General features: G+C 42.4%; 1 protein-coding gene across 1 annotated transcript; it reads left to right on the plus strand.

Annotated features, from left to right (window-relative positions):
* The first annotated feature begins 43,410 nt into the window (after window positions 1-43,410).
* Window positions 43,411-96,620, plus strand: SMPX (small muscle protein X-linked). Its single transcript, NM_001037626.1, has 5 exons — window positions 43,411-43,485; window positions 47,074-47,130; window positions 58,470-58,556; window positions 65,108-65,256; window positions 96,192-96,620. Exons 2-4 carry the CDS (start codon window positions 47,092-47,094, stop codon window positions 65,240-65,242), a joined length of 261 nt encoding a protein of 86 aa, NP_001032715.1. The 5' UTR covers window positions 43,411-43,485; window positions 47,074-47,091; the 3' UTR covers window positions 65,243-65,256; window positions 96,192-96,620.
* The last annotated feature ends 47,559 nt before the right edge of the window (window positions 96,621-144,179 follow it).

The following is a 144,179-nucleotide window of genomic DNA, read 5'->3' on the forward strand; positions in this document are numbered from 1 at the left end:
GATTCCTTTTAAGCTAGCACAGGAGGATGAAATTTCAATTATATTAGCTGCTACCAGAGTTTAGGGAAGGGTCTAAGCCCTTTGATAGGCTGCCTGGGCGATGGAAGATGAAGCACGTGGACAGTGAGTGAAAGGAGACAACAAAGATATAGGCAAAATCGCCTATATAGAAATGGATAGGAATTCCCAGAGTGAGTGAAGACGGGAAAGAGAAGGGGAAGTAGAGAGTGAGAAAGCAAGGGAGCAACTAAGCAAGGACTAGAGTGAGTGTGAGGCTGAGAATGAGAGCGGGGTGAACAGGCAATCAGGTAGCAGGCTGGATACCTGAGAAATTCCTGGTGGTTGGCGGCAGGGGGCGGGGGGGGGGGGTGGGCGGCTATGACTTTCAGAACAAGGTCATCTAGTACTTGGTATTTGCTGTAAATTTAGGCCTTTGGGGAATGTTTTCTGTTGAAACTGATGTGGCAATGAGACCAGAGACTCAGACATTTTTGAAATAGGAACATTTGACATTTACTAAAAAAATATCCATGTGAGAAGAAAGGAGGAGAACAAGTCCCAAGCCAGAGCCAAAGGTTAATTTGCCTGAGTTCTTAACATAAGGTTTACCATTACTCTTATTTATGAGTACAAAATTCAAGATGCCCACCCCGCCCCTCCCACTCCTTTCCAGAAATTGTTTTGGGATCCATAGGGAATGCAGACTCTTGTATTCATAAATGAATAGAGATGACTTTGAAAAGCAATTCAAGTATACATTTGGAAACAAAGGGAATCAAAGTAAATAGAATGACTGTTCACATGGAAAAATATTCAGGTGACTACTTAAAAAGAATTACTGTAGTCACTCAGAAGAACAGAGGAATCAAATGTTCAAAGAACAAAGCATTAAGGATCTCTTGTTACTTAGGATTTTAACTTTTTGGGACACATGACACAGAGTTCTTTAGCTTTTGGCATAGCTGATTTCCCTCAAGTGCATGAAGGATAAGGGGTTGTATTTCCCTCTTGGACTGAGAAGAGAAAACAGAACAGGAAGAAATGTGTGAGTGAGACTCAGCAAGAGCTGGAAATCTTACCGAGAAGTGGTCAGGAAATACAGGAAATCATGAGCTCCTAGGGATCTGCAGACATTTCGGGACAGCACTGAACTTGTCACAAAGTTTGGGGAGACCTGAGTTCCCTCCAAGCCACAAAACAGACCCAGGTGACAGTTATAAGAGAGTTCTAAGAGGGGATTAGAACCAGGGGTGCTATGGGTGTTCATTCCATGTTCTTTTCTGTGCATCTCTCTTTGGGAGAAATAAGGACAGAGTCACTTGAATCATCTGTGTTCTGGGGTTCAGATATGGAAACCAAGTGGAGATGGCAGGCTTTTTATAGCCTAGAGTCTGAAGAGTTTTAGAGTCTTCAGAGAAAAGTTTTGGTGATGCGCTTCAGGCTCTGGCTGGTGAGTGGATCCCTATTCTAGACATCGTGAACCTCTGGTCTCTAGGCTGGAAGATATTTTGAGAGTCATGGAATTCAGTCCTCTATTGTCCTGATTGTACAAATGAAGCTCAGAGAGGTGAAGTGACTTGGGCAAGGTCAAGAATTGGTTATGCAGCAAAGCTAGAAAGGGAATTCTGCTTTTAGACTCTCCATCTAGGGCTCTTCTGAGAAATAATTCCATGTATTTGTGGCAGATTATATTCAGTTCAGTCATTCAGTCGTGTCCAACTTTTTGCAACCCCATGGACTGCAGCACGCCTGGCTTCCCTGTCCATCACCAACTCCCAGAGCTTGTCAAACTCATGTCCATCAAGTCGGTAATGCCATCCAACCATCTTGTCCTCTGTTGTCCCCTTCTCCTCCTGCTGTCAGCCTTTCCAGAATCAGAGTCTTTTCTACTGAGTTAGCCCTTTGCATCAGGTGGCCAAAGTACTGGAGCTTTATCTATAGATTATATTGCTATCCCCCCCACCAAATACTTCTTTTTTTCTCTCTTCAGTACCCCTCGCCTGTGGTTTGTGAACTCTGTTTTCCTTTTTTACCTCAGCAGCCTGAGTGAATATGACATGGAGCAGAGCTGTGCTCGATGTGTAGTGTGAGTAGACATACCCTTTGCTGGCTGTCAGCCACTGAAATTTTGAAATGGTTATCACAGGCTAACTTAGCCATTCCTGAATTTCTATTGCCTTGTTAGCAGGCTATCTTGCAAGAGAGGCAATGTCTTATCCATCGGTCTGCCTGGAAACTATCAGTACACTTGCACTGTAAGTTATTAATTTGGAATGCTGCTACAAATTCACCTCCTGGGAGTCTGGGTTACATCTGAATGGATCTAATCAACCTGGTTAACTGAAACATCAGAGCCAGGAGTTTAGAAAAGAGACAGTGACCTTGAGGCCTTCCCTGAACATCCCTTCCTCCACTGGACAGAAAGCAAGTGGGGGAGGAAGTGAGGAGAAGGGGGCCAGGCCAAGAAAGGGATTTTGGGGGTGATGCAGATGATGAAATTTCCTAACTTCATACTTTTGTGAAGGGCCAGTCTTGAGACTTAGCTTTGTCCTTGAGCCTTAGGAAGTTCTTCCCTACCTGGTCCCATTCCATATGGCCCAACCTCTCACAGGAGGCCATTCCTCATTCCTAATCAGGGGCAGAAGGAAAATTTAAGGTGGTGGCTATCGGATTATATCCTAAATATTTAAGTTGCAATTTCCATCTTAGCAGTGCTTAACAAGGTCTTCATTCTATATAGCTCATTTTTTCATAATCAAATTTAAAGGTATCAAAGAGATTGACTTGGGTTATTCATTGGTTATTATTTATCACATTATGTCATTAATGTCACTGACTGTGTGTCATTAAACTGAATCAGCTTAGAGTGAGGTAATGGTGGCCCCAGAACTGGATTAGGTCATTAGAGAGTCACCCCTTGGCTGAAAATATTGTATACCTGTCCCATGATTCACACATATCCAGAAGCAAATCCCAAACACCAGATTTAGGTGAAATACTGTTTTTGAGCTATTAGAATTTTGATATTCCCCTTGTCAGAGGCTGAGTTACCTAAAAGTGTTGCTAAAGTCAGAAGGTCATTCACGTTGATTATTACAGTCTGAAAACTCTAAATCATTAAAGAGACCTCATATTTTAACTCAAATTTTATATATTTTATGAAGTCATGAGTAACCTTTAAAAGGAGCCCTGAAGGAAATCTACATGCATAAAAATGAATTTCGTATTTAGTGCTTCATGGACAAGAAAGGCACAAAGCAATTATAACAGATAGGAGCAGGCTTTGTGTTTCAAATATTGATACCTCATGACTCCAGTAGTTGAGACAAAAGGTATTTCATGTCAGCATTAGGCAGGCAGCCATAAAATCTGTCTGAAGTCACTGCATGAGAAACAAGATGTTTTATTTATGTATTGTCAAAAGTTCACAAAGACTCCATTATGTGGGAATGTTCGGTATAACCTAAGTGACAACTCCATTCTAACATATGCCATGTCTGATCTTGCCTGGCCCAGAGCAGCCCAGCCATGGGGACTGCTCTTTTGACAAATATTTGGATTAGACATTGCCCACTTAGGCTTCTTAGGAACACAGCGTGGTGCTGTCTAGATGGAGTAGTCCTCAGTGCCCGATGGGTGCCACCATGACCTACCACCACAGCACTGGGGAAAAGCACCAGACCCTGGGGACCAATGACAGAATGAATGACAGGCCTGGCATTCCTTCGGCATCCATGTGCTTCCTACCGCCATTGAGAGCTACATTTTTGCAATGCTTAGTTCACACGACTGCAAAGTTTACATGGTAAGAGGCAGGGCAGTGGTGAAGAGCAAGGGTTTTGGGATCAGGCTGCCCTATTTCAAAACCTGTCTCTGCCACTTATTAGCTGGGTGACCTTGAGCAAGTTTCTTAACCTCTCTGTGTCTCAGTTCCCTTGTGTATAAAATGGGTGGGATCAGAACAGTACCTACTCACAGGGTTGTTAACGAGGATTACACGAGTGTGGGCATAGAAAGGCCATGGAACATGCTGTTCCTGGCTCCCAGTAAATGCTACCTAAGGGTCAGCTGTCACTGGTTAGCTGTCATGGACTCTGGGGACAGCTGCTGTGAGTTGGAATCGAATCTTTCAGGAGAGGGTCTGTCTGCTTTATCAGGAAATTCAGCTGCCAAGACACCTAGACAGCCTATCACAGGAACGAATTTGAGGCCCTGGCCTTCCCAGGGGTGCCTGAGGAGACCAGCAATTTAGGGGGAAGTTTCACAAAACTTCGTTGCTGGGTGGGGCTTGGCAGCCTCCGCATGGTAATGCCCCCCGGACCTGAGCAGAGCCAGGGCAGGAGTTCCTGACATTGATGCAAAGATGGACAGTGAACTGGTGGCAGCAGCTAAGCTCTGGAAAGGGCATGGTGATGGACTTCACCATTATTTCTCACACGAAGGGAGGAGTATTTCATGCACACAGTTTTAGGTTAAAAGGATTGTTCCAAAAACATTTGTCTGTGCTAAAGACCCTCAGCCAGGGACTTCCTGCTGGTCCACTCCCCATGCTGCAGGTTCAGGTCTGATCCCAGGTCAGGGAATGAAATCCTGAATGCCGCAAGTAAGAGCCCAAATACTGCAACTAAGATCCAGCATAGCCAAAAAAAAAAAAAAAAAAAAGTGTTTACAAAGACCTTTAGTCCCACACAGGCCCTGAGCCATCTAACCGAGCGTTAGAAGCCCCATCACTGTTGGAAATGGGCATCTGGACTTGGTCTGGTTGCCCACGCCTGGTCTCCGGGATGCTGCTGGGTTGGGGGACCATGGTGCCCAGCATATTCCAGCAAGCTGCAGCCTCCTTGCCATGCGGTGGGAGATGCTATTGGTTGGTTATCCTATAACCATTCCTCTTTCTCCTTTGCCGACCTTACACTGTAGTAATGCACAATTAAATACCACGTGTCTCATGAGTTTGAGTAAACCCTGGGAATTGGTGATGGACAAGGAGGCCTGGTGTGCTGCAGTCCATGGGGTCACAAAGAATCAGGCACTACTGAGTGACTGAACTGAACTGATGATGGTGCCAGAGCCCAGCAGGAAGGAGAAAGACTCTTGTCTTTCCTGGCAGGGACTCGGCCATGAAAAGCCAGGAGACTTTTTGTTTGCAGCCCTCCCAGCTTCATTTCCCCTCTGTAAAGGTCTTCTCCTTCCCTTACTGGGGGTGGTGGAGGGAGCAAGGGGCGACTTGCAGGCTGCTCACATGGTTGCAGAGCCCAAATTGCAATTCTCTGCTGATCCTGGATACACCCATCGTCACTGGAGACACATCTGGCAGTCTATTTCAGGTCAACACTACAAAAACTATGTTTTTCAAAAGGATGATGAGAATTGTTGTAAAAAGTTTTATGACAATAAATGTGACAACCCATTAAAAAAAATAAGTCTCACGTGTCCTTGAGGGTAGTCATGTGACACAGCTCTGGCCAAGGGACATAAGGAGAACTTTCTGGAGAAATATTTTCCCCTGCTTTCTGCCTTTGGGGGCAGTTATATGAGGATATGATACTTATAGCTGTGGTGACCATTTTATCATTTTGTGACCATTAGACAGCAAGGCCAAGGGCGAAAAAGCCAATATGCGGAGGAATGGTAGAGTAGAAGGATGGAAAAAACCTGAAACATCTATGTCTATGTTGAGATGTTGAACAAATCCTGGGACTACTTATCTCTGGACTCTTTTTCAAACAACAGATGCTCTTAAGGTAAGCCGCTGTTAGCTGTTTATCTGTCACTTATAACCAGAAGCATTTCCAAATGATACCATAACTCTTAACCTGTGTGTCTAGTTTATGTACCCAAACTACTTCTTTTCTCCTGATTTGCACCACTTTTGGCCCCAATTCAGGCCCTTGTTTGAAGAGGCAGAGCCTTCCCAGCTCTTACATTTCCCTCTCTCCAAGGTGCTGGAGTAGACTATCCTCAGCCACTGGCCAAGACCCAAGGATGTCTCGCTTGCCAGCACTCAGGTGGAGACTCAGGCTAGAGAATCTCACCATGGTGTCCCTTTCACTGAATCACACCCCTTCTGTGTTGTCCTTCTAGACCCAAGGCTTTACTATTATTTGGAACACTGTCGTTTGAACTACAGGTCACCCAAGGCAATGTCAGCTCCGTTGGTCCTAGCCTTGCCCAATTCTGCCTTTTGCAGGCCTCCTTGCTAGCCCTTTGGTTAAGGTGGCCTCCCAACATGGCTGACCGGTGGGCTCACACTGGCTGCGACTCACACAGCCTGGAAGGTTAAGGCCCAGAAATGGCTCTTCTCAGTGCTGAACATGTGAGTTCTAGGTGCCTCACTCCTTAGAATTTCTGTTGCTGCTGCTGACGTCATTTTGACCTTGGCCAAGAAACCTGATCTCAGTCCCTGCACTGCATCTGTTCAGTGTGATATTTTGGAAAAAGAGGCCTGGATTTCAAGATTGAGGAGGTGTTGGCTCTAGTCCGGTCTCTCCCACAAACAAACCAAAGTCAGCTGCTACTGCTCCTTTCTGGGCTTCTATTTCCATGTATAAAATAGAGCAGTGATCCTTTCCCTGTCACTGCTATTTACATATTTCAGGAAGTGAATTTTAAACTTGGAGACACAATAAAAATTATAGAGAACACTTTAAAGAATTATCTAGAACATTAATGCATATTTCCATAAGTACTCACAGTGTCTTTCTAAATTTGAGGTTTGGTGAATATAATGAAAATTTCACTGGAGCCCGTCTTAATTTTTTAAAAAGCCTATGAATTTTCCCCCAGGGTTTTCTAACACACCAGAAATAAATTACAGAAAGGAGGGGGGCGGGCGGTGAAGCACTAAACAGTCATTCTTCCCAGCTGTAAAAACCTTGCTTTTCATGTGAATTAAGTCTTTGATCCCTACAAATCCATTTTACTCTTGGACAAATTCCAGACACTGCCTTCTTGGGGAAGCACAGTGCCAGGGACAGAATGGCTGTTTGCGGATGGAGTTTCTCCTACGACGGTGCTGATCTGAGAAAGCAGCCTGAGAAATGGGGGCGGGCGGAGGCATGAGCTCTGTGTTCCCACGTTTTGGCATCTGCAAGGTGCCTTATTCCTTTTTCAAAGGACTCTGCTGCTTCTCTCCTCTGTCTTAAAGGCAGGCCCTGACTCTTTTCCTTATGAGTAGATTTGTCTTTGTAATTCTGCAAGGCCGTGGCAGTCCTGCTGAATAAACTCTGCTGGAAATGGTAAGGCCTTTAGTGGGTAGTCAATTCTATCCTTATGTAAGCTCATCTGTTTTGAATATCTGAGCATTTGCAGGTGCCAGCTACTGTCCTCAGATAGTAACCCATACTGTGCTGGTGATGGAGACTGCCTTTTTTAAAAAAAAATATGGTTTTAAAAATTACATTTATATATAACATAATATTTGTTATGTTAGCCATTTGTAAGTGTACAATTCAGTGGCATTAATTATATCCACAATGCTGTGTGCCCATCACCATTAACTATACCCCAAGCTTTTTCATCATCCCCAATATAAACTCTGTACCCATTAAACTACTGCTTCTCATCCCTCCGTCCCTTCGGCCCCTGGTAACCTCTGCTCTGCTTTCTATGGATTTGCCTAGATATTTCGTGTAAGTGGAATCATACAGTATTAGTCTTTTGTGTCTGACTTCTTTCACTTAGCATAATATTTTCAAGGTTCCTCCACACTGCAGCATGCGTCAGAACTTCATTTGTTTTTATTTCTGGCTGTGTGGGTTTTCATCGCCGCGCAGGCTTTTCTTTAGCTGTGGCGTGTGAGCTTCTCATGGTGGTGGCTTCTCTTGTTGCGGAGCACGGGCTGTAGGTGTGCAGGCTCAGTAGTAGTGGTGCACGGGCTTAGCTGCTCTGTGGCATATGGTGTCTTCTAGGACCAGAGATCAAACCCATGTCTCCTGCATTGGCAGGCAGATTCATTACCACTGAGCCACCAGGGAAGCCCAGAACTTCATTCCTTCTTATGGCTGAATAATGTTCCATTGTCTGGACAGACCACATTTTGTTTATCCATGCATCTGTTGATAGACACTTGGGTTGTTCCCACCTTTTGGATGTTACGAATAGTGCTGCTATGAGTATCTGTGTACCGAGATCTGAGTCCCTGCTTTCAGTTCTTTTGGATATATACCTAGGAGTGGGACTGCTGAGTTATATGGTTTTTACATGTGGATATGGTGTCCATAGAACCAACACAGGCAGTAAGGGTTGCTAAAACAAGGACCCATAGCTGCATCCCAGAGGGCTATGGCAAGGGTCATAGCCAAGTGCAAGGAGAAGAAAGGGTTGGAAGAGACAGACCCTATGGTTCTCCTATAAGGCTGTGAGATGCAGTCAGGCCCACAGTGAAGCCAGAAGCAGGAGCCTGGTAAACTGTCTGTTTGCAGAAAGATGGCAGGAGCTCTGGGAGGGTGGAACAGAGCAGACGGATGGGAAGACTGAGGAGCTAGGAGGGTGAGAGGCAGAGGGTCACAGGGTAGCCATGTAGTAAAGAGTCAGAAAATCCATGCGAAGCAAGTGGCAGGGAGAGTAAGGGTCAGGGGTCCAACTCTCTATCCATGGAGCATTGTGGGCCCTAGAAACCAACAAGCCTTGATCCTGTGGGCATTCCCCCAAGCTAGGAACCCTCTTCTATCCCTCCTGCTGATGCAGAGAGAAAAACCTGATGGCTCCTGGTTTGTGAAGGATGGTATCTGGATAAGGGCCATCTTATCCAAGCCTCTCAGTGGGAAAGGATCTTGAAGCACTTCCCTTTTGGAGACCAAAGTGAGCAGCTCAAGGCTCAGGACGATCCATCACACTGGACTATGATATGAGTAACTGTTACAGAACACTGCAGCTTTATTATAGGTCGCACCCAAGGGTAAAGATATGTACTGAGCAATGTTGTCTGCTAGGAGGCCGAGAAACACACATCTTAAATTTTAGGTGATGACTTACTCTTAACTACTTGGCTTAAAAATAACTGCCAAGGCCATTCCAGGCCACTACGGTCAGTAATTCCATGAGGGCACAGGCCAGGTGGCATCCTAATCCCCTGTCCCACGGGCTGCTGGGAAGGGAGTTCACGCTTATCTCCAGGTTTATCCCTCGAGCAGGGGCAACGATAGGACAGGTCATATTGTGAAGACAGCCAGAACAGCTGCCTGGGACACATCCTGCGCAGTGGGGGGATGTGAGCTCTCAGTCCTGAACTGTAGAGCTAGCCACATTCAGGCCTCCCCAGCGAGGCTACACAAATTGTGGACGGTACAAAATCTGCCGGGCTGGAAACCCCAAGCAGTTCTTGGTGTGGCCTTCTAGACCTAATTATTTCTGGGGTCAGAAGATGCAAAGCCCCATCGGGCCTAATCTGGAAGTCTTCATGGGACTAATTTATACTAAAAATAGCACACAGATATGATTAGGAAAGGTTCCTCTGCTGCGTCCCTGTGAAAGAGAATAGGACCAATGCTTCCAGAAAGCAGACAAACACCACTGAATTTGCACAATGCAGAACCCAAGCAGAGAGAATGTATGTTATGAGAGGATTTAGTTCTTTTTCCTCTCCTCAAGCACTGTTAAAATAGGCCTCAATAGTAACAGGCTCAGCTGGTCATTCTGACACTTGGAGAAAGTCCTGTGCTTTCTGACTTTGGATGTGTTTATGTAGGTCAGTCCCCTGCTTTGGTGGCTCAGACGAGAAAGAATCTGCCTGTAATGCAGGAGACCTGGGTTTGATCCCTGGTTTGGGAAGATCCCCTGGAGAGGGGCATGGCAACCCACTCCAGTATCCTGCCTGGAGAATCCCCATGGACAGAGGAGCCTGGTGGGCTACAGTCCACAGGGTCGCAAAGAGTCAGACGACTGAGCAACTAAGCACAGCACAGAACCTGCTTTGGTGGGGTCTCATAGCCTCCCCACTTGTGCAAATCTGAACTCCTCTAGGCTCAGAGATGCCTTTCCTGAAACTCTCCCTGGGATCGCTTGCTGCTCCCATAGTCCTCCATCTCCTCTGAAACCCTAAAGTTACTTTCCATATTCTGTTTTATTTGTGTACCTTAAAATCTCCTCTTACTCTATGGTCAACTTCTTGAGGTCACATGTTTTTTCATTTTTCCATTTCCACAGTGTGTCTTGCAGTTAAGATGCATGCAAGAGATATTTATAGAAGTATTTCATGAATAAACTCATGAATACAGAAGGAAATTATATTTAGCACAACTTATTAGAATCCCTATCCATAAAGTTGTGCTAGAATATTTTGGGAAAACATTCTTTGGTATCTGACTTAGATGTCCAGTGTTTCAATATATCTATTTTTTCTTGTCTTTTTCTTAGTAGAATAAACACCATCTGCTGCACAGTATTACTTAACTAATTAATTAAATGATTAATTCATTTCTAAAGGCCCCGGCAGCCCTGTCTTCTTCAGACTGGCTAACTCCTATTCTTTTTGTCTTCCATTTTCCACTGCCTGTGCCTTAGTTTTCTTGGCAGTGAAATAGGTCTGTCTGTTACCTCACCGGGTTGTTGCTGTGAGGGCAAAATAAAACAGTGATGAGAGATGTTTGGAAAAGTGATCAGTGCCAGGTGAAGTGATACTGGACAGAGCTTTTCAAACTAGTCTGTAGAATGACACGTTTGACCATACGAGAGAAGACAGTGCTACAGAACAAGTTGTTGGTCATAATGAGCTCTGGGGTGACTGTGCACCGTGAGCGCCTAGGGGGGAGTGGGTGGAGAGCAGGACAAAGGACACTTCCTCCATTAATCACAGGAGTGAGAACAGAGGTCTTCTGTGCACCCACTTAATCAAAACAGCACACCTCCCCTCCAAAGCAGCCAATGCCTAACCCACATAAACGAGTTATTTCAAAGTCACAGGAGTTGCCTTACAGAACAAGACAGCCTATTAAAAATGAATAATGTGCATTTCTTCCTGGAAAGAACAAATCAATACCCCTCAGTGGGCCCAGTGCCACCTACCAGCTTCCACATGAGTATGCCTTTATCCAGAAGAAGGGTATGAAAAGGAAAGCTTTTCCTTCCCCTCCCTCAGGCTCATCAGTGAAAGCAGCTCACATCTCTCCCTTCAGAGGTGGAGTCTGAAGTAAAAGAAGTTTACCTTCCCCCAAGAGTACATTGTAAGTTTCAGCCATAATGGACACTCTGGGGACAAATATTTCCTCCTAAGCTCCATGGAACCTTTAGGCTCGGATTACTCAGAGAAGTACAGTTGTTCACTTTGTAGATTCAACTGCAACCCCTTTGCAGTTCAAGTCCGTCAAACAGATATTTATGTTTAGGCAAACACTTCTGAGTTTCTACTATGCATCAGCATGGTGCTAAATCTATGAATCGACACTTAATTCTCTCATTGTATAAACAAGGGAACTGACATCAGAGAGGTTAAGTTGTGTGCCCAAAGCCACACAGCTGGTAAGAGGGAGAGCTGGGTTTTGAACACCTGCATCTCTGTGGCTCCAGAAACCCTTTTTTAAACCATTAGACTCTACCATCATTTGCTGTGTGGCAAGCACTGTAGTATTTAGGACCCAGGAATGAATCAGATTTGCTTCTTGCTCCTAAATATCAGACGCTGGCATATTATCTTGCATAAATAAGTAACTATTTATTTGGCTGCACCAGGTCTCAGTTGCGGCATATGGGATGTTTAGTTGTGGTATGTGAACTCTTAGTTAGGGCAATGTGGGATCTAGTTCCCTGCCTAAGGATTGAACTTGGGACCTCTGCATTGGGAGTGCAGAGTCCGAGCCACTGGACCACCAGGAAAGTCTCTATCTTACCTAACTTTAGCTTAGACTTTACTGGATATCATAACCCTGCGGGGAGGAAACTGAAGAGCCACAGAGCTGAAGGTCTTGCCCCAATAGGCTGAATAATTGACAGAGCAGAGTTTCAAATCCAGGCGATGTAATCTGGTTTCACAGCCCATGCCTGAGCACTGGGCTGCATTATTCCCTGCAAATATTTGTAAACAGATATTCACCCAAGGTTCGATCACTTCCTTAACTGAGGTAAGTAAATGTAGGGTGTAACATAACCATGGCCTGGACTGAAGAGCCAGGGACTCCAGATTCGGAGCTGAAATGCTGCCACCAAGAGAGGTGGCAGAGGTGAGAAGGGCGTTCCATGCCAGAGGCCCCAACAGGCAAGAAGGAGTATCTATGTCCCTCATACACCACGCCCAGACAGTGCGCAGCAGTCTCCCAGTACCAGTTCGGTTTGTCTTTTTTCAGTTTTTTTTTTTTTACTTTTTATTGTATGTACATATGTAAAGTACTCTAATCTTACGTGTACAGCCTGATGAGTTTTTACATAGGTATACATGCCCAGAAACACCACCCAGAGCAAGATACAGAGTATATCCCGAGCCCTGGAAGACGCCTTCATGCCCTTTCCCAGTCAGTAAGCACTCTCCTCTTCTGAGATCATCAGTACTCTGACCTCTGTCACCTCTATTGGTTGGTTCTGCCAGTTCTTGCCTTTTACACAAACAGAATCATACAATGTGTGTGTTCCTTTGTGTCTGGCTCTGTGTGGTTGTGTGAAGCAGTCCTCAGTTCTTTCCACGGTGGTCTCGTTTCCACTGTATGAATACACCTCAATTTACTCATCCACGTTAATGGTCATGGATATTCTAGTTGTTTCTCGGTTTTGAATATTATGAATAAAAGCACCATGAACGTTCTTTCATGGGTCTTTTGGTGGACATCTGTTCTCATTTCACTTGAGTATTTAACAAAGAGTGGAGTTGCCAAACCGAAAGGGCTGTGTGGGTATGTGTGTGTACCTTTTGGCTACACACACACAGACATACACGTTTAGATTCCGTAGGTATGGCTAAAGTGTTTTCCAAAGTGATTCTATCAGTTTATACTCCTGTCAGCAGTGAATGAAAGTTCCAGTTATTCTAACCTTCTTACTCACATTTGATACAGTTCAATCTGACCATTCAAAAAAACTGTATTTTGAAATAATGATTGATTGAAGGAACCACAATCAAGATACAGAAACGTTCCATCACCAAGAGGTTTCCCTCATGCTGTTCCTTTAAAGTTCTATCCTAACTAGCCCTAACCTTTCATAATCACTAATTGGCTCTGTCTCTATACTTCTGTCATATTGAGGATGTTACATAAATGTAATCGTACAGTCTGTGGCCTCTTGAGATTGTGCTTTTCACTCAGTGTGGTGTCCTTGACACGCATCCAGATTGCTGTGTAATCACGATGGTTCCTTTTTATTGCTGAGTGGGATTCCATAGTATGGATGTAGCAGTTTGTTTAACCATTCACTTATAATAGAACATCTTGGTTGATTCCAGTTTTGGACTATTACTAATACAGTTACATAGATTTTTGTGTAGTAATAAGTTTTCATTGTTCTATGATAGATGCCCAGAAGTAAGACTGTTGGGTCATAAGGTAAGTTTATGTTCAGTTTTTTAAGAAACTGAAACTATTTTTTAGGGTGGCTGTACCATTTCACATTCCCACCAAAAATGTAAGAGAGAGATCCAGTTACTCTACATTCTTTTGTTTTAAATTCCTTTTATTTACTTATTAATTTTTTTATTTGGCTGGGCTGGATCTTAGTTGTGGTGGGATCTTTGTTCTGGCATGTGGGATCTACTTCCCTGACCAGGGATGGAACCTGGGACCCCTGCATTGGGAGCTCAGTGCCCCATTCAATGGATCACCAGGGAAGAAGTCTCTACTCTACATTCTTGAAAGAAGTTGTCACTTTTTTTTTGTTTTCTGTTTGTACTCTGTTTTTTTTTTTTCTCCTGTCTTCCTACTTGAACATTGTTTAGAATTCCATTTTTATTTATTTGTGTTTTCATGATTAGTTTCTGTTTATTTGATTTATTGTTTCTGAGTCTCTCTCTGAATAAATGGCTGCTTGTTGCTATATTACATGTACATAACTCGCCACTGTCTACTAGTTTGAGCATCTTACAAATCCGAGTGAAGGGTACAAATCCAACTTCCTTTTATGTTCCTTTACCCTCTCCCATGGATAATATAATTGTCTTAAACATTTCCTATACATACATTGAGAACTCTTCCAGGTGGTATTATAATTTTTGCTTCAACTGTCAAACATAATTTAGAAAACTCAAGAAGGAAAGTCTGTTGCACTTACCCATGTTTTGATTCTCTCCATTATTCTTTCTTGCTCTCTGACGTTCCAAGATTTTCTTCTTTTAGCATTTCCTTTCTGTTTAGATAATTTCCTTTAGCTATTATTTTAGCATAGGTCTGCTAGTGACAGATTCCCTTATATTTTCCTTCATCTGAGAATGTCTTTATTACGTTTTTTATTCTTAAAGGTTATTTTTACTGGATGTAGAATTCTGGTGGGTGGTCCTGTTCTTTTTTTCATTACTTCAGAAATTTTATGCCACGTCCTTCCAACCTCCTTAGTTCCTTAAGAGAAATATGCTGTCATTTGAATAGTTTTCCCTTATAGATAATGTGTCATTTCTCTCTCACCGCTTTCAAGATTTGTCCTTTGTCTTTTCAGGAGTTTGACCACGATTTATCTTTTACCGTTCTTTTTTTTTTTTTTTTTCCTTGGCCATCCTGGGCAGCATGTGGGATCTTAGGTCCCCAACCAGATATCAAACCCAGGCCCTCCGCAGTAAAAGGAGGAGTCCTAACTACTAGGCCACCAGGGAATTCCCAATGATGATGTATCTTTGTGTGAAGGATCGCTTAGGTTTATCCAATTTGGAGTCTGCTCAGCTTCTTGAATCTTTTTGTGCCACTTGCCAAATTTGGAAACATTTTAGCCATTATTTCTTCAAATACTTTTTAGGCCTGACCCTCTTTTTCCTCTCATTTTGGGACTCTGATGACACAGATGTTAGATTATTTGTTACAGTCCCACAGGTCTCTGAGGTTCTGTTAATTTTTTTTCCCAGTCTACTCTGTTGTTGAGATTGGGTAATCTTTATTGTTCTGTCTGCCAGTTCACCAGTTTTCTTGTCCATCCTCTGCATTCTTCAGTTGAGCTCATTCATTTAATTTTTAATTTTGCCTATTGTATTTTCACTTGTAAAATTTCCATTAGATTCTTTATACCTTATATTATTTTGCTGAGACTTTCTGATTTTTAATTTAAGTGTGTTCATTGCCCACTGAAGCATTTTTATGATGGCTGCTTTAAAATCCTTGACAGATAATTCTAACATCTGCATCATCCCAGTGACGATGTCTATTATTGTCTTTTCTCATTAAAGTTGAGCTTTTCCCGTTCTTGGTGTGACATGTGATATTTGGTTGAAACCTGGACATATTTGATATTATGTTATGAGATACTGGATCTTATTTAAGGCTTCTGTTTTAGCTGACCTCTTTTGATGTCACTCTAGCAGGGAGGAGGGGTGTGTGTACTGCCTTCTTACTGCTAGGCATGGGGAGAAATCCAGGTTCTCCACTGGCCTCCACTGACATATGGGCAGGGAGGGCTTCTCGTGAGAGTTCAGGTTCCTTCCTTACTGGGCCTCTGTGAACCACCCTGGCTTAGAGGAACAGGGGTGCCTCTTTACTGCTCCCCACAAAGCTTCCACTGACAACATGGGCGGGAGGCCTTGTTACCACTGAATGGTGGCGAAAGTCTGGACTCTCTGCTAGGCCGCCTCTGACATCACTCCAATGGGAGAGAGGAGGGGTTCCTCCTTCCTTCCAGGTGGGAATGGAAGTCCAGGTTTCCCGCGTGGTCCCTGCTGACACCAGGAGGTGGGTGAACCATCTTCAGCCTGGAAGAGACGAAGGTCCCAGCTCCTGACTTGGTCACCCCTGCTAACACCCTTTTGGAGAGCTTTCAGTGCCTTGTGACAGCCTGGACAGTGTGCAAATATGGGTTTCCCATACTTTCCTTTGCTGATGAAGATGGCGGTGGTGCCTGCAGTCTTTCTATGGGGTTTACCTGGAGACAAATGGCCACTGTTGAAGTTTTCTGTCTTTCTAGGATGTCTCTTTTATGGTCCTTTGGCTAAAGAGGGTAGGTTTTGGGTGTAGCGCTTTTTTGGGTCTGTGGCTGTTGGTGTTTCCACTTTGCCAGATTCTGCAGTACCTGGACTAGGATATTTGAGGCGAAATCAAAAGGCCGAGAAACCAAGAACTCACCACCGTGTTTTTATTCAGGGTCCAAACTCTAGCTTTTCTGACTTCTCTCTACCTTTCTGAGTCTTCTTGTGTTTATTTTACATATAATGTTCAGGGGTTTTTTAGCTTTACTTAGAAGGTGGGGTTTGTGGGGCTTTGAGGCATTACCTCAGGGACTTCCATGGTAAGGGGAGGGCATAGCAGACAGGGATGTGGAGTGGGAACTCCCTCATCTGTGATTTAATAAAGAAGCCTCGCTTTCGTTGAGTCTATATATTGGGGTTCTATCTAAGATCTCAGGTACAAAAGGGTTCTGTTGCTTAAAAGAAGTTAGAAACTACTACTATAAACTACTGAAATGTCCTCAGATTCCAACATTTTGGCTTCCAAACGATGTCTCTCACTGTCTTTTACACCTGAAAGAAGTGCAAGAATCTTTTGGCAAAACCATGTGTTTATGTTTTTAATTTGGGCAACATGGTAGCCATAACCATACGCCATGGAAGCAAAGGGCCTAGGAAACTTCCAGATATTTGCACACCTAACACAGATGTTCCATTTTGCTGTCTTTTTTTTTTTTTTCCAGCTAACGGGATAGGGAGAAGGATTTAGCCTCTGGGGTCTAAATGGCTATATTTGAGTCTTAACCAATTCCGAACTGCGTTATCTTATGTAAGTGATATCTTCTCAGAACCTCCATGTCCTCATCTGAAAATAGGGGTAATAAGGTCTAATTTATGCAAGTACTTGTTAAATAGGCCATATGAAAGATACTTAAAGAGCTGGTCTCTGCAATACTATCCAATACAGCAACCATGAGCCATGCAAGCATGCTGAGCATTTGAATTATGACTAGTGCCAGTGAGGAACTGAATTTCATTTGAATTCAAATTTAAAAACTTATACTTGATTCAGTTATTGGTAAACATTGTAGGATATTTGGAACAATTTGTGTGTGAGTATTCCCACCTCACACAAACTCAAAGGAACACCTTTGAGTATGGACCAGCTGTAAATGTTTTGAAATCTAAACACAGGTCAAGTATTTCTGATGAAAACTGAGTGTCTGAATTGTGAGGTGCTCTAAATGCAAAACACATGGGATTTTGAAGACTTATGAAAAACAGTGTAAAATTATAATCCTTTTCAATATTTACTATACGTTGAAAGTAAAAGTATTTTACTAGATTAAATAAATATATTAAAATGAATTTCACCCAGTTCTTTTTATTTAAGGTGGCTACTAAGAAATTTAAAATTACATAAGTGGCTTACATAAGTGGCTTACTTCAAATTTCTAGTGGTCATTTACATATAAAGTAGGTAAATTAACATCATATGCTTTTAACGTTGGTGAGAATGACTCCTTTAGACAGTTTTGTCTACTTAAGCTATTAAAATATATTTTATTAAACCACTGAGCATTTATGGAATATACAGAATTTTTGCCTAAAGGTTAACTGACATGTTATGAGAGCTGTTCTCATTATTGGTGGGAAAGCAAATTGATGTAATCCTTACCAGATATCCTTCATTCATTTATTCAAGAAGTAATTTTTATATGTATGCATATATCCCTTCCCTCTTGGACCTCTACAAACTAACACAACATTGCAAAGCAATTATATTCCAATTAAAAATAACAATAACAAACAAAAAACCGAAGTAAATTTTGAGCTTCTTCTATGTGCCAGATGCTATGCTGTGTCTACAGACACAGAGGTAAGCGGATGGGCGATGCCTGCCCTTGTGGAAGTTACGGGCTCTAGGGAACATCTGTGTTAGGTGTGCGCATATACAGGGCTTTACTGAACACTTGGATTCATGGCATATGCTTATAGCTACTGTACTACCCAAAGTAAAAAGACACATGTTCCTGATAAAAAGATTTTCATAGTTCTTTCAAGTATGAAAGACAAAGAGATATAGATTGGAGGCCAAATTGTTAGAACTATTTGAGAAGTCAGTCATTTGAAAAATAATTCTAAGAATGGTCATTTAGTTATACTTGTGGTAGGTTCTACAAAGTAAAAAATGCACCTTTAAAACAATCCTTTAAAAAGTAAACATACCATTTTCACAGAAACTCCCCTATTAGGAATTTAACCTGGAGAAATAAATAAATAGCCATGGCCAAATGTATGTACAACAATGTTTCCCAAAATGTTTTTTTTGGCTGCACCACTTGACTTACCTCAACAGTGAATGCAGAATTCTAACCACTGGAATGCCAGGGAATTCCCACCTGAAGTGTTAAAATAGCGCAAATAACTAGAAATAACCAAAACAAATGGCTAACCAAATGAGATTGACTACTAAATAAGCCATTTGATGGAATACTATGCAGCCAGTAAAGCTCATGTTGAAAAAGGCATTTAATGACTTTAAAATGTGATCACAAAACAGTATGTATGTACACTATGATTCTGATTAATACAACATCAAATGCATAGAAGTACAGGAACAAACTTCACCAGCGTGCTAATAGTATTTATTTCTCTACTGGGGCTATGAGTGGTTTTTCTTTCATCTTTGGCAACTTCTACAAGAAACATGAATTAGTTTACCATTCACAAAAAGATAAATAGAAAATTGTTTTAAGTGGGTTGATTGAATCATGCTGTATACATCATTTCATAGTTGCACTTCAGTGGGACACAAGACAGGAAATGAAACATGGGAGTGTTAGTCCTATAGGATTTAATAATTAATTTTTTAAAGTTCTGTTTCTTCTACATTTATTGCTTATTTGAAACAACATAAAGCAAGAGGAAATTTAAGGTAAATGGAAAAGTTACTAGCAACCTGAGTGGAACAGGAAATGATTTTTTTCTTCTGCGCTTGGATGTGTTATCATGAGCCAGATTTCTCTGCACAATTTACTTTCTCAGGAAATTTACTTTGTAAATTTAGATGCTTCATAAATTCACAATAAAGGCTTATAATCAAAGCTGGGTTTTGTTCTACTTCAGAGATTAAAGGTCCCCTTCAACAAATTGGAGATTACTTGGGGTTGATAAATAAGCTCCAAAATAAGAAGCAGTCTCTGTTTTTCACCATCCACCTGGTACCACCTGGCACAACCTATGTTTTTCAGGACCAAGATTTTGGTTCACCCCCATTTCACGTGTCCTTGTGCTGCTCCTCCCATTGTCCAAGCAAAAGACTGAACAGCTTGTTTAGAACAGAGATTTCACCACATCACGATCTCCTAATGCAACTGCCTGGAGGACTTTGTCTTAAGCAATGGTTCTGCTTCCTTTCCTCAGATAAAAATACTTGTATTTAAGCAGTGAACTAAAAGAGGTTGGTAACGGTGAAAGAGTGCCAGTGGGGGAAAGAGTGCCCAAGGAAACAGGGAAAGGGACTTCCCTGGTGGTCCAGTGGCTAAGACCCCGCATTCCCAATGCAGGGGGGTTCAGGTTTGATCCCTGGTTAGGGAACTAAATCCCACGTGCTGCAACTAAGAGTTCACATGCCAAAACTAAAGATCAAAGATCTCACGTGCTACAACTAAGACCTGGGGCAGGGACTTTCCTGGTGGTCCAATGGCTAAGATTCAGCACTTGCAATACTGAGGGCCCGGGGTTCGATCCCTGGTCAGGGAACTAGATCCCGTATGCCACAGCTAAAGAGCCTGTGTGCTGCAACTAAACCTAGCACAGCCAAATAAATAAATATTAAAAAAAAATCAGGGAGAGAGAACTTACAGTAAGGACCAAGCCAAATCAATGCTCCTATCCAATGATAAACATTTCTAATTGCATGTCACGTGACCCAGGGTAGAGCGATAACTATGGTCCACTGGACTAGTGGATATGATTTTAAGGACATGTCCAGTGAATGGGAACAGGGATCACTGAGGGGAAGTCATGGGGTACTGGGCAAACAATAACACACTAATAATAGCAACTATATTAATTGAATACCTCCATTGAGCCAGACACTGGCTTAGGTATTTTAAACAAGTTATTTCATTTGCAAATTTATTCTCAAAACACTTACAAGGTGGGTATTATTTCCCTCTCTTTACCAATGAAGAAAGTGACATTCAGAAAGGTTATTAAATAATATTAATACTACTATTACTACTGCTACTACTGTGACTGCTGGTTAATTTGACTGAGCAATTTCTAGGTACCAGGCACATGCTCTGTAATTCTATCTCTCACTTAATCCTTGTATCCCACCTAATGAAGTAGGCAGCAGAGAACACCCCTAGTAACCTGAGATTCATATTTAGGTGTGTTTGACTTCAAAGTCCACTTCTTTTCATTACACCGTACAGTGTTCACCAAGTATTTTTAGAATGGTAATCTAATAACACAAACGAAGAATAACCGAAGAACAAAAGTTAGCTTGATTTTTCTCCTGGTTCTAAATTTGCTGTGGATTTCTTTGTGGAGGGGGGATTGCTAATATATGTGCCACTAATTTTCATCCTCCTCTTCGAGGACATGAAATTTGTGGGATGTGTGTTTGTTGAAATGTTTATTTCTACTCTATTCATTAAAGTAAGAACCCTTGGCTCATTCAGTGATGATTGTTGGAACTGATCCTCAATCTATTTCCATCCTGAGTCTCCCTGCCAACCCTGTCCCCAACAAACATTGACCTATGTCATTATTTTCCCTAAAAGTTTGTCCAAAGTCAAAGAGGAAATTAATTCCCACTCCAAATCAGGACACTAGAGATCATGATAAATGTCATGTGGTCTATTGGATTTGTCCCCAGTGAGGTAATCGGAATCCCCAGAGTTAGCCATATGCTCTCTTTGGCACATTGGTTCTGTTCATTTCTCTTGCAAATCCTGTAGATCAAATGCTTATAAAAATTGTTATTTACCCCCCAAAACTAGACTACCCCAAGGCCAGCCTCAGCATACTTACACATTTAAAAGAAAAACCCAGTGTAATGCCAAAGCCTTCTGGAGTTATGCAGATCCAGATGATATGACCGATGAGAGGTTAATATCCAACATATACAAACAGCTCATATAGCTCAACATAAAAAAAAAAAAAAACAACTTGATTTAAAAATGGGCAGAAGAGCTGAATAGGCATTTTTTTCAGAGGAAATACAGATGGCCAACAGACACATGAAAAGATGCTCAACATTGCTAATCATCAGGGAAATGCAAATCCAAACCACAAGGAGACGTCACCTCACATCTGTCAGAATGGCTATCATCAAAAACAACACAAATAACAGATGCTGACAAGGATGTGGAGAAAAGGGAACCCCAGGTGGCACTAGTGGTAAAGAGCCCGACTGGCAGGGCAGGTGACATAAGAAATGCGGGTTCAATCCCAGGGTCCGGAAGATCCCCTGGAGGAGGGTATGGAAACCCACTCCAGTACTCTTGCCTGGAGAATCCCATGGACAGAGGAGCCTGGAGGGCTGCAGTCCATAGGGTCATACAGAGTCGGGCACGACTGAACCGACTTAGCACACACACACGCCTACACGTTGGTGGGAATGTAAATTGGTGCAGTTACTGTGGAAAACTGTATCGTGGTTCCTTAAAAAACTAAAAATAGAACTACTACGCAATCCAGCAATTCCACTCCTGGGTATATATCTGAGAAAAAGCAAAAACACTAACTCGAAAAGATGCATGAACACCAATGCTCATAGCAGCATTATTTACAATTGCCAAAATATGAAGGCAACCTAAGTATCCATCAACAGATGAATGAATAAGATGTCATATGGTACATGATATATATGTTGCATATATATATCATATACACACACAATTAAATACTACTCAGCCATAAAAATTAATGAAATTTTGCCATTTGCAACAATATGAATGGACTTGGGGTATTATGCCAAAGGAAATAAGTCAGAGAGAGAAAGACAAATACTGTATGATATCACTTATAGTGGAATCTAAAAATACAACAGACTAGTTAATATAACAAAAAAGAAACAGGCCCACAGATACAGAGAACAAACTAGTGGTTACCAATATGGAGGGGGGAGGGGCAAAATAGGGGTAAGGGAGTGGAGGTACAAACTTCTGGGTGGAAGATAGCCCCAAGGATGTATTTCATCTTCTCATCCAGTTTTTGGATTAATATTTAGGTTTACTTTTCAAATTTTTAATTAATTAATTTTGCTTTCTGAAAATTCTATAACTAAAACCTAGAGAGTTTTTCCCCAGGCTTCTCCACTTGTAAAACTCCTACTCATCTTTCAGGACCCAGTTCAAAAAAAAATCATTTACCTCTTTTAAGTTTCATCTTAATCCCTTAAACAGATGGAGGATACGCTCCTCAGTACCTCTACTGCTTTCCGTTCCTGCCTCTATCGTACCACCAGTCTGGTTAGCTGTATCTGTCTTCCTCACTATGAGGCCCTCAGGGATCAGAACACATCTTGTTTATTATTGCATCCCCAGGTCTAGTTCACTGCCCATTAGAGAGAACATCTTAGTGAAATATTTGTTAAAACAAATAGATTGAAATTTAGAACATCTGAGCAGTAAAGGATGGAATAAAAATGCTTTTTCTGGAGGAAGAGAGACCTTATGGAACGGGAAGAAAGAATTTGATGTATAAAATGGTCTTCAAGGATTGGGACTCATTTGACTGGAGTTTCACTTGAGAATTAAAATGTGTGTACACAAAAATCAGTGAAATAAACTAACCCAAGTTTGGTAAAATTTACATTTATGTTGTTTAGTCACTAAGTTGTGTCTGACTCTTTTGTAACCCTATGGACTGTAGCCCTCCAGGCTTCTCTGTCCATAGAATTTCCCAGGCAAGAATACTGGAGTGGGTTGCCATTTCTTCATCCAGGGTATCTTACCAACCCAGGGATTGAACCCACGTCTCCTGCATTGCAGATGGATTTTTTTTTACTACTGAGCCATGAAGGAACCCCCAGAGTTTACATTACCTGTTTGAAATCTACTGTGCTTATTTCCTGTATGATAAAATGGAAATTTTAAGCTGTTCCATCTAAGGGAGATACATAAAAACATTAAGAATGGAGAAAATATGAATATTCATGGGGGATTATCACTATATTAATAGAAAAATGAGTCAGGCCTAGATTTTGTTCAATCTAGGTCATAACTGCCCGCTGACATAAAATATGAGCTCTAAAGACAACTTCCATTAAAATTTTTATGAAAGCACATTATCCATCAAAATATTTTAATTAAAAGTCCTCAGAAAACACTTAGAGCAAATTCAGTTTTTTCCTCTTTCTTTTTTCTAGTGGGGTGGTCAGGAAGAAAGTAGGTCAGAAACAACTTGGGAGATGAAGGCCAACACATCTCACACCAGCCTCAGAAGTGCCAACTGCAATTAACATCTTGCAAACCACATAGCTCACACTGTGTTGGGCAAGTGATTTTCTACTGCTGAACTTTCATATTACAAATTTGTGGGGAGTTTGGGTGTAAATGTTCCCTAAAATGCTTTCTTTTTCCTTTTCAAGGAGATTCTGGGCATCTGTCTAGTGTCTGACCCTGTTCCCAAGGACTGTGAGATAGATGATCTTGGACCTGGAAAGAAGCAGGGGGCACTGGGGCTTCCTGGGAGCCAAGTCATGGCATTCAACTTCAAAGAATGTGGCACAAACGTGTCACTTTTGTGGCGTGTGTACGTGTTTGTACGAGTTATTTAACAGTTTGTAAGAATGGCAAACTTAAAACTCAACACTCAGAAAACTAAGATCATGGCGTCTGGTCCCACCACTTCATGGCAAATAGATGAGGAAATAATGGAAACAGTGAGATACTTTATTTTCTTGGGCTCCAAAATCAATGCAGATGGTGACTGCAGCCATGAGATTAAAAGATGCTTGCTCCTTGGAAGAAAAGTTATGACCAACCTAGACAGCATATTAAAAAGCAGAGACATTACTTTGCCAACAAAGGTCCATCTAGTCAAAGCTATGTTTTTTCCAGTAGTCATGTATGGATGTGAGAGTTGGACCATAAAGAAAGTTGAGTGCCAAAGAATTGATGCTTTTGAACTGTGGTGTTGGAGAAGACTCTTGAGAGTCCCTTGGACTGCAAGGAGATCCAACCAGTCCATCCTAAAAGAAATCAGTCCTGAATATTCATTGGAAGGACTGATGCTGAAGCTGAAACTCCATACTCTGGCCACCTGATGCAAAGAACTGACTCCTGGAAGACCCTGATGCTGGGAAAGACTGAAGGCGGGAGGAGAAGGAGACGACAGAGGATGAGATGGATGGATGGCATCACCGACTCAATGGACATGAGTTTGAGCAAGCTCCAGGAGATGGTGATGGACAGGGAAGCCTGGCGTACTGCAGTCCATGGGGTCACAAAGAGTGGGACTCAACTGAGCGACTGAACTGAACTGAAGAATGGCATGATACCTATTTTCTAAACTCTATCTTCACCAGGGCTTCTTAACCTGGAGTTCATTCAGGGGGCTTAAGGACTTACATTTTTCTTTTCACTATCCTCTAACTGAAATTTAGCATCTATTTCAATTATGAATATAGGTAGTGAACCATGGTGATATGAGGCATTGATCTGTAACTTTATCACCAATGGAACAGATATTTTCCAGGACATTACCATGTTGCCATATCATTTATGCTCATCACTTGGGAATTATGAGAGTTACCAGAACTACTTCTAGACTTCAGTTTTTAATGCACTAATAAACAAACACAAATATTATTATACCACAGATTGATTTTAAATATTTTTATACCTGTATTTCAATATAATTGGTTAGATTTATAGTACTATGTATTTTATTTTTTGCATTAAAAACCTTCTGAGAAGGGACCTAATGGCTTTACTAGATGCAAAGGGATCCAAGGCACAAATAGCAGAATCTTTGGTCTATAGAAGGACTCAGCTTCCTCAAATAAAATACTGTAGATGCAGCTGTGGTAGACACCAGTGTGTTTGAAACTCTGTAAAGTCACTGAGCCCCATCTTCAAACAATAGCTCAAGAAGAAGGCCAATATACACAACAGATCAAAGCATGGATGCCCTGTTTGAAAGATCCTTAGCCCAAAGCCCCATCTTTGTGGCCTGTCATTTTGAAGACGACCCTGGGCAATGTTAGAAACTGGAAGCCCATGATAGACTGTGCCGGTAGCCTCAGATGGAGTCAGAAAGAGCAACAGAGAACAGAAGTCGGAGGGGAAAAAAAATAACAGAGGTGGAGGCAGGCCACTGTAGAAAGCAGACTACCAAAAGATAGAGGGAAAGACGGAGTCAAATTATCATGCCAGTGGCTAGAAGGGTATCTTTGATATATGGGAGACAGCTAGCTCTCCTTCCAGTTTTGGTATTAGTTGTAGAAGTCCAATACCTTTAGCATGAGAAGCCTGTTTGCTTGCTAGAGTCAAACGAAAACGCATGAAAGTGTGGTCGTGCTGCATGAGAGCAGACAAAAAAAAAAAAAAAAAAAATGGGGCATTCTCTCAGACCCACAGCAGAGGTTCGGGGGAGGAGTCTTGGTGGAAACGATCACTGAAAAGACGCTCGTTGTAGGGCAACCTCTCCAAGCCTAGTGGGTGCTGTTGGTGTCCCTCACAGATCTCCTTTGCTGGTCAGTGCCCTAGTCTTCCAGCTGCAGTAAGTGTTGGGGACCCCGTCTCCAAAGAGTTGCTCTTGGCTCAACAGTAGCTTCTCCCGCCCCCAACCTCCTAGGAAAAAAAAAATAGGGGTGACAATGCTGACACCTTATTGGCATGGTGCCATGTGTACTCCAGAGCTTTCCACGGCGTCAGGCTAAAGCTGGTCTCCAATTGAGACCACACTGATCTTTTCCTGTCCTGCTTCTCTCATGTCCCTTCTCCCCAGAGCACTCTCATCAGAACCACATGAACAAGAATCCCTGCCTCAGGTTCTGCATCCAGGGAACCCACACTAGGATTCCTCACCTCTCTCTCTCCCTCCCTCCATCTCTCTCTCAACTCCTGAGGTTGGTTTTATTGAAGATAGGAGCACAAAACAAGAGGCATCATGACACAGACCCTGGGTTTCACTGGCTTCACAATTTGGCCCTGAATTTTGGGACAGGCATTCATCTCTTTTTGTACAATCAGTACTTTAGCCTAAAAGCTTGTCAGTTGCCTTGAAAAGCAAGTCTTTCCTATGCATGTCACAGATTTCCTCAGTATCTGATCTTATTAATGTGAAGTAGATACAGAATCTCTCCTTATGAGCTCTCCATCTTTAAAAGCAAGTAACTCCTACCTCTCAAATGTTGTAACTATTTTAAAAGATGATGGATCTGTTAGAAAAGATGATCACTAAGTGTTTCTAAGAGCATTAAAAATCAACTTCCTCAACTCTTGAACGCCCAGTGTGTTTAAGTGACTATGGTTTGTTTTGGTTCCACTTCTAGCATGCAGAAGAAGAACAAAATGTGCCAGGATGTTGAGAGGCTCTATCAGAGAGGGGTTAGTGTGGAGACTGGAGTCAGGCTGCCTAGGCATCACTCTTGCTCCACCAATGACTAGCTCTGTGACCCTGAGCTATTAACTTAATTTCTTGGTGTCTCAGTTTCTACATTTATAAAATAGGGAAAATACTAGTATTACTTATTAGACTGCACAGTGGAATAAGTGATGTCACTAAAACACTTAACACACTCAATACAGAAGACATTAGTTATGTTTTAGTCATATTATGTGTACATTCTTTCCCACTTTACTCATGGCTTATGGATTAAATCATAGTCAAAGTTGCCAAATCCTTTTATCTCACAAAGTTGACTATTTTACTTTCATTAGGCTTCTTTTGGAGAAGGCAATGGCACCCCACTCCAGTACTCTTGCCTGGAAAATCCCATGGACGGAGGAGCCTGGTAGGCTGTAGTCCATGAGGTCACTAAGAGTCGGATACGACTGAGTGACTTCCCTTTCACTTTTCACTTTCATGCATTGGAGAAGGAAATGGCAACCCACTCCAGTGTTCTTGCCTGGAGAATCCCAGGGACGGGGAGCCTGGTGGGCTCCCGTCTATGGGGTCGCACAGAGTCGGACACGACTGAAGTGACTTAGCGGTAAGAATGTGAATAATTCACATTTGAGACTTTTTTGGTTTAGTGGAACAAAACTCAAGTACAAAGATGTGATGGGTCCTTGCATATTAAATGTTCATCAAGAGAAAAACAGTGAAACAAATTGAGATCATATATTAGAGGTAATTGTGCATATCCTGATTTAGAAAAACATTCGATAAGTATTATGGTTATTTGTATTTTGAAACTAACATCTTTTTATAGATATTGTGTATTTCAATCCAATGAGGGCTAAAGAAAGAACATATGCATCATTTTATAGTTACCAGAGAACTTTAATTTGGAAACCAGAAGTGAAAAATTGATAAAGCTGGGAAATAGCTGCTTTAGTAGAGGAATGAAAACGTGAACTGAATGTTATCAGATAGAGGAACAATAGTCTATGTAGAGCTGACTAGAGTTTTCTTCAGAGTGGTCTACAGAAGGAATGGGCCTAGGGAGAGGCCCTGTGACCCACAGTGGTACTGTTACAGGTGTGTAGATGCTGACTGAGAATTTGATGTGGATGCTACTGTATTAGATTCCTAGGGCTGCCATAACAAACACCCCAAATTGGATGGCTTAGGCACCAGGGACAGTTTCATGGGAGACAATTTTTCCACAGACTGGGATGAGGGGGATGGTTTTGGGATGATTCACATGTATTACATTGATTGTGCACTTTATTTCTATTTTTATTACATCAGTTTCACCTCAGCTCATCAAGCATCAGATTCCAGAGGTTGGGGACCCCTGGCTTAAACAGAAATTTATTATCTCATAGTTCTAGAGGTTAGAAGTGTTCAGATCATGGTGCGTGCAGAGTTGTTTCTGAGGGAGAATCTGTTCCATGCCTCTCCTCTAGCTCCTGGTGGTTTGCTGGCAGAATGTGGTTTTCCTGGGCTTGTAGATACATTTCCAGGATGCATCTTCACATGACCTTGATATTCACATGGCATTTTCCCTGTATGCATGTCTGTGCCCACATCTCCGCTTTGTATAAGAACACCAGTCATATTGGGTTAGAGGCCCACCCAACTCCATTATGACCTCATTTCTTCACTGATTACTTCTACAACGACCCCATTTCCAAATGAGGTCACATGCTGAAGTGCTGGGGCTTAGTACTTCAACATGCTTTGGGGAATGTAATTCCCCCAACGAATTTTGGGGGACACACAGTAAATCCATAACATCTAGTAATGGGAAAACTGTCAACTGTGGCTTTAAAGCCTGGCTATGCCCAAAAGTAGATGGCTAGTGGGTAAATACTTCTCTTCAGATTAAATGTGAACATAAAATATATTCAGAATCACCAAGAATCTTTTGATTACTTTTCTCTAATCAAACAGGATTCTTCCTTTTTTTGGTCTACTTTCCAGAATCTTCTCCTGTTGATATATGTTTCACTCTAAGGCCTTTCTTGGCCTAGGCTGCTTCTACATTTCTATTTTGGGACAATATCAGCCTTCAACAACAGGTGACCTAACACTTTCAAAATGACTCAATGAATGGTGACTAGAAGAATCTATTAGACGAGAAATTAGGGACTTGAGCGGGGGGTGATGAGTCCAACTGGCAATAACGAGGACTGAATATTAAGTATGACTATCTTTTAGGTTTTCAAAACTAATGCTTGCCTAGTTCTTATTTCTTCAGAGCCTCAGAAGTGATTTCCTAAGGTTTAGTTCAAATAAACCAAAGGCTTTTTTTCTTCTTAAAACCTTATTCAAATGTTAAAAGGTAGCAAACCCAGGGACTTCCCTGGTGGTCCAGTGGTTAGGATACTGCGCTTCCCCTGCAGGGAGCATGGGTTTGATTCCCAGTCAGGTAACTAAGATTCTGCATGCTGCTCATCATGGCCAATGCCAAAACCAAATGAAAAAAAAGATAGTAAATCTGTTGGTTTTAGATGGAGTGATGATTTTTACAGTATATATGAAATAATACTTGGCAGGGAAGAAGCAAGTTCATGCTGCCATCTTGGTTAGGTCACACGGCTGTGGCTGCAGGTTTTTGAGGATCACAAATGCCTATGTGGGATTAAACCAAGCCAATTAAAATCTTAGTTTCTCCAAGGGTTTTTTACTGCCGGATATTTATTATATTCAAAGATTAAATGATAGCTGAAACCAACCTTCGGTCTAATGCAGCTGTCCCAGAGTTATATTTCAGTGTTTGTGTGGGCTACATTCATAATACATTTTGTAAGAGCTTAATATAAATTCTTGGAACTCAGATAATACCTCTATGTCTATTAAAAGAAGTTAGAACTTCGGGATTTAAGATGAGGTTGCTTGGCAATAATAAAACAGAATAAAGCAAGTCACCTTAACACAAAGCAATGATTTCTTCTACAAAGCAGACTGTCACAACTGAAGGAAAAAAAGCTTTCCTTTTTAAAAGACTAGAAAGGCACAAGTTACCAAACTGCAGAATATACTTTTTCAGTAATAAAAGCAAAATTTTTTTCTAATAATTCAGTAAAATACAAAATAATAAAAATTATAATTTGTGTTAATCATGTTATATAATATACATTATATTTATATAGTAATATAATTAACAGTTGAGAATATACCATCATGCTTTTCACATGATTTTAAAGTATTTTTTGAATGAGGGTGGTTATTTTTATACATGAAAATAGTTATTCTCCAAAGGGAAAAGATGACTCAGGAGACCTGAGTGACCCAGGGAACACTTGAATAACATTATACATCAGAAGATGGCACACTTTTGCTGTAAAGGACAGATAGCAAATTTGAACTGTGTCATTTCTATGAAAACTACTCCACTCTGCCTTTGTAGGGGAAAAGCAGCCATGGACAATATGTAATGAACAGGTGTGGCTGTAGTCCAAAAAAACTTTATTTATAAACATAGGCAGCAGGGCATAGTTTGCTAATCCCTGCTATATATCAATCACTGGGGAGAACATTTTCATCAAGTAATAAATAGTGAAAATCATATCATAGAATTCAGTGCTTTATAATCTTTCAAATAATTCTATATACATTTTTTCATTTGGATCGCACCAGATTTTAACTCTAATCCCAGCCCTGACGAGGAAAGCACTCATTGCATGAGAGTATCAGCTGTGAGTCCCTTGAGGACATGTTTCATATCTCATTCTTTGGTGCCTGGCAATGTATGTTGAATCAACTTAGTGCATTTTCTGTCACCTCAATGCATATACTGTGTTTGTCTGCCTACTTCATTTTCCCTGTCTCAATGATGCCCTTTACCTTTCCAAACAGCTGTTTCTTTGACCCTTGTACACTTTTGTAATCTTCCATATTTAAGCTGGAACATATTTATACATGTTCCTAAGGACGTTTCAGTTAACCTAAAGCATTAGGGTGGAGCAAAAGGCTTTTCCTCCTCGTATCTAACCTGCCTGTGCAGATGCACCTAACCAAGCATCCATCACTACACACACATAAAAAGGAAATAAAGACTATTCATTTGGGCACAGTAGACAGAGAAGGAAAAGACAGATTCCCTTATTCTCCTATTCCCTTGACCTTGAAAGCAAGGCAGGACACTTTTTCGGTCTGACCACACCTCTGAGATGCAAGAGGTGGGCAAGATGAGATGTTAGTGATCATTGTGACTGCTGCGAGCTCCCAGTTCAAGTCATTTATTTCTAAGCAGGACATATTTGAGCTTGCTAAATTGGATCTCAAAAGCATGATCTAAAAGAGAAGATATGTACTGCAGCAATTTCCCTAGGTACCTCTCTAGGCCTTTCTATTTTTTGCCTTTGTAGTAAATTGAAAAACATGTTGCGCTATATTGCATTGTCTCCAATTAAAAGGTAGTTTTAGGGCTCAGAATTTTCCTCTGAGTGCACACTGTTTTCACTGTGGTTAATTTATAATGGAGTCATAATTGTAATTTTGATTATTTTCTTTGGCCCTTGAGTTATTTAGAAGAGTATTTTACTTTATTTATTTTTTTAAGAGTATTTTATTTTATTTTTATTTTTTTTTGGCTGCACCATGCAGCTTGCAGGATCTTAGATCCCCAATCAGGGATTGAACCTGCACCCTACGCAGTGAAAGCACGGAGTCCTAACAGTTGGACTGCCAGGGAATTCCTTAGAAGAGTATTTTACTATTTATTTTCCTAACAGTTCTATTTCCTTCTTTGTATTGTTAATTTCTAGCTTTTCAGCATTCAGGTCAGAGATTTTAGAATACGTAATTTCTAAGTTTGGAGATTTAAGGTTTTCTTTGTCTCATAGGGCCTTAAGCACTTCTGTAAATATTTTGTGACAGTAAGAAATGGATGCTGAATTAAAAATTTATGTGTGTGTATATATATACACATATGATATATATATACATCATGTATTATATATTATACATACATATCATGTATTACATATTATACATATATAATCACATATGTATGTACATCTATATATTCAATAAAGTTTAAACACTGTAATATTACAATCTTTTATATCCATTTTTAACTAGGTGGTTTTCCAAATTTCAAAGAGGTGTTTTGTCAAAGCTTTTTTTTTTTTTGTATTTATAATACTCTTGGCTATCTATATTTTGACAAAAAGTTGTCAGTACCTACAGGTTCATGATTGATATATTTTGGTGGCTTGTATTTATATTAAAACATACTCCTCAAAAAAAAACATACTCCTCATTTTTTAGAAATACTTTAAAAATTCTTATATATAATAAATGAATGAGAGAGGAAATAAAAACTGAAGAAACATATTAGGAACTTATTAACAATAAAACTAATATATATTCAGATGAAAATTTATCCTAGTCTCACTTGAAATTTACGACCAAAAACCTTAATTTGACCTCAAGAGCTGCCTCCCAGTCCAACTACATTTCCAAGAAATACCCTCTCCCTGTCTGAGAGGGCTATTTTAAACCTTCTCAAAACTCCAAAACTTCTTCCTTACATTTTACTGTCAGCTGCCAATCATGCTTCTTATTTCACTGAAAAATTATTCTCAATCAGAAGAGCCCATCCTTACCCTCCCCATGGCAAGTGGCCCATCCTGCTCACCTCTGCGTCCACAGGCTTCTGCTCTGGTCACACCCGTCAGCTGCCCCTGCTCCCATGCTGTCTCCGTAAATCGGATCCCCACCACTCGCGGCTGCTCTGGCTTAGTGCCCTGGTGACAAGTGTCCCCTCTCTTTCCTGCCTCATCAATGTTTCCCCCTCTGTGGGGTCATTCCAGTCTCAGCCCTGAAATATGTTGGATTATCTTTCATCTTAAAATAAGAGTCCTTCCTGTGACCAATTCCAGGCACTGGCCTCATTTTTCTGCCACCTGAAAAGTTAGCTACCCTGTCCATCTTGCCTTCCTCATCCCCCATGCTGTCTCTGAGCCGAGTTCAAGCAAGCGTTTGCTGTCACCTGCTCTGCTCTCAAGATTACCACGTTGCCAAAACCATTGGTTAACTCTTGGTTTCTCAGCAGTGTTTTGACCTGGTTGATCCCTCCTGCCTTCTGGAAACACTTCTTTCATTTGGATTCTTGGACCTGTTTATCTCCCTCTTTTTAAAAAAAGTTGTGGTAAAACACAGAGAACAAAATTGACCTTCTTGACCATTTATAGAGGTACAGTTCAGTGGCATTAAGTCGATTCACATTGTTGAGCTACCATCACCACCACCTGTCCACAGAACTCTTTTCATCTTGCAAAAGTGAAATTCTGTGAAACACTATGAAACACTAGCTGTCCCTGCCCCACTCCATCCTGAGTTTCTCCTTGACTTCTAAATGTTGTGTTCTAGAGCTCAGCCTTTTGAACTCATCTCTGCTCTAGTTACACTCCCTCTCTAGGAGGCCTCATCTGAACCCTGGTTTTAAATACCATATCCACAATGCTGTTTAGTTGCTCAGTCGTGTCTGATTCATTTGTGACCCTGTGGATGTAGCCCACCAGGCTCCTCTGTCCATGGGATTTCCCAGGCAAGAATATTGGGGTGGGTTGCCATTTCCTTCTCCAGGGGATCTTCCCAACCCAGGGATCGAACTCACATTTCCTGCATTGGTGGGCAGATTCTTTATTACTGAGCCACCTGGGAAGCCCATCATTTTCACAATGGTGACACCCCAAATTGGGATCACAGCTGGGACTTCTTCAATAAGTGGTGCTGGGAAAACTGGACAGCTACATGTAAGAAAATGAAATTAGAATACTCTCTAACACCATACACAAAAATAAATTCAAAATGGATTAAAGACCTAAACGTAAAGCCAGATACTACAAAACTCTTGGAGGGAAACAGGCAGATCATTCTTTGACATAAATTGCAGCAGTATCTTTTTGGATCTGTCTCCTAGAACAGTAAAAATAAAACCAAAAATAAACAAATGGGACCTAATCAAACATATAAGCTTTCGCACAGCAAAGGAAATCATGAACAAAAGGAAAGGACAACCTATAGAATGGGAGAAAATATTTGCAAATAAAGCAACTGACAAGGGATTAATCTCCAAAATAAACAATAGTTCATACAGCTCAATATCAAAAAACAAACAATCCAATTGAAAAATGGGCAGAAGACCTAAATAGACATTTCTCCAAAGAAGAAATACAGGTAACCAATAGGCACATAAAAAGATGCTCAACATCACTAATTATTAAAGAAATGCAAATCAAAACTACTATGAGGCACCACCTCATACTAGTCAGAATGGCCATCATTAAAAAGTCTACAAATAGCAAATTCTGGAGAGGGTATGAAGAAAATGGAACCCTTCTACATTGATGGTGGGAATGTAAGTTGGTGCAGCCACTGTGGAAAACAGCTTGGAGTTTCCTCGGAAAACTAAAAATAGAATTGCCATATGATTCAGCAATCCCATTCCTGGGCAAATATCCAAACAAAACTATAATTCAAAAATATACATGCACCTCTATGTTCATAGCAGTGCTATTCACAATAGCCAAGACATGGAAACATCCTAAATGTCTGTCAACAGATGAATGGATAAAGATGTGGTACATACATACAATGGAATGCTACTCAGTCATTAAAAAGAACAAAATATAAAATAATTAAAAATAAAAAATACAAAAAAAATGGAGTAATGCCATTTGTAGCAACATGGATGGGTCCAGAGATTATCAAACTACATGAAGTAAGCCATACAGAAATACAAATACCATATGATATCACTCATATGTGGAATATAAAATATGACACAAATGTACCTACCTATTAAACAGAGACAGAATCATGGCATAGAGAAGAGACTGGTGGTGGCAAGAGGAAGGGGTTTGGGGGAGGGATGGAGTGGGAGACTGGGGTTAGCAGATGCAAGCTTTTACATACAGAATGGATAAACAATAGGTCCTACTGTATAACACAGAGAACTATACTCAATATCCTATGATAAACTATAATAGAAAAGAATACTTTAAAAAAGAATGTGTGTGTATAAATATATATGTATGTATAATTGAACCACTTTGTTGTACAGCAGTAATTAACATAACACTGTAAATCAGCTATATTTGAATTAAAAAAAAGAATGATTTGGCCTCAAATGTCAGTAGTGCCAGGTTGAGAAACCCTGGTATCGATGCAGCTCAGAAGTGTGTGTATGTGTGTTAATGTTCTGGGGGCAGCCCAGTGGGTAAACACCAGGCTCCCTGTCCTCTGGTAAGATAACTCTGAGGTGTGTTCTGTATAGTTTCTTGCAGGGTCCCCAGAAGGATTCAACCTCAGTTGCCCACAAAGGCAAATTGCCCACTATGGCATCCTTCATTGGCTTTTACAAGAGTCTTTCCATCTCATTCTCCCCACTCCCTTGTTCCTGTTCTTAAGGATTGCTTCCCAAATTAACTACCTGCCCACAAGTTCTCTGTGGGTGCTTTTAATAATCATATCTAAACCTGGTTCCCCAACTAGATTAGGTTTCTCTAACTTGAGTGCATCCACCCCCTTTGTAATAACTTTGTATTTAATATCAGTCTCCTTCACAGACTGTGAACTCTGTATGGATGGGTTCTATGAGTGTTTCATGTGTTTTCATGACTTACTGCAGTTTGAGGTGCGTGGTAGATGCTCAAAAATATTTGCTGTTAGGCTGAATGAATACATGAGTGAATTTAGGCTTTCTTCCTTTGGACTAGGAGCCTCTTTTATATGTTATTTTCTCCTTACTTTGAATGACTTAATGAGACAGCTGTGAAAACCTCCAGGAAGGGTGGGAGGTCAGGCTGTGGGTGACTTGATGGCAATGTTTCTAAGGTTAATATGGAGCTATTTTGTCTGATTCTTCAGACCTGGGATTAGGATTTTAAACAGTATGAGAATATTCTCAATAGTTTTAATAAATCAAAGACTCATGGTCTACAAAGTAATAAAGAGGATTATCTCAAGACTTGCAGAAAATAAACTAGTTGGAAATGATGGGAGAGTTAATCACAATAAAAGAAAAAAATACCATTGGTGCATCACCTACTACGTGCCTAGCCCTGTGCTCTGTTTCCACTAGCTCACTTCATTTTGCAGATGAAGAAATTATAATTCCGAGAGGGAAATGACAGAGCCCAAATTTGAACCTCAACTGGCCGCTGTCCAAGGTATTAATATTTTCTGTTACAGCACAGTGGGTGGAGGGTGTGGGCCCAGAGACTGCATAGATACGGAGCAAGTGTGGTGGTGGGGCAGCCACTGGGCAGAGTTTGGACATGACGCCCTTTTGGGTTCCTTACAGCATTAGGAATATCTTACTGCAGTGATTGCTGGCTCTCCATCTGGCCGTCTTTCTTTGCTCATCAGTTTCATTGCAGAGAGTGTAGGCATTTCCCCATAATTTCCTTTCCTCTTGTTACTTCTCATTAGCTAAGGCTCCACTGAGTAGATATTGAGTCCTTGACGTTTACTATATTTCATCTAACAAGCTACTGGTTGGACGACACACGGTTATCTTACGTACTCAAGAAAGAAAAAGCCCTGCTAATAAACATCATTATAAGATGCCATAAATTTTAACAAGTGCCAATTTCAGAGATGTTAAAATGTGAAAGAAGTGCGTCTTAGAATCCATGAACTCAAATTCCCATGAACAGACTCAGTTATCCTCAAAACAGGAGCAATCTTCCTAGCTTTCCCCTCTACGATCATCAACACACATTTAGTGAGTATCTGCTATGGAGAAGGCTTGGGGTCAGGTGGTTTGAAGGAAATACAAGATATCTGGAACCAGAGCCCCCAATTATAATCATAGTAAGGCAGTTTTAAAGTACGACCTGAAATTTTGTTGCAATCCTCCCACGCAGAGACAGAGGTCCATGTCTCCTTCCCCTGATCTGTATGGGGTTGTGACTGCTTCAGCCAGCAGTACAGCAGGAGTGAGGCTACATGACTTCCAAGATTAGGTAATAAAAGGCCATGCAGCTTCTGTCCTTTTCCCTGGATTACCTGCTCTTGGAACCCTGAACCTCCAGGTTAAGAAGCCAACTAACCTGACGCTATCATCCTGCAGAGGCTACATGTGGATATTCTGGTTGACAGTCCCAACTAAGCCAGCCTTCCAGCCATCCCCGACAAAGGGCATCCAAGTGGGTCCCCTGGCCCCAGCTGGTCCAACTTCCAGAATGAGGGCAATTATTCCTTTTAAGAATCAAACAATCCTAAGTTATGTGTCACTAACATGTCCACATTTCTGTAGCTTTACATAGTAAATATTTCTCTCTCACTCATGTCATAACCTGGTGTGCGTCTGGTGATCCTTTTTCATCCTGTAGCGATGACATTTAGGACCAGTGGCTTCTAAGGTTGCTATGGAGGAGGAAGAAACCTTCCTGGATGGCACAAGATGTTTTAAAGGGTGAGGCCTGGAATGGCTCACAGAAGTGTTTCTCAAACTATCCAAGGACCAAGTTTTTAAAAAAGTTTAACCTATCATGGACCAATACTTTCACAAAAATGAATGACTAGAAAAAGGAAATGCTGCTTGGATGCAGTGGCAATATCAAATTGCTGTCAAAGTCCCTAATTGCCTACTTTTACATTTCTGTATTCACTCACTGCAAACTGGTAACGTACAGTTTGCAAATGGGCACTACTGCATGGACCACAGTTTGAGGAGCGCTGATTTACAGTAACTGGGCCCACATCCTACTGGCCGGAACGTGGCCGCATGACCCCAGTGCAAGCCTGGACCATATCATGTGCTGTGTGCCAGGAAGAGGAGACACTGGCTCAACTCACAGCATTGCCTCTGTGACCTGCTTTAAGTTCGAGTTTTACCCTCTTTCCCTCTAGGAGGATCCAAATGTTTACAAATTTATTGTCTCATTTATGTTTATGGTTCTCATTTAGAAACAAAAGCTTTGCAGAGCAGGAGGGAAAGGAGCTAGGAAATTGTCCTGCATAGTATGTGGTATCACTGTGATTCTCTCCAGTTTTACAGATCCTGACGATGGGTAAAATTCGAGCTGGGTAAAAATTGTGTTCAAGAGCACACAGGCAGCAGCCTGACGTTTCTGTAACATTCCAGATCGCTGGTACATATGCCAGGTGGCTACTGTTTCTGCTTCAGACTCTAGAGGAGGACCATCCCTCCTCTACTACATGTCACCAAAGGGACTACAGTTACCTCATTTTTGAAAAAAAAGCCAGCTTATAGAGGTTTTGTATGACAATGCAGGAAAATGTTAAGTCTAAATACTTCTGTAAACTGCCAAAACCCTGCAAAAATAGTCCATTTCAACACTCATTAGAAAATGACTAACAAGAAACAGAAGTGTTCAACATTGCAATCATATAACTTTATAAGATTGTTCCAAATAAATTAGGGTTTTTAGAGACTAGATGCCAATGTAGTTCAGAACAACTTTGATGAGGCCTATGTTCCATAATGGGGCTTCCTTCATAGCTCAGTTGGTAAAGAATCTGCCTGCAGTGCAGGAAACCCAGGTTCGATCCCTGGGTTGGGAAGATCCCCTGGAGAAGGAAATGGCAACCCACCTCAGTATTCTTGCCTGGAGAATTCCATGGACAGAGGAGCCTGGCAGGCTACAGTCCATGGGGTCGAAAGAGTCGGACACGACTTAGTGACTAAACCACCATAAACCATGTTCCATAATGGACTGCTGGGTTGGGGCAGATAATAACCAAGCTCAGCCCAGACGCCCTCCAGTCCTTTCCCAATTTGTTACCTGCTCTTGGCTTCAGTGGGCATTCGCTTCCATCATCCTAGCTCTGTTTTGGAGGCCTGCCCTAGAGCTTCTGGAGCAGCTGGTAAGGAGAGCCAGGGGCTTCCCCGATGGCTCAGTGGTAAAGAATTTGCCTGAAATTCAGGGGACATAGGAGACATGGGTTTGATCCTGGGGTCACGAAGATCCCCTGGAAAAGGACGTGGCAACCCACTCCAGTATTCTTGCCTGAAGAATCCCATGGATAGAGGAGCCTGGTGTGCTACAGTCCATGGAGTCTCAAGGAGTGGGACATGACTGAGGACACACACCCACAAGGAGAGCCAGAGTCCCTGGGAATTTGTGTGTCTGGGCAGCCCTTTCCCAATGATAGACAGGTACAAGAATATGACAGCCTCACTCCTTCTCCCAGGTTAGAGCAAAGCTTTATGGTGAAACTTATACTCTAGACTCCCCTGAAGGATCAGACAGAAGACACCTTCTGTGGGGCTTGAGATTGCTCCAATGTTCCCCAGTCTTCCTGGGAACACTTTTTCTTTTTTAAAGATTATTTTTTATGTGGACCATTTTTAAAGTCTTTATTGAATTTGTTATAATACTCTTTCTGTTTCTATGTTTCAGTTTTTTGGCCACGAGGCATGTAGCTCCCCAACTAGGGATGGAACCCGTGCCCCTGCATTGGGCGGCAAAGTCTTAACCACCAGACTGCCAGGAAGTCCTGAAACACTTAGTCAATAAATCACTTGTGCACAAATCCTGATTTCAAGATCTGCTTCTGGGGGAAGCCCAACGGGAGATGTGTGTTCTTTAGTACAGTCACCATGTTGATGGATGGCTGTCTCTGAGGCAGTGAGGTTTCCAAACCCAACTGGACCCTGCACCTGCTAAGCAGTACTTTGAGCTTTTTGTTCATTACACCTGGTATCTATCCTCTGTAAGACCTTTGGAAAGTTGAGGCCGCCAGCAGGTGGCCTCGCTTCTCCCCATGCCTCCTCCTCCAAGTGCACAGACCCTCTTACAAACTTCTCAGTCTCAACCTTCCCTTTTAGCGCATCCTCAGTGGGAAGAACATTTGTTCCCACCTCTAGAGGCAAGATTTCATCCCTTTGCTTGACCCTTGTCAACCTCTGCACCTTGGCTTCTAAACATGTTTAAATATTGCTCAGACTGAAACAAGATACAGCTGAAAAAATTCTCTCCATATTGGAGATCTCCAAAGCCAGCCACTATCCTTTTTCTCTGTTCTTCATCAAGGGTCTAGAAGAGATGAGTCCACTTGCTGCCTCAACCCTTCATGCTACAACCTGCAGTGATCTAGTTTTTGAAGCACCCCCTCAATCCATTGAAGCACTTCTCTGTGAGGCAAGAATGGCTTTCAATTCTTCATGCCCCATCTTAAGAGCTTGCTATGTGCCAAGTCTTGCGTCGAGTTCTTTAGATGTGAACCTCATTATTGAGGCTGCTACCTTCACTTGTCACCCACTGACCACATTCCTTCACACCTCATGATCCAAGTCTAAAACCTGGATTCCTCTTCTCCATTCTCCCACATCCAATCCGTAAGCAAGGACATATTTGACTCTACTACTAAAATACACTTTGAACCTCTCTTCTTGTCTTTATCTCCATCATCAACAGCTTTGTCCAGGCCACCATCATCTCTAGCCTTTTAAATATTCTCCCCTCTTCCTTGCTTATTCTATTACAGTTTATTCTCCACATAGCAGTGATATGAGCTCATCAAAGCTCAAACCAAACAACTACACTGCTTAAAACCTTCCAGTGGGGCTGCCCTTGTGGTCCAGTGGTTAAGAATCCACCTTCCAGTGCAGGGGATGTAGATTTGATACTTGGTTGGAGAACTCAGGGCCCACATGCTGCAGGGCAACCAAGCCTGCACACCATAATTTGAGAGCCTGTGCAACGCAATAAGAAAAACCAGCATACTGCAATGAAGACCCAGTGCAGCCAAAACAAAAACAAAAAACCTTCCAAGGATTCCTACTACACTAAGAAAACCAGCACCTGTTGCCAAAATGGCCTACAAAGGCCCTGCTGGCCTCTGCCTCTTTCTCACCTCATGTCATGCCACCTTCTCCATGTTTAGGCGGCACTGTTTTACTGAGAGTTCTGGAAACATACTTTCCCACCTCAGGGCCTTTGCACCTTCAGCTTCCTCTGCCTAAAGTGTTCTTTTCTCACCCTATCAATCTCAGTTCTTATTACAGAGATGCCACTCACCCTCTGCCCCAGTTTCTCTTCTTCAGTCTTTTGTTTTCATATTACTTAACAGGGGTTATCTTGTTTACTCAGCTTTGTCCACCACCGACTCCCTCTTGTAAGCTCTGCAGGCAGGAACATATGCTTACTCAGTTTTCTCCCCAGGGATGGTGGGGATAGGACAGTGCTGGTGCTTAGTAGAAGCATAGGACATTCAACACAAACATTCCTTCTCCGTTATTTCTGAGGCCCACCTGCACCTCATGCCTTTCCCACATGCCGCGGGGCAACTAAGCGTGAGCACCAAAGAAGCACTTTGCGCTTCCTGTCACAATATGAAGCTTTCCCAGTGACCCCCTTGTGGTGGTTTGGGTTGCCTCAAATCTAGACGTGGAGACAAAGACCTGGACTTGTCTATTTGGTGGTCTGTTTGGGTGGTGATCCCAGAGAACATAAGTGAGGGATTGAAGTGAGACAGGGAAAGGAAAAAACCAGTAAGAGTGTAATAATGAGCGAGTCACTTGCTGCTGTGGACAACGGGGGCTCAGTCCTGCTGGGGACCTCTGGAAACTAGACCACATTTCACCATCATTCCACCAGAGGATGGGGAGGTGGGGCATTTATCACCAACTGGCATCTCCATTGGCTGAGGTTAGTCCCTAGGGGTGTCTGCTCCCCAGCAATTCTGGGTCACGGCTGTAGCACACCCAGGCAACCTGCCGTGGAGATGGAGAGAGCTCCAATGTAGAGAAGCAGAGAGATTTCGGCTTTTGAGGTGTGAAGCTGACAGTGTACTGAGGAATGTCTACAGCTGCAGAGCTCAGTGGGTACAGCAATATTGAGAAAGACATCAACGGTGTCTGCCACGCCTCCTCATGGCTTAAACTAGCTTACTTTGCGTTTCTGTCATTTCTGAATAAAGAAGCCCCGATTATGCAGCTTACCTCAGTTCTTTCCACAGAGGCAGCCACGTCCATGTTGGGTCAGCCTTGTGTACAAGGCACTGCTGCCAGGAGCACTTTCCTTCACATAAACAACAGGAGGAGCTACTGAGGGGTCACTGGGGGCAAAATTTATGGGATGACTGCAGGGCAAGGTGTCAAAAATGGCTCATTGTTGTTCATTCATGGAGTGACGCCACCTAGTGTCTGGGGAAGAGCTCTGAACGCAGAGGAACATCCAAACATCTGGGGAAATATTAAGGTGCCTACCCTAATCTCAGGAAGTATGGGCTTTCCTTGTGGCTCAGCTGGTAAAGAATCAGCCTGCAATGTGGGAGACCTGGGTTCGATCCCTGGGATGGGAAGAACCCCTGGAGAAGGGAAAGGCTACCCACTCCAGTATTCTGGCCTGGAGAATTCCATGGACTATTATAGTCCATGGGGTCACAAAGAGTTGGACATGACTGACTGACTTTCACCCTAATCTCTTCCCCAGTGTATAAAGAATTCTTTATACACTTTTGGTGCCACAAAACCTCAAAGTATGATGTCTAAACTGACTTTTGAAGACACAGTTCTTTTAAACAGCACATGAACAGAAGTTAATTGGTGAGCCCCAAACTGAGATGATCCACAATGATCTGCTGACTTCCTTAGCTACTGGAAAGTTGATTTTCTCTTTACTGACCTGAAATCAAGTATTGGGAATACATTCAGCTGCAGAGAACAGACATGCTACTTTAGGGGCTCATATAGACTGGAGCTTCTTCATCTTATGTAATGAGAGGACAGGTAGTAGATGGTTGCAGCTTGACTGTGCTGCCATGGACTCAGACATCCCTCACTTATAACTGGATGAATGATGAGTGAGTCCACTGCTTAATCCTTCTACTGAAGGGGAGTTCTGTGTAAAGGTAATTTTATTTTGTATTACTATGTTTAAAATTTTTTGGCTGCACCCTGTGGCCTGTGGGACCTTAGTTTTCCAACCAGGGATTGAACTCACTTCCAATGAAGGTCATTGGAAGGTGGAGTCTTAACCACTGGACTGCCAGAGAAGTTCCAAGGTAATTTTAGAGACTAGAGAAGTAAAAAAAGAAAAGAAAAGTAGTGCTAAAACTAATGAGCATATTTTTTAGGATTTGGCAGTGTTCTCTTTAAAAAGTGTTTTGTCTGATACCTGGTCCTGGCCTTTGTCATACATAAAATAGATATTTTCTCTTTTGTTTTGTTCTGTTGCCTCACATATTGTAAGGCTATAGTCATTGCCATGAGTAGAGGCAATTGAGCAGAGAGAGACTCTGGGCCTTGGAAGCACACGAGTTTGTCAATCTGTGACCAGTTTTGACCTACAAAAAGGACGGTGTTTTATAGTTCATTGTAATCAGACTGAGTGCTGATTCTGAAGTAACTTTCTCAGCTCCTCGGTGACCAAGCGAGGACTCAAACACTGCTTGGCGCTTGTGCTGCCTCTCTCCAATTTTTTATTCAACACTCCCGGTCTTCTGGCCTCTGGGTAATAAAGCTAAAGATAGAAACTTTTCCTACTTTTCAAACTTGCCTGTGCCCCCTCAGAATTTGTGAGAAAACGCAGCCAGCATCTTCTGGAAGATGAGGAGGGCAGTAAGATTCCAGAGCCACCTTCCGGCTGACATTTGAGCCCTGCTTTCAGCACGGTCAAGCCTTTTGGAGGCAGCGTATGGCTTGTATCAAACTCTATATTTAGGAAGAACAACTGTGAACTATGACAGGAATTCTCTTTAACACTTATCCTTAAACCGAGTTCCCCTCCAGCCCCGAGCCGGGAGCAGCTCTCAGTACCGGGTGAAGCACAGATCGCTTGAGCTATTTCAGCCACATGAAAAGCATCGGAACCGAGATCACAGCTCAGAGGACACCCGGCGTCCCTTCCACTCACTGAGGAGCCTTGTTCTTGTACCTGGCTGCCTGGGACTTTCCTCAGGCAGGAAACAAGTGCATAAAGCAGGTAAGCAGGAGGACTCACCTTGGGCAACCGGGTTTTCTGAAAGAAATTCCCTGGCTACCTAACTTGAAGTGGCTACTTCTAACTTTGTAGGCTTGTAACTAGAGGGTGTAACTTCCTTGTAAATTCACTCTCCACTGGTTATGCTGCTGCTTCTGTTTTCTAAATTGTTCGGAGGGTGGGGAGGTTGAAAGAATATTGAACTAAAAGTAGTTTTCATTGATAGTGACTTGAAGAAAATTTTCACGGTCCAGCTAAGATGACTCTGACCCTGAACACTGTCATTTTGATTCTTATGGCCAGGGTTCCAGTTGATCAGCTGCAGACCCGACTCAAGCTGTAAGCCTAGAAATAATTAGGAGAACTAAGGGCAGAGAAAAGCTATGATGCTAGCTCTTTGGTTTACCTGAACACAAATCATTGCCAGAGCTGTTAACACATTACAAGTTTAAAACGCTTTTCTCTTCTCCCTAAGTGCCAGGCTTGACCTCAGTGATAAAGTTGTATCAACTTATAGAACTGTTAATACTGTCTTTTCGAAAGCCACCCTTCGATCACAGGGTTCTCCAGACCCAGCAGAGAGGGCAGCAACCCTGTCTCTCTGTGTGGGCACCAGAGGCTGATGCGTGGCACGCGGACTGCCTCTTCCTCTCGGCACATCTCATGCACAGTTGAATCAAGAGTTAGTTTGGACAGCTGAACATCTTTCTGCACCCTTCTTGGGAATTATTTTTAGCTGCAGGACAGAAGATAATTCCCTGTGAGACTGAGCTGTAGCCACTTAATTGACCTTTAAAAAGAACAAAGCCCCCTCTCTCCGTATATTGATTTATTTTCCTCTGACTCCCTTCTTCTTAAATTAGTGCTATTAATGTTGACAAATGTTTAGTACATGAAAGAGTCTTATTTAGAAGTCAGATATAGATGCTGTCCAATCAAATACCAGCTGAGGAATACTGTTCATGACTCAGCGTATAGACCATTAAAGATCCCCACAGACTTGCACAAGCGCCAGGAAAATTCAACCGTGCTAAACTGGCAAGCATTTCCATTATGATACAGGCTTTGTAAAAGTCCATACACTCCTGGTCAAACTGTCTGTGTTCTTCAACTGAAGCCAGAACTAGGAGACGCAGTAATAGAGGTACTCTAAAGAGTGTCTCCTTGGATGCAAAGCTGTGGTCCCGATGTGAATGGAGTTGTACATCTAAGGCACAGCTCTCTTTTTGGGGGCCCGGGATGCAGCATGCAGAAACAGAAGGAAGGTGCATTCTACACCCTGCATCCCTAATGGAGGTGAACGCAGGGCCATGAAAGAGCCAGGGAACACTGTCTATTTTTATTCACCAGTGTGCTTTGCCCTGATTTCTCTGAGAATAATGAGGACAGCAGGATGGGCTGCAGAACTGATGAACACGAACGTTATCTGCCTGTTTGCAAGGAATTAGAGCTGGATCTGACCAACTTTCTAGAGGTGTCTCTCTCTCAGACTGACATATATGTTGAGAAGGAATCTGTATGCAAATAAGGTTATACCAAAGCTATATTGGAGACAAGGCCCGAGGAATAGCCATCCGTTAGGCTGAGGGGTCCACAACACACAACGAATCCAGTTTAGCAAAAAACAAAATCAGTCTAATTAAAAAAAAACCCATCCAGTACAAATGCAATCATTCATTGCCTTATTTTTTTCACATTTTAACTTGTTATTTTAACAACATAAATAAATTCCTAATCCCCACATTTCAAACTGACATACATTTTTTAAAGTTCTCAAGTGTTAATAGTTAAACTTTAATTGTACACCTATAGAGAATGCTATAGGATGAGATATTTAAAGTCCTGTGAGAATTATTGCTTTGCCTGACTTCTAATAGCTTTTGAGGAATAGAAACATTAAATATTAAACTACGAAGCTTTTCTTTTTGAAATTGAGCTTTGTGTCCTAGATCCAAAAATTTAAAATCCTTCATTGACTTTTTTACACTGCAGAAAAGATAGCAATCTATCTGAAACATATTACAGAGCAAAATGCATTCCTGATTGTTCGATTTGTGATAGCTCTTTAATTTTTTTAACCATATTGAAAATAATTCTACCTAGACCCTTATGCATGGTGGCTATATCTGTATATTACCAAAACATTCAGGTAGAACTTTAAAAAAAAAAAAACCATTGTTTTCAGGTATGTGATTCCAAAGACCATATAGTTGCATGTACTATTTACGAGAGTTTAAAAAATAATGTAATGATTTAACTTCATATAATAGAGCCTAACACTTTGAAGATTTTTTTCAGAGTTCTCAGATCCTTTATTTCTAAAGTGTTGTGGGGCATCACTATCGCAATTCTTACTCTGTATTAAAACTGTATAGCAGTAAAGAACTAAAGGTCTCCAGCTAAAAGCAATGGCAATAAAACAATAAATACTTGCATCATGCCTTTATATACTTCACAAGGCATTTTCAGGGCCCTTATGTCATTTTGATTCTTACCACAACCTGTGAAGCAGGTAAAATTTAAAGAAGAGGAAATGGGCCCCAGGATGCTGACTGACATAGTTCAGGTGACATTGGACTTGTGGCAAATGCAGGCACTGCTGTGTTCAATTACTCACCAGTAACCCACACTCTTACATCAGTCAATTGAGGAAATGCTAATCAACCCAGTTTACAGTTTGGGGTTTAAAAAGCAGCATGTTTTTAATTCACTGAATTTCAAACTTTACCACTTTTCCCTGTCATATTTAATAGACCAAGCTAAGACAACACATGTACAGAGCTGGGCTGTTCCCTGCTCCCTGAACCCAGTAGACCACGACCACTAGTCACTGGGCTCAAAGTCAGGTCTTCAACTGAAAGAAAGCAAAGGTCCTTTCAGAAGGAAGCACTGCTTCACCTTGGGGATCTGACACCATCATGTAAGTCCTATGTGCTTCCAGAGAGTGTTTCATTAAAAGCAAAGAAGACAGAGGTGAAGCTTGCTTGCGAGCTGCTGGGTTTACAGAGCCCAGGCTCTGGACACACAGAGCAGGGAGATGCGGCCCCCAGGTCTCTGGTTGGAACAGATACGTGCCCAGCAAGCAGAGAGCATCGCAGTAATAGGAATGAAGTATGGGCCATTTCTCCTTGGGTGTTTGACGCAGGGGAGGCGCTCCCCATGGACTGACTGCACAGCCCTGGCAACAACTCAGTTCAGATCAAAAGTTCAGTTTCAACCAGAAAGCTTCCGAGGCCCCAAACAAAGGTGTTTTATTCCCACAACCTCTTTGCTTTGCCGTTCTGGGCAGGAGGGCAGGAGGGCAGGGAAGGAGATGATAGCGCCTTTCAAGTTTCTGATTGCCTATCAGGAGCATCAGGGGCAAGGCATCTCAGCATTTCTCCTCCTGAATGATTTATCCAGTGCTCTAGTGTTCCCTGTCCCTGAGGCCTGAGGAAGGAGAGTCGCTAAGTAACCGGAAACTGAGACTGAAAGAATATATGGCCAGTGAAAGGGGTGACTGCCCAGCTGAATCATGAGTCAAATTCAAATTTATCACTCCTGAGAATCTGAACGCCACCACCTCTAACAGTTTCTTACTTGTTTTTTTAGGGATAAGACCGCGTCAGTATGTCGAAACAGCCAGTTTCCAATGTCAGAGCCATCCAGGTGAGTAGACACATTTGCGTGTTCGCATCAGCAACTTCCAGCCTGTTTGCTTAATAAATCAGACTTTCTGTGATCGTTCACCCACCTGATGATTAACTTCACAGAGAGAAGAAAGACTTGTATAAGGTACAATTCAGGAAGAAAAAAGGCTGGTAATATACAGCTGAGAAGGGAGAAGCTGTTTCTGTGTAAATATGCATAATTGTAAGGGACTCAAAGTTTATGAATGAGAATTAAACGGCCTTCTACAAAAATGTAGTGCACATGTTTTTGATATGTTTTTTGATGTGTAAGTTTTTGATATGCTCATTGATAGAAATTTTAAAATTCCATTTTCATTTTTAGATCCATTGTCAACCCATCTGTTCAGAATACATGGTTCTTGAAAAACATCCTTTTCTTGTCAAGTGTTCTTCCCAAGGCTTGGGCGTTTATCTTTTAAAGTCTGTATTCTATTATGTCTCCTCATGCCCTCCCAGCAAACAAATTCTTTGATTGCTTCAACAGACTTAAGTGTTACCTACAATAAGGGGAGGGGGAAGCAGGCATTTTGGAGCCCAAACACAATTACAGAGAAAGCTTTTAGTATTTGTTTTGACTCAATACTAAATTTGTTATTTGTCTTAAGAGCTCAGTGTTTAACTCTCAAATGGCTCCCACCCTGAGATGCTGGGCACAATGCTTTATTGTGCAAAATTCCATCTTTCCTTTCCATCAAAATGGAGTTATCTGTACTTTCTCTAATGGAACTTTTAAACTTTTTTTTTTTTCCTGGACTTTCATGAATACTGCAGAGCATATGGCAGCTCCTGAATACTTGGGGTCTGATGCACAATCACACATACACCTGTTCATAAGCAACTGACTGTATGTTGAAGGGACATGTATGTGGTCAGGTTGTGAGGTGAAGGATCCTAGCACACACAGGTGGTGGAAGTGGGTGGAGGGATGTATCTTTACCTGTCATGATAATGCATAGCCTTAAGTGGAGGGGGTCCTTAAGTGGCAAGATGTATAATAACCTCAGAAAACCTGTCACAGAACAAACCACCCAGGAAGGGCCTATCGGCCAGGAATCAACTTTGCATTGCCATGCTTGCCCTCCGGTGTACACCTGATGAGTCTCTGATGTACCCCACACTGGTAGTAGACTTCATTTTGCCTTCCAGGCCCATAGGCATCCTTGAGCCTTTGAACTGTCAGTGTTACCCAGTGTGTGTAGCTGTTACTGGTACAAGCTGTGAAGCCAGAGATTACTGGAGCTTCAACCCTTAATCCATTTTGTACTGTTTCCACATCTGTAAACAGGTAACAGCACTCACCTGCTGCACCTGGTGATGCTTAAAACACCTTCTGGGCTGCACACAGAAGATGCTTAAAACAGTATAGTAAGCCCTCCTTAAGGGTCAAACTGTTATTATAATAATCATTCAGGAATGCTCTATGCTCTACATTAAAGTGACAAAAAATAATACCATTTAATCACTGCACTTGAAGCTCTTGAAGTACTAAACAAAATTTCCTTTTTATTTTGCAGAACATAAAAACATAGTCTCTCAGTCTGCCTTTTCTTCTTTTCCTTTTACAGCTGAAAATGTGTTGATTTTTCTTCCTTAGTGCTTCCTAGCCTCCCTCAAATCTACAATGAAAACTCATCAGTATTCTATTAATTTTGACCTTGATATATTTTTAGGTCTGTAATATTTAAAAAAACTCTCATTGACTGTTCATAATAGCTGTTGTTATACTGCATTTTTAAAAAATCCATCTAGGATACGTGTATATGTATGGCTGAGTCCCTTCACTGTTCACCTGAAACTATCACAACACTGCTAATCAGCTATACTCCAATACAAAATGTTTTATGTGTTAAAAAATAAAAATAAAAATTAAAAAAATCCATCTACTCTACCAACAAAGGCAATACAGTACTTCCTTATGGATGTGGTATCACCTCTTTCAATGTATTTTATGCCAGACAGAAAGCCTAATTTAATGCCCCTTCAAATGAAATTTTATTTCTTGTGGTTAAATAGGATCTGCACTATCTGATATTTTCCTATCATCTCACATTAACCTAAAGTAGGGTCTATTAAATAAAATATGAAAATGTTTACACAGTACAAAATGCTTTATTGTAGGAACATTATCTAGGGTATGGTCTTATGCAGAACAAATAGAAACCTCAACTGATGAGGGAGTGCCCTCGTTGTATAAATACTAAAGATCTTAAATATTCTATTCAACACACTCTAGCCACTTCTTTTTATTAGGCTCTTATCTCTAATCCAGTTCAGCTGTCATATTCTGGGCGCATGTTTTGTTCCAGTCACTATACGAAGTGTCAGCTATGCAAAGATGAATTGAAACCTGATCCTGGAGTTTGAGGGGCTCATGGTCTCCAGGACTATGTGACTGGGCAACTTATTTCATCCTTTTTGTGCCTCGGTTTCCTCATCTGTCAAGTGGGGAATTCATCACATGTGAGCTCATAGGGTTGTTGTGAGGGTTAAATGAATCCATATGTGTAAATGCCTAGGTCAATCCATGGCTTATTGCAACTGCTCAATAAATATTAGCCATTATTATCAATCATCATCATTGTAATCATGTGGTTCCCAAAGTGTGTCTCTTGGAAGAGTTGTTTTGTGAGATGCTGTTAATTAAAAAGTTTCATGAAAAAGTGTTTGGAAACACTGCACTAAGCAAAGTTGAATAGGATCCTTACTGCAGGATTTCTCAGAGTCCATAACTTGCTAATAACTTTGCAATTTCCAAGAAGGCAGTGATATATGCAATACTTTTTAAACATATTGGACCTTTGAAATGAGTATCTTGTAGGATAGTATTTTTCAGTGCAAACTTCTAGAAGTAATGGCTAGATCTCTATTTTGTCTGGATTGAGCAAGTTGAAGCCACTGTCAACCATACTTCTAGCAGTCAGGCATAGGTAATTGAATTACTGTACCTATGTGCTTTAGACAACATGAGGCCAAATGGTTACAGATCTCTACCTGGCCATTCACTCACTCTGTGACCTTAGTTATCCTTAGTTTATCCTTCTGTAAAATAAGGACAATCATACTACTGAATGGGATTGTTATAATGAATACACAAAATAATGTACGGCAAGTGCCTGGTTTACAGCGCACAAAGTCCTTAAGAGATGGTTCTTCCAATTATCCAAGTAATGCATGGAATGGCCTTGCTTTCTCTTCAGCTGCTTCCATCTCCTCCCATGAGACCCACCCTTAGAGGACATGGATAGTTGTCTTTCACATTCACATTGAAGAAGAGACTGTGTTTGAATTATAAGAAGATTCTAAGTCTACATTTCTTTCAACTGTATTAATGAAATCTCATTTATGCCATGGGCATAAAAATATCCTGAATAAATCAGTTAATCCTTCCATAGCCTGGAGAGGGCCTTAGTCTTCCAAGCAGCTGATAAGGTTCTGGACTGGATGGTGGCCCACCTCTTCTGTAAAGAACCAAATAGTGAATACTTCAAGATTTACAGATCACTGGGTCTCTGTAGCACTACTCAACTCTACTGTGACAGCACAAAGGCAGCCATAGGCAATATACAAGTGAATGGGGGTGGCTATGTGTCAGTGAAAATTTCTTTGCAAAAACAGGTGGCAGGATGGATTTGGCCCATGGGCTGTCGTTTGCTGACCCTGGTTTTGTACTCTGTAGTCTGCTTCTTAAACCCCACTGTTGATGGGAATGGAGTTGCAACCAAGGTAACCTCAGCACACTAGGCACAGTGGATCTGACACTTTCAGATGAAAGAATGTGATGTGACAGGTGGTGGGGCAAGCTAGAACTGCCGGGAAATCTAACCCCATCAGCGATCTGTTCACTAAGTCTAATGAGACCAAGTGACAATGACCACTGGCAGCACATGCCTGTCTTTCCCCTGCCTCCTGAACACACCCCCTTTGGAAGGTATCATGGGGCCTCCCTGGAGCCTCAGCCCACTGAGAGCCAATGTTCTCTGGGTCATCAATGGCCCTTTTTCTCCATTGATGATCAAAGTGAGTAGAGTATTATTGTCCTTTCCCACGAGATCTGAGAGTTTCATGGTTGAACGGAAAAGAGTCCTGTATCCTAGTCATAGCTGGGCTCTGTGACTTCACGCCCCCATGGTCCTTGTGAGCTGCAAAGGGCATGGGGGCTGGGTGGGAGTGATGCTGCATTAAATGACCTGTAAGCCTCTGTCCGGCCTCTAACAGTCTACAAACTTTTTACTTTGGTCGAATTTACTTATATCCCTTTGTTGTATGCCAGTCTGCCTTAAATCACTTTGGAAGTCACACTTACAGGTTAATCATTACTACACAAAAACACTGAAAAACCTATTAGCTTAAAATAGTAATAGCTATTACCTTTCACAATTTGATCTTGACCATTACAGACACCATAAAGGACAACATTACAGATATTTCAGATATTTCAACATTACAGATAGTTATTAAAAGGACAGTATGGAGGTTCCTCAAAAAACTAAAAATAGAACTACCATATGATCTATGAACTTCTTGAGACTAATTTCTAAGGTTTATTATTAGGATGATTATAATAGTCACAGTTTCTTCCGGGTTTACTATGTACTTGGCACAATGCAATGGGATTTCCATGGATTGTAATGAAAGGTTTGGAGAAGCAAAAGCACTCACTCAAAATCACACAGCACGTGAGTTGAAGAGTCAGGAGCTGAACCCAACTTGCTTAATCCCAAAGCCCATGTCAGGAACCACCCTGCAAAACTGTCCAGTCTCATTGCTTACCATCTCCACCTTGGCACACAGAATAAGGATGGAGGGGTGGGAGCAGACTATCTGAAAGGTAATCATACTGACCAAGGCTACTGGAGAGAGAATTACCGTTTTATAGATGCTGAATCCTCCCTTTTAAAGCCCTCAAACTCACATGCAGAACGGCTATCAGCATTTCAGCATAAGCAGCTAACAGTTTACACTGATTAAAGTCACCTTACATGTAAGTTGGCTAGGAGTGAAAAGTACAAAGTACAGTAACTCAGTGACAAACGTGGTCTGGAAATACAAATGACCATGGCCACTGAATCCTACCACTCTGCTTAACTGATTTAATCAAGCTGCTTGTGAAACTAGACCTAACTTCTTTATCATACATTTTAGAGGAATGATTGTATGAGCCTTGAATCATTAGTTGGTGTGTGGCCTCTTACCATGGGAAGTTTCCATTATCACCCAATCCATGTGTAGAACAGAATATCTTGATGCCCCTAGTTTTAGTACGTCTTTTCTTTCCCCATCCATTACCATTGCTCTTCCACACTCCATTGCCCAGGGCATAAGGGCTCCATGGAAGAAGAAAACAGCCCGACAAAAAGAATTACAGACAGGTGTTAGGGACTCTAATCCCATGTACAATTTTCAGTTTAAAAAAAGATTTCAGGTATATGACAGTCCTTGGTACAAAGGAAGAGACTATCACCACCCATGGTTTGTCAGTTAATCAAATATATTTATGAAAGCTAAAAATAATAATGATGATACATACCTTTCTTTACTATTTTATTTAAATTTGTAAAAGAGAAAAAAACGAATTTTCATCTACCACGTTTTTCTTTTGACCTTGGATCTACTGTTCCTTTCTTAAGTAAACCACTGTAATCCATTGTTTATGATTTCCAATGCTGGTTTCTTTGAAGTGCAGCCAGAACTTAAAATGGAGCAATTTGACTCTAGAGCTACTTCCAGCTGGTGATCTTTGCTGCTCTGCCCAGGGCTCCATATTGGTGACATGAGGCAAACAGCCATATACTGACGAAAAGATGTCATTTTTTGAGGCTGACATTCACAAGTACATCAGAAACATAACCTACCTCCAACCAATTGTACACATTATCTTAATAGCTGTACAGTACATTCTTGATATCTGCTTTTCCCTGGATGACAAGACTACGGTTGAGTCACTCAGGAAATTATTGAAGAGAACAAAAAGTGTTGAGAACAAAAAGTGTTGAGAACAGAGCGGGGAAAAAAACCTTTCAATTTGAAACATCATGAGTGAAGAACTGGGGCTGAGTGGGAGTTTCTCAAAATGGTGTTGAGTGGGAAAGTTTTGTGTATTCTGAATCCATTTCACATTTCAAGAATCTCTACAGACAAAGAAGTTATGTATTCCAGTGATATAGAATTTTATTTTAAAATGGGTTGAATATATTTTAGATGGTGTATGTATGTGTGTGTGTGTGTGTGTGTGTGTGTGTGTGTCTGTCTGACTTCCTAATTTGGGCTAATACATTAAATAAGAAATCTTAGTTTTTAGTTAGATATAGGTAAAACACATCTCTTTCTGAAATTCTGTGAAGATGCTAGAAATCTCAAAATGCCATACCCTGCTCCATTCAGAGAAGGACTAGGATGTAAGAATAGGAAAGCTCAGGAAGAAATACTGCAAAATGCAACCCTGTAGGGGTTCTTCTACACGCGGGATGGGAGAAAGGCATGGGGGATGCTATAGATTCTGGCAGGAGCTGCTGGAAACTTCTGAAAATGAAAGCTAGAACCCACAGGGAGTCATCTGAAACAAATATGCAATGGGAGGAAACTCCCAAAGCCTGAAGACTAAAAAGAGAGATGGAGTGGGGACCAAAAGGAGGGGGAGATCAGAGGACAATGGCTCTGGAAAGCAAAGTGGAGTGCGATTGTCAGCACTCAGTGGCTGGCAGCGATCAGAACCCAGCCCACTGGGTAAAGATGTCACTGCATTGTAAGTCACACAGGAGTGGCTTTGGAGGGAATACTGTTTCCAGAATTCTCGGGCTCAAAGCCCGGAGCCAAGCAGGAGAACAATACAAATAATTAAGGGACTGGTGGAATTAACTTACAGGGAATTCTTTCAGCTTTACTTTACCTGGTGAGATCAAGTGTAGTATTCATTTCACATCAGATAGGTCTATTATCAGGGAACTGTATCCTGTTCTGGCAAAAGATGATCTAGTAGATTTTTTCCATTCCCGACTTTGAGGATGTAACAAATTATGTATAGCTTGGGAAAGTGATGCAGTGGGTCTGCTGTGTCAGAGGCATATTTAAAAATATCTAAGATGAATGCATCTCAAGGACGGAAAAAATGCTAGAGAATGTGTTACAAAAGAAAAATAAAAGCCCACTTCCTTTACATTTATGCAGAATCTATATAAAGAAGGAAGTCCAACCTTATATCAACCCAAGGTCATTGATTTCTATGTTTATTTACTCTTTCATAAAAATGTAGCTCATATTCCAAACCCATTTTGAGTAGTGAATATGATGCTCAATTTGCAGATGGAAAAATCAAGTCATTGAGAAGGTATTCTGTTTGTGTTCAAACAGAGCAGGACACGGAAAGAAACAAGAACATGACAATTCTCCCACTGATGGAATAAAAACAGAGCGCTAAAGCTCTATACATTTCTGTGAGATTCAAATTATAAGGAATTTTCCTATGGCTCTAATTTAGTCTATAATTTGTCACTCAGATATCACCACCCTACAATTATATTAACGAATCATCTCTAATTATTTACAAAGTGCTCTGCCGGCATTCCCTTGGTGTGTATATTAACGACTGGATACTTGACATGTTCATAGGCTGCTGTAGATCCTGTCAAAAAACCCATTTAGGTTCCTGGTTTTTTGAGTGATGCCTTAAAGATGAAAAAGCATCAAGCCAGTTAATTAATGGCTCATTTTTCAGTGTTCCTTTGACACCTATTCTAGAATTATCCATTTTTGTGCCCCTTTTCCAAGGCCATTCTCAAGGTGTGAGTTTGCAATTTTAGAGCTGGTTTAGAGAATGTGAGAGTGGTTAGAGTTAACTTTGGTCAAGTGAAAAGAGCTCTTTGGAGAGGAGTTTGATAGAGTGAAAAAGTCTGTCCCTAAGGTCAGGGAATGTGGATCTGGAATCCTGGCTTTTTCTTGAACTGTTTGTGTGACATTGAGTATGTCATCTAACCTCTGTGAGGCTCAATTTCTTTGTGAATAAAATGAAGCTGACAATCTGAACCTCAGAAGTTTGTGGTAAGGATGAAAGTGTGACAACAGCCTAGGCTGAATCTTGGGGTCTGGGGTGAATATGGCAGTGGGTGGGGGTGGGGAAGAGGCAGTCACTGTTCCACAGTATCACCGCCAGGTTAAGGTGAAAGCTAGTCCCAACCCACCTCTGCCACTTTGTCAGCACACATTTGTTAGCGAACAAGCAGAAACCATCTGCACAGTCTGTCTGTGAGCTAGGTGAAGCCTCGCCTCTCGTCCCTTTAAGTGCTCTGAGTGACTGCCAGTTTGCAGAAAAGATTCCTGTGGGGATTCTGTTGCCCCAGGCTGGCAGCTGTAAGCTGGAATTCCTCATTATCAATGGCTGGAGACAGGCCCATCTAGGGATCACTCTTCTGAGCTCTGAATCTAAAGATGCAAACTATAGGCATCAGATCCTTACACTCTGTTCAGCAGTATGGGAAAGTTCTCTCAAATATTTTAACCACTCTACATATTTTAACCTCCTCCACCTTCACCAAGAGAAGAAGCCATTTCTAACACTCATTTCATTATCTCACCTATTTTTGACATTTCTGCAAACATTAAAGTCTCAGGCATTGGTGGAGACGAGGCTAACAGAAAACACTTGAAGCACCATCTGGAAAATGCGGTCTTAGTAATATTTTATTACCTAACCACCCCAGGAAGATGAACTCCCAGTTAGAGCAATGGTGTTTCCTACAACTGCAGTTTAAACCAATCTGTGTATATAAAATATCACACTGTCTATGCTAAAGTGGTTAAAAGTAAATTACAGACATCTTAACCATGGGCAGAGTGAACATTTTAAATGTACATCAATACTCATCCACTTAGGGATGATCCCTTCCAATGGTTATCAGATTGGGCCCCGAGTTCCTTGGAACTGCTCATGGCCCAGGGCTTGGGGGAAGGAGGTGGGATCTGGGCACCCCATCACCTTGGCCAGAGCAGGTCCATCTCCACTGGGTCTGCATTTTAGATAGTCTCACCATGCTTTACTTAAAAGAAGGGTTTCATGGACAAGAGGTTTGAAAACCACTCATGAAGCCTAATATTCTTATTAAACAAATGGGGAAGATATGACTCAGAGCAGTTGTCACTTTTCCAAGCAGAGAGTAGCTGTAGCCACTCCTAGCAGTGGGCTCTTTTTTTCTACCATAGGCCACCCATGGACCATGGAGAGGCCACATGCATTGCTAAAATCAATCTTTGAGCAAGAAAAGGTGGTATTTCCTGACCATGTGCTTTACTAAATACATTATCCTGGATGATTTTTACATGTTCCATTACTGAAAACCACAACCTACCGTAAAGCATACACACTTGATTAAATGGGTTAGCTTACTAATCTTATATTTCAGAAACAATTATGCTAACTTGAACTTCCTATTAGGAAGATGCCCTCTGTAAATGCTTAATAAATGGGTAAGGATGGTGGTGATCTAATTAAACTTTTAGCCAGTTAACTTTTTTCCAAATAATCCCTATATCAACTTTTCCCCTCTTTCACCCAAACTGTAGTAATGGAAAGTTATTGGTTCAATATATATCATCCTCAGTGAGTCTTGTTTACATTGTTTTGATCTTATTTCAGGACCCTAATGATATTTCAACCAATCTAAGACACTGTCTATTGTAAAACACCAGTATTTTATGTCTTTCTAAGAAATAAAACCAATGCACCTATTAAAAATTAAGATACCATTGTCTGTAAGGCACTCTGATTTCAGAGATATTAAAAGAGGTGCCTTTTGGAATTCATGAAGTATGCTACAGTATTTGCCACCATATAAGACATACTTTCCCCCTTGTCTTATGCTCCCCCTCCTCCCTTCTTAAGGTCACCTGATGCTTCCAGTAAGCAGAGAAATAGCATAGAAGGTTCAGCCTTAGTATTTGCAAAATGCTTCCCTCTAAAATTGTGTTGTGATTATATTTGAACATATATGATACATACTGACCCCAAATACTTCTTGGCATGTTTTTGCCCTAGGAAAGGTGATGGACCTCCCTGGATATGTACTACAAACACTTTTTAATCTGTTTCTTTTCTGTGGGATCAGCCTTATTCTAGTAGGGAAAAAAGTTTTAAAGCCTATGTGTGGAAAAAGTCACACACAACAGGACATAGCTCCTCCATGTTGCATGAACATGGACACTGGATACTTTCTGTGTCTTGAGTTAAACATTCCCCTGGCAACAGAACTCATATCAGGCAGTTTCAAATACACTTCCTAATGATTCCGTTTGCTGTGGTACCAAAATTGTCTAAATTGAGTCATAAGGTAACAAAATATTTTGCTCCCTTTGCTCAGGCATCATTTTCATTCATAACATCAAAGTGCAACTTCAATTTTTCAAGCCCACATATCCAATTACTCATAAGGCAACACTTTTATCTCAAGTGAGAAAGAATACATTCTGCCTTAAAGAAAAGTCTTAATGCTTGTTTTATATGAGTGATACTCCTGGGTGAAAATGTTTTTGGTCTGCATTAAACATTCTTGCCTTTTGATAACAGATGAAAATATGCACAAAATTCAAATTTACATATTCTTTCCCAAGTCTGAATTACTGTGTCATTTATTTTCCTTACATAATTTAATGTTTAGCATATTTAGTGTGTTCTAGAAAGTTTTTTATTTTTACTAATGGATGGAAATTAGTATGTCATCTTGAAGGAGAAGAATCTATGAACTGTGGTACCAATGAACTTGACTTTCCAGCACTTTCCTCATGCACTGATCCACACAGTGGTGCGTCAGGGAGAAGGTAAAAGAGTGTCAATTACAGAGACCTAAGGAAGTGTGAGAATAGCCATAGGACGTTACGGGAAGGAAGAGGCGGTTTAGGAGGTATCATTGCCCTCCTCCTGTGGTAAATCTGAAGGAAGCTGAAGGAGGACTAAGGTGTGGGATGGTTTGTGCAAATGCCATTGCCTCCTCTCCTAGAATTATGTGTTCCTTCCTCATCCCAGAGAGCAGAAAATATTAAGCACCCCAGGAGGGCAACAGCCAGAACAAACTGTCTTCCAATTCTTTCAGCCAGTAGGGAGCTGTGAAATCACTGCACAGACCTAAGGATGAGTACCACAAATGTGGAATAAATGGAAGTCAAATTATCCTTTGCATAGTTTTGTACTGTCATTATAGCAATTTTCTTGAGGTGAAAAGCTTTAAAGATGTACTTTTCAGATTTGTTTTGCCTGACAATGATTACTGTCTCAGAATGTTATTGCCCTTTTTTACTTCTCTTAAGCTAAATCTTCCCTGCTTTCTCTTTTAGGCAAATATCAATATCCCAATGGGAGCCTTTCGGCCAGGAGCTGGGCAACCCCCTAGAAGAAAAGAATGTACTCCGGAGATAGAGGAGGTGAGGAAAACTGAGCTGGTAGAACTCGGCACCATCTTCCTCCTCCAATATCCTGACTAGACAGGGCCCAGAGGCAAGGCGAGGGCCAGCTTTCCAGGACGAGGAGGGCACGGGTGGATGTGGGTCAAGGAGTCATCACATAGAACACACATTTCTTTGGCTTTCTTGCTCAGTCAGCCATTGAAACATACTGCCTCTCACTTCCCTTCAGCTGACTCTAAGTGCCTGGCCCAGGTACTTGGAAGATGCTGAGTTTGGCATCTAGTTTATTTATTCATTGTCTATGTCAGCTTGTGTGTCTGCTATGTGTGTGTGTTTGTGTCTGTGTACGTGTATATGTAGGGGGAAGTGGAATCTCTCAGATGCTCTTGATTCAGTAGTAGTCACGAGCTTGGTAAGTTTTCACTCCAAGCTTTTATTGAATCGAGCAGGATACACTTAGTACAGCTTCTGATGAGCAATGAACCCCAGTGGGAACACAGGTAATAAGCACATTAAATTACTTGCAGATTCAAACAGAAAGCCCCAATCCCTGGATATTTCCTTTGAAAAGAGAAACTTGCAAGGGAGTCTATCAATTTCTGAATTTTCCCTCTCCCTCTAATTCTTTATGTTTCCTCCAAATTCAAATACCCAGTCTTCTAAAATGGGGGCTAAAATTCATCATGGGTACAAAAAATAGAGAATAGTTCCCCATCCAAATGTTTATATTTTTCCTCAATTGTGACTTTACTGATGAAACTTGGAAGGTCTGAGTCTGAAAAAAAAAAAGTTAAGGTCTTGGAGCAATAAATAAAGTCACAGGGCACTGCAAACTATATTTTGTTTTTTAAAAGGTGAAGAGTTCTTTAAAGTTTTAGGTGACCTTTTTGGTATTTGGACCAAAAGAATCAGCATTTCAAAATTTCATAATAAAACTTTGGTTGTCCTGCATCTAACCTTTTGCTTTCTCATAAATAATTACTGATGTGGTCCTAAGTTAGTGGTTCCAGCCCCCTATAAAGAGAAAGATAATTTTTGAAAGGAGATAGAATCTTTGAGTGACATCACCAAGTTCTGGAATTTCAGTCACCCTTGATGAGTAACATTTTAAACATAAAAGCTGAAAAGATCCAGCCCTACTCTGATTTAATGGTAGATAATTTCAAGTTCTGCTGCTGCTAATCTGGCCACCAGTTAGCTCATGATCATGAACTCTCCTTTTGAACCTCTGTTTGCAAAATACGATCCCCCCTCCATTTCTCCAAGGGTCTCTGTAAGGAAAGAGTCAGTGATATAATGGACATGGCATAACCTAGCAGGTATTCAGTAAATTACTGTTCACTGACTGACTGAATTATCCAATTTTTATGAAGGACTCCTGGACCTATTATTTTGCATGTTGTAAGAAAATAGCCCAGGGAGGTGGAAGGGAAGGCAGAAAGGCATTCTTCCCACATCTCCATTCATCTGTTTTTCTTAATTTCTTAATTAGTTTGGTTTTCTTCCTGTGCTTCCTCCTAATCTGTGTCTGTCACTGTGTCTAGCAAACAGTTGCAAGGTAGCTTGACTCTCTTTTCTCACTAAACTGACTGATATGACAGTTGTTTTGGAGGCTTGCCCCTCATCTTCCTCTGTGGTAGACATGGCCCTCACTTCTTTACAGCTGGTACTCTCTCCACACGAGTGTCCCAGTTAGGAAATCTGCTTTTACTCTTGCCTTGTTTCCAGTCTGATGGTTCTAGCACATTCCAAAATAGCTAAAGCCTGATAACAGCCTGGGTTGTGAAAACCTATTTTATGACCAACCACATAAACAAATGGCCAACTGACATGCTTTGTGGGATAGAGGAAGCGAGGTATCCACAGAGATCTGGAGACCCCAGGAATGTTTCCTGAGTTGAGGTACATCTTTTTCGTGGGGCTCATGGATCAGGAGGCTGGCGAAGGGTGGTATCCCTTATTGTAAGAGCTCCTGGGATCTTCGGGAGGGGCGGTATCTGGGCTGAATGTTGGAGTAAGGTTCTCATGAAAACAGTATTGCAGGGGGAAAGTTAGGTGCTTGGCTTGGCTGCAAGGCCTGAGCCACCTCTTGTCACATAGTTTGAATGGGACAATGGAATCTGAATTCAACTAACCTGTACTGCCCCGCTTTTCTATTACTATCCAGTTTAAAACCTTGGAATTGCTCACTTTCTTAGATTTGGGATTCATTGCCTAGCTTTGCATTAAGATAACTACTGTCTAGAGTCGAGGACATAATATACTATCCCTGAACAGAACAGCCCATCTCTGTCACAGCCAGGAACTCCCCCATCTCAATCCTGCCACTACCTCAGATGTGAAGAAGAGGAGGGACCCTAGCAGGAAGCCAGGATGGCTCATGTGACAAGGCCTGTGAGCACTGGCTGGGCCTCCCATCCACCTAAGGTCTCTGTGAGCCCTTGCTCTGCTTGCAGAGCTGGAGCGTACTCTCCATCTGCTCGGCCCAGCCAGAACTTGGCGTGTGCCCGACACAGAAGCCTTACAACCAGATCTTAAGAAGCTGGGCTGGTCTTTTGCCTAAAACAATGCAGTTGCTTGATTAAAGTGATTTGAAGGATACTGACAAGCCCCTACTCTGTCTCCCAAATCTTACTTTTGACTCAAATTCCATCATTATCAAGCCACAAAATAGCACATTGGGATTTTCTGTTCATTATTTCCCAATGCAAACACACTATTGAATTCTGGTCTCACTACTTCCTAGCTGTGAGGCCATGGGCAAGTTTCTTGCCCCTCCCCCTAGTTTTGTTCCTCAGTTTCCTCAACTGCAGAGCAGGGATAATAATGGTTGTGGATTGAAGATTGATGTGAGGATTGAATGTGTTAGTAGTGTGCTTGCTGTTATTTTTCAGTCTTCAGTGGTTGAGCATAATGAGCATATCAGGCTGTACTGTTGTACAAAAGAGAATTTAGGGGAAAACTCAGGGCACTTGGCAGTAAAAAGGAAGAGGAAGGTGAGATAGCTGGAAAATGGTTAATCATTTTGCTCAATTTTACAAATACTCTGTCACCCCCAAAAGGGACATTTCTGTTTGACAATAGCCATTCCTGAAACTGGGACTGGCCTGGGGGTTGATAAGCTGTCTCTTAAGTTTTATCTAAAACCAAAGAGTGTCCTCCATGTTCTTTCTCAATTCAAATATCTACTTAAAAAAGAAAAGAGAGCATACTCAGCCAAATGGCACCATCTGGACCCTGCTTGTTCATGCCTTAATGTATTATAAATTCTTATGATAACAAATTCATAGAAAAAAATGGAATCTGATTCGCATTATTTTTTAAAAGATGAGAGAAGATTCAACTAAGAGTATGTACCACCACTAACCCCTTCCTGAGTCAATGTCTTAAAACCTACTTCTTAAATATATCCACTTATAACTTTCCATTATTTGTGACCCTACCAAATCAAGAGCTAAAAGTTTTACCTTGATAAATAAAAATCACAGTGCACTGAGGTTTTAATAAATTTCCAGGAAAATGCCTAATGTCCAATATTTTCATCCTTTAACTGTATGTTCACACAATAAATCTTTGCACACAGACACATAACTGCACACATCGGCTTTAGGTGTTAATTGTGGTAATATAGCACATTTTGAAATTATAAAGTGACTGTGACTTATCCGGGAACTTAACAGAAGGAATTAGAAATATTTTTTCTCCTTCATGTTTCTGTATTAAGCTCTATCCACCTAACAACCATGGGAATGTTTATAAGTGAGGACACATTTTTCATCTCACCACTACACATATATTTTCTAAAAAGAACACCTTACAGCCTTGCTAAAAATTTATTTTCAAAAGCCTAATGAACACGGTTTCAGAATACCTTGTCCTCTAGGTGGAGCTTTAACAGTTTTACCTACTGCTTCTAAATCTGCATTTATAAATGATGAATGTGTGCAAAGGATGCAAAGAAGCTGAGCCTATGGCTCTGTACAATGACTCAGGGAAACAACATTCTGTGGGTATTTACAAAGGTAGAGTTGACATTGCATGACTCTCATTTCGTGTGGGTGACGTGTTAGCTATTTCATTAGCACTGTGCCAGAATCTAAGAAAATGACCAGAGGAAAAACCACTAGCCTATAGGAGAAGACAAGCACCTCACTATTTTATATTTCTATTCAGCCCTTTAAATAAACAATTTAAAAGCGTTTCTGTACATGCACCACGTAAGTGGTTGAAGTCTGGGAAACTTTCTTCCCTTTCCCTTTAGGGTTCAGACAACTCGAGAACTAGATGTAGGAGCCCGATGGGGGCTAAAACACAGCCTGGGCTTTACTACCCGAGTTACAGGACTGGCTGGCACACGTACAGGACTGGCTGGCACACGTACGGCACAGGGCTTGAACCTGAGACAAGCGTGCTCTTTCTTATTTTTTTTCCCATAACTGAACCGGTTCACTCAGTTGCTGGCCCAGCAGGTGGAGCTCTGCCAGTCTCAGAGAGCCTATGTTAGTCTGGGCCTCCAAGAAGCAGACCCAAAGAGGAGATTCGACGGGCAAAGTATTTACTGGGGAAAACACCTGTCAGGAAACATGAGACCGTGATGCAGATGAAGGATCATGGAGCGGAGAGTGGGGCTGAAGTGACCTAGACAACAGTACTGTTCTCAGGAAAATTCTCGAGTCCTTCCCAGAGGCGGCCCAGGTCTCCCAGAAGCAAGCCCGCCTTCAGATCCTATGACGCTCAGCCATTGGCCACGAGCAGCCGTGGGAAGTGTGACCTCAGCATGGTGATGGGCGGATCTCAGGGCAAAGCAGCTGGGGCTGTCATTCAATTATCCTCCCTGCAGGAAACTGATCCGAGAGGCGTGCTCTTGTGGCTGACACAGAGATCAAATGTTCCTCCAGCACCTCCAGTCCAGGGCCCCGGAGACTAGGCACCTCACCGCTAGCAAATAGGAGGAAGGAGCTATCCAGCAACCATCTGCAATACTTCGTTGGGGTCCTAGGAGTCACGAACAGCAATGGATCTTACTGTTTTACAGCCCCTGTAAATCTGTGTGGTTGGTGTATGTACACAGAGGCATAGATTTGTCACTATGGGAAATTTTCAGGATTAATCAGCAAAACAGCTATCCACAAGTGTGCTTGTGCGCTTCTGTACCAGTAACTGGTGAAAGTCGCTCTGTAGTGTCCAACTCTTCACGATCCCATGGACTATACAGTCCATGGAATTCTCTAGGCCAGAATACTTCTCCAGGGGATCTTCCCAATCGAGGAATCGAACCCAGGTCTCCCACATTGCAGGCTGATTCTTTACCAGCTGAGCCACAAGGGAAGCCCAAGAATACTGGAGTGGGTAGCCTATCCCTTCGCCAGTGGATCTTCCCGACCCAGGAATCGAACTGGGGTCTCCTGCATTGCTGGCGGATTCTTTACTAACTGAGCTATCAGGGAAGCCCCTACCAGTAGTTGGAGGAGCCACCAAAACAAGTATAGAATGTGCTCCTGCTCTAAAGCCACAACAGAAAAACAGAAAACGTAAAATACTTTCCAAAGTAGGAGGGGCGAGCCCTCCTCTGCCGCTGCATCCTCTCCCATCCAGATATAAAGAGGCTTTGTTTATGTCAGTTTGTTTCTGTACCCCAGAAACATCATTGGAACAAAGGCCGGCAGCCAATATGCCCCAAACGAAAGAACAGAAAACTCCTGGACCAAGTCATTGTTAGAGGTGGCTGTGTACTAATGGTCTACAAACTCTGCCTTTAAGGCATCTTATGATATTATGATGTGTGTGTGTGTATGTGTGTGTGTGTGTGTGTGTGTGGGCGTGCGTGCCTGCATGCTCAGTGGCCCGGTTGTATCTGACTCTTTGCGACCCTATGGATTGTAGCCCACCAGGCTCCTCTATCCATGAGATTCTCCAGGCAAGAATTCCGGAGTGGGTTGCCATTTCCTCCTCCAGGGGATCTTCCTGACCCAGTGATTGAACCTGAGTCTATTGTGTCTCCTGCACTGGCAGGTGGATTCTTTGTTGTTGTACAGTTGCTCAGTCATGTCTGACTCTTCGTGACCCCATGGACTGCAGCACACCAGGCTTCCCTGTCCCTCAGCATCTCCCAGAGTTTGCCCAAGTTCATGTACATTGAATTGGTGATGCCATCCAACCATCTCATCCTCTGTCACCCTCTTCTCCCTCTGCCTTCAATTTTCCCCAGCAAGGTGGTTTCTTTCCCACTAGATTAAATTTGGTTTTGTAAGACACTTCTCTTGAAAACATAAATCCTTTTCACTAGTGCTAATTTTTATGAATTATCAGACACTGTATCAGACACAGTACTCTTGTGTTTTCTAAGTCATGGGGAAATTACTTGTGTTTTTCTTCCAGCTTTATTCCTCCATAAATTGCACGAGATCTTCCTGAAACTCTGAGGGCATCACAACAGCACAAGAAGAAGTCAGTCTGCTAGAATTACACTGATGTTATTTTTGCTTTTTTTCGGCTTCATGTCCATGACCCAAAGAGACCATATCTCTTTTTCAGTGAGCTAAATTTTTCTCTTTTTATTTTTTCTTTAGGGTGCTCCTCCCACTTCGGACGAGGAGAAGAAGCCAATTCCAGGAGCTAAGAAACTTCCAGGACCTGCAGTCAACCTATCGGAGATCCAGAACATTAAAAGTGAACTGAAGTATGTCCCCAAAGCTGAACAGTAGTTGGAAGAAAAAAGGTGAGTGAAAAACTATTTCCTTTGTCTCAAAAAGACCACTATAAAAATGGTTTATGAAACCCTTCCACAGAAGAAGCCTGGAATTCCAGAAGTGTTTACTAAGTATTGGCGCTCTCACGTTAGACCAGAGCTTCTGGCACAAAGGTTTTCCAGTATGTAAACAAAGCTTTGGGGCCTGTCTTATTCCCAGACCAGTCAGATGGCCACTGAGGATGTTGGCCTGCCTTCCCCTTCCTAGTCACCTTCTTAGTGAGACAGTCCCACACATGACAATGGCCACGCTACTTGTGTCACACTGATGCGGACTTACCAGGGCATTTACAAGTAACTTCTGCTGATAAGGTTCCTTTATAGTGGAGAGAGAGGAGCTGTTTCAAGTCAAAAGAACAGAACAGTATCCAGTGTTTTGAGCATAGTTATATGAAAGAATAAAGAAGTGAGAACAAAACACAATAGATTCTATGACCATAGAGTGAATCCAGGAACCTGGATGAGGAGAAAGTGACAGAAGCAGCAACTGATCTGAAGCCATACACACTCGGTATCCGTTACGCCAGGATGAGATGAACTGATGACTGTGTGTCATTGTACTCAGTACTGCTTGCGTTGCCAAGCTGAGATGAAATATTCCAGTATGTCTGGGATGAGGCAGCAGAAGTTTCTTGTGAGAAAGCCCCCAGAAGTGAAATGAACTTTCGGTAATATTTATTATCATCACCCAACTAAGGCTGTTCGGTTAGACACATGAATTTTTAATGCAAACTTTAAAGGGTTTTTGCTTTTATGAAATTCTTATTGACCTAAATTTAACCCCAGTTCCAGTTGCAGAAGAATTTGGTTTTGAAGATTCAAAGGAATGTGTTTTAAAATTAGTTCAGAGAAGATCCTGTGGTGTTATTCAGCAGTGAGATTGATTCTGTAGACTTGAATCTGTGGTTATGGTAATGGAGAACAATAGCAACTCAATAAAATACCAAAATGGTACCACAATAGCCAGAATACATTTTTTGTTACTTCATTATCTCAGAGAAGACTTTAATGATTCTTCCCTCCTGAAAAAATTCTAATAATGCAAAATCACTCAGAGAAGCCCATTTGTCCTTACTCTACAGGGATATAAAAACTTAAATTGTCCAGGTAGTTGATCTGAACTCCTGATGAAGACAGTCACTGTTTTGAGCCAAGGAGTGATCTTTATTTTTGTAGGAGAGGTAGTAAGCTGTTTTGATTTTGATGCATCAATTCTTCTGCAAATCTGTCAGATTTTGAGACTTCCATGGCCATGGTTTATGGTCACGGTTTACGGTCACAGAGGGAGAGGATTTCTTAACATTGATTGATTAGCTGGAATCATAAACAGTAAATACCCTGGACCAGCCATCATCTAGCTCCTCACTGGTTGGATTTGATTTCCTCCTTTTTGGGCCACCCATTCATCACCTACCCTGTGTATTATTGTTCAGTGATTTAATCAAACAGGTCATTGTCTTAAAACTGAGTAACTCCACAGTACCAAACTATGAGGGCTTCCTAGGTGGCTCAGTGGTAAAGAATCTGCCTACCACTGCAGGAGATAAGCGTTTGATCATTGGGTCTGGAAGATTCCCTGGAGAAGGAAATGGCAACCCACACTAATATTCTTGCCTGGGAAATCCCATGGACAGACGAGCCTGGTATGCTACAGTCCATGGGGTCGCAAAGAGTTGGACACGACTGAGTGACTAAAACAACAACAGCCAAGCTATGAAAACCACAAGGCTCAAAGTCTAGGGTATAACTATTATAATACTCTAGACATAAGATAGAGGAGCACCTCCTTCTAGCTAAGATCAGCACTTCTTTTAGTGAGATTTCAGACTCATTCCATGTCCTGTGTCATGGCTAGAATTATTCATGAATATAGATAAAAAACACTTTGGATAAGAATCATAAAGGCCAGTGACTAGCCATTTAGAGATCAACACAAAGAAATAGAGGAAAACAACAGAATGGGAAAGACTAGAGATCTCTTCAAGAAAATCAGAGATACCAAGGGAACATTTCATGCAAAGATGGGCTCAATAAAGGACAGAAATGGTATGGACCTAACAGAAGCAGAAAATATTAAGAAGAGGTGGCAAGAATACACAGAAGAACTGCACTAAAAAGAGCTTCATGACCCAGATAATCACGACGGTGTGATCACTCACCTAGAGCCAGACATCCTGGAATGTGAAGTCAGGTGGGCCTTAGAAAGCATCACTACGAACAAAGCTAGTGGAGGTGATGGAATTCCAGTTGAGCTATTTCAAATCCTGAAAGATGATGCTGTGAAAGTGCTGCACTCAATATGCCAGCAAATTTGGAAAACTCAGCAGTGGCCACAGGACTGGAAAAGGTCAGTTTTCATTCCAATCCCAAAGAAAGGCAATGCCAAAGAATGCTCAAACTACCACACAGTTGCACTCATCTCACACGCTAGCAAAGTAATGCTCAAAATTCTCAAGCCAGGCTTCAGCAATACATGAACCGTGAACTTCCTGATGTTCAAGCTGGTTTTAGAAAAGGCAGAGGAACCAGAGATCAAATTGCCAACATCCGCTGGATCAAGGAAAAAGCAAGAGAGTTACAGAAAAACATCTATTTCTGCTTTATTGACTATGCCAAAGCCTTTGACTGTGTGGATCACAATAAACTGTGGAAAATTCTTCAAGAGATGGGAATACCAGACCACCTGACCTGCCTCCTGAGAAACCTGTGTGCAGGTCAGGAAGCAACAGTTAGAACTGGACTTGGAACAACAGACTGGTTCCAAATAGGAAAAGGAGTACGTCAAGGCTGTATATTGTCACCCTGTTTATTTAACTTATATGCAGAGTACATCATGAGAAACGCTGGGCTGGAAGAAGCACAAGCTGGAGTCAAGATTGTTGGGAGAAATATCAATAACCTCAGATATGCAGATGACACCACCCTTATTGCAGAAAGTGAAGAGGAACTAAAAAGCCTCTTGATGAAAGTGAAAGTGGAGAGTGAAAGAGTTGGCTTAAAGCTCAACATTCAGAAAACGAAGATCATGGCATCTGGTCCCATCACTTCATGGGAAATAGATGGGGAAACAGTAAAAACAGTGTCAGACTTTATTTTTCTGGGCTCCAAAATCACTGCAGATGTTGACTGCAGCCATGAAATTAAAAGACGCTTACTCCTTGGAAGGAAAGTTATGTCCAACCTAGACAGCATATTCAAAAGCAGAGACATTACTTTGCCAACAAAGGTTCGTCTAGTCAAGGCTATGGTTTTTCCTGTGGTTATGTATGGATTTGAGAGTTGGACTGTGAAGAAAACTGAGCGCCAAAGAATTGATGCTTTTGAACTGTGGTGTTGGAGAAGACTCTTGAGAGTCCCTTGGACTGCAAGGAGATCCAACCAGTCCATTCTGAAGGAGATCAGCCCTGGGATTTCTTTGGAAGGAATGATGCTAAAGCTGAAACTTCAGTCCTTTGGCCACCTCATGTGAAGAGCTGACTCATTGGAAAAGACTCTGATACTGGGAGGGATTGTGGGCAGGAGGAGAAGGGGACGACAGAGGATGAGATGGCTGGATGGCATCACTGACTCGATGGACGTGAGTCTGAGTGAACTCCGGGAGTTGGTGACGGGCAGGGAGGCCTGGCGTGCTGCAATTCATGGGGTCGCAAAGAGTTGGACACAACTGAGTGACTGAACTGAACTGAACTGAACTGAATCACAGCTTATGGCAAAGGACTTAGCCTTTAACCTCCTCAGAAACCAGAACCAGGCAACAAAGGGACAGCACATACTGAGTCAAGACCACGAAAGACAGGAGAATCCCAAATGGGGCCCTAAGCCATGCTGGGGCAAGGGAAGGCAGGTATTCATTCCTGTATCTCTCAGGAGTCTCCTGGCTGCTATTCAAAGTGGCCAGAGGGTGATTTAAGCAAGCCTAGGAGTTAGATGAAGAGAAAGGAGCAGCAGCAATGCCTGAAAACCAAGGGCCCTCTTATGCTCACATACCTACTTGTTTGTTGCATGATCAGGAATCTCCAACCCCACGTCCCCTGTCAAAAGCCACTGTTAGCCTGTCTGTTTGTAGCTGAAGCAGATGCCACTTCAGAGTTCACGAATAGGGGTCTGGAAACCTGGAGGATTGCTAAGGGCTGTTGTCCAATAGACTCTGTGTCCACTTCTGCTCCCTCCCAACCCTCAGATCAGACCACAGGAGCCCAGTAAAGAACCTCTGTAACTAGCTTCTGTACTGTGGGCACTTCATTCTGCTCTACAAGATGAATAAATAAACTTGGTCAGTGCTCTCAGGATACTTTTATTTTAATGGAAACATAAATACAAAATACTTCAAAAGATAGGTAACATTCAAGAATTAGATAGCCTCTCAGTGATTCAAGATATCCTGTGGCTTTATGACCCCCTATGACTAGTAGTCAGTAGAATAAAGTGAGGTTATGACTCACGAGAGGGGGAGACTCACAATGATTTGGCATCAGGGACAACTTCAAGGAGGTGGTAGGAATGGAATGATTTAAACAGAGGCTCAGAGATAATTTCTGAGTGTAGGGGTTGTCCAGAGCATCATTAGCGGACCAGCCTGCTGAGACCAAAGAGTTCTTCTAGGGCAATACTTCTTAGACTTTCAGGGCAGAGCAAAACAAGATCCTACAGCCCACCCACATCATCTCTTCTCTTTTTCCAGCAGTTAAAGAACTCAGTGATAACAAAGAATTAGAGAGGAACAAAATAAGTATCAAAGTAGTGGCAATGTAGCAATTAGGAGAAGAATGATTAACAAAGATAAACCCTAAGAAGAGTTCTACAATTATGTTAATGAACACAAAGATAGCAGCAATTGAAAGCCCTGGGAGCCATGAAGCACTAGAAAGAAATTGTCCTTCTGAAGTGGCAGGAACTCCTCCTCTCTGTGTTGGACATTGCAGCGTGGCCATGTGGTGTGTGACAGCCAGATCTGATGACAGCAGACAAAACCAGGGATTTAGAAAAATGCAAAATTTTAGTGATTCTTAATAACCCACTTAGCTTTTGGCCATGCATTTTCCTGACCCAGGGATAGAACCCTGGTCTCCCGCACTGCAGGCAGACTCTTTACCATCTGAGCCACCATGGAAGTTGGCCTGAACTGAGGGAAGCACTTGCATTTGGGAATCAGAGAGTCTTTTAAAGTCACCCAGCGGGCATTGGACCATACTTTAAGAAACATTGCTGTAGGGCAGTAAGTGAGAGTGAATTGGAATGATCCAGCCCCATGGTGTCAAGTTAGTCTCTATCCTGTACCCAATATTGATCAACCAGCCTTGATTCTAGAGTTTGTAGTTTTGAAAAGAGCCATTATTATGTGCCCTGTTGGGGAGGCATGCCTTCTCCATCATGTACTTTGTGGCAACACTGGCATCACCTGTTTATGCTGTCACAATGCTTATCAGACTATTCATTTTATTTTTTTAATCTTCTTATTATGCTAGGATATAGCTTTTCAAAGGCCAGGGCACACTGGATACATCTTGAGCACACATGCCTCATTACTGGTGCCCTGACCACAGCAAGTCTGTAGAAATGTGTTCTTACAGACTTTCCAGGTCCATGCACTCTCTGGGAGATTACTACTTAAAAGCAAGACTAGCTTTTCTGTCAAGGACTGAAGGTAACATTGTTGGCCACAATCAGTAAAGGTATCAGAAATTTGACTTTAATTTATTGATTATAATTTTATTCCTCTGGGAAACTGAAAACAATTAGGAAAAATGTCAAGATTGGCTCATTTTCCTCAAAGGGGGAGAAAAATATGTAAATCCAGAAGAAAATCATTTAATTTTCAAGAGTTCTTTGGATTTATTTTTCAAAGAACATCTATGTCCAGATAAGACATATTCACCAACCAGTCATCCGGAAAGATGCCATCTCTGCTCGAGGAGAACATAAGGCGTTCATTACTCCTAAATGTTAAGCACTACATACCACAGTTATTCTTGCTGATTCAAAGGCCCATTCTGAGAATGTTGGCAGAAGGGCAAATTGATGTACTCAGACACTTGATGAAGTGTGTTTATCACTTAACAACAGACCCACAAAATACGTGAAACAAAAACTAACAGAATTGAAGGGAGAAACAGACAACTGAACAATAACAGCAGGCAACTTCAGTACTCCACTTTCAACAATGGATAGAACAACTAGACAGAAGATCAACAAGGAAATTGTCTCAGGAAATTTGTTTGGGCTGGTATATAAGAAGACCATAGACTGGGTGCTTTATAAACAAGAGAAATTCATTTCTCACAGTTCTAGAGAGTGGGAAGTCCAAGATCAAGGCACTAGCAGATTTGGTATCTGGTGAGAACCTGCTTTCTGTTTCATAGATGGCCACCTCCCTGCGTTCTCACACAGCTGAAGGGGCAAGGAAGCTTTCTGTGGTTTCTTTCATAAGGGTGCTAATTCCATTCATGAGGGCTCCACCCTCATGACTTTTTCACCTCCCAAAGTTCCCACCTCCTAATATCATACAGTGGATTACTCTTCAAAATATGAATTTGGGGCAAGAGGACACAGACATTCAGTCTATAGCAGAAACAGAAAATGTGAGTAATGCTGTAAACTAACTAGGGAAACACTCCCCTCAACAACATCAGAGTACATATTCTTCTTAGGCACACATGTGACATAATGTCCAAGACTTGTTTCATGTTAGGCCTTAAAACAACTCTTAATAAATTTGAAAGGACTGAGATCATGGCAAATATGTTCTCAGACTACAGTGGAATGAAATTAGAAGTCAATAACAGAAGGAAATTTGGGACATTCACAAGGTGTACAACTTAAACAACACACTCTTAAATAACCAATGAGTCAAAGAAGAAATCACAAGAGAAATTAGAAAACACTTTGAGACAATTGAAAATGAAAATAACAGACACCAAACTGTGGCATGCAGCAAAAGCAGTGTTTAGAGGAAATTAATAGCTGTTCAGATCAGTTCAGTCACTCAGTCGTGTCCGACTCTTTGCAACCCCATGAACCGCAGCACGCCAGGCCTCCCTGTCCATCACCAACTCCTGGAGTTTACCCAAACTCATGTCCATTGAGTTGGTGATGCCATCTAACCATCTTATCCTCTGTCATCCCCTTCTCCTCTTGCCTTCAATCTTTCCCAACATCAGGGTCTTTTCAAATGAGTCAGCTCTTCACATCAGAGCTATTACATTTAATAGCTGTAAAGATCTATATTAAGAAAAGAGCAAAGATCTGAAATTAATGACCAGCCAGTCAAATCAATACTAGCAGCTCCATATTTGGGAACCATGCCCTTTATCATCTTAGAGTAAGCTTATCCCATTTCTACATAAATGGCAGATGATTCAACTGATGTCTGAATGGATATATCAGCCATTTCAAATGATAAAATGTAATACGTTTAAAAAATCTATTTGTATAAACACTGTCACAACATAATAGACGCTTGGAAATAAAAGTACTCACCTATAAAATTATCATTCAGTATAGTACTCACGTTGATATCTTCCCTTCCAGTTTTCCCCCTGGGTTTACATAGGAGAAGCAATATAACTAAAGCTGCTAACAATATGGGATTTGCAGTAACTACCTTCTACCTTTGCAACTTTGAGCTCTGTGTCTCTATTTTCCTGGTTTCATAAAAAGCAGAAAATGGCATCTTCCTCATAGGGTTTAGGATTAGGGAGACATGAAGGATTAGGAAGATGTATTTTAAAAAGCATATCTAGGCACAGCAACTGGGATGGGGTAAGTATACACAAATGGGAACTACTTTTCCTTCATTTTTTTTTCTCAAATAGCATCATTCATAGCACATGTATGGTTTTGAATCTTTTTCCACTTCACATTTTCTCATAAGAATGTTTTTCCAGTTTTACTGAGAAAAAATTGACATACATCACTGGCCAAGTTTAAGGCATACAGCTTGATGGTTTGATTTACATATATTGCAAAATGACTATAGAAATAGGCTCAGCTCACATTATCTCATACAGATATAATGAAAAGAAAGAAGACAAGAACAAAAGATAAACATTTTTTTCTCCTTGTGATGAGACCTCACAATTTACTCTCTTAACAACTTTCCTAAATACCATACAGCACTGTTAATTATCGTTATCATGTTGTACGTTATATCTCTAGTATTTACTGGGTTTGCCAAAAAGGTTGTCTGGGTTTTTTCATAAGATGTTACAGAAAAATCCGAATGAAAATTTTGGCCAGCCCAATATTTATCTTATAGCTGATAATTTGTACCTTTGGCCACCTTCCTCTAATTATTCTTCCCACCTTCTGCCTCTGGTAACAACATGTCTGACCTCTTTTTCTATGAGAGTGTATGTTTTAGGTTCTACATATAAGTGAGATTGTATAGTATCTATCTTTCTCTATCATAAAAATGTTTTATGCTGCTTGTAGCTTTTGGAATTAAGAGGATTTATTTTTCATAGTCTGACTTAATCATGTTTTCATAACCTTTTCCCTCTGCCAGAAGACAGAGGACTGATTTATTGTTTTACATAGAATGAAACTTAAAACAAAAACAAAAAACAAACCTAACAACTTCTCCAAATGTCTTCTCTGTGGTTTGCTTGAAATTTTTTGTCCTCAATTTTGACATGTTCCCTGCTTTGACCCAATTACAGATGCTCTATTCACTTTGTTTGAAGAAAATGGTTTTATGCTGAGATTTTTCACTCTCTAGTGGAGCCACATTTCTTTTGATTTGTGATGCTCTTTTTTTTTTCCTGCTCCCCAATTGCTGAGGATAAAGATGAGTTTGCAATGGTTTCGAACTGCAAGGTTTTATTCATTTGTTAACCTCCCTGGTAAAGCTTTTGTTCTAGGCCCTGGTTACAGCCTGTGTGGGTGTAAAGTACTCTTGAAGGTGAATGTGAGGAGCCTTTGAGCTGATGGTGACAGTTGCTTTAAGAGCCTCTCTACAGCAAACACACAGAAGCTATCTGGATGGTTTCTATTAAAACAGAGATCTGGAAGGCCTAATGTGTGGATTCTCTGGAGGGATTTGGAATTGGTGAAAGCAGATCTGAGCCCTGAGAAGGGCATATCTGCTCTGGCCAGCTCACTAGAAGGCAGAGGTGACTCAGGATGTAGACGTTTGTAATCTGGGATGTAGATTTCCTTGGGCTAAAGGATGGTTACCACTGGCACTTGCCCTACTCCCAGTGCAACGGAACTCATTACTCTATCTCCAGTGGTTCTGAGGATAGAGGGCAGTGTCTAGAGATAGTAATCGGTCACAACTTCAGAGAGGTATGGGCTGCCACTGGGGGACACGCCAGGGATGTTGGTCAATGTCCCACAATGCTCAGGACAGTCCCGCTCCCCAACAAAGAATTATCCAATCTTAAACGTTAGTTGTGCTGAGTGTAAGTAACCCTGATTGATCTACCTCAAAGACTGACATCAGGACCATCTTGCAAACATTCTTTTCCAAGCAGTCAATGCAATGCATTTTACAGAAGTGAAAACATTAATAAAAAGAGAATAGTAATTAATGGCCCAATATTTATAATCAATTCATATTGATCAGAGACTTAGGAATCAAGCACTCTTAAATATTCTTTTGTTAATTGATAAACTAAGTATATTTATGGTATACATGGCATATTCCTGAATTACAGTATTTGGCCTTAAACATGACCAGTTTGGGTAGGTTACTTTTTCCTCTCAGATGTATCAGAAAGCAGTAGGTTATCTCAGTAGCTCATCAAGTCTTTTAAAATATGAATGTTAGGCATTAAGCATTAGTAATCATCAGCACTAATATCAATGTCATCATTTTTATTGTCACCATTACATTTATTATATACTTGTGATATGCCTGACACTGTGTCCTGTACTTCACATACATTATTTCATTTACTCCTTGTGCTGACTATACAGAGTATATGCTGTGATGCCCATTTCATTTATGTGGGGGGAAGAAGGCTGTGATAGTTTGCCTAACTTGACCAAAGTCATACAGCTTGTAAGTCACAGAGGTCAGATATTACACTCCATAGCCAGTTCTTTTAATCACTAGCACCCACTGCATTCTTTAAAAATGTTCTTTTAGTTATAGTCTTCTGGGTTTTGCCAATATTTCACTGTGTTAGCTTGCAGGAAAAACAAGCAAAGGCTTAAAAAGGCTGCAGAAACTGTCATCTACACAAAGAGGTGACATCACAACTTTGACATGTTGGTTTATTTATTCATTCATTTGTTTGCTTGTTCATCCATCCATTCATGCATGCATTCAGTCAGTCAACAAGCATTTATTGAGCATAAAGCCTGCACCAGGCTCTGAGGATACCAGCTCTGGGGATTCAAATACGGATCAGGGAGTCTAGCCGGGGTCAGGTGAATGGGCAGAATACTGCCTAGAAGCATGAATCATTTGCTCTCTTTAAGGGTCATGGAAAACAGGAAGGGTTCCTTAATGTCTGTAAATATCAGAGCAAGCATGAGAGAAAGGCCAAGGAGGTGAAAGGCAAGGAAGGAAGGAGGGGAGGAAGAAGGAGAGGGGCAGTAGGGGCCGAGCCTGGGAGGCTGTGGCCCTGGCCTGGTGCTGACAAAGCTGCAGCTGGTCCGAGGAAGGCCAGGCCTCTGCAGAGCCCGCCTTTGCTCCTGGGCTGAGCAAGGGCTTGGCAGGATCTGTGTGTCATCAAGAGGCAGTCTCCTACCCATGAGGCCTTTTCTCTTTCATTCCTTCTCATGCTGTGTGCAGCCCACGCAGAAAACTGGGGAAGTGAATTCCGGGCTGTCTCAGCAGGCTCGGCTGCATCGTGACAACGCTGCTCGCTCTAACTCCCCCGACACATTGTGGCATTTGAGGAGGAGAAGGAGTCACACGAGACCTGCACATTTAACTTGTACTTCGCTCCACCTCTCCCTGTCCAGGGACTGATCAGTCCACACCCTCTGGTTTAGGGCTTTATGTGTAGGGTGAGGTGGTGGCTGCTTTAATCCCAGGCAGGTCAGGCAATTGGCTTCTCACCGAGGGACATTTCTATTAAGCTGCAGACAGATTGGAGTCGCTTTTGACCAGGCAGGTGGCACAAAGGCAGCTCAGAACAATTTCATCTTGACTGCTGGGAAAACAGGAGAAAGCAAGCCTGTCTTATCACCCAGAAGTCACTGGAAGCCTCTAGAAAGGACAGTGGCACTTCTTTCCACCCCAGAAGACCTGCCGTGAGTGTCAGAGGCACAATTGAATCCTGAACACATAATATACATTTTTCTGCCTTGCTTTTGCCTGACCCCTGATTTTAGATACAAGTGATAGGAATCATGGCTGCCCTTTCGTTCCAGAGGCAACAGATCCTGAAACCTTACCAAACAGGGTTATTCAATTCTGCATGTTCAAACATCCATTTATTCAGAATAGATTGAAGTTGATTTTCATTTCTGAATCATCTATATATGGGTTACCTGGAATTTACTTTAGCCAAATTAACCTTTTTCTTCATAAAGCAAGTTAATACCATGAGCTGGATTTGAATGGGAGGGAAGGATTAAAGGACTGGAATGAATTCACTCCTTTAGTAAGTGAACATCTGAGCATCTACTATATGCCAGGCACTGTGACACTAATGGTAGGTGATGCAAGACAGTGTCCCCTGAGAGACTCCCAGTCTAGTTGGGGACGAATGTAAAAGTGGACTTTAGCACATAATGGCTGCAGCAGGAAGAAAGAAACAAGTCGTGGCCTTTGAATACAAGTGACAGAGATTCCAGACAGGATGTTAGAAAACAGATATTCTATTGAAAGGAGGTTGAAGAGCAGATGCTTTAGAGGTGCTGCAGGCACAGGTTCATGCCCTGGCTTTGCTATTCTCTTGGTCTGTGATTTGGCTCATCATGGTTTCTTTTTCTGAAAAATGAGAGTAATACCTATCTCATGGGGGCAAGTTTTTTCACCATCCTAAAGGTCACTGAGCAATGTTTGGAGACTTTTTTGGATGTCACAATACAGGGTGGGTGCCATTGCCATCTAGTCGGTAGGGACCAGGGATGCCACCAAACATCCCCCCACAAGAAACTTCAGGAGTGTCGAGGCTGAGAGACACCAAGGTGCATACATAGTGTGTACACAGTAACAGCTATTATTATGATAGTATGCTACCATGAGAGGGAACTTAAGACACTGAGCACTGGACGTGCTGGATAGAGTGGGACACATTTGCGCTTCACTTCCGGCTGTGTCACGTAGTAAGTCTGTGACCTTGGGCAAGTTCCCGACCATTCCGAGCCACGTCTATAAATAGGAATGATTATCTCGATCATGAGAGGCAAACATAAAGAGAGTGAGTTGACTCAGATGGGGCACCGGGCACAAATCAGCATCCAGAAAACGTCATTCCCTTTTTTGTCCCCTCAAATTACCCATGCCCTTTGCTCCCCGTCCCTTTCTTCCAAGGCCAAGTGTCAGTTGGTTGGTTTTTACATGAAATTATCTCTAAAGAGGAGTTCTGCATATTTCCCCAGGGAATATGAAAAAGCTCACTGAAAAAGAAACCCCATTAATTGTTTGTGACTAATATGAGCTCACCGAGGCCCTTGTAAGCCCCTGGGAGGACTTGTGTCTCAGTGACCTCCTGAAATGATCTCTAATCTGCAAGTACCATCTTTCTCCAGAAGGAGGCACTGCAGTCCCATTTTTCAAAACCAGCAGCAGCTACTGTTTCCAAAGCCAGTAAAATTACCCACATTTTACTTGAGCACTTTCATTTGATTTTTGGAGACCTCAAGGGATTTCCACACCCTCCTTGGCCACTTTTTTTTTAAATTTTATTTTTAAACTTTACAATATTGTATTAGTTTTGCCAAATATCGAAATGAATCCGCCACAGGTATACCCGCGTTCCCCATCCTGAACCCTCCTCCCTCCTCCCTCCCCTACCCTCCCTCTGGGTCGTCCCAGTGCACCAGCCCCAAGCATCCAGTACCGTGCATCGAACCTGGACTGGCGACTCGTTTCATACATGATATTATACATGTTTCAATGCTATTCTCCCAAATCTCCCCACCCTCTCCCTCTCCCACAGAGTCCATAAGACTGATCTATACATCGATGTCTCTTTTGCTGTCTCGTACACAGGGTTATTGTTACCATCTTTCTAAATTCCATATATATGCGTTAGTATACTGTATTGGTGTTTTTCTTTCTGGCTTACTTCACTCTGTATAATAGGTTCCAGTTTCATCCATCTCATTAGAACTGATTCAAACCAAATATGTCCAGTTTGCATTTCTGATCTTTCTCTGAAGAAAATCAGTTTAAGAAATATTTAGAGTCAACCTGCCATTCTCTTACTATCAAGGGAAAGGGAAACAATGCATTTCAGACACCATTTTACTGAGCATTTTGAATGGGCTTAATGGCCAAAAACAGGCATCTCATCTTTTTAGTAATCTTTTGTACACAGACTGTATACTATTGAAGTCTGGTCCAGAAACTAAAACAAGATCCATGTTGATCTAAACATCCAGAAGCAGCCCTGTGTCTTCTCTAGGACGTCCTCTCCTGGCTTATGCCCCATTCACATCCAGTCTCCTCCTCTTAGTATTCTCCAGGGGCGTTTTCTCCCTCTTTCTGATGATACTAAATTTGACAACTGAATCATTTCTGCTTTGCAACAAGAGTGAAACAGGTAGGCAGTCAGTACTAAATATAACTGCCACATAACATGGCAGTTTGGAGACTATGAAATGGCTACTTTAGGGGGTGTCAAGAACCAGGCAATGAGGAAATAAAGGCTCATTTGGAGTTTTATGGCAAGTTTTAAATCCCATGTTTTAACTGGAACCTACTTGCAGTAATAATATTAACAAGTTCTTGCACTTGATTTTTAAAAGTCCAGCCTACTTCTGTGTTTATTTTCTTCTGAGGCTCACAACAGTTCCATGAGACAGGCAGGACAGGAATTGAATTTGCAGTTCACTCTTATGTGACTTTCAGCTTCACTCAGGGTAGAAGACTGTGGGATGTATCATCAAGAGAGTTTGTTTTAAGACTAATTTTTGATTAAGTATAGTTAAGTCCATCTGTATCAATAGATATAAGTGGGTAACTTAATCCTAGCTCTCTTTCTCTGCCAGTGAGAAAAGCTCTGGGTATAGGCAGAACCAACATCTGTCCTGTTCTGGTCCATTGCATGGGTTGAGATAGTACTTTTCATTTCAAATATATCAAAAAGGTAGGACCACCGTTCAGGGTGCAGCAGGTGCCGGGGGTGGGTGGGGTTAGTTACAACCCATGCAATGGGCCAGAACAGGACAGATGATGGTTTTGCCTATACCCAGAGGGACTTTTCTCACAGAGAAAAAGAGCTAGGATTAAGTTACCCACTTATATCTATAGATATATTTCAAAGGAAAAGCACTATCTCAATTTCCATCTCTGTTTACTGTTTTATTGCTGCCTAATTAAAAAAATACTGTATCATTTCTATATGTGTATATATACACACACACACACACACACACACACACACACAATGCACACACACATATTTGATTCTGGAATTTGAAAATCAGGTTGGGATGTCTTAATTTAAGAAAGACCAGGTGGCAAATAAATGGACCTGGGGAAAACTTCTCTTTAAGATACTCCCAGATCATCATCCTGAAGGTCAACTCTTCTGGAAAGCTCTCCATTGTCAGCAACAGCCAAGAAATGGCATCCGAGATCCCTTACAGGATTATATACAACATTCACTGCTGGTTATCTGTCAGGGGACAGACAGCCTGGGAGTCATTCTGAGCCAAATCCAATCCAATTAAGGGCCAATTATAGACCTGCTTCCATCGCCAGGACTAGGCTATACCACCAACTGAGCTGGTCTTAGAGCCCCTGGTTGGCAGGGAATCCCAGTGCACGGGAAGAGCACATGGCCTGGATAAGACAAAACAGCTGATAATGCCCAGAGACCAAAACAGATGGCATATGAAGCTGCATCAGAATGACCCCTGAGTCACCTCACCATCTCACTGCAACTCCATAACTAACTGCAGACTCTGTTTTCTCCTGGGTGGTACCCTTCCTCACTAGGTGATGAAATCATAAAATGCCAAGAGGTGATGGGCAAGGCTTCAGTCCTGTACTCAGGGGCAACCTGCTGCAATCGTGCAATCTTGGCCACAGTGCTAACTAGAAATACAGTGCCTGGATACCCACATCACTGCTGACAACCTCACTGAACATGTAGGAGTTCAAATGCCAAGAAACTTGAGTTAGAAATTTGTGTTAGGTAAAAATAAAACTCTATTAAAAATCAAAACAACTGCAAATTTTGGCTGGCACTTCCAACCGACTGAGACAATTTCAGGTCCACATTCCAGCATCCACTAGTGTAGTTGTTTCTCCAGGCTGACTTTGTGTGTCTGATCTGCCAATCTGAGAAGCAAGCTCGTCTCTATATTTAACTGAGATCTTGAGGAGAGTGGGGACAAGGCAGCACCAAGGACAGCATCCTGTGGGCTATGGCTACAGAAACTCTTCAGTCTGGCCTAAAGCAGTGGTTCTCAAACTTTCTCAAACATCAGCACCATCTGGAGGGCTTCCTGAAACTTAGAATGCTGGGCCCCACCTCCAGACTTTCTGATTCTATAGGTCTGGGGTGGGCCTGAGAATTTGTATTTCTAACACGCTGGTGGTCTGGGGGCCACACTTGGAGAACCACTGACCTAGAGCCCTCAGTCTAGATTGTTTAGGTCTGGACATTCCAAATCCCCTAACTATTCCAGTATCTGGTCCACAGTTTTATAGCTAGTATCCAAAGGTATAGAAAGCAACTTGGCCACATTTCATTGCTGAAATTCAGATAACATGATGCGTTGATGAAGCAACAGTCATTAGTCCTTACAATAGTGCTTCCAAGGGTCAGGCACTGTCCCAAGTACTCTACCTCATAATTCTTAAATAAGTTACTATACATAAGAGCTGCATTTTACAGGTGAGAAAACCGAGGCACAGAGAAGCTACATAACTTGCCCAAGGTTGCACAGGATGCACTGTGTAAATTATGAGAGATAATCATAATATAATGCATGAGGAATAAGGCATCAACTTACCTACCAGTCACTTAATCTCACTGATACAATATTCATTTCTGTAACTGTTAAGTTTTAACCCTGATATAGTCCAAGGGTTGGCAAACCAGGGTCCAGGGAACAAATATAGCCCATTATCTGATTTTCAATTAAAACTTTTAATTAATTTTGAGATAATTTTATTTTATTTTTTTAAATTTTATTTTATTTTTAAACTTTACATAATTGTATTAGTTAATTTTGAGATAATTTTAGACTCGCATGCAGTTGTAACAAATAATACAGAGATCTCTGGATGCAGTGATTGGCAAGAAATAAGAGGAGTCACTTTTCCAATCTCTATAGAAATATTTCTAAGGAAGGCCTTGCCAAATTTCAGGTATATGCAGAGACCAAAAAGCCAGGTATGATCATCTTCATTCAAGCATACTGTTATGGATGTCCAGGCAGTGGGAATAAAACACAGAAGATGTTCTAAATTTGAACATCTTTCAAGTCCAATACAAAACAGGGCCAGGATCCCAGCTACCTGGCTGATTGATGGGCAGTTGTATAGCTTTTCTCAAATATTATGACATAAGAACTGAAGCCAGTTTCTGAACAACTGACTTATTTTTATTCTAGTTCCTTTAGTTTTGGGGTCAGGCAGCAGCAGGTTGCTGGGTACAGTTAGACCATCCTCAGTGCTGACTACACACTAGGATCACCTGGACTTGCCTGAGCCCCTCCCAAAAAATAAGGGAGGGTATGCTTCACAAGACCCCCAGCTGAGTCCAATGTGCAACTTGTGTCAGAGGGACTGGGTTAGAGAATGTTTCTCAGATCCTCCATGGACAAACCAAACTGAAATATTTCTTGTTTGGAAAAGTATCTCTTTCATTGAATGTGAAGATGGTTGCAATGAAAGTCTCTTAAATGTGGAAAACAGCCACACATTCTTTGAACGCCAGGCAGCATCTATATCCATTTATTCAGAGGGTGATCCCTGGTGAGCCACAACCTCTGTTTGGGATAGGACATGGGGAAGAGATACTGAAGTATCCAGACTACCACATGAGTTCAGAACAATAGCCATGTTGGGTTTAGAAGGGGCTGAAGATATGGTGGTTCCCACTAGTGAGTGTGCTATATGCCTTGTTAGTGTTGTGTGTCTATTCCAAGATACACAGAGTCATATCATCACAGGTAAGGGTGCCATCAATGTCTCTCAGTCTAACCAAGGTCCAGGCCGATGCAAAGGGCCTGCTTTCCAGATATCTCCCACGCCCTGGAGAGTCACTTGAGTTTAACCATTAACTCAGCAACTTTGAACCCCTCTCCCAATTCATCTCAGACTAAAAACTGCTAGGGGTGCTGTTTCCTCCAGTTGCACCCTTTGGAATGACTCATTAAGAGCAGAGCCCAAGTAAGTCCCCATTCCACTGAAGTTTGCTTTAACAAGTTGAGTGTCTAGATGTAAACACAATGTAAGTGGGGTTTGTATGATATGCTAAGGACTAATTGCTGCTTGCTGAACTATGGCACTGTAAGCTTTGGTTCAAGGCCAGCCAGCTGTGTTGGTCTGCTTCCACAAAGGGGAATCCATGAGTTCTTAGGATGGCAAGTCTCTAGAGACTGGCTACTTGTCTTTTTAGAAATGCCCAAAGCAATATGGTCTTATCCTGCAGCTAGGATCTGGTTTTTGAGATAAACAAAATGCCAACTTTGAGATTCCCATTAATAACCTCTACTCACTGACATATAAAATATAAGAGCTGGACTTGGCCCAAGGCAACTGTATTAGTTATATATTGCTGTATAACATGGAGAAGGAAATTGCAGCCTACTCCAGTATTCTTGCCTGGAGAATCCCAGGGACAGAGGAGCCTGGTGGGCTGCCATCTATGGGGTCGCAGAGTCGGACACGACTGAAGCGACTTAGCAGCAGCAGCTGTATAACAAAATTACCCCAAACCTAGCAGCTTAAAGCAAGAATACTATCTCAGAGTTTCTGTGGGTCAGGAGTTCACAAGTAGCCGAGCTGTGTGGTTCTGGCATCCCTGATGATGTTGCAGTCAAGATATTGGCTGGGACTGTAGTCATCTGAACCCTTGAGTAAGATTAGAAGATCCTCTTTTAAGATGGTGTACTCTCACCACTGGCTGATTGATGATGACAGTTATCAGGAGGTCTTGGTACCACTGGGCTGCTTGAGTGCCCTTACAACATGGCAGCTGGCTTCCCTCAGACCCAATGATCTAAAAGAGAGCAAGGTGGAAGCTGCAATGATTTTTAAGACCCAGTCTTGGAAGTCACACCCTGTCATTTCTGTAATATGCTACTGATTACACAAGTCAGCCCTACTCAATGTTGAATACTCAATATGAATAGCAGGTGGCAAGACTCACTGGGGTTCACCTGGGAGGATGCCTACCTCAGAAACCTAACCCCTACCCCTCTTTTCTTTTTTTTTTTTTTACATTTGACAGAACTGAGGTCTGGAGAAGTGAGGTTTTGCCCAGCGTCACATAGCGTTAACATCTCAGTGTTTGCTTTTCTTTCAACCCTACTGATCCCCATCATTCACAATTTCTTATATTTATTTAAAACACCAAATGTTGTTTATCTTGGGGGAGATTAGAAAGATTACTTCCAAATGTGAAGCCAGTTTCCCTGATGTTTTTAACAGCAGACGCTTTCATAAACCAGACAACATACAAGCAAAGCACAAACTCTGAGCACTAGGGAAAGGTCTCTCTTCACTTCCCTGAGTCATTAGGCAGCAGGCGCTCCAAAGGGAGGGAGGAGAAAGCAGAAACTCTTAGGTAGGGCAAATTCAGAAGTAAGCTAAAAAGTCAAGGTTGAAGGGATAAATCAGCTTGTGTACTGCTCCCTCTCCTCGGTTTGTTCTCATATTGTGATCGTGTTCCTATTCTCTTTTGATTTGGGAGGGTGAAAACAAAAACAGGAAAAAAGCAGAGAGTAACACCAGAAATCAGACTGATGGAAGGGTGATCCTCCTTAGAAGTTACTGTCTCATTAGTCCAAGAAGAAAGGCAGTGATCAACCAGAGAAGACTCCCTAGAAGAAACACAGAATTTTTCTTCTATAAAAATTTGTTTCTGAAAACACACACACACACATTTTTAAGCACAAAACTCAAAACTGCGATAAATACCATCAGCTCCTTTGTTTTCAGGGTCCTCTTTGAAACAGCCATCTTCTAAAAAGGACAGCAACCAGAAAGAAACCACTTCTATAATCTCTCTCCCTTTTCTAACAGTTAAAAAACAACAAGACCTGTCATCTCTGATCAACATAACTAGTCAGGAGACAGGACAACTTTCTCTCTGCCTGACCTATTTTGTCTAATGGGGTCCACTCTTTCACCCTCTGACAAGCCACCTTTTCTTCTGAGTTCCATTTATAGCAGGGCTGTATTAATGGTTAAATCATTAGGAACAAGTCCGTTTCCCTCCCAAGGCTTATTTCCTGTTCAATAAATTAAGCCATGAGATCGGAAGACTGTCCATTTCTGCTTTATTGAAGCTCAGATTCTTCCTAGCCCACAAACTACTGGGCACTGACAGGTGAGAGCCTGGCCGGCAGTCTGTGGTCATTTGTGATTTGTCTCATACTTTGTTCTCTGAGTAAAGTGGGAGGCCCTTGGGAACCTTCCTAAGCCCCTGCTGGAGTCTGAGACTGGAGCGGAGATGTTTCAGCACTTGGACAAGTGCTGTGAGTTTCTTAGATGTCTGACCCTTGTTGTTACCTTGAAAGAAGGTTTGTGAGCTCCATTCACCCACCATGCTTGTTGCTGCCATGCACGTGACCTCTCTGAGCAATCAGAGCATTAGTGGCCCACAGCTCTCAGAGTGACCTGTGCCTTTCATTCCCTAAAGCCTTTTCTCCCTGGTTTTTCATCACCAGAGCCCTGCAGCAAACAGGATTTTTTTAAAAAAGTAAAAACACAAAGCGATAAACAGGCCGTCCTGACAAACAGCCCTTAGTGGCTCCTCACTGCTCCCAGGGCCTGCACTAACTGACTCAGGCTCACCAGGTTCTCCCAACAGGCATTTCTGCCCACCCAGGGCATCCCTTGCTCCAAGCCAGCTCATGGAGGTGCCAAGCTGAATCTAGGCTTTTATACATGCTCAGAGTATTATTTTCCAATTTCTCTCTTTCCCTTCCCATGAGCAGGCTAACTCTTACCCATCATTCAGGTCTCAGTTTAAATACGATTTGGGAAAAGCCTTTCCATAGCCCCTCAAACTGATAAAGCATCCACAGTTTTCTGTGTTGGTCCCCTCATGGCTGCACCCATCACCATGGAGGAATGGATTGCCATCACTTACTTTATTGTCTGATTTTCCTTCTAGATGATCAGTGCCATGAAGGGGTATAACCTACCCATTGGTGTGTCCACAGTGCCAACCTAATACATTTTCTGGCATACAATATAACCAAAATAAAACCAGGCATCTGGTTTCCACCTTTAAGACCGTTTAAGTACAGTCTCCTCCAAAAGAAACATCAATTGATCACTGAAAGTGGTCTCAAAAAGGAATGCAAACCTTCACCTAAGATTAACATTGTAAAGTGACCTAAAAATTCTTGACCCATTATTAGTCTATGATTTCTTCTCATTCATTCTTTCCCCAGAGTCCAGTTATCCACTGATTGCCCCGGTCCTTCTTTTTTCTGTAATTTCAACTCAGTTCATTGCTTCCAATACTCCTCTCCACCCATTTAGTCCCCCAGGGGCAAAATGCCATCCCTTTCACTGAGAACTACTTCCTAAGACCCTTGATTCTCAAAGTGTGCTCCATGGACCAACAGCAACAGCATCCCCTGTGAGGTTTGCTAGAAATGGACAGCCCTTGGCCCCCACCCCAGGTTTCCTGAGTCAGAATCTGCAGCTTAACAGGATCCTCAAGTGCTTCCTCTGGACATTAAAGTCTGAGAAGTGCTTCTAGGCCAGCGGTTCTCAACCTTGGCTGCACATCAGAGGCCCAGGAGATCCCACCCCCAGAGATGCTGGTGTCATAGTTGTGGGGCAGCCTGGACCTCGGAATTTTTAATAATTCCCCAGGTGATTCTGATGTGCAGCCAAATTTGAGCTCCTGTTCTGGGGGATTTAAAGAAACTCACCCCTCCGCAACTTAGGGAGTGATTTTCCAAAACTTCTAAATAAAACCCCATATCTCCAAAGCAATGCTTTTCTTTTCATGAACATCTGTTTTTGACCTCTTGTCACTTTTAAGGTGATAAAATTAAGGACCTTTGATAATGGCTTCAAAAGGTAGGATTTGGCAAGGTCTGATGCTGTAAAGAGCAATATTGCATAGGAACCTGGAATGTCAAGTCCACGAATCAAGGCAAATTGGAAGTGGTCAAACAAGAGATGGTAAGAGTGAATGTCGACATTCTAGGAATCAGTGAACTAAAATGGACTGGAATGGGTGAATTTAACTCAGATGACCATTATATCTACTACTGCGGGCAGGAATCCCTCAGAAGAAATGGAGTAGCCATCATGGTCAACAAAAGAGTCCAAAATGCAGTACTTGGATGCAATCTCAAAAATGACAGAATGATCTCTGTTTGTTTCCAAGGCAAACCATTCAGTATCACAGTAATCCAAGTCTATGCCCCAACCAGTAACGCTGAAGAAGCTGAAGTTGAATGGTTCTACAAAGACCTACAAGACCTTTTAGAACTAACACCCAAAAAGGATGTCCTTTTCATTATAGGGGACTGGAGTGCAAAAGTAGGAAGTCAAGAAACACCTGGAGTAACAGGTAAATTTGGCCTTGGAATACAGAATGAAGCAGGGCAAAGACTAATAAAGTTTTGCCAAGAAAATGCACTGGTTATAACAAACACTCTCTTCCAACAACACAAGAGAAGACTCTATACATGGACATCACCAGATGGTCAACACTGAAATAAGATTGATTATATTCTTTGCAGCCAAAGATGGAGAAGCTCTATACAGTCAGCAAAAACAAGACCAGGAGCTGACTGTGGCTCAGATCATGAACTCCTTATTGCCAAATTCAGACTTAAATTGAAGAAAGTAGGGAAAACCACTAGACCATTCAGGTATGACCTAAATCAAATCCTTTATGATTATACAGTGGAAGTGAGAAATAGATTTAAGAGCCTAGATCTGACAGATAGAGTGCCTGATGAACTATGAAATGAGGTTCGTGACACTGTACAGGAGACAGGGATCAAGACCATCCCCATGGAAAAGAAATGCAAAAAGGCAAAATGGCTGCCTGGGGAGGCCTTACAAATAGCTGTGAAAAGAAGAGAAGTGAAAAGCAAAGGAGAAAAGGAAAGATATAAACATCTGAATGCAGAGTTCCAAAGAATAGCAAGAAGAGATAAGAAAGCCTTCCTCAGCGATCAGTGCAAAGAAATAGAGGAAAACAACAGAATGGGAAAGACTAGAGATCTCTTCAAGAAAATTAGAGATACCAAGGGAACATTTCATGCAAAGATGGGCTCGATAAAGGACAGAAATGGTATGGACCTAACAGAAGCAGAAGACATTAAGAAGAGGTGGCAAGAATACACAGAAGAGCTGTACAAGAAAGATCTTCATGACCCAGATAATCACGATGGTGTGATCACTGACCTAGAGCCAGACGTCCTGGAATGTGAAGTCAAATGGGCCTTAGAAAGCATCATTACGAACAAAGCTAGTGGAGGTGATGGAATTCCAGTTGAGCTGTTTCAAATCCTGAAAGATGATGCTGTGAAAGTGCTGCACTCAATATGCCAGCAAATTTGGAAAACTCAGCAGTGGCCACAGGACTGGAAAAGGTCAGTTTTCATTCCCATCCCAAAGAAAGGCAATGCCAAAGAATGCTCAAACTACCGCACAGTTGCACTCATCTCACACGCTAGTAAAGTAATGCTCAAAATTCTGCAAGCCAGGCTTCAGCAATATGTAAACCGTGAACTTCCTGATGTTCAAGCAGGTTTTAGAAAAGGCAGAGGAACCAGAGATCAAATTGCCAACATCTGCTGGATCATGGAAAAAGCAAGAGAGTTCCAGAAAAACATCTATTTCTGCCTTATTGACTATGCCAAAGCCTTTGACTGTGTGGATCACAATAAACTGTGGAAAATTCTGAAAGAGATGGGAATACCAGACCACCTGACCTGCCTCTTGAGAAACCTATATCCAGGTCAGGAAGCAACAGTTAGAACTGGACATGGAACAACAGACTGGTTCCAAATAGGAAAAGGAGTTCGTCAAGGCTGTATATTGTCACCCTGCTTATTTAACTTATATGCAGAGTACATCATGAGAAACACTGGCTGGAAGAAACACAAGCTGGAATCAAGATTGCCGGGAGAAATATCAATAACCTCAGATATGCAGATGACACCACCCTTATGGCAGAAAGTGAAGAGGAATTCAAAAGCCTCTTGATGATAGTGAAAGTGGAGAGTGAAAAAGTTGGCTTAAAGCTCAGCACTCAGAAAACGAAGATCATGGCATCCAGTCCCATCATTTCATGGGAAATAGATGGGGAAACAGTGGAAACAGTGTCAGACTTTATTTTTGGGGGCTCCAAAATCACTGCAGATGGTGACTTCAGCCATGAAATTAAAAGACACTTACTCCTTGGAAGGAAAGTTATGACCAACCTAGATAGCATATTCAAAAGCAGAGACATGACTTTGCCAACAAAGGTTCGTCTAGTCAAGGCTATGGTTTTTCCTGTGGTCATGTATGGATGTGAGAGTTGGACTGTGAAGAAGGCTGAGCACTGAAGAATTGATGCTTTTGAACTGTGGTGTTGGAGAAGACTCTTGAGAGTCCCTTGGACTGCAAGGAGATCCAACCAGTCCATTCTGAAGGCGACCAGCCCTGGGATTTCTTTGGAAGGAATGATGCTAAAGCTGAAAGTCCAGTCCTTTGGCCACCTCATGCAAAGAGTTGACTCATTGGAAAAGACTCTGATGCTGGAAGGGATTGGGGGCAAGAGGAGAAGGGGACGACAGAGGATGAGATGGCTGGATGGCATCACTGACTCAATGGACCTGAGTCTCAGTGAACTCCGGGAGTTGGTGATGGACAGGGAGGCCTGGCGTGCTGCGATTCATGGGGTCGCAAAGAGTCGGGCATGACTGAGTGACTGATCTGATCTGATCTCATTAAAAATAATGATTGGAATGATTTGGGGTGGGGGGGGAGGGAATGAAGGCATTAATTTAAGCTTGCTCGGAGAGCTTTTTATAGAAGAGTCACCAAAACATCCCTCAAAATCTTGCTAATTATAAAACAATTCTGTACTTGAAAAAGAAAACCCAAATAAATGGCAAACACTATTAAGAAAACTGTTTCCCATGAAACAGTACAATTGTATAAAGAGCCCATGCAAATTGGGAAGCAAAATATTAATACCTTAATAAATAAATAAAGGAACTGAACTCACAATTCACAAAAGCAGATGCAGAATTAATAGAGAAGCCATGAGAAAATGAGAACCTCATTAGTAATTAAACGGATATTCAATGAAAAAAGTTACTTGTAATATTCACAATAAGTAATGGGAAAATGATCATGAAACAGGGGCTTGTTCATATCCTCGACAGATAGTCTTCCGTAGAGCAAGTGCTATGCCAGCCTAGGTGACGAGGGTGTGGGCCTTAGTAAATGAAGAAAGTTCCAGCCATTGTGATTATGTCCTCCAACCCAATTAGACCTTGATGGAAGCCATCCTAAAGAGAATATGTGGCAAAAGTTTTGCTTAGTTAAGATAGCAAAATTCATTAAGAACCTAAGTGTCCAATAATAGGATTATGGTTAAGTCAGCTCTTGTATACCCACCTGATGGAATAGTACACATACTATCTGTGATGTGAAAGTGAAAGTGTCAGTTGCTCAGTTGTGTCAGACTCTTTGTAACCCCATGGACTGTATCCCGCCAGGCTCCTCTGTCCATGGGATTCTCCAGGCAAGAATATTGGAGTGGGTTGCCATTCCCTTCTCCAGGGGATCTTCCCAACCCAGGGATCAAACCTGCATTGCAGGCAGATTCTTTAGTGTCTAAGCCACAGGGAAGCCACCAGCTGTGACATAATGAATGATAAATAAAAAAAGAATAGAAACAGTAGAAAACTGGACAAATGATTCAGTAATCAAATTCTGAAATGCTACATGATATCATCTTCATACCGAATATATGCAATATATATTTGTACATTTAAAGCTCCAAGGTGCCCTAACACTAAGAAAATGGTTTATCTGTGTTTGATCCAGTAATCTCAATTTTTCTGACCATGGAAAGTTTTTTTCCCCCTTCCTTCCCTTTCTTTCAAAGGTGAAACTTGCTTTATTGTCTCTTGGAACTAATATTTCTCAAACAAATGAACAAAACCTTAATGATATACAAGCATATATGGTAGTACTTAAGAGCTACGCAAAAATAACAGCCATACATGGGTATATACATATGGAAAAAATTCATTAAGTTGTTCACTTATGATTTGTGCATTTTACTCAATGAAAATATTAACACTACTAAATTCAGAGAAGGCAAAAATATTTTTTAAAATGAAAATTAGGTATTCATTAGGACAAGTACTAGAATGTTAAGTCAAATTATTTTTACACTACAGGTACACTTATACATATCAGCTATTAATTTGAGGTGCCTCTAATACCATCAACATGTACAGACTGATTGTAGGGGCTAGGAGCTCCGGACAAGCATTTAATCTTGGACCAGCCATTAACTAGCTACATGACCTTGGACAAGTGATTCAAGCCCTCTGGAGTTCAATTTCCTAATTTCTAAAATGAGGAGGAATAAGAAAACTCAAGTTTCATCCATCTTTGAAAATAGGTTTACTATTTTGGAAGATTGCAAAGCTTTATAGCTATACTTTTGCTTGATGGTATACCAATATCCAGGTTTTCAAATTGAATACTGAGACTATGGACCACTCACTACCATCGTTACTATGAAAACAAACAAAACAAAATGTCAGTGAGCTTTAAGGGGATCTCTACCCTCTTCCCAGGATACTTTACTGGAGAGAGGGAGGGAGGCCTACATTTATTTCATATGTTCTGTTAACTTTATGTTAAGAAATTGCTTTTCCATTTGGATGTCCCAGGACCTCTGCCTGCCAGAGACCATGCCAGACAGTTCAAAGAGGATACTGGGCATTTCTGATGGAAGTGCCATTGTCCCTAAGTCTCAAATGCTCAGGCCTAAACAACATAGAAGGTTTGCCATCTTTGGAAACTTGAGAACCTCTTAAGACAGCAGTCTACTCGACTTTTTCACCACTTGGTCTTCCTCTGTGTGTTACTGATCCCTGCTTTACTCAGAAGTCTTGGGCCAGTGTTTTTCCAGTAAAATCTGTGGCCCCTTTAGAAACAGGGGGGTCTGTGCTCTGACAGATGGAGACACTGACTGCAAAGCCAAGAGCCACCAATGGTAACTAGTCCTGGATTATGCCCCTGATTCCACAAAGATCTCTACCAACAAGTTCAATATCATCTCAGCTGCCAGTTCCTGACTTGATATCGAAGCCAACAAACTCTCAGTATAATAGGATTAAAAAAAAAAAAAACACCTTTTTGAACTTATTTTTAATGAATTTCACCTGGACATGTACTTTGCCTTCTTAGCATCACTCAAATTCTTCACACCCAGCATGTACACTGCTTGACTGGATTTTAGGTGTAGAATCACACCCCCCAAATCCCCAAATGTCCTGCTCTTTGTGTCTTTCTCATCTCCCTTGTTTTTTTTTTTTTTTTTAAACTAGTAATTAGTAGAAACATTTCAGTTTTTACTTTAGCCACCAAAGGCTTCGTGATGTACCAAAGCCAATTGGCGTGGCTATTTTGCAGTTTAAGGAAAAAGTTTTTACCGAGAGTTTTGTTTCTTTTACTTTATGAGTGGCTGGTGGAGATAAAGTTCTGGGTTTGGAGTGGCCCTGGTGCAGTTTCACACAGTGTGCTTCCTTTGTCCTTGACCTTGGTGTGGAGGGGCACTAAGAGTCGTGCTTGTAGCCGGCACCGCCTTCATCTCTGTGTGGTCACGATGGTCATGTGGGGCAACGCACATGAATGTGCTTTGTAAACTCGAGAGGACTCCACCAATGCCCTCTAACAAACTCCAAAGCTTCAACCAGTGTGCTCCGGGAGCCTGGTCGGCCACTCCATATGGAACTGGGTGGAACATGAGGCATGGCCTTTCTCTTGACGACATTTGAGTGTCACTGTGTTTATGGCTCTATGATTTAGCACCACGCAGGAGGAAGTTATCATTGCACCGCCCCCAGGTGTCTGGGTAAAGGACCAAATGCAGAGTGGTGTTGAGTGGACTCCATTTCCTAAATGATGTATGTGGGGCCGTGGCAAGTATGAGTAACACAGCTATAAATGGGTCATGGCAAGGCGTAAACATCACATGCCCTCAGCCTGGACTTAAGAGTGACACATGGGAGCTGTCTGGGGTATCACCCCTGCCACAGCCAAGGTGTGCTTTTCTCAGTGTGAACTTTTTTGCTTAGGGTAGAAAAGGGATGCCGGGTATCTGGAGAGTGACGTTTCCCACAGGGGGCCTTGCATTCCCCATCATTCTCACCCATGTCCCCGGCAGGAGAACAGGACACAGGAGAATAGCTGACAGCTGTGGTCTAGGCGGCAAAGCAGTGTGGCCCGGGATACCGCCCAACACCCTTGCATTCCAGCACCCCGACAAACAAGTGTGCTTTACAGAAGGGGCAATTTTAGCTCTGGATCCCTTCCCATTGTTCTCAATTTTAAATGTGAGCCCTGACCCAGGTCTCTGAATTCTTGGATTCTGGTCACATAAAGGCATTCTGAGAACACTCGGAGTCCCACCAGGCCAAGGATGGAGACACTGGTCCTCTGGGGGCCCTGCACTCCTGGAAGGACCATTGTGACCTTGGCCATCAGCAATGTCCTGTGTCCAGGGCCGCTGGGCCCTCTCAGATTCTACTGGGGCCGGGGAAGGAGAGGAGAAGCTGAGGGAGGGCAGGGTGGTCTGTAGAATGACAACTCCAGTGACTCTTCTGCTCTGTCTGCTGCCTCCTGCCAGCTCCTTCTACAAGGAAGACCCAGGCTCACTTTGTAGATGAGACGAGGTGACTATGTCAAGTCATTGATTCCTGCATCCCCTTATGAAGCACAGTTAGCTTTTCTTAAATCTCAGTGGCCATGGTAGTCTGGGCAAACTGCGTCAAGGTTTCCTTATGTTTCCAAAACTGTCTTAAAGTCAGAGATGTCCACAAGCTGAACCCAGTCATGAGGGGCATCTTAGGGCTTTTAAGAAAACAGTTGCTGAAGGGTTGCTGCAAAAGGCTCATCCTCTATTTCTCAGGATAGCTATAATTCTAGCCCCATGAGACAGATATGTGAGGGTCAAAGTCCATCTTAAGCCTGTCTCAGAAACGGCTGCAGATGAGGCTTTATAGTCTGGACACTTGTTGGAGAGAAATGTCTCCTCATAGAACAAGCTTCGGTGACAATTTGCTATGAACCATCACCCTTTCCATGCTGTTCAGAGAAGCTCAAGGAATGAATGCCTCGGTTTCAAGGGCAGCTTGTGACGGGCCTCTCCCTTGGCCAGAGAGACTGGCCATATGTCACCGAGCACAGTGACCACAGCAGTAACATGGCTTGGGCACACACTGGCCCTGATGGAGCTATGACTGGGGCCCAGGACAGGTGTGACAGCACAGTGGGGATGCACTGCTGTGTCCTGCCTCTGTGGCCCCTCGCCCACTCCTGCGGCCTCACAAGTATTCCAGTGCCACTTCTCCTGCTCTCAGCCCTCCAGTGCTCCAACTTGCTGGTCCCTAGACTTCTGCTTTGTGTCAGGTGCCAGGATAGGCAAGGGTGTGGAAAAACATGTCCTTCAGAAGGTCACAGCCTACAGGACGGCTATGGTGGGAATGAGATGAGGGGAGAGAGAGGATGTATAGGCAGCTCACTACAATGCAACCGATGATGTGGAGAGCCATGCGGGAGTGGGGGGACTTCAGTTAAGAGTTATCAGCCACTTAACTTCAGTTAAGAGGGAGAGGCCTGAAGGCTTGAATCATGTTATGTGAGCAGTAAGTGGCAACAAACTCAGTGCAGGGTGTGCAAGGGAGACTCAGACTGGCATGGGGGACCCCAGGTGACCCTGGGAAGCTGCTGGTCAACAAAGTGCATTTCAGCCAGGAAATCATGGACTGGGAAAGAGGAAGCATTTTGCTTTTTTCTGGTGAATGACCTACACTGAAAACTGAGTTGCTATGAAAAGGAAATAACTGCTATAAAAATACAGGAGCCAGTGGGGGTACCGTTTTCAGTTCTGTAGTCAATGATGCATTCCTACCTTCCCCTCCAGTTCTAGAACCATCCAAACCTTCCCTTTAAGGGAGTACAAGGGGCCCAGAGCCAGGACACTGGAATTCAAATCCTTTTAACAGCTTTGAGACTTTGAGCTACTTGGTGCTTTGAACTTCTAGGTGTTTCATCCCAACAATGAGTATAATACAACCTGCATCATGGCTACACTACATAAATGTTAAAATGATGCCACGGGCTCTGTCATCTCTATAGAAATACACAGGAAAGCAAAGCTTTCTAAAAGACCTCTGCTGCAGAATTCTCCTTGGGGTTCACTGGCCACAGCTGGGTCCCACAGCTGCCCCAGGCTATAAGAGAGACCGAGAAAGGGAGTATTTGGCCACAAGTCTTCGTAGCAGAGAAAAGCAAAGGAGAAGGGGATTGTGAATGGACACAGAGAGAGCCAAGCCATAGTGACTGCCACAGCAGGTGTAGTAGGGGCGGGGTGACCCTCCTACAGCTACTGGCAAAAAAAAACACAGAACAAAACTATAAAGATTCTATTTCTTAGAAAAGATTCAGCCTATCCACGTAAGTGAAACATGCAAGAAATGGCAGCAAAGAATAATGGAAAACAAAGCGGTGAATAATGTTCAACCATCCTGGCACTGCAAGTGCCTTTAAGAGAAAGGGCATTGTATCAGTTAGCTATGGCTGCATCACCAACCATCTCTGAATCTAATGGCTTAAACCAGAGGTCCCCCACCTTTCTGGCACCATGGACCAGTTTCGTGGAAGAGAATTTTTCCACAGATCAGGGGTGCGGGGGAAGGTTTGGGGATGATTCAAGTGCATTACATTGATTGTGCACTTTATTTCAATTATTATTACATCAGCTCCACCTCAGGCTCATCAGGCATTAAATCCTGGGGGTTGGGGACCCCTGGCCTAAAACAAAAGCATTTATTACTCTGGCTCATCTGTTTGTGGCTCAACTGACCTAGGCTGGGTATCGGTGTGAGCTGGGGGCTGTGCTCATGTTGCCCATCCTTCACTGGGGACCAGTAGGGGGCCTGGGCACACCCTCCTGGTGGCAATGGCAGATGTGCAAGAGAGCAAATCAAAACATGTGATCCCTCTCAAGGCGCAGGCTCAGAACCAGCGCACTTTTGTGTCATTCTCTTGACTGAAGCAAGTCACATGGCCAAGCTCAGGCATGAGGAATCCCATCCTCCTCACGGTGATATGAGGATAGATCTAATGTCGACTTTATACTCTAGAGCTTCAGAAGGAAGTCATCCTCATTTAGTTTGGAATCACTCAGATCCCTAGAGCCAGAACTGATGGTCACAGCTTCTATTCATAGTTCACTTTACCTTCACGGACTCAAGAGGTAAAGTTTTCAAGTGAAAATGAGGTTTTCAATTTCGACCTGTCCCTATCATATTGATTTACAAGCTGTCCCTAAAATATCTCACGGGCACTAACAGGTCCTTTGCTTTTTCCTTTGCAGGCTTGATGTGAAGAATTGAAGAGTAAGAGAATGGATTCAAACAAAAATGGCTCAATAAAAAGTTTTATATATTTGTATGAAGATTATGTACCTCCTGAATGCCTAAGACTCTAGCAGAAATGTCCTGTTTGTACATTTATATCTCTTCCTTCTAGTTGGCTGCACTACTTACTTTATTTTCACATTTGGCAACTTGCAGAGCAAATCGGTTCCAGAATTTACCACTTGGAAGGTGTGGTTTTGAGAAGGGATATGATTTTATAGAGAAGGATACAAAGATATGCATAACAATGATTTTGATGGAAAGTTCTCTAAGCTACTTCCCACACTATTTTGGTCAATATTTGCAATGTATTTGAGTTCTTCACCTTCTAAATTATGTCAATAAACTTTTTATGAGTTCAAATAAATATTTGAGTAAATGTAAAATGTGACTCTAGACTACATTAATTTTCCTATGTTCAGATAGCTACATATTCCCCCACATGGAGAGAAACCAGATGTGAGCACCAACCGAATCCCACACCACCTAAATGGGAGCTTCTTATTCTGAATTATTGGGTACCACAGGTAAAGCTATGGCTGACTGATCATTGCAAAAGAAATATTGCCCGAGGAACTGGGCATCGCTGACATTCCTCCTTCAAGGACAACTTTTATGGTGAGTATATTTTACCTCCATAGAAGCTAAGAAACTCTCTTGGCCCAGATGGAGTAGAGTCCATTATAAGGCACAATAAAGTAAAGCTGAGAGATGAGAATGAAAGCAAGAGACTGCTCATAACTCAGCTGTCCAAAGAACATGAAATGAGTCTCCTACTGCTAAGATGGAGTCTCTATGAAACAATCACAAACCAAGAAGAATTGGTCACGCCCTGCTAGCATCTGCTGAGCTCCTCAGCTATCCCTGTAACTTCACAGTACAAATGAGGACCACAGGGACCACGTCCTTGAGCTCACACTGTTTCAGAGATAAGTGTGTCATTTACTTGGTATGCAGACACCCCAACACCATGACTTTTTTCATCGCTTCACTTCCTGCCATTTAAAAAATGTTGGATGTCCTTTTAAACATTCCAACTGTAAGTTGGTCCTTAGCTTTTCTGTCTCATCAAGATTGGTTTCCAAAAGCAGGACTACCATTGCACCTATGTGACTGGCTGTAGATTAAGGCAGTGCATGATGAGTTTAGGTTTTCCTGAAGGGGCGCCCATCTATCTGGTCGTGGGTCCCAGATATCTCACTGGCCTGTGGGTTAGGCTGATGATCTAAATCTACTGTAGTCATACAGGGCGGGGAATATCAAGCAGAACAAAATACACCAGCTCATCATCTGCAGAACATTCCGCCCCTTCCTAATCAGGATAGTTGGGTAGAGTGACAAACTGTATCTCAGTTTTTCCTTTGTTTATCAGTTAGTTCAGTTGCTCAGTCATGTCCGACTTTTTGCAACCCCATGGACTGCAGCACACTAGGCTTCCCTGTCCATCACCAACTCCCGGAGCTTGCTCAAATTCATGTCCATCGAGTTGGTGATGCCATCCAACCATCTCATCCTCTGTTGTCCCCTCCTCCTCCTGCCTTCAATCTTTCCCAGCCTCAGGGTCTTTTCCAGTGAGTCAGTTCTTCTCATCAGGTGGCTAAAGTATTAAAGTTTCAGCTTCAGCATCAGTCCTTCCAATGAATATTCAGGACTGATTTCCTTTAGGATGGACTGGTTGGATCTCCTTGCAGTCCAAGGGACTCTCAAGAGTCTTCTTCAATACCACAGTTCAAAAGCATCAATTCTTCAGTGCTCAGCTTACTTTATAGTCCAACTCTCACATCCATACATGACTACTGGAAAAACCATAGCTTTAACTAGACAGACATTTGTTGGCAAAATAATATCTCTGCTTTTTAATATGCTTTCTAGGTTGGTCATAACTCTTCTTCCAAGGAGCAAGCGCCTTTTAATTTCATGGCTGCAGTCACCGTCTGCAGTGATTTTGGAGCCCAAGGAAATAAAGTCTGTCACTGTTTCCATTGTTATCCCATCTATTTGCCATGAAGTGATGGGACCAGATGCCATGATCTTAATTTTTTGAATGTTGAGCTTTAAGCCAACTTTTTCACTCTCCTCTTTTACTTTCATTAAGAGGCTCTTCAGTTCTTCTTTGCTTTCTGCCATAAGGGTGGTGTCATCTGCATATCAGGTTATTGATATTTCTCCCAGCAATCTTGATTCCAGCTTGTGCTTCATCCAGCCCAGCACTGCTCATGATGTACTCTGCATAGAAGTTAAATAAGCAGGGTGACAATATACAGCCTTGACATACTCCTTTCCCAATTTGGAACCAGTTTGCTGTTCCATGTCCAGTTCTAACTGTTGCTTCTTGCCCTGCATACAGATTTCTCAGGAGGCAGGTAAGGTGGTCTGGTATTTCCATCTCTATAAGAACTTTCCACAGTTTGTTGTGATCCACGTAGTCAAAGGCTTTGGCGTAGTCAATAAAGCAGAAATAGATGTTTTTATGGAACTCTCTCGCTTTTTCTATGATCCAACAGATGTTGGCAATTTGGTCTCTGGTTCCTCTGCCTTTTCTAAATCCAGCTTAAACATCTGGAAGTTCATGGTTCACATACTGTTGAAGCCTGGCTTGGAGAATTTTGCGCATTACTTTACTAGTGTGTGAGATGAGTGCAACTGTGTGGTAGTTTGCACATTCTTTGGCATTGCCTTTCTTTAGAATTGGAATGATAACTGACCTTTTCCAGTCCTGTGGCCACTGATGAGTTTTCCAAATTTGCTGGCATATTGAGTGCAGCATTTTCACAGCATCATCTTTTAGGATTTGAAATAGTTTGTTTATATATATTAATAAATGATCCATGTTCAGTTTCAAAATTAAATTCAGGTTTAATGTGATAAAAGCCATCTTCATTATTTTAATGAGGTTTCCCAACTCAAATCTGCAGCATAACACAGATCTGAGTCATTAGGCATATTCAATGTATTTGTTTAATTTTTCACTTAATGGGTATTTTATTTTGTTAAGACTCAAATTCACTCTATGGGATCTAGCAAGTTCCATAGTTTATCAGTCATTGGACAGTACATATAATCTAGGGAAAGACAGATTTTATTTTCAGTGAAGTTATAATTTAAAAAAACTCACATGTATCATGCTAAATGGCTCTTTAAAAACTCATACATCACATTGAAACAGTATGATTATTTATCTTACAGGTTTGTAAACAACTGCTTATTATGCAACTTATCCACAGGGGTGGAACAAGGTATTGATACAAGCAGTTGAAGATTTATTAGAAGAGAGAGAAACAATGCTGTTTCGAGGAATTAAGAGCAAGCATAGGGGCTTCCCTGGTGGCTCAGAAGCTAAAAAATCTGCCTGCCACGCAGGAGACCCAGATTCAATTCCTGGGTTAGGAAGATCCCCATGAGAAGGAAATGGCAACACACTCCACTGTTCTTGCCTGGAAAATTCCATGGACACAGGAGCCTGGCGGGTTACAGTCCACGGGGTTGCACACAGTTGGACATGACTGAGGAACTGACACGTTCACTTTCTTTCATAGGGACAGTGGTGATTTTAGTGCCCGTGCTCTAAATGGTCCAACAGTGAGCGATTCTGTTGACAGGTGAGGATGTCTGAGGGGAAAATACAGTCCCTTCATCCATCTCAGCTGGCTGCCCACTGTGGGTGAGGCGGGGGGACACATATCTTCATCTAGAACATCCCCTTGCGTCTCGCCCCATGGCCCCTCCACTCCCCAATGGGATATTTGTGTTCTGTCCTCAAGACTGAGTGAGAGGAGAAGGCCCCTGCAGGGTCTGGGACCGCGTGGGACACCTGAAAAGCTCCTCTGTCTGGAGCAGAAGGCATCTGGAACAAGTGAGGCTCTCTGGAATCATCTCAAGCCCTCACTTCTTATGATTTCTACATTTTGAGAGCACAGATTGGAGGGTAAACAGCTTAGCTTCCAAGGTTACTTCCTGAGTAGCTGAACGACACACCAGAATTTTTGAAGTGAGGTCCAGGGCATGGAGAAGGAAATGGCAACCCACTCCAGTGTTCTTGCCTGGAGAATCCGAGGGATGGGGGAGCCTGGTGGGCTGCCGTCTATGGGGTCGCACAGAGTCAGACACAACTGACGCGACTTAGCAGCAGCAGCAGCAGCAGCCAGAGCATGGGGCATGATAATTACCCAAACAAATCCCTCATTTTGAACTAGAGTAGTTAGAGGATTTACACGAAGCCTCTTGTTAGCATTAGGTCCCTAGAAGGAGTGCCACTGATGTGGCCATGCCATTCTATGACATGCCCTCTCTTACATTCTTGGGCTCATGTAGAATTAGGTTCCCCGCTGCAAGATAAGATGTGGAAAAGTTCAGGCAGAATGAGAACAGAGCTTATTTGGTTTCAAGGACCACAGGTTGATCAATTAACACCAGTTTCCTTCGAAGGCGTGTGGCATTATCCCACTGCTTTGCAATCTTCAGCTTTGAAAAGACACTTCATTTAACTTGGTAGTTGATGCTCCCTTGGGATTTTAACCTGCTGCTGAATATATGCATCAATGGGGCCCACTGCTAGTTCCTTGCCTCACACAACATTACTGAAATTGCTGTGCTCCTCCAAAGGAGATGATATATTGCCCCAACGTTTGGATGCAATTGTGTATTCAGTCAACAAGCTACGCACGGTGCGACCTACTCAGGGTAACACCAGTTGCCAGCAGGTTGCTGGGCAAAGAAAACCCTTTGAGGTCATATACTGAGTTCATTTATTTCTCTAAGCGAATGACCAAACTTGTCAAAAAAAATGTATGTGCTGATTATAAAAGATGGGATTCAGTTGCAAAATAAGATCACAGCCATAACAACACCTTCACCTTTTTTTCAAAAAAAGAAAAACAACCTTGATTAACTAATTGTTTTCAGATTCTGGGCTGCACTTGGCCTCATATCCCTCAACCCTATGCCTGTTTATTGCAGGAGAAAAGAACTCCCATAACATCTGACTTCGGTGCAAAATAATTCAGTGCCACACCAGACTAAGAGTGTGCACACTAGGAGATAACAGGGCTCTTTTTCTTATGACCTGCTTTTACCCTCGTTCAGTGAGAATACTGTCAAGAAGCAGATTCCAGGGGGAATGAGGACTCTCCCCTTGGGCTTCAGATGCCTGCAGCTGAGCTGCAAAGCAAAAGGTGGTCTGCGCTCTAAAAATGTCATTTTGAACCTGATCATGAGTTGGGCAGAGTGATGGGGAGAGGAGGCACAAGTGGAATTTCACCCCGGTGGGCAGGCTGCTCTCAACAAACAGAAGAAGCTCTAGGCTTCTCTGCAAACCTTTCCTGCTCCCTAATATTGCTTAGGACTCTATGGTGCACTAGATGAGGGAGGGTCCTGGAGGAATTTCACATATGACATTCAATCCACCAGCCCACACAAGTCCTGCTGCCTCACAGCTGATGGCAGGCTTTAGGCAAAAACGAAACAAAACCCCACAAAAACAACCAAAAAAAACAAAAACAGGGAAGGTTTTGAGGTTTATTTATAGCTTTGTTTTGCTCTGCTTTCTACTGTGTCTTCTGGCTCCAGCCACACACACACACACACAAAGATCTTGGGGCTCAGCAGTTCTCACCCTCCTCGACCCACTTCTATGGGGCTGGACACCCACCAGGTCCTGGACATTTCTGCTCGGTATTGGCAATTAGGCCTTTGCCTAGTGTTCTAAAATCATCTGGGGGAACCCAACTTTATTATAATTTCTTGAAAATGGTATGTTGCATTTATTTAAACTTGCAGGCAAGGAAACAGGCATAGCTGTCTCTAGTGATTAATAACAATTGTGCATAGACCACGATTCTTTAAATCTCAAAACACTCCCCAAACACCCCATCCCCAACCTAGTATTTTCTAAATCTCAAAGTCATTGCCAGGCAGGCATCATGGTTGATGATAATGGTTGAGGAGGGAGAGGCAAGGTGCTCCACTTGGAATCCAGGCAAACCACACACACACCCACACCCACAGTGGGGAATTCACAAGGAGGAAATAAGAGATGTCCCTAAATGACAGACCCAGTTCGTACGTGGGTACTTAGTCTCAGTCATGTCTGATTCTTTGCAACCCCATAGACTGTAGCCCACCAGGCTTCTCTGTCCATGGGGTTTCCAAGACAAGGATACTGGAGTGGGTTATTTCATTTTCTAGGGGATCTTCGTGACCCAAGGATTAAACCTGCATCTCCTGCATTAGTAGGCGGATTCTTTACCTCTGAGCCACCTGGGAAGCCTGACAGGCCCAGCGGTAGACTCCAGACTCCGTAGTTAGATCCAGGTGAACTTCCGGGACCACTGACCTATAGATTCAACATTGTGACTCTACTTCACTCCTTGCTTATTTCCCTAGACTTCTCCCAACATATTTTCTTCACCAGTTTGGGAAAGGAACTCTCCCCTTTCTGTGGCTCTGGAATCTTCCCATCTGGATAACTGGACTCCAGCTGCAGATTCTAAACCAAAATGACTGTGGCATTAATTTCCTTGGAGAGCATGCTTCCACCAGAAGCTTTACAGTATCTGCCACCCTGGAGTCTTTCATTTCATTTAGCTCTGGATCTAAACAATAATGCCTATTGCTGGCTGGAAAATAAACCGTGGGAACTGGCATGTTTGTTTATGAGAGGTCACTGGGCACAGCACTGGCAGTGGCCTGGTATCCCCCAGACATTTCGTTTAGGGGCCGAGTGGAGGCGATGGTCTCTAATAGATGCACCATTAGGCCAGACCTACATCTGAAAGCTTTGTTGATTCAGATATTCAGTAATTAAGTTGTGGGCCAGCGAGCACATTATCTGCAATCAAACATGTCCCTGATCAGTGATTAGATGGGCAAACATGTGACCTCATTGTCTCCGCCAAAGGATGGTTATGTAACAGTCTCTCATCCTCGGAACCATGGTTATGTGCCAACTTTTCATCCCAGTCAATAAGCAGAAATCACTAGCTGTGGTTCTGGGATTCAGATTTTCAAAATGACTGCCTTCTCCTTTGGAAGCTTGATTGCCTTCGACCTGATTGTTGATGTACTAGGAACTCAACAGAGACCCAGACCCAAGGTCAGTGGGTCCAAGAAAGGTGGGAGCTGGGAAGAATGACTGGGAGGCCGGGGGGCATGGCCCTAGTATCATACGACCTCACTCAAACAAAGACAGAGCACGTCTGCTTTTAAACTTCAGACTTCTCTTGCTGCATAAGAGGCAGTAAAGAGAAAGGTGTGTAGGAGGTAAAGGGCGAGAGAGAAAGAGAGCAAACATGAGAAAGGGAGAGAGGGGAAAGGAGGGGAGATTGAGTGTACTTGCTTTAGAGCCAAGGTCACGGAATAAGATTCCATGGCTTCTCTGTGGTCTGGCTGAGCAGCAGAAGCCGATCTCTTTCATGCACAATCGAACACTCATCATCTATTTTCTTCTGAAGGGTATTAAGGAGGATGTGTGAGACCTTCCAAGTGTATGTGGCAAAGCCAAGCAAGGACTAAAAGATAATCTGGCTTGAGGTGACCTGAGACATCTAAATGTCACATAGTCTCAAATGCACATGTGACCTGGAACTGCCCTGAGGTGACTCAGGCCCCAGTCCTTTCTTAATCCCTTATTTGCTCTCCTTACTCTAGCAAGATTAACTCAGCCCTAGCCCGCTGAGTGGCTCCCAAGCAGGCTTTTCTCCTGCTTTTAGCTTTCAGGGGCAAGTATCGAGGCTTTTGCACTGTTAAGAGCTTAGTCTCTGAACTCAGGCTGATTGGCATTTCAATCCTGGATGCTCTATCAGAAAGAGAAACAGTCACTTAAAATGCTGCATATGTTTTCAAAATAAAACCTACAACCCAATTAATAGGCAACGAGCCTCCATCCAGTACAGGGCCGGGCCCTGTGGGAGGAAACAGTACTGCAGTGTGGAGTCCCTTCCTTCACTCAGACACTTCCACAGTTTTGATGAGTATGGTTTAAGGATGACATTGACAAGGGCCATATTTGATGAGTATACGGAGAGAGAAAGCATAGGGAAAAAATTACGAACAATGACTTAAAATGAATCTACCTATCTAGTGATTTAAGTCATGCTTCAAGTCATTTTGATTTAATTTAAATCCCCCACAATCCAGATTCCTCAAGGGCAATAAGCACAGCAAGAAACATTTCTTTTTTGTTTGCTTCTGTGTTTTTTTTTTTTTCCCAGAAGCAGACTCTGAGACAAGGATTTAAGTAAAGGTAGCTTTTTTTGGTGGGCTTCCCTGGAAGCTCAGTGGTAAAGAATCCACCTGCCAACACAAGAGACGCAGGTTTGATCCCTGAGTGGGGAAGATCCCTTGGAAAAGGAAATGGCAGTCCACTCCAGTATTCTTGTCTGGGAAATCCCATAGACAGAGGAGCCTGAGGGGTTATGGTCCCTGGGGTGACAAAAGAGTTGCATGTGACTAAACAACAACAAGCTCATTTGGGTAGGGAAGGAAATATCAGCAGGGGCTGGGAAGATGAAATAAATAAGGCAGGAGAGGCAGCTGAAGAGACGTGGTGAAGCTAGTTCTAACAATGGGTAACTGGAGCTTACCCAGCGATGGGGAAGCTCTGGGAGTCTGAATAGAACACATGCTCCAGAGTGGTCTGAGCTCAAGGGAGAGAGCTGGGGTATTTATACACCACTTCCCATCCATCACTGATTGAGAGCTGCCTATTGGTGGCTGGATGGCATCATAGACACAATGGATGTGAGTTAGAGCAAACTCCAGGTGATAGTGAAAGACAGAGAAGCCTGGTGTACTGCAGCCCATGGGGTCACAAAGAGTTGGACATGACTTATGACTGATCAACAAAGAACAACTAACCACCAGCTGGCAAAGTACTGTTTGCAGATGGGGAAAGCACCCTCCCCACTACCAAGGAGCGTGGTGATTGGCAGCCTGGAAGCTGAGTCATGTAATGAGATGTGGGAGCCAGTAGGATATGGGTGAGGCACAGGTCCTGTTAGAGCTTCTATGTACAAAAGGACAAAAACGAAATTCTTACTGTAGACCACAAACATTTTCTATTGAAGATGTGACCAGCTAAATATACAAAATTGATTCAGGAAATGAATTATTCCTGGTATTTTCTCGTAACAAATAAAGGGGAAAATATCTTCTGGATAGCTAAGTCGCATCATTGTTTCTTTTCCTACAAGGGTAACCATTTTGAAACAATATTGATGATGAAAATAAATTAACAACTAGAAATTCTACAGGGCATCCTATATAAATTTCACAAATACCCCCACTCCCCTATATTTTTCAAACTACATTTTCATCATAATGTTATAGCCATAAAGCCAGGGAAGTATCTATCTATAGTAATATCAGTTCAGTTGCTAAGTCGTGTCCGACTCTTTGCGACCCCATGAATCGCAGCACGCCAGGCCTCCCTGTCCATCACCAACTTCTGGAGTTCACTCAAACTCAGTCCATCGAGTCAGTGATGCCATCCAGCCATCTCATCCTCTGTCATCCCCTTCTCCTCCTGCCTCCAATCCCTCCCAGCATCAGAGTCTTTTCTAATGAGTCAACTCTTCGCATGAGGTGGTCAAAGTATTGGAGTTTCAGCTTTAGCATCAGTCCTTCCAAAGAACACCCAGGACTGATCTCCTTTAGAATGGACTGGGACCTCCTTGCAGTCCAAAGGACTCTCAAGAGTCTTCTCCAACACCACAGTTCAAAAGCATCAATTCTTCAGCACTCAGCTTTCTTCACAGTCCAACTCTCACATCCATACATGACCACTGGAAAAACCATAACCTTGACTAGATGGACGTTTGTTGGCAAAGTAATGCCTCTGCTTTTTAGTATGCTATCTAGGTTCATCATAACTTTCTGTCCAAGGAAGAGTGTCTTTTAATTTCATGGCTGCAATCACCATCTGCAGTGATTTTGGAGCCCCAAAAATACAGTCTGACAGCATTTCCACTGTTTACCCATCTATTACCCATGAAATGATGGGACCAGATGCCATGATCTTAGTTTTTTGAATGTTGAGCTTTAAGCCAACATTTTCACTCTCCTCTTTCACTTTTATCAAGAGGCTGGCTTGGAGAATTTTGAATATTACTTTCATCCAAGCATGGCTTGGAGAATTTTGAGCATTACTTTACTAGTGTGTGAGATGAGTGCAACTGTGCAGTAGTTTGAGCATTCTTTGGCATTGTCTTTATTTGGGATTGGAATGAAAACTGACCTTTTCCAGTCCTGTGGCCACTGCTGAGTTGTCCAAATTTGCTGACATATTGACTGCAGCACTTTCATAGCATCAACTTCCAGGATTTGAAATAGCTCAACTGGAATTCCATCACCTTCACTAACTTTGTTCGTAGTGATGCTTTCTAAGGCCCACTTGACTTCACATTCCAGGATGTCTGGCTCTAGGTCAGTGACCACACCATCGTGATTATCTGGGTCGTGAAGATCTTTTTTGTACAGTTCTTCTGTGTATTTTTGCCATCTCTTCTTAATATCTTCTGCTTCTGTTAGGTCCACATCATTTCTGTCCTTTATCGAACCCATCTTTGTATGAAATGTTCCCTTGGTATCTCTAATTTTCTTGAAGAGACTTCTAGTCTTTCCCATTCTGTTGTTTTCCTCTATTTCTTTGCATTGATCGTTGAGGAAGGCTTTCTTATCTCTCCTTGGTATTCTTTGGAACTCTGCATTCAGATGTTTATATCTTTCCTTTTCTCCTTTGCTTTTCGCTTCTCTTCTTTTCACAGCTATTTGTAAGGCCTCCCCAGACAGCCATTTTGCCTTTTTGCATTTCTTTTCCATGGGGATGGTCTTCATCCCTGTGTCCTGTACAATGTCACGAACCTCAGTCCATAGTTCATCAGGCACTCTGTCTATCAGATCTAGTCCCTTAAATCTATTTCTCACTTCCACTGTATAATCATAAGGGATTTGGTTTAGGTTATACCTGAATGGTCTAGTGGGTTTCCCTATTTTCTTCAATTTAAGTCTGAATTTGGCAATAAGGAGTTCATGATCTGAGCCACAGTCACCTCCCGGTCTTGTTTTTGTTGACTATATAAGCTTCTCCATCTTTGGCTGCAAAGAATATAATCAATCTGATTTCGGTGTTGACCATCTGGTGATGTCCATGTGTAGAGTCTTCTCTTGTGTTGTTGGAAGAGGGTGTTTGCTATGACCAGTGCATTTTCTTGGCAAAACACTATTAGCCTTTGCCCTGCTTCATTCCTTTCCAAGGCCAAATTTGCCTGTTACTCCAGGTGTTTCCTGACTTCCTACTTTTGCATTCCAGTCCCCTATAATGAAAAGGCCATCTTTTTTGGGTGTTAGTTCTAAAAGGTCTTGGAGGTCTTCATAGAACTGTTCAATTTCAGCTTCTTCAGTGTTACTGGTTGGGGCATAGACTTGGATTACTGTGATATTGAATGGTTTGCCCTGGAAACAAACAGATATCAGTCGTTTTTGAGATTGCATCCAAGTACTGCATTTTGCACTCTTGTTGACCATGATGGCTACTCCATTTCTTCTAAGGGATTCCTGCCCACAGTAGTAGATATAATGGTCATCTGAGTTAAATTCACCCACTCCAGTCCATTTTGTTCGCTGATTCCTAGAATGTCGACGTTCACTCTTGCCATCTCCTATTTGACCACTTCCAATTTGCCTTGATTCATGGACCTGACATTCCAGGTTCCTATGCAATATTGCTCTTTACAGCATTGGACCTTGCTTCTATCACCAGTCACATCCACAACTGGGTATTCTTTTTGCATTGGCTCCATCCCTTCATTCTTTCTGGAGTTATTTTTCCACTGATCTCCAGTAGCATATTGGGCATCTACCGACCTGGGGAATTCCTCTTTCAGTATCCTATCATTTTGCCTTTTCATACTGTTCATGGGGTTCTCAAGGCAAGAATACTAAAGTGGTTTGCCATTCCCTTCTCCAGTGGACCACATTCTGTCAGACCTCTCAACCATGACCCGCCTATCTTGGGTGGCCCCACAGGTATGGCTTAGTTTCACCGAGTTAGACAAGGCTGTGGTCCGTGTGATTAGATTGACTAGTTTTCTGTGATTATGGTTTGTGTGTCTGTCTCTGATGCCTCTCGAAAGACCTACTGTCTTACTTGGGTTTCTCTTACCTTGGACGTGGGGTATCTCTTCAGGACTGCTCCAGCAACTGCTCCAGCTGCTCCTTACCTTGGAGGAGGGGTATCTCCTCACAGCTAACCCTCCTGACCTTGAACTTGGAGTAGCTCCTCTTGGCCCTCCTGCGCCCGCACAGCCGCCGCTCCTCGGGCGTGGGGTAGCTCCTCCCGGCCACCGCCCCTGACCTCGGGCGTGGGGTAGCTCCTCCCGGCCGCCGCCCCTGGCCTCGAGCGTGGGGTAGCTCCTCCCGGCCGCTGCCCCTGGCCTCGGGGTTGCAGTAGCTCCTCCCGGCCGCTGCCCCTGGCCCTCGGGCATGGGGTAGCTCCTCCCGGCCACCGCCCCTGACCTCGGACGTGGGGTAGCTCCTCCTGGGCGCTGCCCCTAGTCTCGGGGTTGCAGTAGCTCCTCCCGGCCGCCACCCCTGGCGTCGGGCGTGGGGTAGCTCCTCCCGGCCGCCGCCCCTGGTCTCGGGCGTGGGGTAGCTCCTCCCGGCCGCCGCCCCTGGCCTCGGGCGTGGGGTAGCTCCTCCCGGCCGCCGCCCCTGGCCTCGGGCGTGGGGTAGCTCCTCCCGGCCGCCACCCCTGACCTCGGACGTGGGGTAGCTCCTCCTGGCCGCTGCCCCTAGTCTCGGGGTTGCAGTAGCTCTTCCCGGCCGCCACCCCTGGCGTCGGGTGTGGGGTAGCTCCTCCCGGCCACCGCCCCTGGCCTCGCAATTGGGGTAGCTCCTCCCGGCCGCCACCCCTGACCTCGGACGTGGGGTAGCTCCACCCGGCCGCCGCCCCTGGCCTCGGGCATGGGGTAGCTCCTCCCGGCAGCCGCCCCTGGCCTCGGGCGTGGGGTAGCTCCTCCCGGCCGCCGCCCTTGGCCTCGAGCGTGGGGTAGCTCCTCCCGGCCGCCGCCCCTGGCCTCGGGGTTGCAGTAGCTCCTCCCGGCCGCTGCCCCTGGCCCTCGGGCATGGGGTAGCTCCTCCCGGCCGCCGCCCCTGACCTCGGACGTGGGGTAGCTCCTCCTGGCCGCTGCCCCTAGTCTCGGGGTTGCAGTAGCTCCTCCCGGCCGCCACCCCTGGCGTCGGGTGTGGGGTAGCTCCTCCCGGCCACCGCCCCTGGCCTCGCAATTGGGGTAGCTCCTCCCGGCCGCCGCCCCTGACCTCAGACGTGGGGTAGCTCCTCCCGGCCGCCGCCCCTGGCCTCGGGCGTGGGGTAGCTCCTCCCGGCCGCCGCCCCTGGCCTCGGGCGTGGGGTAGCTCCTCCCGGCCGCCGCCCCTGGCCTCGGGCGTGGGGTAGCTCCTCCCGGCCGCCGCCCTTGGCCTCGAGCATGGGGTAGCTCCTCCCGGCCGCCGCCCCTGGCCTCGGGGTTGCAGTAGCCCCTCCCGGCCGCCGCCCCTGGCCCTCGGGCATGGGGTAGCTCCTCCCGGCCGCCGCCCCTGACCTCGGACGTGGGGTAGCTCCTCCTGGCCGCTGCCCCTAGTCTCGGGGTTGCAGTAGCTCCTCCCGGCCGCCACCCCTGGCGTCGGGTGTGGGGTAGCTCCTCCCGGCCACCGCCCCTGGCCTCGCAATTGGGGTAGCTCCTCCCGGCCGCCGCCCCTGACCTCGGACGTGGGGTAGCTCCTCCCGGCCGCCGCCCCTGGCCTCGGGCATGGGGTAGCTCCTCCCGCCCGCCGCCCCTGACCTCGGACGTGGGGTAGCTCCTCCCGGCCGCTGCCCCTGACCACGGACGTGGGGTAGCTCCTCCTGGCAGCCGCCCCTGGTCTCGGGGTTGCAGTAGCTCCTCCCAGCAACCGCCCCTGACCTCGGATGTGGGGTAGCTCCTCCTGGCCTCCGCCCCTGGTCTCGGGGTTTCAGTAGCTCCTCCTGGCCACCGCCCCGACCTCGGACGTGGGGTAGCTCCTCTCGGCCACGCTTATGCGTGGTCTGTTGCAGCCAGCTTATACAGTTATATATAAATAAATATACCTATACAAATATAAATATTACATGATTAATGAATCTTGCGCTCCATATACAATTAATATACAAGATTACTATCACTATGAGGGCTTGTTTTTTATTTCTAAAATAGATATGTTCCTAGAAAAAACTGTTGATCAGACCCAGATTTCCCTTTTCTATAAAAGCAGCATGTTTTCATCTATTAGGAGTTTTTGAAAGCTCCAATAAAATATCCTCATGGTTAAACCCCACGTCTCCAGAGCACCCGAGACTGTCAGTCTTGTTTATGTAAGCCATTGCAAACTGAACACAACTTGGGGCTTAAGTATCAGTTCAATAAGAAAGTACTCTTGAATGAATTGATAAAAAGAGCAAAAGAGAAAGAGAACTTGAACTTAAGGTGTAATCGATACCAATGATTTGGTAGCCTGCTAGGCTCTGCAGTGAAAATGGCAAATAGGGTAACAGCATCAAGAAGGAAGAGGAAATGAAAGCACCAGCAACAGAAATGCGGCTGAGTAAGTCACTATATGATGTCCTGAGATGCCCTGAGGTTGAAGGGTGGCAAACAAGTCTCTCCCATTGGGTGGATTCCCTGCCACGGTGAGTTGGGGGTGATTGCTGCTACTGCTAAGTCGCTTCAGTCGTGTCCGACTCTGTGCAACCCCATAGACAGCAGCCCACCAGGCTTCCCCGTCCCTGGGATTCTCCAGGCAAGAACACTGGAGTGGGTTGCCATTTCCTTCTGCAATGCATGAAAGTGAAAAGTGAAAGTGAAGTCGCTCAGTCGTGTCCGACTCTAGCGACCCCATGGACTGCAGCCTACCAGGCTCCTCCATCCATGGGATTTTCTAGGCAAAAGAACTGGAGTGGGGTGCCGATTGGAGCCTAGAAAAGGGCAAAAGTAGTTTCACCACTATAAATGTAAAAATGTCTTGAAAGTGGCAGAGAGATCTAGGTGTCCACTGATATTCACTTTCCCTCCGCTCCCTCAGTAATAAAACCTCTGAATTATAATTAGCTGCACAACTACTCCTCTTTCAGCTCACAGTAGCCCTGTGACTAAATTCTGGCTAAAGGTCATTAAGCAAAACAGTGTATATAATTTGTGATGAGCGACCCTGAAGGTAGAGGTCAGCTACTTCTTTCTTTCCCTTTTCCTCTTTCTTCTAGCTGCAGTGCAGATGTAATGGTTGGAGCGGGAGTGGCCACCTTGGACCATGAGGTGGAAGCTGTGTGTTATTAGGAAACTAGGTCCACAGAGCCACCACAGTAGACTTGGTTTGCTGACATTTCTGAGGGGAGAAAACAAAACCACTTCTTGTCCTTTGGGGGTTTTGTTACCCATCAGTACAGTTCAGTTCAGTCGCTCAGTCATGTCCGACTCTTTGCGACCCCATGAATTGCAGCACGCCAGGCCTCCCTGTCCATCACCAACTCCTGGAGTCCACCCAAACCAATGTCCATTGAGTCGGTGATGCCATCCAGCCATCTCATCCTCTGTCATCCCCTTCTCCTACTGCCCTCAATCTTTCCCAGCATCAGGGTCTTTTCAAATGAATCAGCTCTTTGCATCAGGTGGCCAAAGTATTGGAGTTTCAGCTTCAACATCAGTCCTTCCAAAGAACACCCAGGACTGATTTCCTTTAGGATGGACTGGTTGGATCTCTTTGCAGTTCAAGAGACTCTCAGGAGTCTTCTCCAACACCACAGTTCAAAAGCATCAATCCTTCAGCGCTCAGCTCTCTTTATAGTCCAATTCTCACATCCATACATGACTACTGGAAAAAAAAACATAACCTTGACTAGACAGACCTTTGTTGGCAAAGTACTGTCTCTGCTTTTTAGTATGCTGTCTAGGTTGGTCATAACTTGCCTTCCAAGGACTAAGCGTCTTTTAATTTCATGGCTGCAATCACCATCTGCAGTTATTTTGGAGCTCCAAAAAATAAAGTCTGACACTGTTTCCACTGTTTCCCCATCTATTTGCCATGAAGTGATGGCACCATATGCCATGATCTTAGTTTTTTGAATGTTGAGTTTTTTTCACTCTCCTCTTTCACTTTCATCAAGAGGCTCTTTAGTTCTTCACTTTCTGCCATAAGGGTGGTGTCATATGCATATCTGAGGTTATTGATATTTCTCCTGGCAATCTTGATTCTAGCTTGTGCTTTCTCTAGCTCAGCATTTCTCATGATGTACTCTGCATATAAGTTAAATAAGCACAGTGACAATATCCAACCTTGACGTACTCCTTTCCCAATTTGGAACCAGTCTGTTGTTCCATGTCCAGTTCTAACTATTGCTTCCTGACCTGCATACAGATTTCTCAAGAGGCAGGTCAGGTGGTCTGGTATTCCCATCTCTTTCAGCATGTTCCACAGTTTATTGTGATCCACATAGTCAAAGGCTTTGGCATAGTCAATACAGCAGAAAGAGATGTTTTTCTGGAACTCTCTTGCTTTTTCGATGATCCAGCGGATGTTGGCAATTTGAATTGGTTCCTCTGCCTTTCCTAAAACCAGCTTGAACATCTGGAAGTTCATGGTTCATGTATTGCTGAATCCTGGCTTGGAGAATTTTAAGCATTACTTTACTAGCGTGTGAGATGAGTGCAATTGTGCAGTAGTTTGAGCATTCTTTGGCATTGCCTCTCTTTGGGATTGGAATGAAAATTGACCTTTTCCAGTCCTGTGGCCACTGCTGAGTTTTCCAAATCTGCTGGCATATTGAGTGCAGCACTTTCACAGCATCATGTTTTAGGATTTAAAATCGCTCAACTGGAATTCCACCACCTCCACTAGCTTTGTTTGTAGTGATGCTTCCCAAACCCTCAACCTTTGACAATCAATTGGCTATGTGGAATTTATAATAAAGAACACTGTAGATTTTATTATTAAAGTATGTGCTAAACATCCTTTACATCAGTAAAATTTGTAATGAATATCTTTCTTTTTATAGATCTAGTTAAACCTTACCAGCACACCACTGCAGTCAGCCCAGGTGGGGCAGAAGATAATGGGACCATGAAGGAGGAATGGCCAGGGGTAGTCATAAATACCGCCTCATCAGGTGCACAAACAAGGACCATACATTCTCTACAAAGATTCTCTTCCTCACTGTGCCACATGCTTATTTACACATCTTATTTTATTATTATTTTCTTACTTTTTGGCCGAACCCCATGGCATGTGGGATCTTAGTTCCCCAACCAGGGATAGAACCTGTACCCCCCGACCCTGCCATCTCCACCCACAGTGGAAGGTGGAGTCCCTATTTACATATTTTAAACTGATTGCCTTTTGTTTCCTTTTCCTTTACTTCACCATTGCACTGAGTGTGATGGTGGTTGAGAAGGAATTATGAGAGAAACAGATATCCCTCAGATGCCCTGGGTGAGGGCTAGAAGAAGTGACTGATGAAATAGCTAGGATATTTTCTTTGGGAATAGAATATGTTGGATTATTTGAAGTGGCAACACTTAAAAAAACAGATGTATGAGAAGATGAGTCTTCTGAGATATTAGACAGCCAGAGGGGTAGACAGCTCCATCTACTTGGCACCCTTTTCTGTGTCAAGGAAACTACCCACAGTGTAAGTCTTGGAGGGAAGAACAGTCCTGCCTCCTACTGAGGAAACTCTATTATGTGCTTTTTCTGACCCTTGGTGGCTGGAATTTTTTGCATGTTATCTGAGCTGAGAAAAATGAAATTCCTCTACTTGGGATTTTGGATCTGGAGATACTAGGGAATAGTTCAGAAGTCTTGACATCTGCAACCATAGTAACTGGCCTCCACAGGTGAAAGTCAGGGGGTGGGTGGGCAACATCAGTGGTTCAGAGGTGACTTCTTTAATCAACTCTTCCTATGATGTAATCTTAGCAGTGGATCCAACTGCTTGGCTTCCCTAGTTAAGTACCCATTGTCAGAGCTGATTCTCCAATCATTGTTGTTGTTTAGTTGCCAAGTTGTGTCTGACTCTTTTGTGATCCCATGGACTATAGCCTGCCAGGCTCCTCTGTCCATGGGATTTCCCAGGCAAGAATACTGGAGCGGGTTGCCATTTCTTTCTCCAGGGGATATGCCCAACCCAGGGATACCCTGGATACGAACCTGGATACCCTGCATTGGCAGGTGGATCTGAGCCATCAGAGAAGATCCAATTCTCCAAACCTTCCTGTTAATTCTGTGAGCTATTCAATAAATAACTGCAATAAGTGTTTAAGGTGAACACAGTTGGTTTCTGTTGTTGGAGTTAATAAAATATGCCCAGAGGGGAGCCTTTTAAAGGATGTTGCCATGATTCTAAAATGCAGGCATTTCCTAATGAGACTCCTGGCTAGAAGTCTGTTGCTGGGAAATTGGAAGAGCATTAAGACTGTGGATATGCCTGGCTGTTTAGCCTAACATACACGGGAAATGACTGAGATAAATTGCTCAAAAGTCCCAACTGCCCTCACATCTATGACAGGAAAAAATGTCTTGATGATTGTCTTGATGATAGTTAAACTTCTCTTTTTCCAAGTATGCATTTCATTTTGAACATTTTTGGCAATAGTCATAGCTCTGTGTCATTTTTTTACAACAGGGCTGGCCAGGCATAATAATTTCTGATGCCCATTGGGATTCCCTTTATTATGTTTAGGAACTTTGTAGAAAGGAACATCATCTAAGTTGTCACCATCACAACTCATCTTTGGCAAGTCAACAGTCAGGCTAAATCTTCCACAAGTAAATTGACCACCTAACTTGATAGGTTTCTCATCTTTCAACTTGTGGTTTGTGTTAAGCAATTTTAGTAACATTGACTTTGATTGTTGCCCTGCCTGAGTTCTCTTCCAGAGGTTCTGGAGGAGAAACCACTTCTAGTCATATTTAAGTCATTGGCAGAAGCCAGTTTATTACAGTTATAGGGTTGAGGTCTCCATGTCCTCGCTGACTGTCAACCAGCAACCTCTCTCAGCTTCTTGAGGCCATTTGCTTCCCTCACCATGCTGCTTTCTCCATCTTCATTCTGGTGATGGTGCAGCGTCTTTCTGCCTCAAGTCTAAGAAGCTTCTTTGTTTTTAAGGATTCATGTGTTTAGATTGGACCCATCAAGAAAAGGGAAAGCTCCTACACTGTTGGTGTGAATGTAAGTTGGTACAGTCACTACGGAAAAAAAATATACAAGTTTCTTAAAAAACTAAAAATAGAGCTATGATATGACCCTATAATCCCATTCCCAAGCATATATCTGGAGAAAAACATGATCTGAAAGGATACATGCACCCCAAGTTTCTTTGCAGCACTGTTTATCATAGTGAAAACATGGAAGCAACCTAAATGTCCATCATCAGAGAAATGGATAAGGAAGATATGATACTGATACACACACACACACACACACACACACACACAGTGGAATACTACTAAGTCATTGAAAAGAATGAAATAATGTCATTTGCAGCAACATGGATGGACCTATAGACTGTCATACTGAATGAACTAAGTTAGACTGAAAAGGAGTGATATCATATGACATCCCTTATATGCAGAATCTAAAAAGAAATGATACAAATGAACTTACAAAACAGGGACTCATAGATTTAGAGAAGGAATTTTTGATTGCCAGGGGGAAGGATCAGGGGAAGGGATAGTTAGGGAGTTTGGGATGGAAATATACAAACTGCTATATTAAATGGATAACCAACAAGGACCTACAGTATAGCACATGGAACTCTGCTCAATGTTATATGCAGCCTGGATGGGAGGGGAGTTTGGTGGAGAATGGATATATGTATATGTATGGTTGAGTCCCTTTGCTGTTCACCTAAAACTATCACAACACTGTTAAATGGCTATACCTCAATACAAAATATAAAGTTTTAAAAAATATTAAAAAATAAATAAATGGGTCCTAATCAAACTCAGAGTCTTTTGCAGAGGAAAGAAAACCATCAATGAAAGGAAAAGACAGCATATGGAATGGGAGAAAATATTTGCAAATGACACAGCTGACAAGAAGTTAATATCCGAAATACATAAACAGCTCATACAACTCAACATCAGAAAATCAAACAACCAAATCAGAAAATAGGCAGAAACAGACACCCAAATAGACACTTCTCCAAAGAATACATACAGATGGCCAACAGGCATGTGAAAAAAAATGCTCCCTGTCACTTATTAGAGAAACGCAAGTCAAAATCATGATGAGGTATTATCTCACACCAGTCAAAATGGATATCATCACAAAGTCTACATATACTAAATGCTGGAGAGGATGTGGAGGAAAGGGAACCCTCCTACACTGTTGGTAGGAATGTAAATTGGTACAGCCACTATGGAAAAAAGTGTGCTCAGTTAAGTTCAGTCACTCAGTCATATCTGACTCTTTGTGACCCCATGGACTGCAGCATGTCAGGCTTCCCTGTCCATCACCAACTCCTGGAGTTTATTCAAACTCATGTCCATTGAGTCGGTGATGCCATCCAACCATCTCATTCTCTGTTGTCCCCTTCTCCTCCCACCTTCAATCTTTCCCATCATCAGGGTCTTTTCCAATGAGTCAATTCTTTGCATCAGGTGGCCAAAGTATTGGAGCTTCAGCATCAAAAAAGTGTGCAGGTTTCTTAAAAACTAAAAATAGAGCTACCATATGATCCAGCAATTCCACTTCTGGGTATCCCATTTCAGAAAAAGTGAAAACTCTATTTCGAAAATGTACATGCATCCCAATGTTCATAGTAGGACTATTCACAATAGCCAAGACATGGAAACAACCCAAGTACCCATCAACAAACAACTGGCTTAAGAAGATGTAGTGTATATATACACAATGAAATATTACTGAGGCACAAAAAGGATGACATATTGTCATTTGTAACAACATGGCTGGACCCAGAGAATATTATACCTAATGAAGTCAGTCAGAGAAAGACAAACAAAATATGATATCGCTTATATGTGGAATCCAAGAAATACAAAAGAATCTGTGTACAGAACAGAAGCAGACTCAAAAACATAAAAAATAAACTTATGGCTACCAAAGGGGAGAGGGAAGGTGACACAGACCTATTAGAAGGATGGAATTAACAGATGCAAATTACTTATACAAAAATAGATAAGCAACAAGGATTTACTGTATAGCAAAGGGAATTATACTCAGTATCTTGTAATAACTGAATCACTTTGCTGTATACCCGAAACTAACACCATATTGTAAATCAACTATACTTCAATAAAAAAAATCTTTAGTTATTTGGGCTCCACGGGGTATTCGTAGGACAATGATCAACTTACAGAGTCCAAGAAAGTTGTATGGTGCTATGGACTAAATGTGTTCCTCCACAGTTCACGTGTTGAAGTCCCTAGTCCCCAGTGTGATGGTATTTGGAGGTGATTAGGTTAAGATGTCATGAGGGTAGAGCCCCATGATGAGATTAGTGCCCCCAAAAGAAGAGACCTCAGAGCTTCCTTTCTTCAGTTCAGTTCAGTTCAGTCACTCAGTCATGTCCGACTCTGCGACCCCATGAATTGCAGCACACCAGACCTCCCTGTCCATCACTAACTCCCAGAGTTCAATCAAACTCACGTCCATCGAGTCAGTGATGCCATCCAGCCATCTCATCCTCTGTTGTCCCCTTCTCCTCCTGCCGCCAATCCCTCCCAGCATGAGTCTTTTCCAATGAGTCAACTCTTTGCATGAGGTGGCCAAAGTACTGGTGTTTCAGCTTTAGCACCATTCCTTCCAAAGAACACCCAGGGCTGATCTCCTTTAGAATTGACTGGTTGGTTATCCTTGCAGTCCAAGGGACTCTCAAGAGTCTTCTTCAACACCACAGTTCAAAAGCCTCAGTTCTTCGGCACTCAGCTTTCTTCACAGTCCAACTCTCACATCCATACATGACCACTGGAAAAACCATAGCCTTGACTAGATGGACCTTTGTTGGCAAAGTACTGTCTCTGCTTTTGAATATGCTATCTAGGTTGGACATAACTTTCCTTCCAAGGAGTAAGCGTCTATTAATTTCATGGCTGCAATCACCATCTGCAGTGATTTTGGAGCTCCAAAAAATAAAGTCTGACACTGTTTCCACTGTTTCCCCATCTATTTGCCATGAAGTGAAGGGACCAGATGCCATGATCTTCATTTTCTGAATGTTGAGCTTTAAGCCAACTTTTTCACTCTCCTCTTTCACTTTCATCAAGAGGCTTTTTAGTTCCTCTTCACTTTCTGCCATAAGGGTGGTGTCATCTGCATATCTGAGGTGATTGATATTTCTCCCAGCAATCTTGATTCCAGCTTGTGCTTCATCCAGCTCAGCATTTCTCATGATGTACTCTGCATATAAGTTAAATAAGCAGGGTGACAATATACAGCCTTAAAGTACTCCTTTTCCTATTTGGAATCAGTTTGTTGTTCCATGTCCAGTTCTAACTGTTGCTTCCTGACCTGGATATAGGTTTCTCAAGAGGCAGGTCAGGTGGTCTGGTATTCCCATCTCTTTCAGCATGTTCCACAGTTTATTGTGATCCACATAGTCAAAGGCTTTGGCATAGTCAATAAAGCAGAAAGAGATGTTTTTCTGGAACTCTCTTGCTTTTTCCATGATCCAGCGGATGTTGGCAATTTGATCTCTGGTTCCACTGCCTTTCCTAAAACCAGCTTGAACATCTGGAAGTTCATGGTTCATGTATTGCTGAAGCCTGGCTTGGAGAATTTTGAGCATTACTTTACTAGCATGTGAGATGAGTGCAACTGTGCAGTAGTTTGAGCATTCTTTGGCATTGCCTTTCTTTGGGATGGGAATGAAAACTGACCTTTTCCAGTCCCGTGGCCACTGCTGAGTTTTCCAAATTTGCTGGCATATTGAGTGCAGCACTTTCACAGCATCATCTTTCAGGATTTGAAACAGCTCAACTGGAATTCCATCACCTCCACTAGCTTTGTTCGTAATGATGCTTTCTAAGGCCCATTTGACTTCACATTCCAGGATGTCTGGCTCTAGGTCAGTGATCACACCATCGTGATTATCTGGGTCATGAAGATCTTTCTTGTACAGCTCTTCTGTGTATTCTTGCCACCTCTTCTTAATGTCTTCTGCTTCTGTTAGGTCCATACCATTTCTGTCCTTTATCGAGCCCATCTTTGCATGAAATGTTCCCTTGGTAGCTCTAATTTTCTTGAAGAGATCTCTAGTCTTTCCCATTCTGTTGTTTTCCTCTATTTCTTTGCACTGATCACTGAGGAAGGCTTTCTTATCTCTTCTTGCTATTCTTTGGAAGTCTGCATTCAGATGCTTATATCTTTCCTTTTCTCCTTGCTTTTTGCTTCTCTTCTTTTCACAGCTATTTGTAAGGCCTCCCCAGACAGCCATTTTGCCTTTTTGCATTTCTTTTCCATGGGGATGGTCTTGATCCCTGTGTCCTGTACAATGTCACGAACCTCAGTCCATAGTTCATCAGGCACTCTGTCTATCAGATCTAGTCCCTTAAATCTATTTCTCACTTCCACTGTATAATCATAAGGGATTTGATTTAGGTCATACCTGAATGGTCTAGTGGTTTTCCCTACTTTCTTCAATTTAAGTCTGAATTTGGCAATAAGGAGTTCATGATCTGAGCTTGTTTTTGCTGACTGTATAAGTTTCTCCATCTTTGGCTGCAAGGAATATAATCAATCTGATTTCGGTGTTGACCATCTGGTGATATCCATGTGTAGAGTCTTCTCTTGTGTTGTTGGAAGAGGGTGTTTGCTATTACCAGTGTGTTCTCTTGGCAAAACTCTATTCGCCTTTGTCCTGCTTCATTCTGTATTCCAAGGCCAAATTTGCCTGTTACCCCAGGTGCTTCTTGACTTCCTACTTTTGCATTCCAGTCCCCTATAATGAAAAGGACATCTTTTTCGGGTGTTAGTTCTAAAAGGTCTTGGAGGTCTTCATAGAACCATTCAACTTCAGCTTCTTCAGCACTACTGGTTGGGGCATAGACTTGGATTACTGTGATATTGAATGGTTTGCCTTGGAAACGAACAGAGATCGTTCTGTCGTTTTTGAGATTGCATCCAAGTACTGCATTTCGGACTCTTTTGTTGACCATGATGGCCACTCCATTTCTTCTAAGGGATTCCTGCCTGCAGTAGTAGATACAATGGTCATCTGAGTTAAATTCACCCATTCCAGTCCATTTTAGTTCGCTGATTCCTAGAATGTCGACATTCACTCTTGTCATCTCCTGTTGACCACTTCCAGTTTGTGTTGATTCATGGACCTAACATTCCAGGTTCCTATGCAGTATTGCTCTTTACAGCATTGGACCTAGCTTCTACCACCAGTCACATCCACAACTGGGAATTGTTTTTGCTTTGGCTCCATCCCTTCATTCTTTCTGGAGTTATTTCTCCACTGATCTCCAGTAGCATATTGGGCATCTACCGACCTGGGGAATTCCTCTTTCAGTATCCTATCATTTTGCCTTTTCATAGTGTTTGTGGGGTTCTCAAGGCAAGAATACTGAAGTGGTTTGCCATTCCCTTCTCCAGTGGACCACATTCTGTCAGACCTCTCAACCACGACCCGCCTATCTCGGGTGGCCCCACATGGCATGGGTTAGTTTCACTGAGTTAGACAAGGCCGTGGTCCGTGTGATTAGATTGACTAGTTTTCTGTGATTATGGTTTCAGTGTGTCTGTCCTCTGATGCCCTGTCGCAACACCTACCATCTTACTTCCTTTCTTAGCCACCTGAAAATTCAGCAAGACAGCCGTCTGTAAGCTAGGAAGAGAGTTCTCATCAGGAACCACGTTGGCTGGCACCTGATCTTGGACCTTCCACTCTCCTGAACTGTAAAAAATAAATGTCTGTAGTTTAAGCTACCCGGTCCACATTATTTTGTTACAGCAACTCCAGCTGACTAAGATAGCTGGGTAGCATTCTGCGTGCCACATTGTGAGGAGACAGTCAATGGTGTTTTCTTGCTTAGGTAAAACAATGAGCATCCTGAATAAAGCTTACGAAAGAATAAAATGTCTTTGCCTTACCAACTCTAGCCCCTTCCTGTCTCTCAGATGACCCAGAGCACAGAATCACCACTGAAGGTGGCTGCAGGGAAGACCGTCCCCACTTAGAGATGTTTGGATGTCTCTTCCCACATGTCTATGGCAGTGCTTTGCACTGTGGATGCTCTGTCCATTAGCTCTGCAAGGCTCAGACTTAAATAAACGTCCCTCTGGGTACAAAAGGGGGCCTCCCCCACCCTCAGCCATGAAAGGCAAAGTGCCCCAAGGCAGTGTTTCTCCAGCATCACTTCATTTTGGAATCACCCAGAGCACCTTTGAAAAGTGTCCATGCCCAAGCCCCATACTCAGAAGTCCAGGTTCAAATGATCAGAAGGGGACCTGACTATCAGTAGCTTTATAAAAATCTTCCCAGCTGCTTTTAATGTGCAGCCAGGTTTATGAAGCCCTGCTGTGAGGCAAAGGGCTGCAGGTTATCCCTGGGTGGCTCCGTCTAACAGATGAGTGAATCCCAGCTGTCAGGAATGATGACATTACCCATGTGGGGAGAACAGTGAGAAAGCAATAGTTGTCAAAGCCTGACATTTAGGCAGGGAGCACAAAATGTCTCAACATTTCCATTACTCTGCATGCAGCTCCTCTCTGAAGAGGAGGCATTAGCTGGAGATAGGAACTCTCGCGATGGTGTAAGGATGGCTTAGACATGAGTGATGTAATGAGACAGCAGCACACCATCACGCAGAGGGCATCCCTGAGCCATCAGCTGGGAACTGGGTCACCTGATTAATTAAAACAAGCTGACGTCATGGAAGAGACATTGACCACTGCCTCTGACATGGTCTGCTATGGGTAATTTGGTTAACTTTGTAAGGATTCACCCCAGTTACAAATAAGGACACCTACTGAAAGGGAATCATCACCTTCATGTCTCAAAAAAGGATAGCAATAATACCTGATATTCCTTAGGACTAACTGCCGTAACAATTTACTATAAACCATGAGGCTTAAAACAAGAAATTGTGTTCACTTACAGTTTTGTAGGTCAGGAGTCTACCACAGGTCTCAGCAGTCTAAAAAATCAAGGTGCTAGCAGGGCTCAGTTCCTTTCCAGAAGCTTTCAGGAAAAATCTGCTTGGAGCTCATTGAAGCCAGAGGCAGAATTCAGTTCCTGATGCTAGTAGGACTGAGGGTTCCATTTTCTCACTGGCTGTCAGTGGAGGGCTGTTGCCAGCGACTAGAGGCTGCCTGCATTCCTTGGCTGATGGGTCTCTTCCTCCGTCTTCAAAGCCAGTCATGTTGGATCAAGTCCTTCGACATGAGGGGTCCCCAACCTTCAGGATCTAATGCCTGATGATCTGAGGTGGAGCTGATGTAATAATAATAAAAGTAAAGGGCACAATCAATGTAATGTGCTTGAATCATCCCCAAACCATCCCCTCACCCCCAGTCAGTGTAAAAAACTGTCTTCCATGAAGCCGGTCTCTGGTGCCAAAAAGGTTGGGGACTGCTGCCCTACACTCTCTCTCTCCTGCCTTTTTTTCCATCAGTGTCTCTCTTTGACCTTCACTTCTGCCCACCGTTCCACTTTTAAGGACCCATGTGACTACATCAGGCCCACCTGGGAATCTTTAATTCCATCTGCAAAGTTCCTTTGGCCACTTTAGGTAATGGAGTTGGGCAGGTTGCAGGGACTACGTTAAGATAGTCTGGGGCCACTGTTCTGCCCACCACACACCTCACTAGGCTCTTCTCCTACCCCTGTGGTAAGTTCAGTTCAGTTCAGTTGCTCAGTCATGTCCAACTCTTTGTGACCCCATGGACTGCAGCACACCAGGCCTCCCTATCCATCACCAACTCCCAGAGTTTACCTAAACTCATGTCCATTGAGTCGACGAAGCCATCCAACCATCTTATCCTCTGTCGTCCCCTTCTCCTCCTGCCTTCAATCTTTCCCAGCATCAGGGTCTTTTCAAATGAGTCAGCTCTTCGCATCAGGTGGCCAAAGTATTAGAGTTTCAGCTTCAACATCAGTCCTTCCAATGAACACCCAGGACTGATCCCCTTTGTGATGGACTGGTTGGATCTCCTTGCAGTCCAAGGGACTCTCAAGAGTCTTCTCCAACACCACAGTTCAAAAGCATCAATCCTTTGGCGCTCAGCTTTCTTTATAGTCGAACTCTCACATCCATACATGACTACTGGAAAAACCATAGCCTTGGCTAGATGGACCTTTGTAGGCAAATTAATGTCTCTGCTTTTTAATATGCTGTCTAGGTTGGTCATGACCTTCCTTCCAAGGAGCGAGCGTCTTTTAATTTCATGGCTGCAGTCACCATCTGCAGTGATTTTGGAGCCCAAAAATATAAAGTGGACCACTGTTTCCACTATTTCCCCATCTATTTGCCATGAAGTGATGGGACTGGATGCCATGATCTTAGTTTTCTGTGTGTTGAGCTTTAAGCCAACTTTTTCACTCTCCTCTTTCACTTTCATCAAGAGGCTCTTTAGTTCCTCTTCACTTTCTGCCATAAGGGTGGTGTCATCTGCATATCTGAGGTTATTGATATTTCTCCTGGCAATCTTGATTCCAGCTTGTGCTTCATCCAGTCCAGCGTTTCTCATGATGTATTCTGCATATAAATTAAATAAGCAGGGTGACAACATACAGCCTTGACGTACTCCTTTTCCTATTTGGAACCAGTCTGTTGTTCCATGTCCAGTTCTAACTGTTGCTTCCTGACCTGGACATAGGTTTCTCAAGAGGCAGGTCAGGTGGTCTGATACTCCCATCTTTTGAAGAATTTTCCAGTTTATTGTGATCAACACAGTCAAAAGCTTTGGCATAGTCAATATAGCAGAAATAGACGTTTTTCTGGAACTCTCTTGCCTTTTCGATGATCCAGCGGATGTGGGCAATTTGATCTGTGGTAAGAGGTAATTTTTACTCATTCAGCCCAGTTGCTCTTCCTTTAATTCATTTTCATGTTAACTGTACTTGGGTCTTAGCCCTGGCCCCCTTTCTTCTCTCTCTAAACGTCCTCTGCAGGTGATCTCTTCCAGGTCCCTGGTTTTAAATAGTATCTGTATGCAACATTTCAAATTAATATCCTCTATCTTCTGTGCCCCAGGATCTTTTCTCCAATGGTCTACTTGATAGCTAGGTGTTGCACATGAATCTTCAGAATTACCAAATTTTTGTTCTCCTGTCCCCACCTCCAACCTGTTTCACACACCTCTTCCTGTCTTCCTTATGACATTATCGCCTATTTGATCATGCCAAACACTTGGGATTCATCCTGTTTTCTTCCTTCTCCTTCGGCCACTTGCTCAATCATCCCCAAACCCTGTTGTATACCAGATCCTTTCTGTCACTTCCCCTTTACTCCACAGCACAGTAACTACTGAGCCAGGCAACCCTGATTTCACCATTAAACCTGCAGCTCCCTGCAGCAGCAAAATAGATCTTTTATAAGCTTTAATTGGAAGTAACAAAGCCAAAATACTAAGAGGTTATTTCTGGAGGGTGGAAATATGGGTGGATGTTATTTTCTTCCTGGTACTTTTTTGCACTTTAAACATTTCCATAGAAAACTCAAAACAAAATGTTCCGTAAAAACAAAAATAAGACATTACCTTCTCAGAAGGGTTCCCCTCCCCTTTCCCATCCCTACATTATTATCTCTAATAGCATCCTGTTATTTCCTCTCTTGGTCTTTATCACATTTTGCAGTGGTTTACATTTTGTTTTCTAGTTTTATTGTGTCTCTCTCTCACTAGCTGTAAGGCCATGAGGGCAGTACCATATTTATTGTGTTGATTACTCTAAACCTAGCGCCCAGGCCTGTGCCTGCCACATAGTAAAGGTTTAGTTCACCCAGGTGTCCTTCGTTATCTAAATTCTCACTATCCAGTTATCCACTAAAATGACTTGCAAAAATTCCGGATTTATTACAAACCAGCCAACAAACACCAGAAAGCCTGTTTAAGGTGTATGTGAGCCCAGGTAAGAGAATGTAGATTGTGTTGCAGTCCTATTTCAATGGCTGCATGATACAGATTATTGTTAAGCTGCAAAGTTGTGTCCAACTCTTTGTGACCCCATGGACTGTAGCCTGCCAGGCTCCTCTGTCCATGGGATTCTCCAGGCAAGAATACTGAAGTGGGTTGCCATTTCCTTCTCCAGGGGCTCTTCCTGACCCAGGGATCGAACCCTCATCTCCTGCGTCTCCTGCACTGCAGGCGGATTCTTTACCAGTAAGCCATCTGGGAAGCCCCCTGATATGGATACTTGTTTAAGTGTATACCAATGTCCAGATGTCTAGATGATCAGCATTCCTAGTTATTTAGTGAAAATGTCTTCTCAGAAAGTAGTACTCATTCAGCTTCATGTTCATCATCATTTGGAGGAAAGGAAAGAGGATCCGTGTACTGAATCTTTACAAGAAATCCCAGATCACATGCAGAAAACCATTGCTGCAGCCAAGGGAATGTGATTGTGACATCAAAGAAAGCACTGCACCCCAGAAATGCAGTGACACACCCTGTCTCATGCCACTGGGAGCTGTATAACCTTCAACAAAAACAATACAAACATGTTCATTTGTGAGCTTTCCCCACTACATGTTATCATCTATAGCTCCAAATGACGGCTCAGAGTCACAACCACTTCCAGAGTCTTACATGCCAATCAGACAGCCACCCCCCATTTCCTTGTTTGGATGTGTAGGATGTGATGCATCTACCATCCCACTCAGTCTTTCCCTCAACCCCAACCCTCAAAGGAGACTGAAGTTCCACCTCCTTCCTCTGGCCCAGCAGACTCTGCTTGGGCAACTCTTACGTTGATCACTAACCAGAACCTGAAAACTGCTCTATTATTTCATTTTATTTTTCTAAGCATAACTTTCATTCCCTATTTAAAGTATTTTGAACATATTATTTCCATTACAGTTATTTATTACATTATTTGAAAAGACCCAGATGCTGAAAAAGATTGATGGCAGAAGGAGATGACAGAGGGTGAGATGGTAGGATGGTGTCACTGATTCAATGGACATGAGTTTGAGCAAATTCTGGGAGACAGAGAAGCCTGGCATGCTGCAGTTCATGGGGTCACAAAGAATCAGACATGACTTAGCCAATGAACAACAATAGTTATTTATGTTTCAGTTATACTCACTGAGTGTGGGAAAGATGAACTTCGTCTACTCCATAGTGTTCCTCCTGTCAGTGTTGTCCTGGACCAGCTATGTCAGTATCACCAGGAAGCTTGTTAGAAATGCTAGTTCTGGGATCTCTCTGGTGGTTCCATGGCTAAGACTCCACGCTCCCAATGCAGGGGGCCTGGGTTCAATCCCTGGTCATATAACTAGATCCCCCATGCCACAAAGAAGGCTGAAGATCCTATGTGCTGCAGGTAAGATCTGGCACAGTCAAATAAATAAATAAAAATAAATATTGAGAAAGAAATGCTAGCTCTTGGGTCCTAACCCAGACCTACTGAATCTGAAACTCTAGGTCCGAGGATCCCAGAGTCCTCAGATGATTCTGATGAGTGCCAAAGTTTGAAAAGCCCTGCTATACACTGGAGTATTATACACACAAAAAATCAGATAGTCGGTGTTTTGATGTTTTTACATTATGTAGGAATCCCTGGTGGATGCTTATAGAGGGCTTTAGGAGTATTTTAGTGATATTTAGGAAAATTGGTTGTAGATTTTGGATGGGCTGGGGATACTTTTTTTTTTTTTTTTCATTTAAAATAATAGACTATCAGCTTCCTTTATCTGAAAAATTTGCTATCCAACATGCTTTCAGGGATGGATTAGATACAGATAGCAAGGGAGGTCTGCATTCAGAAAAGGAATATTGAGAGTTTGAGAGGCATATGCCAAGAATTCCTTCACAGCGTTTAGAGCCTGTCTGGGTGAAAGGCTGCCCCCTTCTTGCCTCCGCTAGTAAGTGCCTCGGGATAGAACATACACATGGGCCAAAATAGAGAACGCATAAGGCAGTGGTAATAAATACTTGGGGAAATACGTGACAATTGTTTTAGGACTTTAGGGAAAAAAGGAGTTCAAGGAAACACTGAGGGAAAACTCAAGGCTATATGGAATGTCAGCTTGAATTCTCACTCCAAAAAGTAATGATGGAGAGAGAAAGGCAGTTTGCAACCAGAAACGATGCGAACCAGATTCTTCAAATAACTCATTTCTGCCAGTCACTGTCAACCATAGCTAGTCAAGGTCAGGTCTAAGAGAAAACTCTCTTCCTAGTGGAGCACCACTTGTCAAGTTTCCAATGGCAGACGACCTTAACCAAATCTACACTCAAGCCTTGCTATTTCTCCCAACAGACACACAGCCATTTACTGGTTATGTACAGTTCAAAAGGAGCCAAACAGCAGAGTCTGATCCAAGAAGAGAGTTTTTTGTGGAGACAGGTGATCCGGAAAATCAGCTTTACCCTTCTGTTGCAAAGATACATAGTTCAACACATACAAATATTTCTCTTAACTCTGGGAAAATCTCTGTCAGAAAAACTTAAAAATGCCTATCCAGTCTAGGTAAACTACATCTGGTCTGAATACTCATGAAAGGACCCAGGAAATGAAACACCGAATGGAGGTATACAGAGAATTTCAGCAAGAATAATGCTTTTAATTGGGCATTTATAAACCATGGTCAGGGCATTTATTTCATGACCAAATGTGTGGCCTTAAATGGTTTTAGAATTCACTCAGCATAGACTGAGTTATTGGAGGAAATCAACAGTAACTTTAAAGCAAAGATTGTACTATTCAGCAAAGCTTGACTGCATCAATGCCTGTGAAGAATGAAGTGCAACACTCTTTGTGTATCTCTACCTGAAAAGTCTATCTGTTCTAGGGATTTTGGAAGTGGGTCGAGGTTAGTCCTGCCATAACAACAGAGATCATATGTCTTGATATTGACACCTTGCGATATTTCCACCAGATATTTACAATGGAGGCAACTGATTCTACAAAATTAATATGAAACTATATATTCTATAAAGCAGGCTTCCTTCGGGGTTTAATGGTAAAGAATCCTCCTGCCCATGCAGAAGACCCAGGTTTGATCCCTGGGTTGGGAAGACCCCCTGGAGAAGGAAATGGCAACCCACTCCAATATTCTTGCCTGGAGAATCCCATGGACAGAGGAGCCTGGCAGGCTACAGTTCATGGGGTTGCAAAAGATTCAGACACAACTTAGCAACTAAACAACAACAATTCTATAAAGCAACTTGTCCTTTCTTGACATAGTATACAATCATCATTTTGTTGTATTTAAACAAACATAACTCTATTCATAGGCACAGGATTTTTCTATCAGCACATTTACCCCTCAAATTATCACCCTTATTTGGATTATCTTCCATTTTCTTTCTGAAAACAAGTACATCTTCTCTTTCAAATTCCTTTAAAACTTTTTCTTAAAACCTTCCCACACTAAAGTTATCTGGCCTGGTCTTATCAGAAAATACTTATTGAATACAAGGGGAAGTTAGTCTCCGCAGCATGGAGGAAGGGAATGTGTATAAAGAGACTGTACTACTTTCTACTCCAAACCTGACTTGGGAGTAGAGGAATCAGATGAATTTTAAATTGACCTTGAGATGGAAATTTGAGAGTGAAGAGCACTGAGTATTTAAGCTGAATGAACACTGTTTTGATTAAAAAAAAAAAAAAATGACTGGTCAAGATGTTTTAAAGGATCTGCTACCTAGTAGAGAAGGGGGAGGTAGTCATTGAACAAAACAAACAGACTCCTCAACAAACCAGTGCCATCTATTTAGAGGGTAAGGGAAGGCTTCTTGTGGGAAGCGGTACCTTAGTGCAGCTTACTGATAATTATGGTGGGGTTGGGTGGTTTAGTGTCATTGCTGAGGCACCAGAAACCATAAATGACTTTGTCAGCCATATTTAAGAGTATGGGCAATTTTTAGATCATGATTTCTGTAAGAGCTAGGCTACAATTTATCCTCCTCAATGAACCCATTGTGGAGTTAAGTGCAGAACAAGCAGGTAGCAAATGTTAGAGATGTCTTTGCTCCCAAATTGAATCCTAACATTTAGTTTTTTCATGGGTGAAATTTTACTCCCCTTACTAATTTTTTTTAGGGTTCAAGGAAGGCTATCTGAGATCTTTGCAAACTGGACATTAATTTGAAAAATAAAGTGGATGGCTTACTAACAGAGACTTCATAAACATTTGTCATATGAATGAAAGCATGAATAAATAGAAGGCTGTTTTAATAGTGCCACTAAGCCAAATCCATCTCTTGGTTTTACAAACATGAGTGGAGAAATCTCCATTATTTTGATTTTGATTTATGCCTGCAACACTGTGCTTATCGAAGCATGGCTCACATGCTCCAATAATTCATGCAGTTCATAAGAGATTAATAAACTATATCATATCAATGTCACTATAAGTTTGCATAATTGTATTGAATTTCTTCTTCTCACTAGGCCTGATATTCATAATTTCATCAGATTTGATACACTATTGATCTTCACAGCCTGGTTTGTGAAATTACCTCATCCTCTAAACAAATATTAATGAGCAATCTTTATCCCTTGAACCTGGAAGCATTGCTCAAACCCACAAAAACTAAAAATAGAGATCTGGCCTTTTAAGTACCATGAGCACCAGATGCAAGAAGGGAAGAAAACATTAGGCCCACGGCTGAGAAATTTTATATACATTTAAAAATAAAAACTGGAAAGGAGAAAATGTCAGAAGAGTGATTATTACACAAAGTTCCATTATGCGAGTTATTTATGGTGCTACCTCTAAAACTCCTGACCCTGGAATCAATTTCTAAATCAATTGGATACCAATCTCATCCCAGAGTGCAGTCCATACATTCTCATTCAGAACCAGCTGGTATCTTTCCATTGATCTCCCATCATCCTCCTGTAGATTATATTTCTGGATGTGGAAAAAGGAAGAAGGGCATTGTCCTTTCTCATTTGCCTTCTGCTCAGGACAGTTTTTAAGAGACACTTATCAACCCCATGGTTCAAACCAGTTACCCATATAAATTATTTGTGATTTTTTTCTTTTTTAAAAACTGTCTACTATGGAGACACTTAAATTATGTACCAAGCAGAACACTATAATAAACTCCCATGTACCCAGCCACTTAGTGTACCACTCCCAACTTGTGGCTGATCTTATTTTATGTATATATCTATCAGATCTCCCCTCCCATAAGAATTTGAAGTAAATGCCACTTCATTTATAAATATTTCAGAATGTAAAGGGCTCTTATCCTTGGATACAAAATTCACCACCCTTCTTTTCAATTCTCTCAGATGGTGATAACAGAAAGTTACCTGGTGGTGCTATTTAGGGAGTCTTCTCTTTGCAAGCTGCTTTGAAGGCACATATCTTGTCGCGCTCCCCATGTATCCCATTTCAGGAACTCTACTCTGACTTGCAGGCAGGAAAAATGATGACCCACATGCATCATTCAACCAGCTTCCCCTCTTCTGGTGTGTGACACAAGCATAAAGGACCCAAATGTCTTTCATTAACTGTTAAGTTTTTGCTTATTTTTTCCCTAGGTATATTATTTCTATTATTGATTTCTGGTTTAAGCCACTGTAGTCAGAGAGTTTACTCTGTATGATTTCCACCCTTGATTTATTAAGACTTGTTTATGCCCTAGAATATAGATATATTTTGGTTAACATTCCATGAGATTTCCACAGATGTTCTGAAAATGTCAATTGGGTCATATTGGTTAATGGTGTGTTTAAATTATTTATATCTCTATTATTTTTTTCCTACTTGTTCTAGCAACTAATGTGAGAGAATTTTAAATTTATGCAACTAAGATTGTCCATCTATCTCTACTTTTAGTTCTGTTAAGTTTTCCTTTATATATTTTGGAACTATGTTATTAGAAGTTCATTCAGTTTTAAGGCCATTATGCTTTTCTGCTGAGTTGATTCTTACTAATATCATTATGGACCATCCTCTTTACTTCTGTTTATACTTTTTCCTTAGAGTCTACTTTGTCTGGAATTAATGTAGCCAGAGATTTTTCTTTTCAGTTATCTCTCATCCTTTTATTTTCAATTTTGCTGTGCCCTGATATTTAAAGTTTATCTTTTATAGAGCATATAATTGGGTGTTGGATTTTTCATCTGGGCTGTCCTTGTCTTTTCATTCTAGTGTTTAGTCCATTTACATTTAATGTAATTACAATACAGTTGGGTTTATGTCTACCAAGTTGATTCTATTCCCCAGCCTCCTTCACTGCCCCTAAACTCAGCAAAAGGCCTGTTGGAGAAAACTGGCTATATGTTTTGGGCTCCCTTTGATTCCAGTCAGTTGTGTGAGCCCACACAACTGTTAAAAGCTTCCCTCATTGATTTTTATCCCTACACTGTCTCTCTGCATACAGTAGGCCTGATTCTCAGTCCTTGTCCATACTTGGCGAATGCCCCCTGGGAAGAAAGCAGGTGCTGATTTCTGCTCATTTAGGAATGGTTCTTCCCTCTTTGGAATTTTATTAAATGAAAAAAAGAAGGAACAGAAAATAAATGAAATGTGGGGCAATTTAAACTAGTCTAAATTTCCATATATTCTATACCTATATTCACTAATTGTTTGACATCCTGCCACATGTGCTTAATCTTTACCCCATCCCTTCTCAACACACAGAAGTTTTACTTTGTTTTCTTTTTGCAAACAATGAAATAATGTGCATATATCATGGCATGTTACCTGTAAATGCTTCAGAATGTATCTGCTAAAAACAGACATTCTCTTACATATCCACAAGACCACTGCCACACCCAAGAAATGCAATGTTGCTCCAGTAATATTATCTAATATACATTTCATATTCAAACTTCTCCAATTGTCCTTGAAACATAGTTGTATCTTTTTAAGAAAATCTAGGAACAAGTCTGCTGCTGCTGCTGCTGCTGCTGCTACTGAATCACTTCAGTCATGTCTGACTCTTTTGCAACCCTATGGACCACAGCCCGCCAGGCCTCTCTGTCCATGGGATTCTCCAGGCAAGAATACTGGAGTGGGTAGCCATTCCCTTCTCCAGGGAAACTTCCAAACCCAGAGATCAAACCTGTGTCTCTTAGGTCTCCTGCATTGTCAGGTAGGTTCTTTACCACTAGTGCCATGTGGGAAGCCCCAGGATCAAGTCTAGAATCACAAATTACATGTGGCTATCATATTTTTTTTAGTCTCCTTTAATCAAGAACAATCTCTCCATCTTTATTTTTCATGACTATTGAAATTTTGGATTTGTCTAAATATTTCCTCACTATTAGATATTGGTTAAACATTTTTGACAAGAATTCTACATATTTCTACTGTGTCCTTCCACTGAATCATATCAGGAGGAAGATGGTATCAGTTTGTCCCATTACTGGAGATGCTAAGTTTGATCATTTGTTTAAGGGGTGGGGGTCCACCATATCTCTCTAGGGCAAATATATCTTTTTCCCCTTTGAAATTAATAAGTAATCTGGGAGGTGATACTTTGAGATTATATGAATATTCAGTTACCCACTAACCTTTCACCCATTGGTTTTAGTATTCATTGGTATGTTTTTTTTTTTTTTGCCTGAACCAGTCATTATGTTGTTGGTTGTGAAATGGTGATTTTCAAATTCTATCATTCCTTCTATATGTCTAAACTGACATTATTTTGTAAAGAAGTTTTCCTCATCCCACCTTTATCCTTGACTGTGGACTCACTGATTTCCTTTTGTTGTAATTCACTACTATCATTACTCATTGTGATCCTCAAGTTATCCCAAATTCAGCCAGTGGGAGTCCCTTCCAGCCAGCCCCATTGTCCTTTGGATGTGTCTCCATTGCTTGATCACTTCCCTGCTTTCTGAACGAGAAGATGCTCCAGGCTCACTTTATACCTGCCCCATGCCTGGAATCAGTCATTTCTCCAAAGAGAGCAGTAGTCTTCATAGTGGTGTCCAGCAGTCAGCAGTACACAGGGTATCAAAGCCCAGGGGAAGCACTAATGGTGTCTCTGTGGTTCCAGCTCTGAGGTGTGATATGAAGCATTTTCCTGGCTGCACAGCCTCCCAAACCTTATTTTCTGGCCCTACGGAGGATTTTATGAGCCACATGACACCAGTTAATCATTCCTTGTGCATTTAAGTAAGCCAGAGTGTCTGCTGCTTGCAGCCAAAAACTTTGATTGATATAAGCACCAAATGATTCACATAATAAGCCTGAACTCCCTGTTCTCTGGGTGGTAGTAGATAATCCAGAGCCTGTGTAAAAGTGTGATGTGATAATGGCTCATAAGAGCAGACTCGATAAAAATGAATTTAATAGCACTTTTCAGTTCCATGGTACTTTAAGCATCATCTTTAATACCCTTGACATGTTTGAGAGATGTATTATTTTACTCACTTGAAAGATGGGAATTTGAAATAAATGTTATAAGAATACATATTATAACTGAACCATGTGAAGACAAAGATGTACTGAAAACAAGTTTAAAAAAATATACCCAAATAAATTTTTTGGAAATCACTTCAAAAAGTCAAATCAATGAGAGCATCCAAACGTTAGTATCTAAAGCTAGAAGTATCTTAAATTCAAGACAAACATTCTATCTCAGTAATTTACAGTCATTTATCTCTGGAGTTTTACACTGAATTCATGAGGAAACTCCAATAATAATTATAAGTGTTGTACTGAAAGAGGGATGGTATGGGGAGGGAGGTGGGAGGGGGGTTCAGGATGGGGAACATGTGTATACCCATGGCAGATTCATGTTGATGTATGGCAAAACCAATACAATATTGTAAAGTAATTAGCCTCCAATTAAAATAAATAAATTTAAATTAAAAAAAAGAAAATATAGTAAGAAGAGTCAGTAGTAAAAAGCAACTGTGTAAATTACTGAGACAGAATGTTAATTTTAAATAGCAGCGGTTTGTCATAGCCAATTGAACTAAAAATGTGATCCACATTAACTTCACTCTTGTTTTGTAAACTCCCCGTAACTACTCTTGACATTCTCACATGTTTGTCTTGGCTCAGTAATTCTCCATCAGGCTGAACTGCCCAGAGGTGGTATATATTAGTATATGTGAATTTAAGTGTATTAGTTATACTTGTGCTGTGTTATGTTGCTTCAGTCATGTCTGAATCTGTGACCCTATGGACTGTAGCTGTCCAGGCTCCTTTGTCCACAGGATTCTCCAGGAAAGAATACTGGAGTGGGTTGCCATGTCCTCCTCCAGGGGATCTTCCCAACCCAGGGATCAAACCTGCATCTCTCTCATGTCTCCTGCATTGGCAGGTGGATTCTTTACCTCTAGCGCCACCTGGGAAGCCCCATACTTGTTGGGGCTAACAAATTACTCCATGTCTTAGTGGCTTAAAACAACACATACTTCAGAGTGTGTGACCCCATTTCTGTGAGTCAGGAGCCCAGGATCTCTGCTTCAGGGATTTTCATGAGACTAATCAAGGTGCTGGTAGTCTGGGGTCTCAGTCTCATCTGAATGTTCAGCAGGGGAAGAACCTGGTTACAAGCTCACTCTGTGGTCATCAGAAGCATTCTGTTCCCTGCTGGCTGTTGGTTGGGACCTTTCTCAGCTTCTCCCACATGGTCACTTGCTACTTCAAAACATCCAAACTGAGATGTCAACAGAGTCTGTTAATAAGACAGAAGTCATAATCACTTGTCACCTAACCATCAAAGTGACATCCCATCACTTTTGTCATATTTTTCCAGTTGGAAACAATTTAGACGCCCCACCCACATTCCAAGGGAGAGGACTGCACAAAGATATAAACACTAGGAGGTGGGGATCACTGAGAGCCATCTCAGAAAGCAGCCTAACAAACCAAAGACACAGTTCTGAACAGAGTGTCATAGTCCTTCAAAAGAGGCTATTCTTAGTTAGATGGGCTTGATGGTTTAGTTGCTAAGTCATGTCCAACTCTTGTGACCCCATTGATTGTAGCCTACCAGGCTCCTCTGTCCATGGAATTTTCCAGGCAAGAATACTGGAATGGGTTGCCATTTCCTTCTCCAGGAGATCTTCCCGACCCAGGGATTGAATCTGCATCCATGGCGTCTCCTGCATTGCAGGTGGATTCTTTACCAACTGAGCCACCAGGGCTTACTGTGATCCAAAGTTTCTCTGGGTCATTCTTTCTTGACTTTCTAAAAAGTGTGTGTTGTTGGACTGTGATTGATGGACATTTCTATTGTTTATTTTTGAGGGCAAATATTCTTAAAACACATTTTAATAAGGCAATCATCATCATTAGTTCAGGGACTAAATTTTATTCATCCCGGGACCATGTGTGCAGGGAGGCAGGGGGAAAAGATGTCCTCTATTTAGCTTGTGCTGCATGGTAAATATAAAATGTTCCTCAGTATTGTCACTGATGCCTCTGAGATTCCTTTCACCAACTCACCACCCCTGCTGTGCTTTTTATTTCCATATTTTTCTGTTACCTAGCACTTACTATAATTTATCCTGATGAAGGGCTTCGAACCTCATCAGAAACCTCCTTTATTAGGTAAACTGCTTGTGTTTACCCTTTGAAATATTCCACATACTTTCCCTAAGCTATGTTTTTTCTTATGATCCTATTTTTCTTTAAAGAGACAAGCCCCACAGCAGTGAGTTATGGAAAGTACCAGAAGGAAAAGGAGGCTTTGGCCGCCAAAATCTTGAATGATTCCTTATTCAGTTGGTTGAGAAACATTAAGAGATAGGGGGAAATGGTAGAGAAACAAGTTCCCATCACCTTAAGGGAGCTGTCCCCCCTCTACCGCTAGCATGTGAGGGGCTAGTGGGAGAGGTGCTGAGGCGGCTGGAGGCAGGGACTTCAGTGACACACTGGATGGAGCAGGTGGAAAGCCTAGGACTCAGCACAGGACAAATGGAACATCAGAAACCCCTCCTAAGAGAAGTTCAGGGAGGAAAAGTCATTTGTAAGACTTTGCCCCTATTCAGCCATCAAAGAGTAGGATAAGGCTCTAAATTGCCAAGGAGAAAAGAATATACAACCATCAAACACTGGAAAGTGGGGAGAGGTGAGGGGTGGTGGGAAAGTATGAATTTCCTCATTGTTTGTAGCAAAGAGTCAGTACTGTCTAAACTGGGAGTTTCAACATTCCAACTCCAACCCCTTAACAACAGTTTAGAATCTTTTTTCCCCCTTAAACTCAAGAATGTCTTAGAAAATACTAGCCTGTGATGAAGAAAAATCATTAGGAGTTCTTCAGTTTCACATCAATTTCTTATTTTATGTGATATTCACATGAAATTAAAAACATTTAAAAGAAAATAGCACTTAGCTATTTTATTCTTACTTTAATTAAGAAATAGCATTTCTAAAAAGCTTCCCTCTCTGTATCTGTCATTATCTACTTATCTATCTTTTTGTATGAGCCCAGGTAGTTGGCTGGAACTCCCCTAATGTCAGCGATAAATGCTTCTGGATGGTGTTTGGTGGGTGACTGTTCACTTCTTTAACTTTGTACTTTTTTTTAAACTATTGGAATTCTTCAAAATAAGCATGCATTATGTTCACAGAAAGACTAATTTTTAAAATTAATTAATTTATTTTAATTGGGGGCTAATTACTCCAGCCCCAGCAAGACAGTAGGCACTGGAGTGGCGACTACGCAGCACTGGAGTTAATTTGAGGAGATACCCCATGTCCAAGGGCAAAGAAGAAGCCCCAGCAAGATGGTAGGAGGGGCAAAATTGCATTTAGAATCAAACCCCATACCCACCAGGGATGCTCAGAGGGCTCAAACATACCTTGTGCACACCAGGACCCAGAGACCCCCCCAGAGACTGAAATAGAACTGTCTTTCAGTGTCTCCTGAGGAGGTATGGGTCAGCAATGGTCTGCTAAAGGGGCAAGGGCTCTGGGTGCAGCAGACCTGGGTACGGTATAAGCCCTCTTGAAGGAGGTTGCTATTAACCCCAACATAGAGCCACCAGAACTTACACAGGACTGGGGAAACAGAAACTTGGAGGGCACAAACAGAACCTTGAGTGCACCAGGACCCAGGAGAAAGGGGCAGTGACCCCACAAGAAACTGACCCAGACTTGCCCATGAGTGTCCAGGAGTCTCCCGTGGAGGTGTGGGTCGGTGGTGGCCTGCTGCAGGGTTGGGGGCACTGAGTATAGCAGTGTGTACATGGGACATTTTGAAGGAGGTCACCATTACCCTCATTACCTCCACCATAGTTTGGCCTCAGGTCAAATAACAGGGAGGGAACACAGCCCTGCCCATCAACAGAAAATTGGATTAAAGATTTACTGAGCATGGCCCCGCCAATCAGAACAAGACCCAGTTTCTTCCTCAGTCAGTCTCTCCTGTCAGGAAGCTTCCATAAGCCCCTTGTCCTTATCCATCAGAGGGCAGACAGACTGAAAACCACAACCACAGAAAACCAACCAAAATGATCACATGGACCACAGCCTTGTCTACCTCAATGAAACTATGAGCCATGCCATGTAAGGCCACCCAAAACAGACGGGTCATGGTGGAGAGTTCTGACAAAACGTGGTCCACTGGAGAAGGGAATGGCAAACCACTTCAGTATTCTTGCCTTGATAACCCCATGAACAGTATGAAAAGGCAAAAAGATAGGACACTGAAAGATGAACTCCCCAGGTCCGCAGGTGCCCAATAAGCTACTGGAGATCAGGGGAGAAATAACTCCAGAAAGAATGAAGAGATGGAACCAAAGCAAAAACAAAACCGAGGTGTGGATGTGACTGGTGATGGAAATAAAGTCTTATGCTGTAAAGAGCAATACTGCATAGGAACCCGGAATGTTAGGTCCATGAATCAAGGCAAATTGGAAGTAGTCAAACAGGAGATGGCAAGAGTGAATATCAACATTTTAGGAATCAGTGAACTAAAATGGACTGGAATGGGTGAATTTAACTCAGATGACCATTATATCTACTACTGCGGGCAAGAATCCCTTAGAAGAAATGGAGTAGCCATCATAGTCAACGAAAGAGTTTGAAATGCAGTACTTGGATGCAATCTCAAGAACAACAGAATGATCTCTGTTCATTTCCAAGGCAAACCATTCAATATCACAGTAATCCAAGTCTATGCCCCAACCAGTAATGCTGAAGAAGCTGAAGTTGAATGGTTCTATTAAGACCTACAAGACATTCTAGAACTAACACCCCAAAAAGATGTCCTTTTCATTATAGGGGACTGGAATGCAAAAGTAGGAAGTCAAGAGATACCTTGAGTAACAGGCAAATTTGGCTTTGGAGTACAGGATGAAACAGGGCAAAGGCTAATAGAGTTTTGCCAAGAAAACACACTGGTAATAGCAAACACCCTCTTCCAACAACACAAGACTCTACACATGGACATTACTAGGTGGTCAATACCAAAATCAAACTGATTATATTCCTTGCAGCCAAAGATGGAGAAGCCCTATACAGCCAGCAAAAACAAGACTGGGAGCTGATTGTGGCTCAGATCATGAACTTCTTATTGTCAAATTCAGACTTAAATTGAAGAAAGTAGGGAAAACTACTAGACCATTCAGGTATGACCTAAATCAAATCCCTTACGATTATACAGTGGAAGTGAGAAATAGATTCAAGGGATTAGATCTGATAGACAGAGTGCCTGATGAACTATGGATGGAGGTTTGTGACATGTACAGGATGCACTGATCAAGACCATCCCAAAGAAAAAGAAATGCAACAAGGCAAAATGGTTGTCTGAGGAGGCCTTACAAATAGCTGAGAAAAGAAGAGACGTGAAAGGAAAAAGAGAAAAGGAAAGATATACCCATTTGAATGCAGAGTTCCAAAGAATAGCAAGGGGGGATAAGAAAGACTTCCTTAGTGATCAGTGCAAAGAAATAGAGGAAAAAATAGAATGGGAAAGACTAGAGATCTCTTCAAGAAAATTAGAGATACCAAGGGAACATTTCATGCAAAATGGGCACAATAAAGGACAGAAATGGTATGGACCTAACAGAAGCAGAAGATTTTAAGAAGAGGTGGCAAGAATACACAGAAGAACTATACAAAAAAGATCTTCACAACCCAGATAATCATGATGGTGTGATCACTCACCTAGAGCCAGGTATCCTGGAATGCAAACTCAAGGGGGGCCTTAGGAAGCATCACTACAAACAAAGCTAGTTAAGGTGATGGAATTCTAGTTGAGCTATTTCACATCCTAAAAGATGATGCTGTGAAAGTGCTGCATTCAATATGCCAGCAAATTTGGAAAACTCAGCAGTGGCCACAGGACTGGAAAAGGTCAGTTTTTGTTCCAATCCCAAAGAAAGGCAATGCCAAAGAATGCTCAAACTACCACACAATTGCACTCATCTCACACACTAGCAAAGTGATGCTTAAACTTCTCCAAGCCAGGATTCAAAATTACGTGAACCATGAACTTCCAGATGTTCAAGCTGGATTTAGGAATGGCAGAGGAACCAGAGACTCAAATTGCCAACATTCATTGGATCATCAAAAAAGCAAGAGCATTCCAGAACATTTATTTCTGCTTTATTGACTACGCCAAAGCCTTTGACTCTGTAGATCACAACACTGTGGAAAATTCTTAAAAAGATGGGAATACCAGACTACCTGACCTGCCTCTTGAGAAATCTGTATACAGGTCAAGAAGCAACAGTAGAACTGGACATGGAACAAAAGACTGGTTCCAAATTGGGAAAGGAGTATGTCAAGGCCGTATAATGTCACCGTGCTTATTTACCTTATATGCAGAGTACATCATGAGAAATGCCAGGCTGGATGAAACATGCTGGAATCAAGACTGCCAGGAGAAATATCAATAACCTCAGATATGCAGGTAACACCACGCTTATGGCAGAAAGTGAAGAAGAACTAAAGAGCCTCTTGATGAAAGTGAAAGAGGACAGTGAAAAGGTTGGCTTAAAGCTCAAGATTCAGAAAACTAGATTATGGCATCTGGTCCCATCACTTCATGGCAAATAGAGGGGAAAAAGTGACAGACTTTATTTTTTTCTTATCCATTCGTCTGCTGATGGACATCTAGGTTGCTTCCATGTCCTGGTTATTATAAACAGTGCTGCAATGAACATTGGGGTACCCGTGTCTCTTTCGATTCTGGTTTCCTCAGTGTGTATGCCCAGCAGTGGGATTGCTGGGTCATATGGCAGTTCTATTTCCAGTTTTTTAAGGAATCTCCACACTGTTCTCCATAGTGGCTGTACTAGGTTGCATTCCCACCAACAGTGTAAGATGGTTCCCTTTTCTCCACACCCTCTCCAGCATGTATTGCTTGTAGACTTTTGGATCGCAGTCATTCTGATTGGCATGAAATGGTACCTCATTGTGGTTTTGATTTGCATTTCTCTGATAATGAGTGATGTTGAGCATCTTTTCATGTGTTTTTTAGCCTTCTGTATGTATTCTTTGGAGAAATGTCTGTTTAGTTCTTTGGCCCCTTTCTTGATTGACTGGGTTGTTTATTTTTCTATTATTGAGCTGCATGAGCTGCTTGTATATTTTTGAGATTAATTCTTTGTCATTTGCTTCATTTGCTATTATTTTCTCCCATTCTGAAGGCTGTCTTTTCACACTGCTTATAGTTTCCTTCGTTGTGCAAGAGTTTTTAAGTTTAATTAGGTCCCATTTGTTTATTTTTGCTTTTATTTCCATTACTCTGGGAGGTGGGTCATAGAGGATCTTGCTGTGCTTTATGTCAGACAGTGTTTTGCCTATGTTTTCCTCTAGGAGTTTTATAGTTTCTGGTCTTACATTTAGATCTTTAATCCATTTTGAATTTATTTTTGTGTATGGTGTTAGAAAGTGTTCTAGTTTCATTCTTTTACAAGTGGTTGACCAGCTTTCTCAGCATCACTTATTAAAGAGATTGTCTTTTCTCCATTGTATATTCTTACCTCCTTTGTCAAAGATAAGGTGTCCATAGGTGCATGGATTTATCTCTGGGCTTCCTATTTTGTTCCATTGATCTATATTTCTTTGTGCCAGTACCATACTGTCTTGATGACTGTGGCTTTGTAGTGGAGCCTGAAGTCAGGCAGGTTGATTCCTCCAATTCCATTCTTCTTTCTCAAAATGGCTTTGGGTATTCGAGGGTTTTTTTTGTATTTGCATAGTTCAGTTCAGTTCAGTCGCTCAGTCGTGTCTGACTCTTTGCAACCCCATGAACCGCAGCATGCCAGGCCTCCCTGTCCATCACCAACTCCCAGAGTTCACCCAAACTCATGTCCATTGTGTTGGTGATGCCATCCAACTATCTCATCCTCTGTCATCCCCTTCTCCTCCTGCCCTCAATCTTTTCCAGAATCAGGGACTTTTCAAATGAATCAGCTCTCTGCATCAAGTGGCCAAAGTACTGGAGTTTCAGCTTCAATATCAGTCCCTCCAATGAACACCCAGGACTGATCTCCTTTAGTATGGACTGGTTGGATCTCCTTGCAGTCCAAGGGACTCTCAAGAGTCTTCTCCAACACCACAGTTCAAAAGCATCAATTCTTTGGTGCTCAGCTTTCTTTAGAGTCCAACTCTCACATCCATACATAGCAACTGGAAAAACCATAGCCTTGACTAGACGAACCTTCGTTGGCAAAGTAATGTCTCTGCTTTTTAATATGCTGTCTAGGTTGGTCATAACTTTCCTTCCAAGGAGTAAGCACCTTTTAATTTCATGGCTGCAATCAACATCTGCCGTGATTTTGGAGCCCAGAAAAATAAAGTCAGCCACCGTTTCTCAGTCTATTTGCCATGAAGTGATGGGACCGGATGCCATGATCTTAGTTTTCTGAATGTTGAGCTTTAAGCCAACTTTTTCACTCTCTTCTTTCACTTTCATCAAGAGGCTCTTTAGTTCTACTTCACTTTCTGCTATAAGCGTGGTGTCATCTGCTTATCTGAGGTTATTGATATTTCTCCCGGCAATGTTGATTCCAGCTTGTGCTTCCTCCAGCCCAGCGTTTCTCATGATGTACTCTGCATCATACAGACTGTGAAATTATTTGTTCTAGTTCTGTGAAAAATACCATTGGTAGCTTGATAGGGATTGCATTGAATCTATAGATTGCTTTGGGTAGTTTACTCATTTTTACTCTATTGATTCTTCCAATACATGAACATGGTATATTTCTCCATTTATTTGTGTCATCTTTGATTTCATTCATCAGTGTTTTATAATTTTCTACATATAGGTCTTTTGTTTCTTTAGGTAGATTTATTCCTAAGTATTTTATTCTTTTTATCTCAGTGGTGAATGGGATTGTTTCCTTAATTTCTTTCTGTTTTCTCATTGTTAGTGTATAGGAATGCAAGGGATTTCTGTGTGTTAATTTTATAGCCTGCAACTTTACTATATTCATTGATTAGCTCTAGTAATTTTCTGATGGTGGATTTAGGGTTTGAAAGACTATTTGAAAATATATATATATAAAAAATCAGAAAGAAAGGAAGAAAACATATTGGTCAGAATGGCCATTATCAAAAAGCCTACAAACAATAAATGCTGGAGAGGGTATGGAGAAAAGGGGACTCTCCTACACTGTTGGTGGGAATGTAAATTGGTACAGCCACTATGGAAAACAGTATGGAGATCCCTTAAAAAGCTAAAAATAGAGCTGCCATATGATCCTATAATCCCACTCCTGGGCATATCCAATGAAAACCATACTTTGAAAGGATACATGCACCCCAATGTTCATAGCAGCACTATTTAGAATACCCAAGACATGAAAGCAAACATAAATGTCCATCAACAGAGGAATGGATAAAGAAGTGGTACATATATACAATGGAATACTACCCAGCCATAAAAAATGAAATAATGCCATTTGCAGCAAAACGGGTGGACCTAGAGATTATCATACTATGTGAAGTAATTCAGACAAATACAAATATATATGATATCACTTACATGTGCATCTGAAAAATGATACATATGAACTTATTTACAAAAACAGAAACAGACTCACAGACATAGAGAACAAACTTGTTGGTTACCAAAGGGGAAACGTGCAGGGGAGGGATAAATTAGTAGGTTGGGATTAACATACACATACTACTATGTATAAAAGAGATAACCAACAAGGACCTACTGTACAGCATAGGGAACTCTAGTCAATAATCTGTGATAACCTATATGAGAAAAGAATCTGAAAATGAATGAATATATATAAATCACTTTTTTGTATACCTGAAACTAACACAACATTGTAAATCAACCATACTCCAATAAAATTACAAAAAGCACCCCTCCTACACAAAACAAAAGAAAAAAGAAAGGAAGAGAGAGAAATAAGAAAAAGGAGAGAAGGAGGGAAGAAGGGGGAGACAGAAAGAAAAACCATGTAAATAAACAGGCCAAGATATCAATGGGAGTCTATTGTGGATGTGTAAACATGGACAATTTTTATTTTCTCCTTTATGAAACTTTGTTTTTTTTTAGTGTTTCAAAAACAGCTTTTTGTGCTGCAGAGGGTATGGGAGCTTTGGTTTATTTTCTCCCAAAGGAGAAGAGTAGGATCACTGTTAATTGAGGGGTTGTAAAGGGCTTTATTTTACAAAACAAGCCTCATAATGAAAGGCTGGTAGTGAGTCCATGGCACAGCTGCCTTTACTGAGAGAATCTCTGGGTAAGTTTGAGGGGATAAGGAGGTAGATAATTCACTGCTCCCATGGGTTGCTTCACACAACCCATGTGTCAGTGAATCACACATTGGGAACATGGCTGGCCCAGTGCACTTCCCTGGCAAGCAGCTGGCCACCTGGGGTGAGAACCCAGTGAAGCTCCAAGGATTTAAGTGTATTGA

The sequence above is a fragment of the Bos taurus genome, chromosome X (assembly GCF_002263795.3).
Source record: "Bos taurus isolate L1 Dominette 01449 registration number 42190680 breed Hereford chromosome X, ARS-UCD2.0, whole genome shotgun sequence".
Taxonomy (NCBI): Eukaryota; Metazoa; Chordata; class Mammalia; order Artiodactyla; family Bovidae; genus Bos; species Bos taurus.

What these genes read in the sequence shown, in the direction of transcription:
- SMPX (NM_001037626.1), top strand. Translation starts at nt 47,092, where the DNA reads ATGTCGAAACAGCCAGTTTCCAATGTCAGAGCCATCCAG. An exon ending in CCAATGTCAGAGCCATCCAG is followed by an intron (nt 47,131 to 58,469) that starts GTGAGTAGACAC and finishes TTTCTCTTTTAG; the next exon opens with GCAAATATCAATATCCCAAT. An exon ending in GTACTCCGGAGATAGAGGAG is followed by an intron (nt 58,557 to 65,107) that starts GTGAGGAAAACT and finishes TTTTTTCTTTAG; the next exon opens with GGTGCTCCTCCCACTTCGGA.